Consider the following 111,476-nt stretch of genomic DNA (forward strand, 5'->3'; position numbering starts at 1 on the left):
CCGCCTTGACTGACTGCTTCTCTCCAAGGAACCAAGCCGAGATGCTTGCAGGCTCAAATGCCTCCGAGTCTCTGCTTCAGCTTGCTGGTGTGTTTCTCTCTGACATTTTGATATACCTATCTAAGTGACTGACTGGACTAAAGGTAAAGTAACCTCTGAGGATACGCTGAGGGATATTTGTATGCTTGACAGACTGTTTTTGTGATATTTTGGGTTTGTTGCCTCTAGGATCTTGAGGAATACTAATCTGAAAGGTTAATCTGTTTGCCTGTCATTGCTAAGCTTTGTGATGTTAATTGAATAAACTGCTGAATGTTAAATGGTATTATGAGGGGTGAAATATTTATCTTCAGTCATTCATTTTCCGTAACCCCTTATCCCCAGCTGACAATGGGCAAGAGGCGGGGTGCACCCTAGACAGCTTGCCAGACTATCACAGGGCTGCCACATAGAGACAGACAACCATTCACACCTACGGCCTATTTAGAGTTACCAATTAACCTAAGCTGCAGGATTGTGGAAGTACCTGGAGAAGACCCACGCGAAGACACAGGAAGAGCCATAGAGGGGCTCCCCCACCCTGGGTTTGAACCATGAACCCTCTTGCTGTGAGGCGACAATGCTAACCACTGCACCACCATACCATACCATACCGTGCCTCTGATCTTAATCTGTCTAATGTTTAATTAAATGTAGCCTACCTTGCGAGGGACTGTGTACAAAAAGCATTTATCTTAAAGGAACAGCGTTTAAGATTTAGGGGGATTTAGTGGCATCTAGTGGTGAAGACTGCAGACTGCAATCAGCTGAAACTTCTCCTGGATAGAAATTCTTCAGTTGTTCAGGTTTTTAGTGGGAGCTCAGTTACCTGTAAAGGTCTCTGCCTCTCCAAAACAAACGGACCTGGGGTCTCATTTATAAAACAATGCATAGGATCCATAGTAAAAATGTATGTACAAACAAAAGCCAAAAATAGTGTGCACCAAAAAATATTCAACAATTTCTATGATCAGGCTTCCACTTCACCATCTGCACTGCGAATTTCCTGTCTCCAAAATGTTCGTGAGCATGGGTTAAAGTTTCCCTCATCAGGTCTGTTTTTTATTTATCACAACTTTTGCCAGGGAAGTGGCGTATACCTCTTTCAGGCCTCGTTTTGTGTAAATGAGACCCCAGGTGATATTAAAACTGGTGAAAAAAAATACTGAATAAATTAGTTTCATGTGAATCAATGTTTCTGTGATGCTGTTCAGCATGTTGCAGATGGGCTGCTAGCCCAGCACCTGCTAATGTCTGCTCACCTGTTTTCTGATCCAGAAGTTTAGATTTTCATCTTGAGCTAAATTATCCGCAGAGGTATCTTCAGTTTCAAGTTACAAATCAGTGTTTCTCCTATGCTATTTGGCATGTGGGAGATGGACAGCTGCTCAGCACCTGCTAATGTGCGCTCATCTTTTTTCTCTGATAATTAAAGATCCAGACTTTCAGCAGGTGTTTACCACGAGCTGAATTATCTGCAGACATCTCTCCCTCTCCAATGCAAATAAACCTCATGATGTAAACTGGTAAAAACACTAAAGAAAGCAGTTTCAAAATAAATAAAAAATCAGTGTTTTTCTGACACTCTCATTACGGAGGGGCCACTAATTACTCTGGCCAATGCAAGACATGCGAATGACTCTATCTAGAGTCAGTGTTTGGTTTGTCTGTTCTGCTGCTGTGGAAACATGGCAGTGCAACATGGTGATCTCTGTGGACGAGGACCTGCCTGTTATATAGACATAAAAGGCTCATTCTAAGGTGGCAGAAACACAGCAGTTCTTATTTTCAGTTGATTGTACACTAAAGAAAATGTGCTTATTATATTATATTCCATTCCTGTCAACATTTCCCCCCAAATCCTACACACTGGACCTTTAAGCAATGAGGAAATATGTATCAGCTAAACAGTTAAAAAATATATTCAATACATAATATCATGAATAACACGGTTCCGGTCATATGTCACCCAAGATGCCCATATACTGGACCATAGGAGTAGCTACAGGGGGTATATATTACGTTTTAGCCATTTAGCAGAAGGAAGAAGAAGAAGAAGAAGAAGAAGAAGAAGAAGAAGAAGAAGAAGAAGAAGAGAGATCTGGAAGATTACAGTGAGACTGAGTGCACACAGTGTAACCAAGCTTAATCACATCCTCTCAGGGTATCTGAGGACTCTGTCCTGAACCAAGGTCACTATAAATGTGTTGTGAGCGAGTTTATCAATTCGGAACACATCTCTGCAGAGCTCTGATACAGTGATGTATAATAAAGTCAAAGGCATCTGAGTACCTGGAAATGATGCAGCTCACCTTTAAACTGCGTCGAGATAAGGGAGTTAGAGAGAAGGCTGTTTTGATGGAGGGAGGAAGAAGGAGAGCTTTGATGATACACTCAAGCAAAGCTTACTGATCTTATCAGTTGTTCTGAATAATTTCCTGAGCAGCTTCTTATTGCATTTCATACTACGCAGATGTCCGACTTACATGAACCATCCCTGCACTTGACTAGAGGAAGTGTCATAGGTGAAAATGCTGCAGTCTTGAAGAAAGTGGTTCAAAACGCCTGTGCCTTAAATTGAAGAATCAACTGTTATGTATTTCAAAAGACAGATGAGCCTATCTTCTAGAGGACAGGTATTTCCCCGAAAAAGTTTTAAGATAACTAGTACCCTTAATTTTACTTCAATTTCCTTTTATGGTGGCAAAAGTAACAAAATGGCTTTGAGTATAGGACGGATGTGTCATTTTGGCTTGAAGTTTTATTGTCTTCTAATTATCATTCTGCCTCTCTGTCCAGCTTTTGGCAGGAGACTGGAAAAAGAGAGCAGTAAATCACTTCCTAAAATCCTATATCCTTTCCTGGAGCTAGGCCAGGTCATTTAACGGGTGAGTCTATTAATGTTATTGATTTTCAGGGTAATTCTTTCATCAGGGTAAATAAGTTCTAGAATTGGGAAACAACAGAGGAGCCTCAGGGACCCGAATGGGGCACCTCTAATCCTGATGCATTCATACAGGCCTGTTTTCTCTGGACCCCGTCACCCCCATCGCCCCACTGGGGTCAAACCACCAGGGTTGTTAGTGAGTATCCTCTTTTATGAAGCTTCATCTCTAATGAGGCCCACTAAACTAAGTGCCCAGTCAACCAAGACTCCCTTATCCCCTCATTTGCTCTCTCTTGCCCCCTTTCTCTCTCTGTCAACACAAACTGGTAGCAATAGGCAGTATTACTGTAATTTCAACATCTCACCAATTCATTGTAACTTCAGAATAAAAATAGCAATTTGCCACATGAAAACACCAATAAAGTACTTATTTCGTCAAGTTCCACATAACCTAATGTGTTTTTAAGTTGCATTATTTGCCGGAAATTGCTTGCTTTGACTGGAACTGATAATAATCTTAAATCAAACAATGTGGCTAAAGTCAAATTCAGCATTGTTGGGAAATGTGACACACAGAACTGTGTACTCAACACTTTCAATTAAATAGCAATTTTGGTTTGGAGGTGTACTTCTAGGAAGCCTACCAGACCAAACCTAAATAGAGAGAGGAGTTAATCAGGACCAAGACTGGCTTAACAATGTTCCATCCCAAATGTCATTCTCCACTTAAAACTGTTCAGTGAAGCAGAAAGGCATTAAACGGATCTTGTAAAAAAAAAAAAAAAAAAAACAGCATGTGATGCAGTGTATAAATATGTTACTGGACAACAACAGGAGGCGAACAGGGCCATAAATGGTGACATTTTGAAGCCAAAAAAAATTATATATATATATATATATATAAAGAAGAAGCCCTGCCTCCTTGTTTACTGTTGCTACGCCTCTCAAGCTTTCCACTCTCACATGGAGCCACCAGGAGCCCAGAACACATCTTAGCCTTGCTTCCATTTTTTCACAGTGCCCATTCACGGTATTGCAGCAAAAAAAAAAAAGAAAATCCACTGCAACCCAAAAAGGCATTTTCCCCATAGGCTAACATTGTAAAAACACATCTGTAAAACTGTTGACCCCACACCTTGAACTGCAAACAAGGTCAATTATGACTTTTTCTATTGTGAATTTTTAATCCATGGAGGTTTAATATTTGTAAAACTTTCCTTCAGATGAGAAAAGCAATTTAAAAATCCACAACATCATCACAATATAAAGTCTGAAGGCCCAAAGAAGAAGAAGAAGTTCCTGGTACTATTTGGGGGGCAGGAACTACTACAGGAACATCCCCTCACTCGGCCCTCTCAACCATAGACATATATACGTAGACGCCGCATCGAGTGGGTTTGCCCGCTGCTGCGATACATCAACGTCACCGCCATATTGGATGTGGCAAGGCTGCGCTGTAAACTAATAGAAGTGAATGGACTTAATTTCATAAAGCGCCTTTCTACAAAGAAATTTACGTTAATGCCTTTCGTTTATTCATTCACACACACACTAATATACTTGGGAAACAGTTAGGCACCAAAAACAATGTATTTGATCTTCTCAGATGGCTAAGATAAGAACTTTATTGATCCCACAGGAGTAATTCACGTTACACAGCTATAGAGAACAAGGTAGTGCCGAAAAAAGTACACACATACACATACATATAGGCCTACATATATAAATATATACGTACTTTGACGTACGGCTCAGCGCTCGATGTGGCGTCTATGTATATATGTCTATGCTCTCAACCGCCGTGTCTCCACTGAGAGAGCGGAGTAGGAGGAAGGTTCCTGTAAAGTTACAGGGCTCTGGATGTGACATAATCGTTGCACGACCACTTTGACCGGGGCGACGTAGGGGCGTAGGGACGGGTCCATGTCATTGATCCGACAGCCCATTGGTCCAACATCCCATTAGTCCGATGGTCCACGGCGCTGAATGGCTCCCGGTGGGCGTATTGTTACCTTGATGGGTCAGCTGGGAAAGGCTTGAGGCGGAGCAGGCTCACAGCTTATGTGTTTGCCACTTTCTTTTTCATTTTAACCCACACCATGATCTTTTCCTAACACTAACCAAGTGGTTTTTGTGCCTAAACCTAACCAGACCTTAACCACAGGGCATCATGATGATTTTGGAACAACGGGACTTCAGAACAATGGGTTTAATATGGTTGGAGCAATGGGCTGTCGGACCAATGGGCAGTTCCCGTAGGGACGCCGTTAGCTGCATAGACATATATACTTAGACGCCGCATCGAGTGCCTGAGCGCGTCCTCGCCGGCCGCCATCTTGGATGGGTCTCGCTTCGCCTCCACAGTGCATTCACTTCTATTGAGGAAGGAGCTGTATGCATAAGTAAAATAGAATAACTCACTGAATTTTCAACTGATTTTCACGCGGTTTGGTTTGTTGCAAATGGCACACATGTAGTTATGATACAGGATGCTTTCATACATTAAAAATGCGGGATTTCATGCTTTAATACTTTCTGCAGATAGCAACAGCATGTTATTTAGGTCACAACACAGTTCTTCACCTCAACCCCAGAGTGCAATAGATAGATAGATAGATAGATAGATAGATATACACACACATATACACATATATATATAGGCTATACTGTATATACTGTATAAAAACAATATACACACGATATACACAATACAAAACATAGCATATTAATAAATTTATTAATATATTTTAATAAAGAAAAAGCTTGATTGTTGATTGAGTTTATTTCTCACACCCACTCTCTTTTATACCCACAGCCATCAACCTTAATAATTCTTTGTTAAATAGATGATCTTACAGACTTTGAAATTTTCTTTTCGGGGATTAATAAAGTTCTTCTTATTCTTATTACACTGACTGCTGTGATCCCTTAAAAGTAGTAAAAAACATTTTCAGTATTTACATAAACACTGAAATTAATTTTGGTATTGGTATTATAACTATGAAAATGGGACTGTGGTCAAGATAATTTGAAAAAAGATACAGAAGGATGAGCAGCAGGGGATATTTGCAGCACAGCTGGTGGAAAAGTGAATATGTGCACAAAGGTGTGCTATACATAATATGCTATACTGTGTTTTGTATTGTGTATATGGTGTTTATACAGTATGTTTATACAGTTTATACAGTATATAAATACTGTGTATATATATATATATATATATATATATATATATATATATATATGTATATTTCGCACTCTGGGGTTGAGGTGAAGAACTGTGTTGTGACCTAAATAACATGCTGTTGCTATCTGCAGAAAGTATAAAAGCATGAAATCCCGTATTTTTAATGTACGAAAGCATCCTGTATCATAACTACATGTGTGCCATTTGTAACAAACCAAACCGCGTGAAAATCAGTTGAAAATTCAGTGAGTTATTCTATTTTACTTATGCATACAGCTCCTTCCTCAATAGAAGTGAATGCACTGTGGAGGCGAAGCAAGACCCATCCAAGATGGCAGCCGGCGAGGATGTTGGCTCTGATAGGCAGCGGCAGTCAACGCGGCGTCAACTGGAGTAGTTTCATGTCGTATCCGACAACGGGAGGCTTTCAACAGATGACGTCCTGATGTTGTGAGCTGTCCCTGTCAGCTGCAGCCACTGATGCTTTCTAGACATTGTGATTTCCCAAAACTGAATAAATACCACACATAGCAACACAAAACTGCTTTGCTAGCTCAATCATGTTGTAACTAAGATATCCACTGGAAAAAATAATTTTTTCACAGACCGTTTAATGAGTTACTGAAGCTATGAACGAGCTAACCCTTGTCTACTGAGTTTTAAAAATGCTGGCTATTTTGCCGCTTTCTGTTGACGTCACATCCCATCTTGAGTATATCCAATCAGCATCAAGTAATCCCCAAGCCCCTGCCAGGAGTTTCTCAGGGCCGTTCTGAGTACCTACTCCGAGGCAGGGACTTGTTTAGCCCCTGTAAAAGTTCCGGAACTCTGTCCTTCGGGGTGGTTCCTACGGTGGAGACACGCACCAATGGCCCCGGCCCCGTAAAATTACCCCAAAGTTCCCGCGGTGGAAACGGGCCTTCTGAGCTGAGTGGGAACTTGCGGGCGACTGACCCAACGACTGTCGCTAGCATGTTTTTATGACCTGGATCAATCTAGCATAACCTAATGCTGACTCTATAGCCCTTTTTAGATAGGAATTGTGCAAATTTGCAGGAAAGCACAATCAGTCTTCTTTCAGCGTTGTTCAGCATTGGCAATATAAAAACAAAATCGGAGAGTGCGGCAAAATGACTAATGTTTTTGTTTACAGAATGCACCTTTTTCGGGGCAATGGGGGGCGTGAGCAAGTAACACAATGTGTAGCTCAACGTGTGACGTAAACAGTGACGTGGGAGGGGAAGCCCCGGCTAGTCAGTCCTTTGGCAATTCTCTCGTAAGTTGGCCCGTTCTTCACCGTCCCCACCGCACAACTGCTTTAAGTTAGAATTAAGCAAGAGATCAAATACAAGAACATGTTAGACAGAAGACAGATAATAATAACATATTGAGACAAGAACAATAAAAATACAAATAAAAGCAAATACAATGAAAATATAAAAACAGTAAACACAAAATAATAACAAGCAGGACTGAAACAGAATAAAAAGAGCAATAAAAAGTTAAATAAAAAGACAGCATCACATAAAAGCAATTTTATCAAATGGGTTTTGAGAGGTGTTTAAAGAGAGGTCATTCTGCAAACCTTATCTCCTCTGGCAAGCTGTTCCAACGGCGAGAGGCACACAGGGGCTCTGATGGCAAAAGCACAGTCACATTCAGATTTAAGCCTCGGCTTTGAACAGCCAGGAGGCTCATGTGGAGTCAACATTTCTGCTATGTAGTTTGGGACCAGACCCAGACAAGCTTTAGAGTGATTAGTAAAATCTTAAAATCAGTTCTAATGTTGAACCTTGCTGAACATCAAAGGTAATGTGAGTAGAAGAGGAGGAGGAGTGATTTGCTATGGTAACTGAGTGGGTTCTTTGTAAAAGGTAAGAATAAAACCAGCTAAGTGCAGTGTCCTTGATGCCTCCCAGGTTTTAAGAAGATTGATTAAAATGGCATGATCTACTGTGTTGAAGGCTGCACTTAGGTCTAGAGGAATAAAAATTGTATGTAGAAGACATGGGAATCAAGGAGGAGTATCAGTTGTGTAGGGTAAGGCAAGTTGGACCAATAGTACGAGGACGAGCAGAGTTACGTAACCTATGACCTCACAAAACATTGATTATATGTGCTCCTTGGGTTTGAAAGTGACACAAGATTATAAATCAGAATCAGAATGCTTCATTGTCATTTAACATTTTTGTACAACGAAATTCTCGTGCAACCCCTCAGTGGTGCGACAATGGAGGTGGTAAGCTAGTTAGCCAGGCATGCTAACATTTGCAGCTTAGGGCAAATAAACAAATACACACGCAGTCCTTACAGTTTGTCTTGTTGTCTTGTTATTGGTTGTGAAAATGCTAATGAGAACATACAGGCTAGACTAACACCTTTCAAACGCTTTAGCAACATGTGGAGAAACCCAAACTTGACAGGCCTGCAGTGCCTAGCTACAGTTGCTACAGCTGGAGGGCACGGTTGAGCAAACAATGACTTGCACTGAGGCTCCCTGGTATATTTGATATGTGAAATATACTTAAGGCATTTTTATTTGTTGAAATAAGAACTTTTTCTCACTTTTTCAGATGACACTGCTTGATGTGTTCTGTCAACATGGCGTTCTAAGGAGGGCTGACAACATGTGTGTCATTGAATCCTTCTTTTTGCCACTCCCTGTTGTTGTGCTGCCCCACACAGCATCATAAAACTCTAAAGCTGGGTGATTTATTTCGCCACTTACCGGCAATCATTGCCAGCAGGTGAAAAAAGACACAGATCTCCCTGTTTGCCTGAATAGGGGAAATCAGAAATACGACTGCGCTTGTAATCCAAGAGACTTATGGCAGTGCATGTGCACCTAGGCCGACATCAACATTAAAAGACGCTTGTGAAATACAGCATTAGGGCCAAGAGACAGCCAGGCTGCAAGTGAGAGTGAGAGCAGAGGAGGAAGTGATGAATGGGGAGAGAGGAGGTGGGGACAAGAAAGGACAGAGGTGTGGAGAGGTGAGAGAGGATAAATAAAAAGGCTATTATTACGTAAGGAAAAAAGGTAGCGTTGAGATGAAACAGAAACAGAGGGGGAAGCACAGATGTAAAAGGATGAAAGGATGAGGCCCACGCTGACTGAAGAAGCAGATGTTTGACTTATATAGATGAACAATGTAGTGGATGGTCACTGACACTGCAGAATGGGTGCATGTGGAAAATATGATTGATGTTACAGTCCTCTCTTGAATCCATGATGAGGTGAACTTCATTTGTATAGATTGTTCTTGAATTCAGAGTAACTCCAAATGTGGGATGAACAAATGTGAGTAAAAAGCCAGAATACTGTGTCCTGTGCTGCCTCTCAGAACAATTATTACCAAATACCTCGTAACTCTTCCACTTGTTTCTTTTACACACATTCTCAAACTTCCATCCCTCTGTTCCACTATAGGTGTTTCACCCCCATAAATTCAGGTTTTAGTAGCATTTCATATTAAGGCATTTTCCTCCAGCTCTTTCTAAAAGCTGACAGTAAGAGGAAGAAACAAATGTGAAGTGGGTACTGTACTGTTGATGGTATTTGTGGCTGAGGTCTTTAATCCTATTATGGACAAATTAATTTCCTGTGATGCTTGTTATGGATTTTCCAAGAGATTATACATTGTAATTAGTCCACATGGCAAATCATATTAGTGTAAAGCCACAACTCTTAGCATAGCATGAGACTTTGGCCTCAGTGACTTAAGAGGTCAAAAATTAACAGGAGGGAAGGACTGCTTTATAATTAGTCCTTGAGTTTTAATCCTTGGTATTTAGGAAAGTTTTGAGGAGTCTTAGTTTTAAGGGAAATTTAACATAGATATTCCTCACTAATGAAATTAATAAAAAACTTATACAGTGCATCTTCATACTTCTGTCAATGCATCACTCACAGTGTATAAAAAGCTATACTGCTGCAGCGACAGTCTTCACTGACCCTACCCAGCTGGCACTGGACATCAATGTGACATCAGAAAGACATATTCCTGATGCCCTGTGTCCACCAAAGTGTTTTTTAGCTAAAAACACCAGACGCTTCTCAGAAAATGCCCAGCTGGCAGTGTTTGAGAGTGCTCTGGAGGCACAACGTTTTGCCAACTGAGTCGCTTTGGTTGCCATGATATGGAGAAGTAAACAGAAGTAAAAATGTTGGTACAAGGTAGAGTACTTGCTCTGGATGAAGGGAAGGCTGAAGCACACGTACAGGTAAAAAGATGGACCCCCTGGTCTGTATGGGTTCATAAATATATTAATATATGTACCATGTTTGTACCATATATTAACATATTCCTCCTCCTTTGTTGTTGTTGTTCAGCACTTGTACATGTAAGACGTGATGGCTGGTCTTTGTGATATTTGTTCCGCCCCTATTCCACTGTGATTGGACAAGTGGGTTAAAAGCAACAGTGACAAGTGTAGCATTTTACCCAAAGCTGAACATTTTTTAACTCTAAACACTCGTAAATCAATGCCAACCGGCAGCACTTAGCACAGAATAGACACTCAGCGTCTTGTCATGCAGCTGGCATTTGTTGCATAGTCTAAATACACAAAGCTCCCACTGCAAAGAATTTAAAAAATATGCTGGCCTTAGGAAAAAACGCTTTGGTGGACACTGGCCCTTAACAGTGTTACCATTCTGGTTGGAATGAAAATTGGCTTGAGGAAATTTAAAATTTCTAATGCTTTTCGCAGATGATGTGGTTCCGTTGGCTCCATCACACCGTGACCTCAGGCATGCACTGGAGCGTTTTGCAGCCGAGTGTGAAGCAGCTGGGATGAGAGTCAGCACCTCCAAGTCTGAGGCCATGGTTCTTTGTTGGAAACCGGTGGATTGCCCTCTCCGGGTTGGGGGAGAGTTACTGAATCAAGCCAGGGAGTTCAAGTATCTTGGGGTCTTGTTCACGAGTGAGGGTAGAATACAGCGTGAGATGGATCGGTGGGTCAGTGCGGCTTCTGCAGTGATGCAGGTGCTGCGCTGGTCTGTTGTGGTGAAGAGGGAGCTGAGCCGGAAAGCAAAGCTTTCGATTTACTGGTCCATCTACGTCCCAACCCTCACCTATGGTAATGAACTCTGGGTAGTGACCGAAAGAATGAAATCGCAGATACAAGCGGTGGAAATGAGTTTCCTCTGTGGGGTGGCAGGGCTCAGCCTTAGAGATAGGATGAGGAGCTCGGACATCTGGAGGGAGCTCAGAGTAGAGCTGCTGCTCCTTCACGTTGAAAGGGGTCAGTTGAGGTGGTTCGGGCATCTGACTAGGATGCCTCCTGGGTGCCTCCCGCTGGAGGTGTCCCGGGCACGTCCCACTGGTAGGAGGCCCCGGGGCAGATCTGGAACACGCTGGAGGGATTCCATATCTCGTCTGGTCTGGAAACGCCTTGGGGTCCCCCAGGAGGTGGAAAGTGATGTCGGGGAGAGGGATGTCTGGGGTGCTTTGCTCGGTCTGCTGCCCCCGCGACCTGGACCCCGATAAGCAGATGAAAATGGATCGATGGATAATGTCATTGACATTATGACGTTTTCCAGAGGTTGAGTTTTGCAATGCATACCTCATGACTAAATGTCGTTGGCATAACACCTTTGGAAAACGTTGGATTTTAGTTACTCAACAACAATACTTAAAACCAACAAAATATCAAAGTCGTTTGTCAACAGTATTCTAATTAAAATTGACACTGGCATTAGATGTTGTCTTGACATTTAATTCTGGTCACCCAATGTCAAAACCCAAATTTAACCAAATATCAGCTGGGTATAGTACATTGGAGCAACCTATTCCAGGGCATCACATTAATTACTGAGTACAGTGACAACACATTACTCACTTTCTACCCCCATTACTGACTTATTTTGTCCCTCTGTAATTACTGAGGAGGCATTATTTTTGCAGCCACATCTGTCTGGCTGGCCCTCAAATCACTTAAACTCCTGCCAACATACAATATATGCCTCCAATTTCCACAGTCCTCCAGAGGCGATGTTGTATCTTGAGATAAAACAGGGATCATACAGACACAGGCGTAATCCTGCCATCTCCCTTCTGTGAAGAACAGATCGATGTGTCATAGAGCGGTCAGACTGAAGCTGCAGGATATGTGAGGTGTAAGAAACCAATGACGTATCATTAATATTTTCAGCAGATGTGTATGTGTGTGTTTGGGGTACAACCAGAGATAGCTGGAAAATGAAAACATCCACAGAGATATTATGTTTGCCACTGTATCGATTAGATCATTTTTGCAAGGTAATAAACTAAAGGCAGAGGTGAAAAGGTTGTTTTCTGTCAAGCTTTTGTCAACATGTGATGTCTAAATAAAAGCCTTAGCATGATCATTCTATCGAGGAGTTTGAGACACAGCTGCAAGATTCCTCTTTGCTAAACAATTGGACAATGATGAATTTTTCTGACCTAAAATGTGATGACAGTACTGAGGCAATTATTTATGTCTGTTAAATCTACCCAGTCAAAACAGGTTTAAGGCTGATGTGAGTCATCTGCTCAGTAATCAGTAGGAGAAAACTGATAGCTTCAGTCGAGCTGTAAAAACTCTATCAGCCAACTAAATCAGCAGCAGCAGCGTGAAATCATAAGAGGAATCTTTCTTGACATAAATGCACATAACTAACAAAGCAGCATCTTCTCTGTATTTGATTATTATGAGCAGGTCCACATCAATATGTATGAATGCCCTTTTGTTGGCATTTCCTAAACATAATTTTACAACTGCTAATTGAAAACTGCTCAGCTGGCTCTATCTGAAGAGATAGTTGCCAGCAGAAATGTTTTCATGATACATCTGCTACCACGTTGCAAACCAAACTTTGAAAAACAATAGTGTGGTGCAGGAATGAGTCCTAAAATCTGGAAATGAGTCAGAGCTTTAGCACTCCGCTTCCCTCATCGTGAATTCAATGAGTATTTAAGCTGTGGTTAACACAAGTTTAAGAGACTTTCACATTTTGGTCTACAAAATAAAATACATCCATTGACACCCCACTCATCAATTTTGAAGCTTTAGGCTATGTGTTTTTGAAAAGGTGGTTTCTAAAAGTGGCCTCAAAATGTCATCATGGCAAACAGCTTCTGGTGGTGATGCCATTTTGTTTATAGATCCTTTTACTGTCAGTAAACAGAGTATGATGTTTTTGTTTAGACAATGGAGGAAGATGATGTGATACTTAATTTTGGGAAATGGGAAAGTAAAGCAAAACTGTATTCTTCTAGTTTAGTTTTACCCTCAGTGAAGGCTATAAAAACAGACCATACATGCAGTAATTTGTAAATACTTTTATTTTTATTACCAACATAATAACATCAGATAAGAAATAGGAAATAGTTGTGGTAACACTTGAAATATATACAAGAAAGGTGGCTTCAGGGAAGCACTTAATTTAAAAACACAAGGAAATCAATATTTAAATGCAATATCTTACAGACTGTAGATGACCTGATGGGGCTTGTCTTTGTGGAGGTGTTGAGAACCTAGTGCCATTTGCTGAGGAGAGGCAGAAAATCCCCATCCCAAAGGAACTGGCACTCCAGTATGAGAGACCCTCAAAGGAGAAAGTGGTTGCCTTACACGGCTCTCATTTCAACAAAAAAGGGTTCTATGTTTCCCACTTGGTTGACTGGGCTGCTGGGGAGGCGGGACATAATCCCAAACACAGTTTCAGACAGAGGTGCTGCAGCAATGCAGCAATTTACTAAAACAATAGCGACTACACCATTTTTGAATAATGCCAAAAATGAGTTTATCTTGTGCGCCAAACATCAGGACGTCAGGACACGCAGGTGGAAACAAACCGAGGCCTGTTCCTCTGCATCGATAGTTGAGGATGCTGCTCTTGTTGGGTCCTTAACATGTGTCATATTAATGAACTTATTTTCTGAATTTCCACAAAATGCACAAACAGATCAATATTTTGCTCTGAGTCTGGATAAAAGAGAAGAAGTGAACTGAAGTGTGTGACATTTATTGAACCTACAACCAAAGCTGTTCAGTCTTCACTCAGAGCTTGTACCTGACATGTTAGAATTGTCTGAATATTGAAATATGCTTCGCTCGTTCATGTGGTATTTTCTTACGAAGGGAAGAGATGAGGGTGGTTTTTCATGCAGTAACTGTGCGTGTCCTGCGTCCAAAGTGCCACCGTCTCCTCTGTGCTGCATGATTTGCAACTCATAAATTAGGAGAGTGGAGTTAGCTGAATAAAAATAATGTTTGTGCCAAGAAGCACAGATTTCGGTGTGATTATTTTCTGGAGAGGCCCTTTTATTAATTGTGCATAATTTATTCAAAGTGCCCATGTTTTATTGTGCAAAATTGCACACGCAGGTCTGTGCGCTCTAACGTTTTGGCTACATCTCAGTGTTTAACACAGCTTATCTTTGAGGCAATGAAATCCTCTTAGAAACCCACAGTTCCCACAGTGTCAGATCATCTCTCCTCTCATGACACAACTGTGGCTGATTGTTCTGAACACTAATGTCTGACTTTTATTATATATTATGTTATAAGAAACAAGTTGTCATAGGCAAAACCAAGAATGTGAACATGGTTATTGTTATTATGTAGAACTGTGGGTAACATTTTCTTGGACAGTCTGCATAAAAAAGTTTAGAAAGTATTTGTAACATTTCAACAGCTTATTTGTTGAGATTCAACAATTAAGTCTGTTTTATGAAGTGGAGGATGTGACTTTATCTGAATAATCGTTTTCTCCCTCAGGTGGCTTCTCTCAGCCTTTGGGAACAGCGTCCGCTGTCGTTGTCAGGCCCCCGATCACCCAGTCCTGCTGTCGGGGTGGATGATCTGGTCAGATGTCAGGAGCCTGAGCCTCAGTGAGGTAACGTAGAGGGTGAGCGTTGATTCCCACCACTGCACCCTGGGGTGATGGGTCCTGCTCGTCCTTTTCCTCCAACTACCCTGCTCTCTATGCTTTGCTGCATCCTGCTGCTTACACTTATCCCAATGCTCCTTTCCCTCCTGATTCCCCTCCTGAGTTCCCTCCTGAGCTCCCTCCCACGCCCTCCTGCTTTCCCCCTGTGTTTCCTCCTGCTGCCCCTGTTGTGTTCCCCCCTGCTTTTCTCCCTGCTGATTAGCATCCTTCCGCTGATGTTTAGGCTGCTCCTCTGGCTGCTCCTCATACTGCAGCATAAGGAGCAGCTGTTGCTTACCCTAATGCTAACCCCTTGGAAGATGTTGAGCCTCTGATTGCAGGGTAGATTGCCATGAAGAGGACCAGGGATGACAGCAATGGGGAGGAGGCTGCTGCGATGAGGGGGGAGGTGGGCTGAAGAAAGCGAATCTGATTGACTCTATGATGAACGGGCTGCACATCCTGCTTGGAACATCAGCGCAATCACACATCTGCCCTGTATCACTTCCACATTGCAGCGGGATCAGTGATTCCCAGTGATTTGCAAAGCCAAGGCTGCCGCAAAGCCTCAGGTAGCCTTTGCGTCTGGCGGGGCTTTTAGGACCCCAGGTAGCGTCTTGCACTGGGACTTTAGTAAGTGTCTCCTCATTTTTTTGCACAGTGGATTGATTGGTGTTTCTTTCACCCTGAGGGCTGGCCTTTGCATCTGGCAAGGCTGGCAATGTCGCAGGTAGCCCTTGCGTCTGGCAGGGCTGTCCACACACACTGTGCATGTAGCCTTTGCGTCTGGTGGAGCTGAGGAAGATGAAGTTGCCTTTGCATCTGGCAGGGCGAAGAACTGTCACCTTGGTCTGTATTCAGATTAACACTATATTCCATGTCACAGGCCCATATCTCTCTTTCTCACACAGACACACACACACATAGTTACACTTCCTGAACATTTGCCTCCATAAACTAAAATGCCTTTACATGGCCAAAAAGGTATAGTAACTAATTGAAATTTATTATATTCATCATATTCAATAATTCAAAGAGTATTTTTCACACTAACATTTTTTTTTGTCTTAGTAAAGGCTTATCTCACTCCACCACCTGAGCTGCTGCTGTTCACCATGGACGAAAAAAGTAAGTATGAGCTCCTGACTTAGGAAGAAAGTGACGTAGAACAGGATATAATACAGAGAAATAAATAGTAATTAATGCTGATGTATGCGCCTGTTAATCCATATATTATTTAATACAATAATTCAAAGATAATTTGTCTAACTAACCATTGTTTATGTTCCCTCTCTTCCTCCATCATCTGAGCTGCTGCTGTTTACTGTGGACTAAAGATGATTGTGAGCTTTTCACTTATAAAGATAATGTATGTTATCGTGTAAACTAGCCACATATGCATCTGTTTATCCTGATATGATCACTCATTCAATAAATCAAAGATTATCTGTCTTACTTTGAGTCTGCAGGATGATGTGAACCACTCCAACGCCCACACAGGAAGCAAAGCAGGAAGACCCAGACTCAGTGTTCCTGCAGTGCACCCACAGTTATGTTGGTGACAGCAACGAAATACTTATATCCGACCCACAGGACAAGCTGGAGAAAAAAAAGCCGTCCACTGAGCGCACTCCGTCACACTAATGTCTGAACTTCACTGGTTTGGTGTTGCATTCAATAAAACACTCAGACATAATAAAGTGACACTATGGATTGTGACATTTATTTTAACTTCAGTGATGTTGAGTTTATGTGAAGCTTTTTAAATAGCGAATCAGCGGCAGGTGTCACAACATGTATAAAACAGCTTTGCCACCTAGATGGTCTTTAAATAGGCAGCTACACTGAGCCATCTGGTTCAGTGTGTCATTTTTAAAGCAATGCCACATGTACAAGAGTGCTGAGAAACCATTAAAGGTCAGGGAAGTAGGAAATTGAACACATTGGAGAGGTTGTAAATGCTGCAGAAAGGGGAGAGGACGTGCACTGAGGCCTTCAGCCACTGCAAAGGATCAAACACACATGTGCATACACACCTCCTTTATATCAACAGGCGAGCAGCAATGTCCAGGGCTGAAAAATGAAGCCTGTTTGTTTAAATGTTTAAATGCCCGACTTTACAGCAGAAATAAACATGTTTACAGCCTGGTACAGAAAATGGTTTTGGTGTCTATAGCTAATTTACCCGCTCACAACAACTGTACGAGGGGTGAATTTTTCCATAACCCACCCATTTACATTTTATTAAGACTTAAAGTTATGCCTAATTAAGGGTGTGGCTGCTTTAGGTGACAGTGTGAGTGCAGATAATGTCCTCTGTTTCTCAGTCAGAGTCACAACTCGTTTCACTACAACACATCTTGCCCAAATCACTTCTGGCTCCAAAAAACAAAATTGGTGATGGGCAAATTGTTTTGCTTTCTTGGAGAAAATTTGCTGGGAGAAATCAACTTTGCAGATGTTCTCTAAGGAAAGAAAAACAATCACATGTGTTAAACTCATAGGTCCACACAATGAGTTTTGATTAGAAACACTGAATGTATGTATACATAGTGTTTGTTTGCTCCCAAGAAAAATCCCCAGGGCACCTTTAACTTTGCACAAAGACTGGAAACAGGCGGGAAACAGCTGGCTAGGCTCTGTTCAGATATCATAAAATTCATCTACCACTCACTCATTAACATGTTTTATCTCATGGTTTCATCTGTATACAACTGTAGTCTTAAGCGTTAATGTGCCACACTGTTTCTTGGTCGGACACAGTGACTTCGTGAAATTGCCAGTGGTTGTGTGGCAATCTCTCAGTGATGACACAGTAAAAAAAGCAAATATGCATATTCCCCAAAATGTCAAATTATACCTTTAAGGCTGTTTGACATTTAAATGATGACTTATGTGTTAATGATGAAAACCCATGCACGCTGCCACACACTGCTTCCATTTCCAATTAAAGTGGAAACTGTTGATGTACAGGAAATAGAGTGAATCACTGATTCCTTCTTTACGCAAGACAATGTTCCCGGTTTATGCAATTTATTGAAATTGGCACAGGATGTAGACTGAACATGAAGGTGATCATGAAGTAAAATGTATTCTTTTTGCTGTTATGATAAACGATTTTACTCACACAGTGTTCTTCAGTAAATAATGGCACAGACTGGGCTGTTAGAAACTCTGTTCTCCCAGATACGCCTGAAGTGGCTGCCTGCAGGGCAAGGCCACAACAAAAGAGTGTACAGGCTCCCTGCAGGTTACTCTGAGGAGATGAATGGTGCTCCCCAGGAGTGAAGGGAAAGTCAATAGATGTGTATCTGTCAGACAAAGCTGGCTTACAGAAACAAGGACAGAACACAACGCTCATGTACAACATACTCAATACTACACATCAAGTACAACATGTGTAGTGGGACCTGTTATGCTCATATTCTGGGTCATACTTGTGTTTCCGGTTTAAACTAGAACATGTTTAAAAACATTTTATTTCCTCATACCATCGGTGCAGAAACACCTGTATTCACCCTCTGTCTGAGACACTGTATAGCGCCTGTCTCTTTAAGCCCCCTGTCAAAAAAGCTCAGATTGGTCAACATTGCCAGGTCTTCCACACCTCAGCCTCTGCATCTCTGCACTGTGTTTGCAGCTGGATAAATGATGCTAATGGAGAATAGCAACACTTTCTGTGATTAAAAAAAATCACCAATAAAAGCTTCTAAACACAACCAGAAATGTTCAAGCGGAAATATGATCTGAAATCAATGAAGTTCAATCAGGAAGACTTTCTCTGTGCTCATCCATTCACAACTCTCTCTATCCCACTCCCACCGATTCCTCCTCTTCTAGTTATCCAGTCAAACTTTGCCACAATCTCTATCAGCCAATCAGGATGCTACTACAAAATTCTAAATCTGCTCTCACCTCTGCCACTGTCAGCCATCATCTTCACACCCTCCTCCACCCTGTTCACCTCCAGCCATCGTGTCCAGGGTCCAGGACAAGGCTCTCAAAGACTCATTCCTCTACTCATCCAGACGATCAGCACTTTTCCATCTTCCTCTCATCTCGTCTTCACCACCACTACCACCACCAGCGTCCAGACCCCGAGAGGGATCCCTATTCAACTAGATTCATCACCCTCCCTTAAATCATACCATCTCTACGGGCTCTAATCGCCAAATACTTTCCACATTTTTCATTCTTATGTGCACATGTTAATAAATATTCTTTTTACTATAAAACGAGTCTCTCCTGATTGAAGTCAGCTTGAAGTCAAGTTGGTCATACATCATAGGACAGATAAACTGCTTTCTTCTGTTCCTTTCTGTTGTGTGTCTTAGATCATTTGTTAAAGAAGCCTCTTCTTATAATAATCTACAGCCAGAGATCTATTTACAGATTTGATGTAGAAACTTGTCCAGAAAATATTTAAGACCCTTTAATTGATATCCATTTCCAATGCCCTCTGCCTTTCACCTACATGCAGCTATTGACCAGAAACCATATTTAGGCAGTTTAATATTCATGCCAGCATTGTAGGTTATGAACTAACATCTTCACTGAATGCTTAAACTAGAGAGATCCATCAACACTTGGACAAGATCCCTGGAGAATACTCTAATCCCCCCCCCCCCCCCTCAATCAATCAACAGCTGTCAGACACTGAAACCTCTGTAGCTCATAAAATAATAATGTGCTCTGCTATTTTTAGATCTAAATGACATGGTGATTGCCCCGAATGTCCCCTTCTTGAGAAGTTAGGGAATTATGCAGGATGAAATTATCTGACAAAAGTAGGCTACAGTGGCTTTTTGGATGCATCTTTTTGTGACTGAATTGCAAAGGTGAATCAACAGACATCAGCTATAGTTTATCATATGAGCTCAGGCTTGCTTTTATCATTTCAGAGTTGGACAAGTTTTGCCCAAGGAAACAGTCCAGAAGAAAAGTGTTAACTGCAAACACTATCCAGAGTGGGGTGTCGGTGGCTTAGTGGTAGAGCAGGTGCCCCGTATACAAGGCTGTTGCCACAGCGGCCCGGGTTTGAGTCCAGCTTGTGGCCCTTTGCTGCATGTCCCTCCCTCTCTCTCTCCCCCTTCATGCTTCATTGTCCTGTCAATTAAAGGCAAAACATGCCCAAAAAAAATATCTTCCAAAAAAAACACTATCCAGAGTAACATGGGAGACTGATTTTGGAAAGAGAGGCTGCTGTTGAATCAGTAAATGTACTAAAAGATCACAATCAAACTTCAGTTCACATTCTTTGGTAGAGGGTGGAGGTAAAAATCTCAGATGTAATGTGTATTTCGAAACCTAGGGGCAAATAAGGCCAAACTATGTGCTTGGCTCAATATGAGAGGCACGGTAATTGAGAGAATATATATCTTTTCATAATTTGAAATTGAATCACATATTGTAGGTATCAATTATGTGCTAGTTTATATTAAAGCTAAAGCACACTAAAAGGCTTGGTGTCTCAAATCAGCGAGGGGTAGATTTTGTTAATGAAATGCTGAGGAAAGTGTGCAAACTTCTATGATGATAGCTGCAGTTTTAAAGCTGCGTGTTTTGTTCTGAGTGTAATGTATATCTCTTTGTTAGCCGTTAGCAAAGAAAATTATTTATTTAAACGTTGGAGCCAACACTGGCACTGAATGAATGACAGGGATCCTGACATAAATCCCTTTACACACATCATCATCTGATTTTGATGGCTGATTACACCACAGGGTTCTGATTTGATTGCATGTGATTAGCTAATGTAATTATGCATCAACAGAGTAGTGTTTGTTACACTGGATTATCTAACTGGTTCACATAAAAGCAAAGTTTATCTCACTAGCTTCTGTTTGGCAGCTACTGACGTTTCATATGAGCAAATTAAATGTAGCATATCGGCTGCATCTCCCTCAGCCTCCTGGCGTCATTGCATTGGACCTTCTGGCTCTCCCTGCTGCGCACAGCCACCATTTCCTGCCCGCCTGCACCCTGAGGAGATGTGGCACCTCGCTGCAAGGTCTCCTTTATTTTGTAATCCATCTCAATATTCACAGCTGCTGGCGGGCATGTCTTTATTGTTGACATAGAAACACAATACATTGTTATGACTGTGGTAAATAATCTAAGACTGAGTGATATCTCAAGAGGCATATATCATAAGGACGTCTGGAAACATATTGTAGTCGTTCTGAATGATGAACTGGTGCATAAAGCTTGTTAGGGCCTTCAGTGACTGTCTCTCTCTCAAAGATATTAACCTCAGGGGCTGCTATGTGTAAAAACATGGTCCAGCATAAGGTTGCATACAGCCTGATATGTTTACATTAGCGGTATGTAGAGCACCTGATCATACTCCAGGGCTGCATAATCCTATGATGGCAAAAGCAAATTCCAGTCTTCAGGGGTTCCTTCAATTAACTATTATTTATCTGCTTTTCGTTTCAGGTATAAATATAGTTGAAGGGCCACTTATTGTATTTAACAAATCACTCAGACAAGAAAAAAAACATAGTAAATTTACTCTGGCTAGTGGCAATTAAAAAAAACTGTTTGTGTTCTCTGAAGAAAAACATTGAAATGGAAAGTACTCCACCAGGTGTTGAATATCTGTCACTACACACACTCAGAGCGTGAATACTTTGACACTTCTTTTTTTTTTTTTTTACTCCTTGCTTGTCAAAATACTTACTGGCCGTAGCACTGATGGCTTTGAGGATTAATATGGTTTGAATATTATTTATTTATTTTTTTACATACAGCAGTAGGATTTAGAGTTAAAACTGCAATGCTGTAATTTTTCCACTGCAGACATTTTTACTTGTCATAACAGAGACAGCGCAGGTGTTACTAATAGCATTAATGACGGCTCCGCTCTCTTCAAGTGTCCCTGTGTGACAGTGAGCCAGCATGCACACTGCCATGATTAATTTCCTATTACACCTGTTCCTTTTCCCACTGTGACATGTCAAGATGTCATCTGCGAGAAAGGCATGTTACCCGTAAATATTAATTAGGTGATAAATATTAAAAGTTCCGTGGCTACGTTCAGTTTAGGGGTTCAGTGATGCATGTTGGCTCACATAACTTCCTGAATACAGAAGCATTGTTAATGTTATTAGTATGACCTGAGCTTTTCCTTAAATGCCAAACATAACCAGATTAAAGTCTGGCCCAGAAAAGACTGGACATCAGCCTCTGCACCTGTAGCTACGTCAGTATAGTAGGTACATAACACAGGTCAGCACCATTCATGTGCTTAAATTTAGCTGTGTTTGCATATTATACAAAGACAATTACAATGGATACTCAATTACTACTTTATTAAAAAATAACATTTAATACGCAATGATACAACACTGTACAATAGACTGTGTGTGTGCAGGGGGATCAAAGGTGCCCCAGAGAAGACTGTGAGTGAAGGGCTGCTGGTCAGCTGTGAGGACGTGCTGTACTTGTCTCATGCTGCATTCATCACACATGGGGTGGGGGTTCACCGCTGTGCAACCAAGAGCAGCAACTGCGCTCTGACACACTGAGGGTATCACACTTAAGTTCATCTTTTAGCAGGATGTTCAGATACAATATGTTTTGGATCATTGTTGTCATGTTTGTTTTTGCAACAAAGGGACAAATCCCACAAGAAAACTCACAAACCCTGAGTTTCTGACTTTAAGAATAGCCGGTTCAAGTCAGACGTTATATTTCTGGTATGCCCTCGTGCTGTGAATGCAGCATTGGTCCTGAGAGGAGGAAGGTGACTGTGGGGGCTACTGTTCAGGGGTTCAGTCCGAGATGGGCAGAAGAAGTACCTGATTCCATGATAAACCAACCATCACCTCTGAAAATCAACCACAACTGAGGCCACTCCAAAAATACCTCACATGTGAATGACTACTGTGGTGGAGACACAGGTGAACATAAATCTTTGCAGACTCAGACCCCTGAAAAACCACAGATAGGTTGGACTAATACTGTACGGCCCTATTATAGAATGAATTTCTGCACCGTGTTAGACAGATGCTGTAGTGCATGTCATTAAAAAAGACACCACAGAATTCCAAAATGCATGATAAATCGAGACTAGTGGTATTTTACAGAATATCACATTATTTCACAAAATAGTGGAGCAGTCTCACAACAGATTGATCCATATTTCCATGGACAACATGAAGCACTGACGATGTGAGATGGCAGTTATTTAGCTCTGCAACAATGTAACAGCACTGAGAGGGAAAATAAAAAATAAATTGGAAGTAAGTGCCGGATCAGACTTCTCCTTGTAAGTCAGTCAAGTCCACAGTTTACAGGTGCATTTCAGTGGCTTTTTGTTTGCCTAAATGTTGTGTCATTGTTTAATTGCTACATTAAAAAAAAACTGGCAGTGTTAGACTAAGCCAGAAGACACAGAGGCTTCATTTGTCAGACCGTCAATTCTCTAAGTAAATGTGAAAAACGGAAATCATTTCATGCGCTCACTCTTAATTTCAGGTCCTAAAATAATGATTACAAGATGGATGTCAAGTCTGAAGATTTTAAACTCAAGTGTAAACTTACGGATATGAAGTGACTGGCTGATAATAAGTCGTGACCGTGATGAACATTGTTGCATTTCTTAATGCATCTCAGTTTCAAGGCATGTGTGGAAGACTTCATCATGCTAATTATATGACTAAGGAAAGGCTAGATAATTCAGAAAGGCTAGCTAATAAATCAAATTGTGTCTTAGAGATTTAATACTCAGTGACAAGTACAAAATTAAGTAAATGACATACTAAACTGGCTAATACAAATTCTATTGAGGGACTATGGTGTGGAGGAGTGTTAGGTTAGATAAGAAACTTTCTGTAAGAGTTGCAGAATCAATAGTTCTTGGAAAGTAGGAAGAAAAAAAGCCTTGTCTTAATGGCAGCGATTTTAGCTTTTTGTAGGAAAGTTTCCCTCATCAATATGGGTTGTTAAACAACTTGCATCATTGCCCTGAGAAATACGTTCCCTCGCGGCTATGGGTCTGGAGATGCCTTTTGATTTTGTCAGAGCGGCTGAAGCATTTGCCACACACAGGGCAACTGTAAGGCTTCTCCCCAGTATGGATCCTCATGTGTACCTTCAAGTGAGCCATCTGTGTGAAGCCCTTTCCACAAATCTGGCAGCGAAATGGTTTTTCTCCTGTGTGGCTACGCTGGTGCTCCTGGAGTCTGCCGGAGGAGCTGCAGCATTTCCCGCATACTCCGCAGCGGTACGGTTTTTCTCGAGTGTGCACTTGTACATGCACGTGCAGGTGACCGATGTGACTAAACGCCTCGCCACAAACCTTGCAGCAAAAGGAAGACATGTGGCCTTGTAGGGGGGATTTTTGATGAGGGCAGTCCACAGCATTGGCTCCTTGGTTGCGCATGTGAGAGGCCTGTCCTCTGTTAGCTCCAGTTCCATTTCCCTTAGCACCAACCATCTGTCCTCCATTCTCCACCCCGATAATGTCAATGTTGTTCTCATTTGAGCAGTTTGGGTTGACCGGTGCGAGCGGCTGGGCGCCGCTGTTTGAGGAAGTAGAGCCTCTGTGGCCTCCTCCACTCTCTACCTTCACATGCCTTGAGGAGCCTCGAGAGGCAGGATCCCGTTCCCTGTTCTCCACACCTTGACTCTGCGGGAGGTTGGATGTGTGGGGGCCATCCTGTGGATATTCATTTCCAACACGCGGAGGAGTGAACATATTCTCTGGTGTGCTGCAAGAGCCATGACCACGAAGCTGATCGTCTCCTCGGTTGGCCTGGAGATCTCTTTTATCCTTAATCTGAATAGGGATGCGCTCCTCATGCCCCATGCTGGGACTCCACTCACGCCGTGGATGCTCACCATCCTCCTCGTCCAACAGCGCCATGGACGGACGATCTAAAAACAAAACAGGATGGAAACATAAACTTCTTTGCTGCAAAAACAATTGTAGCCATGGTGCAGTGTAATGCTCGTTGAACCACATATGGCACTTGCAGTTCACAGCATTTCACTGTTATGAAGCTATGATGGTTGTGTTTAAATATCAAAATGGACTTGGTTCTCAAATGATTTGTGATTTAACCCAAGGGGAAGAGACTGTAAAGCTATGGCAGAGCCACAAAAGCAGGTGGACATAATAACTGCAGTAATCATTCTATAAAACATCCCTTTACAGACAGCGTTTTCCATCAGAGACACACAGAGCTGAACACACTGCCTTGTTAACTAATCAAAAAATGTTTTAGTAGAAATATCCACAGAGAAATCTGTAGCTGGAGATGCTGGAGAGAATGCGGCGAGCAGATGGCAAGCACAGTCATACATTTTGGTACCGTAAAGTTGAAAGAGGATTCTGGGAAAATTTTTTATCAGAGATCTGTCCAATATTTTTTGTACTTCATTAAATAAAAGCCATTAATCCTACTACTTGGGACAATACCAGAAGAAACCATGAACTAAGATTCACACTTATTCCAAGTTATAAAAGCAGCGATAATTAAGCTCATTACAAGGAACTAGTTTCAAAATGATAGCTTGAGTAATTCTAAATGAAGGATCATGTGAATTAAATATATCTAAAGGAAAAAAAAAATCACATAAATTAGAAATAAAGTCCATATCTTGTAGGAAAGATGTGAAAATGGGTGAAGTATAGGGCTACAACACGCAATATTTCCAAAGACTCTCCCAGCATATGTGATAGCTAAGATAATATGATAATAAGTGTACTTGTGTTTTTCTTTTGTACAGGGGTATACAGCAGAATGTGCGTGTGATATGTGTATGCACTTGGATGCACACTCATATTTGTTGGTGCATGCTTGTATGTGTATATACGTGTGACCTACGTGTGTTGGTAAAATGCATCCCCTGACTCAAATTTATTAGTTATCAGTAAATTATATCTTATGGTATTAAACTTATGTAACCTATTAAACTATTTCCTATGAACATATTTTCATGTAACCACTTACTAGTATACTTTATTTATTTATTTTTATATATATGTGCCATTCCCCCTCCCCCCCCTTTTAATTTTTTTTTTATCTTTCTGTATTTCACTTCCTGTTCTGTGTTCTTTTATGGTTTGTAATTCCAGTATTACTATGTCAAAATGCAAAAAAACAAAAACAAAACAAACAAACAACAAAACTGTGGCGATATAGAAGAACTCTACATTCTAACAGAGCTGGTCAACATATAGTACAGTACCAGTGTTTCCCCAGGGAAATGTGTTGCCATGTTTCATGAGCAATTTAGATACAAAACTATGGTCAAAGCAATGAAGTCTCTCATGTAATGGCTTTAACTTGACTATAAAGCTGTCAGGGGAAATCCTGATGTAGGCCTATAATAGTCAACAACACTGAATGTGATACCAACACTAAGTATTTCCTCCCATGATCTTTAAATTCTTGTCGGTCACAGTGGATGTAACTGGGGTAACTAACACTGCTCATACAAAAAACATTTGAAATGTGCGTAAAATATCACTGCAAATAGGTTTAGATAAAGAGTGCATGGCATATTTTCACTCATTAAAAACTGGTACCTTTGGTTGCACTTCAGCTATAGATCTACTCTCTGTGGACAGGGAGTTTTAAAATTAGATTAAACAAATGAAAACACGATGTCACAAGTGAGTGCTGTGAATTCAAATTGAGAGTGTTGACTTGTGTCTGTCCCTGCTACTTAAATCGCGAATTAGTACACTGACTACGTCGAAATGCACACTGTTACATAGATATAGCTAATGCTAACCCGGGTGTAGGCTAGGCTGCTAACCTAGCTCCTTGGCTAACGAACAAAGGTTGCTAACGCGCTAGCCGCTCCACAACAACAGCAGCTAAAGTCAACTAGCTCGCTAAAGGCTAAAGTTAACTAGTTTGGAAGTGACACAACATTATTATGAGACTATTTGTTGTGTTGCTACTTTTCTCCTGTACACGGTCGTTTCTCTTTTCCTGTCTAACGCCACCCCACAGAGTCGACAGTTGGGACATAAAGAGGCGCAACTGCACCGTTAGCTTTCAGCGGAGCTAACCTGGCCATATTTCAATCCCAGCGTCTCGCAGCCTGCGTCTCAGATGGTCGTTCTCCCGCTCCCTGATCGCTATCTCCTCCTGGTACTCCAAAATCGTGTCCTCGACGGATTTGTAGATCTCCTGCGCAGCAAGCATGAGACGCTCAGTCAGAAAGACGTTCAGAAACTGCAGTTTGGTCATTTTCTTGGGTTGCACGGAGCTGCTGCTCTCATCCAAAATGGACCAAAAAAGATGCTCGACCCAATCACGTGACCCGGAGTTATGTCTTCTTCTTCTTCTTCGGCTGCTCCTTCTGCATCGCTCACTCAAGACTTTCTGTGACCCCCTGACTAGTTTGTCAAACCTCCTGGAAACATGGCTTCAAATATTAAGAGTTTCTCTAAATATTAGTGACTAAGTAAGCAATAATTAAAGTTTAAAAACATCTTAAAGAAAAATATTTGATGCAAAATAACCTACATTTGTCTAACTTTGGCAAAAGGTAGTGTGTTAATGCCTTATGTGAGGAAGCTGGTTTCTTGAAGTTTAAATGAGGCAGCACTTGTCAGGCCATGTAATCTGATGGGTCACAGAATTTGTTGTAACACCTGATCTAATCCTAATATGAGAACTCTACCATGACTCCTATATAATATGTTTGTCATATGGCTGCAAATGGTAACAACAATGGCATTCACCTTTGGTTTCATGGCTATAACCGTACTTTTTTAGAAGAAATCAGTGATGCTCAGCTAGTAAAAATTAAAAAGTCAGCTGTTTTTATTTCCTGACAGCCTCCACAATTAGTTTTCTCATCAAAGTAAAAAAATCCAACACATTTCAATGCCACCACATACATATCACATCCTAGCAATCACATTTTAAAAAAAAGTAAACATACATACATATGCATGCGTAAGACGTCTGTATCTTTATCATCAATGTTAGTACCATTGTCAAAGTCTAAAAGTAGATTTACAAGTCGCCACAAATCTAAAGTAGGCTATAACATGCAGCTTTGGTACGATTTACTTTAGTTAGAGCTGAGGTCAAAATAGTTTATCACTTACAGAATTCAAAATGCATCGACAAGTAAACACAGGTTGGCAACAGTTTAGTTATGGGCCATATCTTAACAGATGTTTCTCGCTTTTGTTGTTCTCATCCCAGTGCGAGCACCCACTGTTTAACAGCTTTGACATTATTGTATAATGCCCAAACAAAGAATTCTGAATCTCTGTGTGGAAATGTGACGATTGAGCAATTATTGAAGTCCCAGATATACAAAACCCAGTGTGGCATCTAGCTTCATGATACACACACACATGGTCCATACTTATACTATGTGTGTATACAGCATGTGGATTACAGGGCCTACTGTATACTGCAGTATACAAGAGGTCAAGACAGATTGTCATCATCATTGTCCTCAACAAGACAATTACAGCTGCGTATCTGAGTCATCATATGCAATATCAAAATTAACAACAAATAGATCCGTTGAAAACTGTTCATACTATTATGTTGTAATATACAACAATCAATATGTGACTATAATAATATAAATATAATATAAATATAAGTACTGTGGCAGATACTTAAGACTAAAGGGAACCAAGCGTTTGCTGTTTGGGCTCAATGGCTGTGGAATGACCTGCTTGAGGAACTCTGGTGTGAGACATCAGTGTCTTCTTTCTAAAGACTTATTTTTGATCAAAAGGCTGTCCTATGACTCTTTTTAATTTCTCATTATATTTTCAAGGTTTATTGTTATTCTTAATCATGAGTCACTGTATCTTACTCCTGACATTGTACTTAAGTCTTGCACTGCTCTTTTTTGGTTTAAAAGTCACCCATTGCTTTTAAAATTTTCCTTTGTATAGTTATGGTTTTTAATTATCCATTGCTCTTACAAGTTTATTCCTGTGTGTGTGTGTGTGTGTGTGTGTGTGTGTGTGTGTTATAGTGTTATGACTTTATGTGTGTTATGACTTTATGTGTATAGCACTTTGTAAAGTTGGTATTGATAAGTGCTATGCAATTAAATGTTATTATTATTATTACTATTATTATATTGAGTCGTTTTTTTTATATTATGTCTCCTGTGTATATGACCATGTGCCAAATTCCTTGTAATCTAATCTAAATCTAAATATTGTAATAAATATATGAAAAAGCAAAATAAAGCAGACTTGCACTAGCTGAAGCTAAAGATTGTTTTCCCTTTTTGTATTTCACAATAAATAAATAAATAAAAACAAATAAAAAACAGAACTCAGTCTACAGTGTCTTAAAATTATGTTTCAACCATCAATTTATTTTATTTATTAATTAATTTATTTAATTTATTTTTTTTTATCAATTATTTTCACCAATTAATTCACAAATTAATTCTTTAGAGGGAAGTTTGACATAACCTGGAGCCCTCGCACTTGATTAAATGTTACGTTAATTTAAACAATTAAGATATTTTTTTCTTTAGAATACTCTATTACCAGATAAATGATGAGCATGTAGTACTCCAGCTCGGCAGGTGGCGAAACTGGCGCTGACAAAAGCGGAAATGACGTCATATGAAGCTTGCTCCGTCCTCCTCCACGTGCGGTACAGAGCACTTGCAGTCACATTGGCAGACCAGCAGCTTCACGATGAAACGACCAAGTAAGTAAACGGTGACAGCGGCGTTTATTTATTAAATGAACTTATTAAACATTACTTGTTTTTAGGTATTTATTGTTCGGTTATTCTAACCGGCTAATGAACTAAATATAACTCAGTCTAACAGAGACCTGTGCTAATTCTGCTTTAGCTTCGTCTGTAGCTAACTAACTATTCAGCTAACGTTTAACTGTTTTATCTTTTGTCTCCAGAGTTAAAGAAAGCCAGTAAGCGGCTCTCGTGCTCCAAACGCTATAAGATACAGAAGAAGGTGAGTGTCTTGACTTTATTACCCAGCACTTTAAAGATAAAAGTTTTTGGTCGATGAGGCCTGTGTGAACGAGATGAGACTGCGACTTTAATGTATAACGTGTTTGAGCTCACTTTAAGGCCCACAATAAAATGAGTTATATTTTGGTGTGGTGTGTTTAGGTCCGGGAGCACAACAGAAAGCTAAGAAAAGATGCAAAGAAGAAAGGAGTGGGTAAACGAGTGAAGAAAGATCCCGGAGTGCCCAACAGTGCTCCCTTCAAAGAGGAGGTGCTGAGGGAGGCAGAGCAGAGGAGGCTGCAGGTTGGCATCATGTGCTCTTCTAATACAGTTTATCACTATTACAACTGCATTGTAAAAATGTAGTGTCACTTTTCAAATTGGCTAAGATGGACATTGTTATTAAGTGTCTTTGTTCTTGTCTGTTGTGACGTTATACTCAATAAACACAGATTGAGGAGGAAAAAGAGAGAAAGAGACAGGCTAAAAAAGAGGAGCGAGCCCAGAAGAGGCAAAAGGAGAGGGAGGCTGCGAGAAAAGACACAGAACCCAGGGCCAAGAAAGCTCGGCAGGTAAAACACTGAAATAATCCATCAGCTCTGAATTGGTTTTTTTTTTTTTACTCCTCTGTTGACTCACTTTTACTTTTTGTTGGTGTTATTTCCATAGGATGAGGCTGGAAAGCAGTCAGGGAAACAGTCTGCCCTTGACAAGAACTCAAAACAGTATCTGTGTTCTGAATTAAATAAGGTAAAACTTCACAATCCCACACTGTGTGTTGCTGTAGACATTTTAATAGCTACCACCTGATAATCTTCAACCTGATCTCCCTCTCTACATTCTCAGGTAATCGATGCATCTGATGTAGTAATAGAAGTCCTCGATGCTCGGGATCCACTGGGGTGCAGGTGTCCGCAGGTGGAGGAGGCGGTGCTGCAGAGGGAAGGCAACAAGAAACTGCTTTTGGTGTTAAGCAAAATAGGTAAATGGACCTGAGATGCTGCCGTGGTAAATTAGAGTCTAGTGCACACTCTGATGAGCAGGGTTGGTGATCTGTTGTGGATTTGAATGAAAAATAAGTGATTGACTGGACTCTAAATATTGTTTGGTTTTCTGTGTCGTAGATCTGGTACCAAAGGAAAATGTGCAGAAGTGGATGCAGTGTTTACAACAGGAGTTTCCAGTTGTGGCATTCAAAGCATCAACACAGATCAAGGACAGAACAATGGTAGTAGCCTTTTACATGTCAGTGGTCAAAAACAAATGTTAAGACTGCAGCAGGTCATGCTTTACACTCATCAGCCACTTTATTAAGTACACCATGCTGGTACTGGGTTGGACCCCTTTTGCCTTCAGAACTGCCCTAACTCTTCATGGCATAGATTCAACAAGGTGTTGGAAACATTGTGACTCACAGTGAACTCATTGTCATGTTCAAGAAACCAGTTTGAGATGATTTGAACTTTGTGACATGGTGCGTTATCCTGCTGGGAGTAGCCATCAGAAGATGGGTACACTGTGGTCCCCACACCATTACACCACCACCAGCCTGAACCGTTGATACAAGGCAGGATGGATCCATGCTTTCATGTTTACACCAACTTCTCACCCTACCATCTGAACGTTGCAGCAGAGATCCAGACTCATCAGACCAGGCAACGTTTTTCCAATCTTCTCTTGTCCAGTTTTGGTGAGCCCATTTCAATTGTGGCACCTGGTGTGGTCTTCTGCTGCTGTAGCCCATCTGCTTCAAGGTTCGACGTGTTGTTGGTTCAGAGATGGTCTTCTGCAGACTTTGGTTGTAACCAGTGGTTATTTGAGTTGCTGTTGCCTTTCTATCATCTTGAACCAGTCTGGCCATTCTCCTCTGACCTCTGGCATTAACAAGGCATTTTCACCCAGTGAACTGCTGCTCATTAGATATTTTCTCTTTTCTAGAACATCCTCTGTAAACCCTAGAGATGGTTGTGTGTGAAAATCCCAGTAGATCAGCAGTTTCTGAAATACTCAGACCAGCCCATCTGGCACCAACAACCATGCCACGTTCAAAGTCACTTAAATCACCTTTCTTCCCCATTCTGGTGCTCAGTTTGAACTTCAGCAGGTCGTCTTGACTGTGTCTACATGCCTAAATGCACTGAGTTGCTGCAGTGTGATTGGCTGATTAGCTATTTGCGTTAAAGAATTTTTGAAGAGGCGCACCTACTAAAGTGGCTGATGAGTGTATATGTTGAACTGTTGAACAGATTTTTTGGTCAGGGACGCTCTTTTTAGAATCAACTAAACTCTTTTTTGACCAACGTGTGTTCATCCTCATCCAGCTTTTTGCAATATAATTAAAATTAAAATTTTTAGAATTTAATTTAGTTGGATTGCAAATGTGTGAGGGAGTCAGCTATCAGTAACTGAGGGTTAAAGCTATAGTGTCCAACTTTTTAACTTGAGGCAGGAGGTGAAGTGTTTACCACTTCTTCCCTCCCACTGTTTGGATGTGTTTATTACTAACTACAAACTCCTGCTGATTTAGTGTTTATACATTGCTGTATTTGGAGGACTGAGAAGGTTTAGCAGCTTGTGCTGTGCTGTTATAACTGGTTATAACCTCCAAGAGTAACACACAAACCACATAATCAAGTGGCTCTGTCATAAGCAGAGCTCGTGTGTGTGTGTTTGTGAACAAAGCAACTGTGTTTTGTTTTTTTTTTTACAAAGAAAATTCTAATACACGCATGCTGTATCTGACAGCAGGAGGAGGCATCAGCCATTTGTGGACGGTACTTTAAAGTAATTCTACTTGTCTGGTTGTGTCTTCATCAGCAAGCCAAGAAGAGCAGGATAGTGGCCTCTAATGAAGTCCTGGACAGATCCAGAGCTGCAGCATGCTTTGGAAACACTTCTCTTTCTGAGCTCCTTTCAAGTTACACTGCTACCATACAGAAAGAAACTCCTCTCAGAGTGGGCCTAGTTGGTAAGCATATTTTTATTCCTGACATAAAACTGTATTTCATTTGGCATGGCATGTCAGTTGTGGATTTTTTTAAAAAAGAATATCTTTGTTATTAATTATGTGTCACATCTTATTCACATATACAAACACATTAATTTAAATTCCCCCCCACCCCACCCCCCCAAAAAAAGTTGAACATTCAGCACAGCAGTCAGTCACAAGCATGGTAGAATATCATATGGCAATAGTAACGACAAAAATTAATAATAATATAAAATGAAGAAATAAGTATACATTACAACAATTAAGAAATGATATAGAAAATAAACTAACAAATAAAAATAGTAAAACAGACAGCAACACCTCTCCTCTGGACCAGTATGTCAGATATTCCATGGGTAATAGGTCAAATATTACCTTATACCAATCTAAAACTGTAAGTGGCTTATTTGAAATCCATTTCAGCAATATAGTTTTACATGCAGCATATGTTAAAACATTCCACAGTTTCTGACAATGAGATCCTTTTATTCGTGGGTGTGATAATCCCAACAACAAATATCCTGGGTCCAGGTCCAACTCCTTATTAAAAACCAAATCTAATTTCAAAGCCACTTCTACCCAGAAATCCTGGATATGCACACAGGTCCACACAGTATGTATAAAGCTACCAACTTCCTTATTACACTTAATACACAGAGCTGATTTCTCTGGGTCCATCTTATGTCTGAGTTCAGGTGATACCTGAAGGCGATGCAGTAATTTAAATTATGATTCCTTTGCTCTATTACATATGGATATGTTGTTAGCATGCTCCCATATGTCCGCCTCCATAGCTTCGTCTATTATCACCCCACGGTCCTGAGCCCATGTTTGCATAATTGTAATGTTAGCCTTATTGGACTTATAAAAGGTCTCATAGCATCGTCTTACTATAGCCTTATTGCTATGTATTTTGTATAGTAGTTGTTCAGTTGGTGACATTTCCAGAGTAAATTTATGCTGAATTGGATTCTGTGTAAAGCTCCTGACTTGTAGGAACCTAAAAAAAATGTGTGTGTGTGTGTGTGTGTGTGTGTGTGTGATAGTTTGTATTTCAATCTTAATTGGTCAAATGACATCATTCTGTCCCCTTCAAATAAGTCTTTCAAAGTTGTGATACTGGCACTTTCCCACAGAGCAAACCCATTATCTGTCATCCCTGGGAGAAAATCTGTATTTCTTTGTATTGGAGTAATTGGAGATAAAACATCAGTTCTTTTTTCCCATTTCTTAATCATGTCCCAAGCCTTTAGTGTGGATTTCACAATAAAATTACCATCTGTAATCTCTAGTTTATTCTGATTCAGGATAAATGGGAGACTAAGTTGTATGCTTCAATATCAAGCCGAACAGAGTCTGGATCATTCCATACCCAATCTACTATATATCTAAATTGAGAAGCCACTTGATACAGTCTAATGTTGGGAATTGCCAGTCCTCCCTGACCCAATGGCAATTGCAATTTGGCTAATTTAAGTCGTGGTCTTTTGCAGTTCCATATAAATGACCTGAACCAACCATGCACTGTCTTGATAGTATTATTATTTAGTAGGACCAGGATCATTTGAAATTTGTGGAGCAGTCGAGGTAAAATACTCATCTTGATCAAATTCTTCCCAGCATCGAAAGTGGTAAGGAAGACCATCTCTCTAGGTCATCATGGATGCGTTTAAGCACAGGCTGAAAATTTGCTTTAAACATCCTTTGCAGCAGAGGAGTTATAAAAATACCTAGATAAACAAAACCTTCTGTTGCCCACCTGAAGGGTGATAAGCCAGAGGGGAGGGAGTGGTGCACCAGACCCATGGCATGGCCTCTGACTTACTTAAATTTATTTTGTGACCCAAAAATTCACTAAACTCAATAATAACAGAAAGGACTGACATAATAGATATTTCCGGTTGCGTGATAAACAATAAAACATCATCAGCATACAAGGAAATCTTATGTTGTCTGTGATTAATCGATATACCATGAATAGTAGAGTGGGGTTCTAATGGCTTCTGCCAGTGGCTCGATTGCGATAGCAAATAACAAAGGTGATAAGGGACACCCTTGACACATGCCCCTCTCCAGAGCAAAGTCGGGAGAACATTTACCATTCGTGATAACAGCCCCTAGTGGATTATGATAAAGCAACTTGACCCATTCAACAAATTCTTTACATGAATCAAATTCCTTGAGTGTGAAAAACAAGAAATTCCATTCTATACAGTCGAATGCTTTTTCTGCATCCAATGACACTACCATACCTTTAAGATTATTTTGCTGACACAGCTGAATAATGTTGAGTAACCTTCTAACGTTATTACATGAGTTCCTTCCAGTAATAAACCCTGTCTGGTCAGTTGTGGATTTTAATGAAGTATTGATTTCTATGATGACTTTAAATCCTTCACTGCCTTGTGCAGCTCTGTGTTATAGATATACTGTATTGATTGTGGTTGTGTTCATGTCTTTAAATTTGCTCAGACCACCTAATCCAAATGCTCATCTTTGATGCCATCTCCTTTCACCCTCAGGTTTTCCTAATGTGGGTAAAAGCAGTCTCATCAACAGTATGAAGGGGATCCTTGCCTGTAATGCTGGTGTTAAGAGAGGCATCACAAAGTGAGTGAGAAATAAACACAAAAACACAGTATCACAGTGCAAATTGTACAACATTGCAATCAGCATATTTCTTAGGCCTCCTGTTTTGTAGATTGTTCCAGTTACCAAATGTTGCCTGTTACGGTCCCCTCAGATCCATGCAGGAGGTGCATATCTTGAAGAATGTTAAGCTAATAGACAGCCCAGGGATTGTGGCTTCACCATCGAACCCACCAGCCTCCATGGCTCTGAGGAGTCTGCAGGTGGACGAGGGCCAGGAGAGTGTCCTGGAGGCTGTCAGGACTCTGCTCAAACAGTGTGACCACAGCCAGGTAGGAGGAGTTCCCATCCCAGGAGAGATGTGTTGAGTAATGGATTTGGGTGTTCTCTTGTGTGAATGAAATGGATTTAATAATCATGTCCTGTGTTGTCATGGTTTCAGCTCATGCTTCAATATAACGTCCCCAACTTCAGAAACTCTTTGGAGTTTTTAACCATGTTGGCAAAAAAGCGTGGATATCTGCAGAAGGGTGGAGTCCCCAACACAGAGCAGGCAGCCACAGCTTTCCTTGCTGACTGGACAGGGTGAGTGTTTGTGTTATCTAAAGTATTGGGAAGGGGCGAGCTGTAGCACAGCAGTGTGGAAATGAGGACAAATACGCAAGTCTGGATTTCACAATGAAGACTTCTAATCCAACTCTGATCCTAACACTGTGCCAAGATAACTGCAGACAGCACCTCGTCTCCACCAAACAGTCTGAATCAGTTCTTTTCACATTAGAACAGTTATTTTTGGGTTTCGGCTGTCAGAAGTAGTAGATGGATCTGTTAACAACCCTGCCTAAACCTGAGAGTACTGTTTGTGGTGGAAATGCAAAACAGATCTTATGTTTAGGTACATGTCCGTATGGGCTTGAAGGGTACTATATTTCAAGTGTTTGGTGGAACGGCTAATGTAAATTTATTAGGTAGAGTAGGAATGCTATGTCTGTCTTGATTTCACAAAAGTCTTGTCTCTATTTGATGTCTCCTCAGAGCCAAGTTGAGCTACCACTGTAAGGCACCACAGAACCACAGCCTCCCTTCCTACATGTCTGATGCCGTTGTTGCTGAGATGCAGAATGGCTGGGATTTAAACACTCTGAAAACAGCCAACGAGGAAACTCTAAAAGGTACTGGCTTGTTGAATTTGATTCTTTGAATAAGATAAGATATACTTTATTGATCCCACAGGGGGGAAATTCAAGTAGTCAGAGCTGCTGCAACAGGCTGCCGACCCCCAGCACCATCTTGATGTTGTAGCAGTGTGGTGTGAAGTTTGCAGGCCCCTTTTTTGCAAGTGTTAGCGAGAGTGCACGGCTCCAAAATACAGAAGCACTGAAGGCCAGTCAGCTGTATCAGCTGATATTCTTAACATGGCCAGTGGGGCCAATAATTGGTCTTTAGACTCAATGTATTGTTGCCACTGAAAGAATGTAGTCACTTCTGTCTGTAATGCTGAAAACATTTGCTTTATTAGGTATTAAATTCCCCAATGAGGCCAGCAGTATAAGCTTCACCTCCAAAGGCCCGACGGCAGGTCTGCTGAGCGTCAGCGACCTCTCTGAAGAAAAACCTGTTGCTGCAGCCGCAGAGGAAGACGCTGAGCAGAATGATGAGAATAATGAGGTAACTACAGATGTAATTGTTTTTTTTTTTTTGGGAAAACTGCCAGACACTACAGCTGTTTCAAATAATGCGAGCAGCCTGGTCTCCTGGAAATGAGGACAAAAATTCAAGTCTTGATTTGTTTATGAAGACTTCTAATCCAACTCTGATCCTGTTGGCTGGAACTTTCCTATTGAAATCACTGTGTGTATCGTGAGGATTGTTGGACTTAAATAGTTGAACCATCTGCTTTTCTTACAGCCTCACCAAACTGCAGAGGAGGCAATTGAAACAGAAGCGTCAGAGGAACCACAGAAAGCGCCTCTTACAAGTAAGTTCTGCTTTCAAACTGTCCTTTAAGTTATTACTAAATCTCCACTTGTTAAATTGTATTCTTACATCTTGCCTTGTGTTCCAGAAAAACCAGGCCATGTGCAGTTCCAGTCTGTCCCTGTTGACATCAACCTCTCTGCAGTCACTACAGATGATGCCTATGACTTCAACACAGATTTTAAATGAGCTCTCCGTCTGGAGAACATGCAGACCTGGATTTGTCAGCATAAACTTAATATGCTGACGTCAATAATCATTGTGAAGGCTGCCTTTGACCAGCTAATGACAAAGTTGATTTCAGGGTCGCGGTCTGAGAGCCACTGCCTAATTGTTGGCATTTGTGCCCTTCCTTCAGACGTTGAGTCTGGAACACAGTGAGACCGACTGCAGACAAGGACTAACCTGTATTCTAGACAACATGTTTCAGTTTGTAATTGAATTGGTTGTCTGGGACAAATCCCTGCCGAGAAGATGGACTTTATCTATTAAGTGGTCATGTATATATCCGCTGGCTTCTTCCTCCAGATGTTGTTTGTTAAAGTTTGCTTTTTAAATGTCCAGAGGTCATTTGTATTATTGTGTTCATGCAGAACACTGTATATAGACGACGTACTATAAATAAACCCTTTACAAAGCTTAAACCTGTTATTCTGTCATTTCTCTGCTTGTATTTCAAATCCCTTTCATGATGTATTACGACAAACTGGACACAGATGATTAAACAATACAATTACAAAATTTAAATGATAAAAATGTACGTTTTATTTCATGTAATATACAAAGGATGACAAATATTTACACCAGCAAGGAGAAACGCTTTTTGATGCTTACAAAAATCCTGACCGAAGGGATACGAAGCATGAGAATACTGTGCAAACATCATGTTCTTCAGTTTCTGCAGAGGTGCAATTTGCTTAGTGGTCTGCATATAAAATCATTAAAACCCACACTGTTCAGCATGAGAGGCAGTACAGTACTGACTTAGTGTTCATTTATGGCATAGGCGAGACAAACCAAAATGGTGGCACACCATTAACCAATTCATTTGTGAAAATGGAGTGATAGAGGAGGGAGTTCCAGCATTTTTGTGATGGAAATGCTGCACTGAACACAGACCACTGTTAAAAAGGACCTGATAGAGTGTATGTGCAATAAGGTATAAAACGACTTTTCCACAGGAATCACTGAATTGAGGTAATGGCAAGAGGCATCTGCACTGCTAACATAATTACTAATCAGACTAAAGGGATAACTGAGGGAAATATGTTGGAAACAAACTGCTGGACTGATTGTGCTACACCATTATAGCTGAGGTAACAGCTCCTCTAGAATGTAAGTAAAGTAAATTAGTATTGAGCTGCATGTAAACAAATCTACTTAATTCATGTACATGGTTGTTTTGCCACGGTGTCACATGGTATCTCATTGCTGCTGACTGGGAGTGATGCACACACATGTATTAAGGTCGTACCCTTCAGATGCAACACATCTGTAATCATATTCAGGATGAAACTGCTAGGGAGGTGAACAGTCTTCGCTTCTTAAGTGTAACAATCTGCTTTAACAGTTTAGCAGAACATTTTTGAGAAGCGCAAGTCAAAGCAATCTCAAGGGCACTGAGTTTGTAAACTTAAAGAATATAAAATTTTTGTGCTCTAAGCAACAGTAACACACTGGATAAAAGGAAAAAAGTCAATTCTGTGTGTTTGAGGGAATGTGAGAGTACACAGGTCTACATGTCTGGATGACAAGACTCATGTACCGGCTGGCAAGTGAAAAGGCCTTACTAGTTCCTGAGATATGGCGAGGCGTGGTCCTGCTGGGACAGGGCTGGCTTGGCTGCTCGAAAAAGTTGCAGAAAACAATTTTTCAGTCTAGTTATCCGCCGTGTGTTTTCGGACAGGATGGAATTTCCCTGTGGGATCTGGAATGAACCACTTGTCCCACACGTCAGGATAGGAGGACGTTCTCCCCCAAGGCTTGTAGTGTCCGTTCCAATGGAGGAGTTTGGCAGCTTTCACAAACTGGGGGGAGTAACGGTTTCCAGCACCTGTAGTGCCTGTAAAACAAGGTTTGCCATCATATGATAATTTATTTAAGTCACTCTGTCTCTTGTATTTTTTTTGTTCAAAACATTAAAATCATCAAAACAAAAATTAACCTGAAAACTCTGACATCCTTCACAAAGAACAGAGCTACTTAAGAGCTGGGACACATGCCACATCTTTAACCACCTGGAAAATGTGAAGCTGGGCGCTCTGTGCCAACTTTAAAAGGGCACAGAGGCAGTTTGCGCCTGATGTTGCTAAGCAACCTCAACCATCACCATATCATAGCCTACTTCCCCACAATCTAAGGCTTGAAGCTTCTCTTCTTCCAGATGTTTTTTAGGGGTTTATTAAAACACTGTCTGTGGGACAAGTGTAAAGCTTTGGTTAGTTCTGTGCTAAAATATCAATTTCTTCCTTATATTAACCACTGACTTATATTTACTAAAGAAATGGAAGTTATCTGCTCGCTGTGATTGGTTGTTTCTTGTCACATGACATGCAGTGCTCATTGCTGCATTTTACATTTTTAACTTTTTATCTCAGATTGCAGCTTTCGTGCCCTAAAAACAGGCACTTGGGAAATCTTTCGCACTGCAACAGTTTTGCTCTCGCTTTTGAGGGCACCTTCCATGTATCCACATAGACAGCAATGGATTTTAGGACGCAAAAAATGCGGCATTTGTACAGGTCAAGCTGTGATTGCTAGTGAAATTCAACTGACTAGATGCTGTCACAACAGAAAAATACCTAGAATACCCCCAAAGTCTGTTAAAGTCTGTTAAAGAAAAAGTTTACCATTTACATACATTTACATGCTGTCATATCTGTCAAAATGTTGAACCTTTTCTTTGCAAACTATAAAAGCTTCTCAAACACTCATGCAGTACAAGTCCTGGGTCCTGGGTGTCCTGGGAGTCGAGCCTCTGGGGACAACAGCCAATATTTCAGAGGTTTTGGAGTAGCCAGCAGATATCTGGGCCAAGACTGTCTCTTCTGTGCGACAGTGAATGTTTACAGTTCAATAAGCAACTTAAGACACAAGAATGGAATAAGAGTTGAGAGATGACATCTACCACTGAAAGGCATCTGCATATAAATGCATTTAATCTTAAATATAATAAAAAATATATAAAAATACGCTAATAAAAGCTAAAGCTTGCTCAGACATGATTGATTAGTCGATGCTACTTGGACTACAAACGAAAACCAGATCACTTCCAATACCAAAATCTTTTCCCTATGCCTAAAGATTCTACAAACGCATGCAGATGTCTTTTTGTAGATATTAATACTCATATGTCCAGTATTGTGGATACTGTGATGTGTGGGAGGGTAACAAAACCTTGCACAGGGTTGTCCGTGCATAAAATCAATTTGATCTGCAGCCTATGGCTTATTGAAAACAAACTCTTTATGTCTTCTAGTAACTAAGCAGAACTTACCAAGGTGCCTGACGTGCCACATTGGGTCGATCGCGGAGTGACGTTTGTAAAAAACAATGAGGAGTGGGGGGGTGGTGATACTCTCCGCCAGTGTCTTACTGTACAGATCCTCCCTGAAGAAACCAACAAATAAAGTTTAAGAACAGAAAGAGTCCACTAGATTACATTTTTTGTTTAATTAATGTAAAACAGAGAAATAAAATCCAGATTTTTGCCTTCAGTTTTTGTATATTTAGCAAGACAGACTGCTTCATATTCATCCATCTTTTCACAGGTGTGAGTAACGTACTTTGTGTTGAGTTCCATCCAGTGCTCCAGCTGCTGGGTGATGTTCTGGTTCCGCCACTCAGTCAGGTTGGCGATGATGACGCCGGGGTTGAAGGAGCATGTGTTGGCCCTCATTCCCAGTTTCTTGATAGCGTCCTTCTTGAAGTCCAAGAAACCTATGTAGTTATTCTGTTGGAGAAGATTCATTATTGAATTAAAAGTCACCATATACACATGGAAACATTCAACATTATGACACTCTTACTTACTCCTTTACTAAAAAGCTCATGCAAGAAATGGCCCACCTGATTTCCAGCCCCTCGAATGATGCCCTTAGCGGATGCTGAATCACAGTCATCAGAAAAAGCAGCTGCATGTCCCGATTTGATGTTGGCGTCATAGAGCTCCTGAATGTCCCCTGAGATCCAACACAACAGGCAAAATCCATCCATTAACTCCCATCTTGAAAACCTTTTCTCTTACTGTTTCAACATGTATAGTTTAAAAATATGCATTAGGTGGTAGGTAAAAATGAACTATCTGAATTACAAATAGCTGTAAAACAGTCTCTTTAATTTTGTGGCCCAGGTAGTTCTCTTCCTTTATCTTACCTTGTACAATGATATCATCATCCAAATAGATAGCTTTCTCTGCCTCAGGTATGTATACAGGTAGATAAAACCTGGCAAAAGTCAACTGGAAAATAAAAATTTAAACAACGTTTGCATGAGACGAACATTTGTAAAGAGTAGCATGAATATTTATTCTGGGATAGTGATAAAACATTCTGCAGTCTCACTGGTTTGGTAGCCTCCAGCGTCTGAGGATCTTTAGATATCTTCCCATTCAGGAGCTCAGGCTTGAAAATGACGATCTTATACTTGATATTTTTTAACCGTGTCTTACTTAGCCATGCACTGTTGGTAAAACGAGGAGAAAAGGTTGTGTTAGAGTCCAACAATGGTGACTGAAATCAAATGACTGACATTTCACAAAGTCCTATGCATTAAATGGCCAAAGGGATATAATGGTATGCTTGGTGTAACAATGCAGAAATGCTCCATTGTCTTACTTGAGGTGTTCCACTGTGTCATTCAGAGTCACTATGGTGAAGACGACATTGGCTTTACTGTTCTGGTAGACACTGTTCATGGCAGCGATCACAGCTCCCAGTCTCTCCTCAGCAGCGGTGATGAGGACAGGGATCTCCTCTCCTTTCCTCACTGTCTCTTGTTTGAGGTCCGGAGCCAGCTCAGATTCAAAGGGAAGAATCATACCTGCATCTGGATACACACATATTTAGGATTTCACAAATTATTTCCATGGTTTAAAAGATGTTGACAACACTACACTTGTTCTTCTGAGGAAGATGTGAACCCCATGTGTAGGTACACACAGTATTCTCCCCCAGCACCAAGGTCAACATACCTGGGTTTTCTTTGTGTAAAATATCACTGAGGTTGAGAAGATTTCGTTGTACTATGATGAGGAAGGCCACAGCCAGTAGCACAAGGATGATCACGTTTACTGAAAGACACAATGACAAGCTGATATCAATGATAGCTGTGGTGCAACAGGCCAAAAGAGTCAATGAAGAAACTGCCTCAGTACTGCGGCCAGGAACTTCTCCATTCACACTGCACTATCTAGTCATGATGACAGGCATGCTTCCTCCACACTGACTCACCTTTCCTCAGTGTCATGATGACAACGGCCTCATCCACTCCAACAACACGTCTGATTAAAAAAACATATAAAAACAAGTAAAAGTCTCACAGCTGATCTGAGTGCAGCCAGAGATGAATTAGCTGGCTGGCTAATGTAGACTGAGGTGAACTCTGGCTGCTGCTGGACCGATGCGTGGCGACCGCACTGAAACACAACGGGACCGTCAGCAAACTAGTGGCTTTGAACTGTGCTCATATGCTAAAATTTAAAATATATGCAGTGCAGGTGCAATTAGTTATTAAAATAAAACCAGATAGCACTGCTGAAGTAATTCACGCTGAAGCCAAACTGCCAACTCAACATCAACAAGTTTATCCGCCATTGTGATTGCACGTAATAGCTGCCCTTGCGTTTGCCTGTTTGTAAAGTTGCAGTAGCATGCTGTTTCCACTAAATAAAAAAATGTTAGTTTAACTTCTTTAGCTATATATGATTAAATTACTGTGATAATAGGAAAAAATGTGAGTTCAAACTATAATAGCTAAAAGTCGCTGCACATATTGACAGGCAGTTATTCAGGCAGGCAAAGCTTTCCGCTAACACCAACCTGAACGAGTCAACAAAATGGCGCACTTCACCTACTCCCCAGTGTTTATAGATCTGTGAAGCTGCGCCGCTAACACACTGATAAGCAGCCGGACGGGTCCTTCACTACACGACGTATCTTTTTAAAACCGGAAGACAAACTGTTTCGGTTTGCACCGTTTGCACCAAATTCTGTCCGTATGCTTGTTCATTTTTAAGCGGAAATATGCTGTCTATATTCAAGTCCATTCCCTCACACATGGTAAGAGATGATAAGCTTATTTAGTGTGGAGCCGCAGAGTTATGCTAGCTACTCACTCATGCTATTTTATCAAGCTAACGGTTGTAGCTAGCTTGTGCGGTGGTTACATTGACGTTACATTGTTAACAGCTGCTAGCTCACTTTATCACATCCTTACAACCTGCAAGTTAACCTGCCACACAATGTTTCTGAACCAATGTAGCTTTTAATAGAGTCACAAATCAAACAGGAAATGTACCTGTTTTTAGGTGTTGGCTAACATTTTGCCTTTTCTAACTTACATCTTCAGTTAAGCACCGTTAGCTTGTTATTGTAACGATAGCATCGTCAGTAAGTTAATTTTCATCACTCCAACGTGATGTAACTTGATCCTAAGGTTAGTGCAACATTAAACAAAGCTATCATTATTAGGCCACACCAGCTAATGTACTGATTTTGAACAGATGGACCCAGTATCCTCCTAACCTCAATTTGTACACTTATTTCGTGTTGTTAATGTTGTCTAATTGTTGTTTCCCTGTCCCTTGTGTTTCAGGATTATAAAGGCCAGAAACTGGCTGAACAGATTTTCCAAGGAATAATTCTCATCTCAGCGGTAACTCACCTTGACGCATGCAAACTAGCTAATCAAAACATCTCACTTAAATGACACTGTCAGGTTCATTGATATCGTTTTTGTCTTTGAAGGTGATTGGATTCGTGTATGGTCTGATAATTGAGCAGTTCGGATGGACGGTGTACATCGTCCTGGCTGGTTTTGCTGTGTCTTGTGTGGTAAGTTTTGTTTGTTTGTTTTGCTGTTTTGTTTGTGGGAAAGGAACAGCTTTAGATATGTTGTGCACCCGAGATAATTAACTGAGGTGTCTGTCAGTGTGCAAGGGTGATTAGACAAAATTCTTGCACATTGGTGGCTCATGTTCTTGTGGTTGAATACCAACCAACATTATATGATTACTTCTCTTTCTGTCCTTGTCTTTAGTTGACCCTGCCTCCATGGCCCATGTACAGAAAGAATCCTCTGTCCTGGCAGCCAGTTATACCAGAGACCAGTGGGGAGCCCAGCCAAAAACCTCAGGAAACTCTCAAGAAGAAGAAACACAAATAAATCAGAATGCTCCCTGCCTGACTGTGAATACATCCTTTATATCAGAAACTCTTTTGAATTTTGTCTCACGGTTCACATTTGAAAAGAAATCATGCTTACAGTGTTTGTCAGTCAATGAAATACTTGTGTCCACATAATAAACATCAGATACTCTGTTTTATAAATGGGCTGTTTCATTTGTTTAGAATTGGGGTTAATCTGCAGGACTTAGTATGTCGATGTGTTCAAAAATGCATTTCTTAATTAGTACCTTTCTATTTTCCTTTTCATTGCTGCCAATGTCAGGTTTGTTTTCTTGAGGTTCCCAATATTAAGGAAATTGAGGGTGAACAAAAAAACATTTAGTATTTATTAGAAAAGATTCAAATGTTAATATCTACAGTGCATCTACATTACATTATTTTGTGTTTAAGAAAATAAAATACAGCAGCAGACTAGTGTCTTCAAAGATACAGCATAACAATCACTTATATTCTAGGTTGCATTATAAATAATAACCATCCACAACAGAAAGTGGAAAGATGAGTGCTATAACATGACCTAAAATCTTTGCATAGATATGAAAATTACAGGAACCATTACAAATTCTGTGTTTGAAAAATTAGGTTAAAAAACTGCACAGTCATTTACAAAAGATTGCTCGCACAAGAGCAGCTTCAGTGTGACAATTCCATGACAGGACCTGCAGGCATCAGTGATGATTTGCATGCAAGCAGAAGGAAGAAAGTAGCAGTGCCACACAAGCGCAGTGGTGTTTTGACAAGAAAAAATGGTTTTCGTGAACAATATTGATTGGTTGTCAGTTCATACAAGTTTCTACTTCAAAGCTGAAACATTTCTCCCAGTGACAAAGTTTCCTGTTTAAGATATGTCAAGATGCTTGCCTCTTCTCACGGGTGGTGTCATGGAAATGCACGTGTCCACTCCCTTGCATACAGAATTTTCTCTAAACCTTGATGGCAATGTCCTCAAAGAATTTCAGCTGCCTCACCATCACAGCATACGCTTGGTACTTCTCATCCCCCATCTGGTCACGAAGGCACAGCTGCAGTGAGAAAAAGGGATATCAACTGTGATCATTTTGGAATTAAAGGGCAGCTGAAGTAACTCTGCTTGAGTTATACACAACCTGGGTTTTGAATTTCACAGACAAAGTAATCACACATTAATATGGCAAATAGATCTATTCTAATGTGTGATGGAATTTACAATTTGATCTTAAAGTGCTGGTATCATTTTGAGCTAAGAAGTCAGTCTAACTTATTTAACTTGTAGCTCTGTTATTTTTTGGATGTCAGAAGTCCAACCTAACTTAACGAATGCATCAGAAAATCAGAGTCGCTTCTGTGTGTAACTTATACCCAATGTAACCATAATATCCCTGAGTATTAGCAAAGCATTGTGCACAAATGATCAAAGCTCCTACCAACTTACCTACCTAGTTGCTACAATTTTCAGCAACATTTTCAGTTAAATCATGGGTATAGATAAAGTATATAAAATCTGGTGTGGTGTGTTTTACTTCTTTAAAATCATACTTCTCTTTTGGTGTCATCCTCCAACTCCATGATTTCCAGGACTTTGTCCAGCAGCTTGACCCCCAGTCCCTTCACCACATCTGTTCTCAGGTGTTCTATGGCTCTCCTTATCTTGGCCAGACCAGATGTGGAGCCTACTGCAGGGAGAAGCTGGTTAAACATAACAACGGTGGAGAATGCAGACTGGTGACAAGAGAGTTCAGTTTAAGTATCTGACCTAGTGGTATTTCACCAAGTGACAAGTTTTCTGCTTCCTCCCGAGCCTTCCCATGAAGCACCAGGGTGTCTCTGTACTTCCTATTCAGTCTGAATTCCGGCAGTGCAGTAGAGCCAAATCTGCCCTTGTCCACCTCACTCACACCGTCTCCAATATCCATTCTCAAAGTTTGGGTCATCATGTGGACTAAATCCTGCATGTCGCTGGATTCTGTCTTCCTGCACTCAAGCAATGTGACACATCAAATGTGTTAACACAGACTTTCCAGAGCTGATATTATGAATAGCAAAGCAGTAGGGTAACTAGATTAGAGTTGAGTTATTTTCTCCTGTGAATGCTCTCACCTTTCCCTGCAGTCTCCGTCTAAACGTTCTGTGGAACTTGTGGATGAGCTGCACTCGTCTTCATCTGACCTTCGCTCTGGTAACTTATCCTGCTGTAACAAAACACATCAAACTGTTGCGACAGATGTTTTGAAACAGATTTCTACTTTAAATTCACTTTAAGATTATCATATTAACCTCCCAAGGCACAGCCAGCCTTTTTCCCCTCCATACCAGCAGGCATTAAAAAAGTGCCATTCCCTTTTAACGACCGTGTTGAGTACAACTGAATGTCACAGTGATGGGGTGTCAGTACCTTACTGTTGGTGTTAGTGATAAAGTCTGAAACAGATCTGGTATCCGGAGTGCTGTAGTGCTCATCCTTAGTGGAAGTGACATCATAAGACGCCCTTCTTACAACATAAACAACTGTGGAAAGAGCAGAAAAGTAATCAAGATGTTGCTGTTTTTTGAATAGATTTCTAAAAATGTACAGAATATTTGACCCAAAATGTGCCCATACATGTTTGTTTCCTGTAATAAGTGTATAGTATATATAAACGTGCATATTCTAGGATTACTGCTTTGTTATTTTGTATTGCTCTATTCAAGCCTTCTTGAACTTTAGTTATACTGTTTTTTATATAGTTCTAACTATAAATTCTGGTTTTCATTAGGAAAGACAGTAAGTACCTGGCAGGCTGACACTCTCCTGGGACTGCCTCAGTCTTCTTCTCTCTCTGGCAGACAGAGGACGATCCTGAAAATAAAATTGACCCACATTTTCTGTGATTAATAAACAGCATCTGCTTATTTTGTTTTGTATCATATTTAATTTTCAGTATAATATTCTACAAACTATGGCCTCAAATCAAAATTGCAGAAATGTTGATGCAGCTTATTCTTTTATCTACACATAAAATGTGTCTCAGGCACAAATATGCATGCCCTTTCAGTAATGTGGCTGTATACACTCATTTGCGAGTGGATGAGCACTCTCACCTGTGGCAGTGGTAGGAATCCGTCCTTACAGGAACTAACTGGTGCAGAGGTTGTGGCTACACTGGCTTTCTTGCTCTCTGTGCTCCTCCTGCTTCTCTTCCTCCCCTCCACAGCTATGCTCTCAACAGGAGGTGGAGGTAAAGGTCTTGGAGCAGCCACCTTGGACTAACAGAGGACAAAAAAAAATTGAATTTAATCAACCCTGCTGACTGTTGATTATTGTGTTATTTTAAGTGTGATATTTGTCAAAATGTACTTGTTAAAGAGGACATTTCAAAAAATCCTATCTTGGCTTGAACTCAGCATTAATTGAGTGTCCATGTCCACGAATGCAACATGGTCAGTTTGACGAAAACAGCACATATGAGGGCAAAAACCTTTCTCCAATGTTTTCCATGTTATCCTGCGAGGCACTAGCCTTTAGGAAAAACTGAATCCCATTATTAAACTACTTTAAGATTTTTATATTTGGATTCAAAGCCCAACAATCCTTGCACTTAAAGTTCCTAAATTTCCTTACATTAGCTCCTTATATCGCTTTACCTTGTCCTGATCCCCATGTGTCCGTCTTATGTCTCTCCCTTTGTGCTGCTGTGATATAGATGGTTCTGATGAGAAGTACAGGGGTGTTTGGCATGGATTTGTCAGACCCGGCTTACTGGCTGATGAGGGACATTCCTCCTGAACTGGCTCCTAAACAGACACAAGTATACTCTTTCCACTGTGGCAAAATACAAGACAAATAATGGGCTTTATTCTGGCTAGAGTTCACAGAATGAGTACAAGAATTTCAATGCTCACCACTGTTGGAGAGTGTGGCTCTAACAGCTTTTCAGTAGATTCTAGGCTTTCCTACAAAGACATAAATTAATACGTAAAAACAAAAGAACATCATAGAAGAACACCACAGAGATACCACTATAGAGCACTTACTTGGATGTCAGAGGTGTGGTGTTGTGTCCGAGCTACCTTAAGAAGGTTCACAGTATCATTTTTATTGTCCATATTCATATCCACAAGCCCTCCGATATTTTCTGCATTGGATTTGTGTGCAGATCTCCTCTCAGGGACATTAGAAGCAGCCTCTGTCTTTGGGTTCTGCATATCAGCCTCTTTAAGTAACTCCATGGTATCCTCTTTATCATCCACATCTGACATCCGCTTCCCCCCACATACAGAAAATGTATCCCCAGGGTGTGGTGCACCCTGTGGATGAACGTCTAGCAATCCACTGGATGCCCTCCACTCGTCGGCACCCCGACTGCCAACACCTGATACACACTTCAAGGGGGGCTTAACAGGGGAAGGAGGGGGAGACGGATTTGGTTTCACTCTTCCCTTGCTGTCTTTGTGCACAGTGTGAGTCACAGGTTCATTGACTGCACTGTGGTGTGACACAACTGACTGGGGCCGCTGCACCTGTCTATTCATCAGGTCCTCTTCCTCCTGCAGTTGGACATCAATATTAATGTTGCTGATGGTTGCCAGGGATGCCAAGCTGGCTTTGAGAGCATCAGGTGAGGAGGGTTTGGGTGGCAGAGGTGTTTGGATTGGAGTGCAATCTGCTATGCCGTTCCGAACTTTGTGTTGTTGTGATTTCTCTTCTTTCTGGGAATGAAGAGAAACAAAAACCATAATAAACAACACTGATCAGAAATGAAGAACTTTGGGTTAACAGCTTCAACTAAAAAGTAATTGGAGCAATCCTCTGGACCGTTTTAACATCTTACTACTTTCACAACCACGATAAATTTACTTACACCTTCTGAGAATAAATATAGAATCATGGAACTTATTTCAGATTAGTCATGGCGATTTGAAAAACCTTGATACAAAATGATAAAGTATTCCTTTAAATTCACAAATACTGATACCAGTTGTCCATATTGCTGTTAGCCCACTGTTAGGATTAATCATAACTGTTGTTCAGGTTTAGCCATTGCATTTCCATTACAGTCATATCTCAGTGGCTAAGTGATACTGTCCATTAAGAAGATTAAGAGATTAAGAGAGCATTTAATTTCAACAACTATAACAACTAAGTTGACAAAATAAAATGCAGCAAAAGACATGATGTCAAGCAACTAGTCAAATCAAAAACTTCCTACTCATACTGAAACTTTGTTTAGTGTAACAGAAAATACCTGCATGTTACTATTCATCTATCATAAGAAATAATATAAGCAATAGAAAGTCACAGGATACATTTTGATTAGTGACAACAGAGTAAATCAATACTGAGTGACTGATATCATGACTTACTATAGGAATATTCTAAAATAATATTATCGTTAAGTTATTTGTGTTGAATCAGATTTTATATTCTCCACTCACTCACCCGTTTCACTCTGGCTATAGGTTCAGGCTGGGGGCTTCTCTCAGGTTTTGGCTGAGATGACACCACAGACGGTCCACTGTTGGCCCTACAGTCACCACTGCCACCCACAGCTTTCTTTCTTGACTTGGCAGTTTTTCTGGTAAAAACACAATTAAACATAAACATGTAAGAAGGGATTTATCAATCTATGTAATGCTGGCAGTACACTGTGGAAGAAAAAAAACAGTGACAGAACTGAAGATCTGACAGTAGAAAATAATTCCAATTCAAGTATACACAGCAAGAAATAAAATGTGCATCCAATATAAAGCTTTACAGACATTAGTAATCACAGCAAGCAGCAGTCTGCTGTCAGAGCCACCTACTCTTTAGTGGCCTCAAGGAACATAGCAATTTGTCTTTTGATGTAGGGCTGCCGGAGGATAAGTTTAACATCAGGCCTGTCCTCAGGTCTCTTACACAACATGCTCTTGATCAGTTCTCCCAGCTGGGGATCATACCTACTGGGCATCTGAGGCAGCTGGTGAGAAAAACAGAGGAAAATGTCATGTTATTGTCAAACTATTCTGTCTTAAATTCTGTTTTTTTATTATTAGGATTCAGAAAAATAATGTACTGTATTAACTACAAGAGCATCAATTATTAAACTGTTGATCAAGGTGGCTAGTGTTACCAATCAATATCCCCTCATAAGAGCTTTCTATCTGTGGTTACTGGGGACGATGACAAGACTATTCACAACTTCAGTCTAAAATATATGTCCCTGACCTCTTCTGACACTCTCAGGAAATGACAAACACTAAATTACATATGTTTGCAAAAAGAGGACTGACCAGAGCAGAATATCAAAATAAATGTAAAAAGATGAAACCCACCTTTCCTTCTACAATGCGATAAACCAATGAGTTCATATCCTTGGCATTGAAGGCATGCTTCAGTGTGGACATTTCATACACACAGCAACCCAGGGCCCATACATCTGACTAGAAAAAAAAACATCAATTTGTAAGACAGTTCCTGTGACAGGTCCAAAATAACTAAACAGAGTGAGAGCAGATGACCAAATTACCTTGTGGTTATAGGGTTTATTAGAGAAGAGCTCTGGGCTCATGTAGTAAGGGGTCCCTATGAGTGTGCTGGCCATATCATTCTGATTCTCCAATACTCGTGCGATGCCAAGGTCCCCAACTTTGATGATGTTAGTCTTAGTCAGGAAGATGTTCTGTGTTTTAAGGTCCCGGTGAAGAATGTTCCTCTCATGCAGGTACTGCAAAGCAAAATCACAACGGTGACTTCATGTGTTGCATACTTCTCAAAGAAAATAAACTGACATTGCCTGGTCTTTACTTTCAATCTGTACCTGGAGTGCCATTGCTATCTGGACAAACCACTCCACCACCTGCCTCTCAGGTAGGAGCTCGCCCTTTTGCTGTTTGAGTCGATGATAAAGGTCACCGCCTTCACAGAAGCCCATCACAATGTACAGCTGGCAGTCATCTCCTTCCCACGACTCCCTGTATGTCACAATGTTAGGATGTCGCAGCTGGGATAGAAGCTGCGCCTCCTGCTCTGCAGCACGCCGCTCCCGCTTGGAGGAGGTGATTAAATTCAGCTTCTTAATAACATACTGGTAAAAAAAAAAAAAAAAGGAAAAATTCACAGTCAAACTCCCTGAATTAAGAAAAGTACATGTCTGTCAAGCTATATTTGTGAACACATTTAGAAATGATACATTTGGGAAAAGTCACCATATGGTGGAGAAGCTGAAGAATTTCCAACCAGATTGCAATAAATTAAGTTCAGTTTTAGTTAGTTTTACATTAACATATTCATTTATAAAAGTTAATGAGTGATATAGACCAGGGATTCACAAATCATGTCAATAATAGTGATCTACATATTAATAAGTGCTTCTCAAGTTATGAAACACCGACACAGGAGCCCTGCATCTGGTATAATTCATGTTTTCTGTCTTGTGCTCAAACTACAAAACTTTCTTTACAGGTCACCAGAATGGTCAGAAGTATTAATTATCCAGCTACCCTTTTTAAGGTTAAATAAGTTAAAATAAAGTGTCCCTGTTGTCTCAGTAACACTTCAAGGACTCTTTAGGGACAACAGCAGACACCAAACAACGGTCAAATTGAGTTATTGTCCTATAAATACCAACATACATCATCTTTACTAACATATGACTTTGTTTCGCCATGTCTTCCACCTCATTAGATGTGTTAAAATTATTGTTCTTCTATAAACCTGAAATATAACGTTAAAGAGCATAAACAAAGCCGTCATGTTTAGCCTACTTTAGCTAACTTTAAACTGGTTGAAGCCTAACGTTAGCTGGTCTGTGTAACTGTTAGCCTCAAACCTGCTATTATGACGTTTCAAGCGATTAACGTTAACGTTACACTTGTTAAATCTACACGTTAATTATTTTAATAGTTGTGGGCTGTACTGAACTCCACACATACTTTTTTGTTTCTCACCTGCTTTCGGTCTGTTTTGTGTTTCACCAAGTTCACCTCCCCATAGCTCCCTTTCCCAACGACCCTGATGAAAAGATAATTATTCATCCTTCATCAAAACGCTTCATAACCATAGACTGTAGTTCATAACGCGACCTGAAACACTGAAAACGTTACTCGACAGCAACGAATATATCAACGGTTTTATTTCGTCCCATCTTCCAGCAGTAAAGACAAGATAAACGCATGAAATCTGTGTGGGAAAACTTCGGGCTAGCTCACAGTGCCAGCGATGAGATTTTGAAAACGCAGGAAATCAGCAGCAGTCGACAGTTTTTCGTCACTAGGCAACTGGCAGCTCAGTGTCGAGGAAGGAGAGCGTGAGGGTCCAAAAACTGCTGTGTGTGCACCACAGCGCCCCCAGCGGCGGCAGGTAGACACCAGGGTGACGCTCTATCACAAGAAGCTGCAACAAATGGTCATTTCCTTACAAATTTACCAGAGAAATTCTTTATTTACAAATGTAAAATTGTGAAGTTAAATATTTTTTTTCTGCGTTCTTACCTGGAATTGTACAATGCCAAGTTGTTGTAAATTGTCAAGGCAGGAAAAGCAATTTGCCTGAGTGTATTAACAACACAGATAGGTGTAATCAGTAATTTAAACCAGGTTCCCTTTCATTTAGCCAGCACACACACCACCAGACCCTGGAACTGCCAGCCTACATTACCTAGAGGAAAACTTTGCTGCTCACAATAGTCATTTCTTTGTCTTGTCAGAAATAAATCAGCTTCTTATTTGGAGATTACTAACTTTAGATCTTCTCTTAAATCACTACATTGGGAGAAATAAGAAGCAAAATAATAAATAAGCAGGAGTTGGTTTTTTATGCGCTCATATGCTTCTTAGAGGTTTCTAAACTCTTAAAACAGATAAAATACACAGAGCTGAGATGTGAATTTGGTCACTGAGACAGATTTCTAAAATTGTGCAGGCTTATTTATAAGCCAGTGAAGTCTTCTTTTAAAGTTTTGAATCACACCTATGGGCCACTCTTTCTGCCATGACATGCTAATGTCTGCCATGAAACTAGCAACAATCTTAAGGGAATTGAGATTATAAAAAAATAGCAAATGGTCATTACATACATCGACTGCCACACACAGTATTGTCCTGTAATCCCTTTTACAATAACTAAACACCAATATATCAACATTTTACTGCCATAAAAATAACCAACTCGTCTTAGCCTAAAAAGTGCACCCAACTCAATGTGTCTGCATACTATTATTGACAGCCAGTTGTTTTTAGACTTGCCATATTGACTTTGCCTGTTTAGGGACATGCAATCCACTAGATGGCGCACAAGACCACCACAAGCTGAGACCGTACAAGCTTGTGCACCAAAGTCCCTTCGCACCTGGCAGGGTGAATGGAGAAGGAGAATTTAGTTTTTGTGGGCTTTATTCTAAGTTTCCTCGAGCCTGGCAGAAAATGCGTGACCCTCCCTCCACCATAAAGGAGTCACTGGTTTTTAAAACATATCCTTTGATGCTTCAAAGTTAAAAGTTCAAGACAGTTAGTGGTTAGTTTGTGCAAAAGCTTTATTTTGGGCCAAATTTTAAATGAGATGCAGTGATGTTGTATAAGTATAACTAAGTTTGTTTTTTTTCTGATGGAAGGGTTTGTAACACATGATGTGTCCAAGGAATTTGAAAACCCAACAATAATATTTGTTTTTATGGTTTCTAGCTGTGACAAATGGTATCATTTTGGCGGGTGGGTTTGGAAGGCAGCTGTAAAATAAAAACGAAATGCAACCGTAAAAATAATAATTATAGAAAGCACAAGTTCCTCCCCAATGCTTAAAAAATATTTGACAGGCCTCCCTCTTTTTTTGCACCACCCCTCCCCCTTCATAAATAACGAACAGTCCCTAATAGTAGTCTTAAAGGCTAATATTAGTATTGAACACCGGGTCTGTAGTTTCTTTCTGTGTGTTTACCTCTGGATCAAATCCAGATCTCCTGTAAGTGATTAAGGGCTCCAGCATTAGAGATAATACCTACAACCTCAAGTCCATTATCACTGTCACTATGACTACTCATGCCATTACTACTTGCTACAATAAGGCCTAGTTTTGGAGCTGCTAATGTTTCCGTGTCTGGCCTTAGCATGAGTGTGTATTAGTTTTCAGCTGGGGTCATTTATTTTATGCATTACCGAGCCTGCACACGGACACCAGCTCACCTCCAAGCGCTTTATCATGAGCACAGCACACGGGTGTCACGGGTGGACAGAGAGGTGACCAATAGTGTCGCAGAACCGTTTACCTGTGCTCCCCAGCTCGGGCGCTGATTGGTCCGCTGGCCGTCCTGCCCCGAGGTGACGTCAGGATGAGCGCTGCTGGTGAGGCTGCCAAGTACAGATTCCGCGTGAGAGCGCTCCGAGTTGTAGAGACAGACAGACGGACACTGGACACTGCTGCCGGACATTAGTGCCCGCTAAATTTCAGGTAGGAGCCGCTGCTGCCGCACTGACATGACACAAACTTTAACTCTGTCTCTGTGTCAGAGGCTCGAGAGGTGCCGGAGCGTGGTCTCTTGTCAGGGGGGTTTGACAGCTCTAAGGTTAGCTAACATTAACGGAGTTTAACGTTCTCTGCGTGGTATATGGGGACCTTTGGTTTTAGAGGGACGTTTTACAACTCTGAGGGAGATTTAGAGCTGTAAGTCACTGTAGCGTTACTACAGGGGAGGCTGCTGAAGTTAACCGTCAGACTCGTTATGCAGATGCAGTTATTGTCACTGACATGAAGAGGACCTCTATGTAACTGAAGCTGCAGTTTGAAGGATCAGATACTGACATGGAGTATGGAGGGACTGAAGTGACAGCTCACTTGTTTTCTCCCATTCAAACCAGTATAACTAGACTGCTCTAATTTAAATGTAATAAAGTCATGTTTATATAGTATGGTCTGATTAAATAAAAATAACTCCAGGCTATGTCTTGGGAGAACCTTGGTGGTATTATTATTAATTTTTGTAGCAGAAATGTCTTGTGGTTTACTCAGTAAACAAGACTTGATGTGTATTTTTAGTTCTTACCCATTTCTCCTTTTCTCTTTCTGTTTCTCTCTCACTCACTCTCATGCTCACGCCTCCTCCTCTCTCTGTCTCTGGGATCCTGTAAGGAGAAGTCTGCTTATCAATTAATAAGCTCACTTTGAGAGGAGATTTGTTGTGCGTCATTGACACCAGCTGACCAATCAGTATTCTGTTAGTAAATCTCTCTGTGTTAGACAGTCAACCAGTGGATGCATGGGTTTTATTAATAGGGTTTTTTTAGATGGACAGCATGGATGTTGCATCTGTTGAGGGGACGATGGCATAGATTATTTGGATAGTTTTCTGTTTCTCAATTAGGTAATGATGTGAACAAGTTAATAAAATAAGAATCACGCACTGTGTGTTTGTGCTTTTAAACATTTTGCTCTTGGCAAGCAGGAAAAAACACTTGCCCACCAAGGCAGAGACCTGGGATCTTTGTCAGTTCACCTGTTCGACCCAGTGAATCATTTTGTATTTGTTGTGTGAATGGAGTTGTACTGTCTTTCTTCTTTGAGCTGCATGCATTTCACCATGGCCAATTTGTGTGTCTGTACCGACACCCCAGATTTTCAGAGACAACACTGCCATTAAGGTCAAATTAATAAATAAATAAACGCTGGGGGTTTAAACAGGAATTACTGTCCTTCAAAATGCACCATACTGCATGAAATGTGACACAAAACCTGGACAGCTGGATGTGAAAAACACGGCTTGGCTTTTGTCCTTAGGCCTGATTTCAGATTGACTACGAGGGTCCTGCTTGCAGTTCTGAAAGCTTTGAAATAGGGGTGTCAATTCAAATTTTTTTTACATTTTATTTAGTGTTAAGAAACACAACAGATGATGAACAGCCTGAGATATCTGAAGAAAATTAAGTGCAGTTTCAACAATATGTCTCAGTTTTTCCATATTTAGTTAGTCCTCTACTCACTGTCATTACGTGTGCATTTTTCCATTCATTTCCACTCCTGTGTATTCTGGCATCACCACACCAAACTGAAGTGGAAGCTGTTGGGGGAGCAGGATAAATTATCCCCTGCCTTACAAATCATTTACAAATATAAAGTTTTGGCAGTCTTATCAACAGGGTTCCTCCAATATTGTTTCAAGATAGAAGCCTTATACAGATTCTTTCGTACTGAAGCTGCTGATTGACATTGATATTTTGCACAATGTTTAATACCTAAATATGACCACAATAAGTATACATTGTTATTTTAACATTTTTACATGAAATCAGCCACTCATTGTTTAACTTGCTCCTGAAACTATACACCTCTTAGCCCTCAGATGTTCATCAATGTTAGGTGTGCAAGTCATCCAAACACTTTGGCCAGTTGGTTCTGGCCCGCGGGCCGTATATTTGACACCCCTGCTTTAAAAGATCAGAGGTGTAGCTATGCACCTGACCTAACATAGCCTTGAAAAGAATTAGTAAAATGAAATCATTACAAAAACTATTTGGCTTCCTGTGAAGTGAAGCTGCTTTCCACAGGAATGCAGTCCGTTGACATGAGTTAGGTCTCTGTTCTTAACTTGGCAGCAGAATTTCTCACAGTTTTGAGCTCTGCAGTAGATTGTCTGCTGAGATATGAGAAATAGTAGAAAACTCGGGCCAAGATCAATCTTTTAAAGTGTTTAAAAACAAAAGAGAGCCAACATGTAAATGTGTTAGTTTGTTATCGACACTTCTGTCGAGACATGAGCCATCCAGTTAAGAGATAACAAGTGGATGTGACTAAGAATGTGTTCAAGAGCTCAATTTGTTTTTGTTTTAATTTAACGTATCGACACATGGTTTTAATATAGCTCCATAAGTTTGTCTGTTTGAATGTTTGGTTCTTTGTGTGTGTATGCAAGTGTTGCCAAAAGTTTCAACACCCTTGCAGACTCAGGGCATTTCATGCCCTGACACCGTAACCACGTGTCATTTTGTCACATTTAACTGTGATCGTGTGTACGTGTGTGTGTGTGTGTGTGTGTGTGTGTGTGTGTTTCTTCTGTCCACTGCACATCACAGGAATGGGAAACCAGTGAGTACAGCGACTCTCTTTTGTGTAAACCTTAAACAAGGATGAATGCTGCATGTCACATACGAGTCAGGGAATGTGTTTATGGTATCGTGCATCTCCCTGTTTCCAGCCTCTTCAATCCTTTTGCTTCTTGGGTTTTTTGAGCAGCTTAATCTTCACCCGTTGGCCAAAAGTCATGTCATCAGTGGACATGAAGGGGCTGTTTTTGGCCTTCTACATGCTCCTATGATACCTGCATGTGTCTCTCTCCTCTACTCTCCTACATTTTAAACTTGCCCATATCTGCCCCTGCGTGTCATAAACTTGATCCTTATTTTGTTGTTTATAGCATTTGTCTGTTTGAAAAACAGACCCCCTTGCTCAATTTTGTCCATAAAACTCAAATTGCTTGAAATGTGTCAATGAAGTTGCCTAATTTAAAACATATCCAGGTATGTTTGTGCCATTTAAGTGAAATCCAAGTGTAATGGAGATTTAGGTGCATGTTGATATTTCCTGGTTCAAAAATGAACACAACCAGTGTCAAGCGACGGTTGATGCATTCATAGATTTTAAATGACTTTGATGTCAAAATGACTTTGATGTTCGATATCATCCATTCTCAGTGCATGAATTAACATGAATCTCCATGAATCTCCATATGAGCAAGGTGAGATGCTACAAACACGCAGTTTGTGAGAGGTGTTTTCACTGTTTCTCTGCCTTCATTGTTTCCTCCGAACAGTCTTGTGCTGTTGCGGTTATTTATAGCCTAAAGGTTACTACTCTCTAAGCAGGTATACTGTGATGCCGTGTCTAAATAATGCTGGTCAGGAGATAAGGTTAGAGCTGTATAGATATAGTTGTTTTTAATTATTCTTTCATGACACATCTTTTCGATGTATCAATTCATAATTTAAAGGTCCAGCGTGTAGGATTCAGGGGGACACATTTGCAGAAATTGAATTTAATATTCATAGCTATGTTTTTATCAGTGCGTAATCACCCAAAACTGAAAATAGACGTGCCCTTTAATAAGGGTCCTCTGCCTTATTGTTTCTACAGTAGCACAGAACAGACAGACCAAACACTGCCTCTAGATTTGCGTTGGCCACTGTAGTGTCCTTACACGCTTGGCTCACGAGAGAAGTTTCAGTTGGTTGCAATCCGCAATCTCACCACTAGGTGCTACTAAATCCTACACACTAGAGCTTTAAATAATTTAAAAAGACGTATCATTTGAAGTGCCAAAAATGCTCTTTTTGACGTGGAAAAAGTGTTTTGGTTACATCAATTTCAAATACAGAAAAGCAAGCAAATCATCAAATTTAAGAAACTGTAATCAGCAAATGATTGACAGTTGTACTTAAAGGGATACTTCACTGATTTTCAAACAGCTTTGTTTCATAACAGTGTGTATAGTATGTGGAAATGAAATGTGCTAAAGTTCTCTTTATCTCTTCCTGCTCATCTCTCAGCTTAAATCCACTGGATGACGCGAAATGCGGATTTTCACTGGCTCTGGAGCTGTTGCAGGGACTACTGATTGTAGTTCTGCATTTTCATATGCCCACCTCTCTCTCTCTCAAACGCAGACCAAACTCCAAATGAACGATAAAATTGGACAGCACTGATCAAATATAAACCAAGATTCTGTTACCGTATTGCCTATTTGTCACCTAAAACATCTTATTTCTATTTCTTGCCTCAGATGTTTTCAGAAAAGTATTTCTAGCTTACTGTTTAACTGTAATTTGAGATTGTTTGTTACCAGCTGGCAGCCGTGCTGTTTCCTGTGTCAAATTCGCATCATGTCACCTACCAGCGGAGGTTTTTATTAGTCCAGTGTGGTGCAGTGCATTCTGGTAGTTGCGGGTTTTACACCTCTTGAGTAAAAGCAAATGTCACAGCCCATTTCCTCTGTTTCCTCTGGTCATGTAGCACCAATTTCAAATGTATTTGCATCTTTCTACTGCATAGACAGACCACTTTTATGAAAACACTGTCTTTCCATCAGTGAAATACTTCAGTAATAAATAATTAGCCTACTCAATGTTTATTTGTATAACTCTCACAAAATATTTCTGTATTGACTAGCAAGTCTGTTAGTTTCAGCACTTCAAACTCAAAGTCCTCTTCTCACAACCAGACTTCAGAAAGGCTAAAGAATCTCAACATGTCAGAACAAAAATTGCCCTACTCTTTGCATAAACACTGCTCTGTATTCTTTTGTACTTACAGAGGTTGTTTAGCACACATTGACCTACTAGAGATCATTTTTCAATGAAAACTGTGGAAAAAAAAAATCATGCTCGGTAATTGATCCTCAATACTCAAAGAAAGGGACTGGTGTCAAGTTGAAGATGTACTGAGGAATAGAGTTACAGTCTACTATGTATTGTTTGTTTGTCCCCTACAGTAGTTATTAGACTACAGGAACAGAGGCCCCAACACAGCAGATTTACCAGTAAAGCTTTCACACACATTACACTGGACTTCCTCTTACTGCTTCCCTTAAGCACTTTACTTTGCATGCTGCTATATTGTGCAAACTTCAGAGGTACTTCCTTCTTCTTCATTTGTTTTAAATGGAATGCAAAATGTAGTGGAGGAAATGATGAATGATACCAATTCAACTGTTCAACTGTACACTTAGTTTCCGGGCACTTTTGGTTACATTGTTTATCAGATGCTGTACATAGTGTATACCTGATGAGGTTGTATCATTTTTCACTGCTTCTTGTGTGAGATGTCCATCTAATACATATCCAATAACCACACACCAGACCACTGCAGCCAGCCTCTGAGTGACCAGAATGATTTCCACCTTAGCTGCTACCTGCTATTAGACGCTAAAGCAATGTCGACTCTCAGATACCATAGCAGCTCCTTTGGGTTGCCATGACGACACGTATGAAGCTGACTTCTGACATTAGTGAAGGCAGAGAGAGGGCCACCATGTTTGTTTTTGTGTGTGTGTGTGTGTGTGTGTGTGTGTGTGTGTGTGTGTGTGTGTGTGTGTGTGTGCAGCAATCAATGACTGCACCTGAATGCAGCTAGCAGAGGCCATGTCCTATTAACATTTATTCTGAGATAACAGCGGTGTAAAGCCCACCCCTGTCTATCGCTTAATGCCACTCATACACACAATTCAGCATGTAAATGAGCTGACTCTGAGCTAATAGAGACATGATTAATTGTGACATTATATTGTGTTTAACAAAATGGCTCTTGTATGATCCAGAACAATACATTACATCATCTCATATAGACAGACTGTGAAGTTGCCAGGCAGGCAGCAGGAACAGAGGAGGAGTGAGGCATGCTGATATGAACAGAGCTATTTTAGTCTCCCAGGTCTGAGTTATAGGCACTTTCTGGGTTTAGATGATGATAGCTGTGACAGCAGGGTCCTCTGTGATCACTCCAGCATTCCAGAGTGTGGTGAGGACAAACAAAAAAAATAATAAGCAAGTGAAACTAAAGTAGAATTAGTATTGTTTGTATCGCTTTCTTACTCTTAGGGGTGTATTTTGTACCTTACACCTTGGCCTGATTTTTGATTTGGCCCAGTTTTGTGGCGCTAATTTGTGTCACCTCACTTAAACCTGAGCATTACACAAGAACAGTAAAGTATCAAATATTTTTCAGATAAGCTGACATTTTATGGATTGACAGGTTCCAGAGTTTTGGCTCTTCCCTCTTCAGGCAGAGGCTCATCTTAAAGTTTCAGTCAGTAAGTTTGACAGAATCATTGTTAAACCAAAGGAAACAGCGAAGCGCCTCATGATTCACGTGTGATTCGGAGGGTGATTATAAAGTGAATATTGATGAATTTTTGATTCCTATACATGAATGATTTTCTTTTCCAACTGTGTGACTACTGGCTGCTAAAAACATAGCATTTCTGTAGTCCGACATAATTAAAATAAACAGATGAATTTACCTCTGTTATCTTTTATTAATACAGTACTAGTAAGACTGATGGTAAACATGATGCACACATTTACCTCAGTTACATTTCACCGTCCAATAGGTTTAGCCATAAGGACACAAAGGTGTTACAGGCGATCATAATGTGAAGAATTTGGTTTTAAATTTATGTTTTTTGATTTTTCTGCATAATCTGTTAAGAGACAATTGCAATGCATCTAAGACAGTTTCTTTTACATCACACTGCTTGGCTTTGGTGTAAAAAGGTGAATCACTGTACTCAAACTTCTATAGTAACAGTTGGGTTTCTAGAGTGAAACTATAGTTTACTTATTAACCTGGTGGATACTGACCATGACTTTGAGCCTCTTCTACAATAAAATTCAATCTTGATCATAAAAATACCTAAATGTGATTGCAGGACACTTTTCATAACGTCAGAACTAGAAGGGCACTCAGAGAGCACAGCCCTCTCCCAGGGTCATATGTCTTGTCTCGCAATGTTAATGACAGTGTAATATAATTTGTTTATCTATCATGTGATTCAGATCTGCTCCACAATTTGATGGCTTTTTTTCTTGGCCCATGCTACGCCCTTCCACCAAATTTTGTGAAAATAAGGCCAGTAGTTTTTCCAAATCCTGCTGACAAACATACCAAAGCAGTGTATTGATACTTTATTGATATCGTGATAAAAGACGAGATATCCTCTTTGATTTTGGATATCATGACTGCTGTCTTTTCCTGGTTCATAATAAAATGATCACCAGACTGTTCTGTTTTAATTATTTGATTTTGCCCACTTAGTCATTATATCCACATTACTGATGATTATTTATCAAAAATCTCATTGTATAAATATGAGGGCTTAACCTAACTCAGCTGCCAGTGAGCCAGATCTGGCTGTTCAATACAAATATTCCACTATTCATTCCTTTATTTCTCCACATAGAGTTTGAGTGTTTGAAAGGGGTTCAGCTGGACGTTCAGTGTAACAGTAACAGACGTGATATAGTAAACAAGCTAACTGCGCTAACGAGATATCAAACAGAAGTTAGATGACTGTATCGTATTAAGTTAATTCATCACTTCTAAGCAGAAGGCAGAAGATAACGTTATCTCAGAGCCCTATGGTGCAAAGCCTCTCCTCCCACAGCAGCTGCCTAAGTACTCCGTAGCAGCCTGTATCGAAGAGCAGAGTGGAAGTGAAGCGAAATGTCCCCAGAAGTAGCCTACACTGTACACTGACTGGAAAAAAAGAAAACTAACAAAGAAACAAAAAACGATTGCTCAACTTGAAGCAATCTCAGTCGACTGAGGGGTCTCTGACTGATGATTCAAATCTCTGACTTTCAGGGGCAGCCCTAATAAACGTTTTGTGAAAGCACCAATAGTCAACCCTAAAATATTCTTGCAATATTGATATTGAGGTATTTTGTCAATAACATTGTGATATTTGACTTTCTCCATATTGCCCAGCCCTGATTTAGACCAGATCTTGTGCACTGTCTGCCATGTTGAACCTTCCAAGTAACCACAAAATTTCGGTCACCACCCTTAAGTTGCAAAAAAACAACGACCCATGTATTTACCTGTGTAGTATTTCAGTATAATGGATGAAATGCAGCCTGAGCCTGTGTCAAATGTGTGTGAAAATCACTTTACAGAGGAAGCAAGGTTTACCACTTAAGTCTTAAGTCATCCGAGACACATATAATTGTCTGTTTGACAGACCAACCACATTTTTTCAACATTCTGTTTGTCAAGCTAGTTGTAACATCGTCACTGGTTTAGGCCAGTTTTTTGCCTGAACCTGTGAGACAGAAGTTATCTTTTTGGCAACATGACATGCAATTGTGCAAAACAATTACAAAACATTAGTCAGTTACTTCACTTCCTTATGCGACTTATAGCGGCAGGAAGTGCTCCTCTGCAATACACACTCACAGGGCTAATGCAAACTCCCAACGGTCATGCCAAAAAATTTGAATGTTCACAACACAGCAACATCATAACGTGCACAAAGCAAAGCTCTACCCTGTAATTTCATACATGGTAAATGTAAAGTAATTTGCATTGCCTCTTTGTTTGAAAGAGGCAACGATCAAATGTCAGCATTTCCCAACACGACATCATGTGTTGCTTACTAGAGTGTCATCACAAGTGGCAAACACAGAAACCCACTGTCCGTAATCCAAGTCATAAAAACATCTTAACTTATTTTATGTTCACATTTATAATTAATCAGAAAAGAAAAGTGAGCAGGACTATCAGCGCAGTAATGTAGGTGGGGCTGGAGACAGTTAAACTGTTTATATTAATGAACATTTCCTCCTTATCCTCTTTTTCTTCACTAGTATTGTTTCTGACCGTAACAACAAGAAGATGCCACTGGGTGACGACTGCCATGCCTGGAAAAAGAAGACCACAGATGTGAAGGATCAGTATGACTTCAAAGAGATCCTGGGAACGTAAGTGTGTCAGTGCCAGCGGCAAAAATACTTGTGTTTCAGCTGTGCATGATCGCTTTTTCACACTTTAGGGAACATTACCACCATTTGAATAAAGGGTGTGGGGTTTTGCATTTTTAATAATGCATTTAATGTGTATCTGTTCGCCGCTCTTTCAGATGGACAAATACAGATGCATTTGTTTTGTTTCTGATCATGATACTTTTGTATGGATTGAACCTTATAAATTATCATGCAAGGCAAGTAAATATTGCCATGTTGTTACTAATTAGACCCTGTTTGATAAGGACTGACAGGCCAACAGTTTATTACAGTGCATCTAGCCTCGTGACAAGGTTTTGCTGCATTTTATAAATGTGTCTCTGCTCAGTGGATATTTATGCTGGGCTGCTTCAGACAGTGTTCCTATACAAACAGCTTGATGCTTAATCGGACAAAACAGGCTGTAATGGGAACCTGATGTGGTGCAAGCAGCACACATATGGTAACCGTGTCAGTGCAAAGCCAGCGGGAGCAGCAATGCCGTTTTTTCTCAGGTTGTTTTTGCATCTTTACCAGTTTGGGGATTTCATGACCCCTAATGAATCTGTTTTTGCCAAGGTAGGTGGTGTGGCACAGATGAGTTTGTATAATGTAGATCAGGTGGTCGTGAATCGCAATTTTATACTGAACTTGTTTTGGTATGAAATTGCACCTGCATTGTTGGCTGCTCTGACCATCTCTAATTGTGTCATGTTAACACTATCAGCTATTTTTGTGCTTTAGTTGAAACACACAGACTTCTACAAAATGGTGTAAACCTCTCTAACATTTAAAAACACATTACAATACAATATTTCAGGCAGTTAAGTCAGTCTCTCCATGCTGCAATACAATAGCACTACAATACACCTTTGAGCAGCATATGATGTTCCATTTTGTTGACACTGTGTCATTAGGACCCTGTTGATTTACTGCACCTCTCTGACACAGGGTCAGCAAACCAGCCACAAAGCGTTACATTGAGAGGCTGATATTCTGCTCTCTGCATGTAAATAATTTTAGACAGAACATAAGAACCACCTCTTAAGGAAATGCAGGTCACAGTGGAACAGCACCACTGAATAAACAGCCTCATAAATTAACACGGGGTTGAGTCAACACCTCTGACACAGTGTTGACAAAAACTGAACTTGATACACTTTAAGTTATTGCTGGGCTGTTGTATTAGATTACATTAGATTGTATAGGTGTTCTGAATAAAGATTTAACTCTCAATTTGTCAAATGATTTTAAAAAGGCACAGTACAGCTAGACCTAACTTATCAACAATCATTTATAAAGCTAGAGCTGCCAACAAAGCTGAACACAGTCCAACTTAACTACATGGAAAAAAATATAGACCATTATTGACAGTAATGAGTTTTACTTGACATCAGTTCCAACCTTGGATTCTAGCTTCTCTATTTTTCACTGTGTGTTTATGTCTGCATAGCTGGTGAGTGTGAGATATTTTGGGAGGGGGAGGGGCTGTTTTTTTACTGTCAGGCATGAGTTTTATTTTTGTTTTTAGGACAAGGTTTTTTGCTGTGGCAGTTTTAATGTACACCTGTGCCTATGTAAAGATAACACTTCATACATTAGGATAACAAAAGCCGTTTTCTCATATGAAAGAAACTCTGGACAGTGTCAGGAGAATCAGGTCTCGACATTGTTTCTCTTTCGAGTGTAGCATACGACAGGAGACTGTATGTGTCAGAAGCATTCTCACCTGCTGGAAATACTCCATGTTATATAGGCTAGAGCATGCAGGAGGCAGGACATGATGCAGATTACACTGCAGTCATATAGCCGGTTCTTAATTTGGTCATAAACAACAGCGTCTCTTCCCATTCCTTGAATTTGTCTGGCAATGTCGGCTTCAGCCCTTACCAAGGGAAGTTCTTGAATCTCGTCATCTTTCTGCTACTTGCTTTCATTGCCGTCTTCTCATAAATTACCCATCTTCTTCTTCTTCGCATGTTTTCTGTTGGTTTTGCTTCATGAACATGCCTACTTGCTTGCTATGAATTCTCTGGTCAATGACCTGCTCTAGTCACAGTCGGCTCATTTGGACATGACACAGACTTTGTGCTAGGGAACTAGCAGGATAATGTGCACTTAATGCCCGATCCAACTGATTCAGACATTTGCATTGTCACATATAGGTCCTCCTGGTAATGTCTAGATAATTTCAGGTTTGCAGTGCATGTGTGAAAGGAGCTATACATGGTAGATGTACCTGCACTTGTACAGCACTTTTCTAGTCTTCCAACCACTCAAAGAGCTGTTTTACACTTTCACCCATTCACACACACATTCACATACTGGTGGCCAAGGCTACCATACATGATGCCACCTGCTACTCAGAAACCATTCACTGCACACACACACACACACACACACACACACACACACACAGAAGGAGTCCAGGGCTTGAACTGCTGACTGGAGGAGCCGGGGATCTAGCAGTTGACTTTCCAATTAGTGTTCAACCCACTCTATCTTTCAAGCTACAGCCACCCCATTCAGTCCCACATATAAACTGGGATCAGTCCTACTGCAGGCCCACGTTTTGACAAGGTTTTTGTATGAAAGTTTGTTTTTCTTTGTGTTTTAGACTTGGAAAGGGATCAATCCATTTTTATGTTGTGGTTGTTATTTTGATCAGTTTTTTGTTTTAAACTTGATATTGATATATTATGTTTTTATCCCTATTTTGGTATTTTCAATTGACCTGAAAATGAAAAAAAAGGTTGACAGTGCCTTAGCGTATGACAGTCCTGTTGGAAGCCATTGGGACAAGGGAATTATTTTGAGGAGTATTGTCGGGGTATTTTGCCATGAATTATATTCGCTGTGTCTCCGCTGCTCTGCTTTTCTTGGTGCCTTTGAATCTCTCTTAAACCTCTTAACTTTTGAGAGCATTGTGTGTGTGTGTGTGTGTGTGTGTGTGTGTGTGTGTGTGTGTGCGCGCACCCATTTGTCTGAAAATGGTCATGCTTGTTTTTGGGAGTGCATGATGGCATGCCTACTGCTTGTCATTTGTGGAGCCATAACTCATTTGCTGCCTGATCTCTCAGGCCTGACTTATATGGCAGTCTATTCTATATTTATGCAAGTGAGTAGGAGCATAATTCTGTTAGCCATACAGTACACTTGTCCAAATGTAATTTGGCACTCGCAACAATAGAGCATATTCCATCACCAAGACAAGATCATTTCTTTCCTCTTAACCCCTCCTGGGGTTGACTCGGGCCTCCTGTCTAAATGGTCCTGCTATCCATCCCACAGTGAAGCCTCTGCCCAGCCTTCCCAAACTGGTAGAGGCCATTTGGACCCTAGTTTGCTCTCAGAGAACAAATTGCACTGCAGTTAAGTATAACTTTTAATCCTGCTACTCTTTGCTTGTGATCCTTGATCATGGGTGCTGAATGTCACAAGACAGGATGTTTATCCAAGGTGTCTCACTCCGTGCACCTTATACATACACGCACATCCTTGTTAGTCCAGGATTATGTTTTGTGAACACAAGCTGAATCCAAGATGAAACCTAAGATTGTTTTCTAAGTTTGTGAAGCCTTCCTTAGCTTCTTCAGTCACTGATGCACAGAGGGTAGAAAAATAGTGTAAACAGAATCTGAAAAGGACTGACGTAACGTAACAGTTACAAACAACAAAAATCTGTCCTGTCGGTATCACTACTGTAAACATACTAAAGGCAAAATCATACTCAAAAGACAGGCTGAATTATCTATGGGATAATTGGCACAGGCATTGATGAAAAAATGCATTAATTATTTAAGATGTATGGGACTCAAGCTCACTTAAGACAGCATACCCAACACAGATAAACTGCAATAGAAAGAGGATCAGTGGACCTCAGTTCAAAGAACTTAAAGGGAAACTATGTCTATTTTCAAACTTCATACATGCAGTTCCCATAGTCTAAGACAGTCCAAAAATGTTAGTAATCATGAACAACGCTCTCCCAAATCCAAAAACTAGAATGCTAAAACTCAAATTTGTGATGTTACAGGGTATAAAATGTGGACCTGCTCCACAGACAATGAATTGAGAGAGATGTTTATAGATGACACTGAAAGCAGCCAGGGGAAGTTGCGCGTATACGGGGACATTTTTATGTTCCACAATTGAGAACACTACAATAGGATAAAGCTCATTTAGGTGTAATAACAAAGAAAAGAAACATTCTATGGGTAGAGTTGTTCCTGTACCATTATCTGAAATGCCTCTGATGCTGCAAATGCTGGATGGGGGATGCTGGATCCAGCATTTGCTGTTATAAAAGTGCACGCACCGATCCGATATCATGTAATTTATCTATGAACTTTAAAGTAGTTTCAGACCTGGATACAATGGCAGTTTTCTCTAAAACAGTAGCCTTCACAGAAAAATGCGCTGTGCAGCCAGTGGCAACTACTGTCTTACAGCAGTAAAGAATAAAAAAAGTAAAACAAAGTTCTATGGAGCTCATTCTCTGTATTTGTTGTTTTACAAATGGATTAAAATAAGCCATATGACAAAGATTGTAATCATTTCATATCCATACAGGGTTTGTAGTATTTAGCTGTTAATTTTTTTGGAGCAACGGTATTGGATTGGTCCTTGGTATTGACTGATATGCAAGTTTAGGAAATGGAGTCAGTATCAGGATGGAAAATGGTATCAGAACATCTCTATCTGTGGGGCCACAAAATCAAGCTCCCATTCATCATGCTTGGAGCAGTTCCAGACATTATACTTGATGACATCACAAGTGTGAGACATAAGAGTAGCTCATGTTCACAAATACTGATTGAACTTTCCCAGGCCATGGAAATAACATATTGGAGTTCTTAATTTATGTGTAGAACTTCTATAATAGGGATGACTTAAATGTGGAGTGACTGACAGTGCTAGATATGCAACCTAATGTGGCTAGCTTACATAACTGTGTTAGTTACTTCCAAATTAAAGTCTGATTCATGAAATGTTTAGATTATTTAGCAAGCACACTATGCACAGAATGTGGATATTATACTCAGGTAAATATAGCATCATCAAGTCAAATTGAAGTTGTATAAGTGTCTAAGCACAGCTGATGGGTGCATACATGAAACTGTTTGCCATCCTTTCAGCCCTCTCATTGTCATCCCTCCAGTCCTCCACCTGCCCCCAGTTTGGTGCTCAGCTTGTTTATGGAGAGATCACCAGCTCACCGCATCACTCAGCTGTGCGCCACATTCATTTGCCATTGCTGGATTGTTGTCTTGGTAACAACAGCAGACACTTTCCATAATGGACTCAAACAGTCACTATGGAAACAAAGTTTTTGATTTGCTATTAATAATCCTCCAACGGGTGCATATGTGTGCATTGTGCGAGAGATGAACTCGCTCTCTCTTTTACAGGAAAACACAGAAACAGACGTTTCTCTATAAATGTGCTCGTGTTGCTGCACCCTTACTGATATTTTGACCACGAAGAAGATGAACATTAGGAGCTACATCTAAAACATGAGCACATTCAAATCTTTCTGTGACTTATCACTTATTGGCCTCTGCAAACATAGTATAGAATTAGTGATCTTGTTTCTATGATTAGATGTAATTAATATGTTTTTAGCCCATGTTAACAATGACAGGTACATTGGCAGATTTCCTTCAAATGTCTCACTTCAGTGACACAAACAGTAATGATACAGGGTGGTAAAGCAGATACCAGTGGCATGTGCAGGTTTGTACTGTGAATCCCCAAGCTGCTGTTGCCTCTGTTTTTGTAATCAAAACAGATGGGAATTAATAATGCACACACAGGCAACAGCACTGTCACTGCAATCAACTCAAATCCTCTTTTGCTCTCCTTCTTTTCTCATGTCTGTTACTTATGTTAATCTATTCCCCTCTCTCTCTTCCTCTCTCTGTCTTTCTGTTTGTGTTTATGTCTGTCCAGCCCAGCCCAAAACCACATCCCTGCTGTTACAAATCCATCTCTGTTCTGGTTCCCCTTTCTTGTCACCTGCTCTCTGACTGTTTCCTGGTTTTACACTGTGTTTGCTGAAGAACAGGGATCCCAGTGTGCCCTGCCACCCTTTGATTCTCAGCTGAAATTAAAGCTTTCATTATACAGGGAGAGGACACACAGCTAATCACAGGGCCAACCATTGATCCTCTTCAGAGTAATTGTGTAAGATAGTATACACAGTAAGATAGTATACACAGTCAAACATCAATCTACTCATATACTTAAATTGTTGGAAACTATAGGGTGGGTGATTGGAGGAATATATTGTCTATCAGGGATTGGCTGAGAACACTGATTGAAAGGCCTCTTGGGGTTTTTTAGGGTGACATTTTGGGTGATTTTTGTAATTTTATTTTAGATGCTGCTCAGTAGGCAGCAGAGAGAGACAGCGGGGAATCAGGGTTCAACATTAACGGTTGCCCTGAGTAAGTAAACCCTGTGTTGGATTCAGCAAGTGAAAAATAAATGGGATGTCTAATGTAATGTTATCGGAACATAAACTGCGTACTGTATCATTGAAGCAGAGCTTTTCTAGCTGCGTCCGTGAGTCTGTCTCATTACAAAGTGTTGAAAAGAACTACTGAGAAAGATCTGTCATACTGGACACTACAGAGGTCAACTCTGGGATGGACGATGTCATGCATGACAAAACATTGCTAACTTTAGATATGTCTATATACTGCATATGAGAGACATACTTACTTTTGCCTAAAAGTCCTGTAATCCAGCCGTAAACTCCAGCAGTGACTTTTTGGAGACTTAAAATAATCCATGATAATAAATCTAACACTGAGTGTCGTCTGTAATTAACAGTTTTTCTGTGTTGAAAACAGTTGCTATTGTTAGCCATCCCCACTAGCTGTCGACCAAATCAAAGCCTGTGTTTCTGACTGTGTGGCTGTTTTTAACATATTGCTGAACCCTATTGGATACATAAAAAACCTCTGTCACAATAATCTGCTAGCTTTTGGTCACAAAATGAATTAAAACCTTTTTTATACCACGTCATACATACACACACATACACATAAATCCAGACCTTCTTGCTGGGAAAGTTTGGATTCCCTTGGCTTCCCCGGCGCTCCCCTTGGCTGTATTTCAAATATTGACTTATCCTGCAGTCTCCAGCTATGTTGTTCAGTATGTCATCATTCAGACCTGGCTGCTTACAGATTCACAGTCCACGTGTTTGGAAAATTGGTATTGATATTTTCTGTATTTTGCTGTAACTCTATTACATGACAGCAGAAACTATTTTTAGCAGCGCACTGATTCTACTTCAGTTTCCATCTCAAACAACTCTCTACCAGCTCACAGGTCTTTGGCGGATGTAGTCATTATTAATCAGTATTATTTTGAATCTGTATGTCTTGTAATATTGATATAAAATACTGTAGATAGACAATCATGAAGGCTCTTAAATTCAAAACAGCAGCTTCGTGTGTCGTCCCCCCCCCAATGTTCCCACACTCAGCTTCTGGCTTTGAGGGTTTTTCTCTCCTAATGACAAACTGCACAAATGGGCCATGTTGCCTTCTCTGACATTTGAATAAGTGCCGAGAGCAGTGAGGGGAAATTCTCAGCATTTTCAGCCCAGAATACATTGCAAATCACGGAGGGGATGGAGAGATAGGGCATGGGAGGAAGTGGAGGGCAGAGGAGCGTGGTGTAAACAACTAAAATCATTAGTGCTGATGGACTAACCCCCGCCTGCTTCTGTCACTCGTGTCGAACAGCGACCCAGTAGCCCCTGCCCTCGCTGCCGCACGTATGATCAGCTTATTGGCCAGAATTGATTGGGGAAGAGTAATGTGTGTGGATGTGCGGACGAGAGAGAGACAACACTTTGTTCTGGTCATAGTTGTGTGTTTGTTTTTTCCGCACTGTTGTTTGTGTCCTGGAGCGTATGTGTTTCTAATTGATGGTTCATAGTTGTTCTTTATGTCTTTCCTCCCTTGTGTTTTCTTCTTATGACCTTTGCCCCCAGTGTTCCCGTCTCTCTCCCTCTGAATGAACAAGTAGCATCCATTCATAGCACATCTTCTCTTTTTACAGTGAGGAGCCCTCTCGCCCACGGGCTGTTATTTTTGATTTGACACGGCTGTGGATCTCTCATTTAAACCTTTCCTGGGCATTTTATGTGCATCACAACTTCTGAGTGAACCTATCTCTCGTTGCCTCTTTATCCACATTCAGTGGATAAAAGACTACAAACATGAAATACCCATGGTTTTAGCACTGTATATTTTCATTAGACAAGTATGCTCAAGACATATTAGACTAGGTGTTTTCTTTTTGTTACTTTAAATGTTTCAAATCTCGTGCCCAGAATCCACACAGATTGTTTTCAGGGCTGGGACACAATCTGTTAGTCAAGAGAGGAACCTTTTGCTCCACTTGTGCCCTCACATTCGTGCCTCTCGGCTACATTACACGGGTTTTAACGTTGATTTGCCACTCAGGCTGAGGGCTCTCTGCTTCTGAGTGGAAGGGTTCAATAACTCGACGCTCATTGGGGTGTGTGTGTGTTTGTGCGTGCACTGGTGCTTACAGAGACATTTGTGAAAGACTATAAATTGTGTGACAAGAGCTGAGGCTTTGGCTCTGCCATAATGTCAAATGCACTTGAATTATATTATGAGATAAAAAAACAATGCAGACTCTGTATGTAACTGACAAAGGCTTACTCTCATTTTAGACCTGACTATGTTGGAACACTCAGAATATTTCCTTAGTACAGAGAGGTGTCTGAGACTGTATGTCTATGAAGCTTACGTGCTTGGGATTCATGAAATGCTCTACAGCCAGGTGATAGATGGTACCATTAATAAACTGAGGTGCAAGACACAATAGCATATGCAATGAGTCACATACTGTAACTTAAATATTTGAAGGAAAAAAAGCCATCATTTGATAGGGTTGGGAACCACTGAATCTGAATGTTCTCATATTACGTCATGTACTTTATTAATTCCTGTGTGTGCACTGCAGAAGTTGAGTACAAGTTAGGGTGCCTTCAACTCAAAAGTAGAGCGCATTAAAGCTTGGGTAGGCAGTTTTATTTTGGCATCATGGGGCTAAAGTCCTCTTTGAGCACATTGTAATTCAGGTGGTCTGAGAGAAAACAGGACTTCTGCACCTCCACTTGGCTTTAGAAAATGTAGCCTGTAACGGGAGACTTTGGCCAATCTCTGGTCATTTCAGAGAGAACGCATTCCTATTGGCTGGTCCACACATGCAGATGTGCGTGTCCCTTCAGATAATGTAAGCCTGATTTAATGGCAGATAATCTTTTAGATAAAAATTGCTATACCAGCATTGGCAACAACTGACTACACTATAAAGCAATATAGAGTCAAAACGTCAGCGTCTTTTTTCAGTTGTTCCGAATGAGGAATGAGCACATGCCGCCACCAAGAGAAAAAGTGCCACACCCAGCGCTTTTTTCATTGTGCTCCAGCTTTTTGTGCAGCCGCTCCGAGCACTTTGAGTTGAAAGTCTGAACTTTTCAGAAAGGTGCTGGGGATGTCACGACTGCTCCTTTAGCTAGGCTAAGACAGGCAGAAAATCCCATTTGTGTTAGCAAATCGGGTGGCTGACACTAGATGTTGTTGGTGAGTGTTGTGCTTTTATCACTGTGCCGTTGTAAGCTTGTTGTCAACTGGGTAGTCAACCCTCAGCGTTAGCTACCTAGGTAACTTTTGTTTCAAGATATTGTTTTTATAGAAACAAAACTCACACATGGCAAAAAAAAAAAGCACTGGGAGTGCTTTCGGGACAGGGATGAAGCATTCACCAGCGCCCTGCAACTGCCTTTCTGCTTAAGAGAAATGCCATGTGGACACAGGTCATTAAGAGAAATAAATGAAGCAATGTATGGGAAATACTGAGTTAATGTATGAAGAGTGTGCTCGTCTGAAGGGAGGGGACAGAGAGGGGAGAGCTGTTGGACAAGGGTGCATTTCCAGAGGCAAAAGACAAACTTGTAAATTTTTGTATGCAAGAACATTTCCTTTTTGTTTGAAAATGTGCTTAATACGAATGTGCTCAAGGTTATACAGTGTGAACCTTGTCCATCCAGAACTAAGTCACATTTAAACAGAAACAGCTGAATCCCCTTCTTTCTTTTTTTTTGGGAGGATGGGGAACATGGTGGGAGGTTTGTGGGGTGGTAAAGAGATACAGTGGCAGGATTTGGGAATATAGCCGAAAAGGTGAGGTGGCAGTCTTGGGCTATGGAAGTTTATTTGAGCATAGATGTTGTTTTTGTTTTATTTATTCATTTAATTATTGTTATTCTATTTTGTATATTTTATCTCTGAGAAAGTTAAGGTCGTCCACAAAGCAAAATGTACACTGTGAGGTGCATCGTTTTGAATAAATCCATATACAAATACAGGGCTCAGTATCAGTAATCGATGCCTTTAAGGTATTCACCAAAAAAACCCCTCAGCATTTATTTACATTTGCACCCAGATTTAGAAAAAGGTGACTATTTGAATAGTTTTGCTCACAGCCAATCACCGCAAGTGTTCTTTGATTTAATGCAGCTTGTGATTGGCCCACAACTGTAGCAGCTACAACCCACACAGTCTATGGTGTGGTGAAGTGAAGCACATTGTGTTTGACAGAGTTGGCAGTTCAGTGAAGATGCCATTAAAACATTCTTGCTATACTAAAGTATGGCTGTTCTCCACACCTGGCGTATGGTGGCATTTTACACAGATGAATGAATTCATTCAGATGTTGGGGACTGAATAAGGTAGAAAAAAGGTATCAGATGAAGAACTTTGTTGGTATCACCTCAAGTGTACTAGTATTGGCACATTTTTTAGATGATTCGTAGCCATATCCTAATAACAGTATTACTGTATTGCAGCTATTGCCTGATATCAATAAGATGTACCAGACTTTTACGTTGCATCCCTTTTGTTAAACTGAATTTGCTTCATTGCTGTGATGTCTATCTTTCTGATTTCCAGATAGTGAGCAGGCAAAGCAGCATGTAACCAACTGTCACCATACTTTTAATATCAACATGCAATTGAAACATTTATTTGAGGTGTAGAGACAGCGAGAGCTCAGAAATGGGGTTTGAGGGAATTTTAGCCCAGACCGACTTTCTGTGTACTATTTTTGTTGCTTCTTCATTATTCAGTGTTTGTGTGCTGAGTCAGAATCAAATGAATTCGAAATGATGATTAACAAAGTGGTTCCGACAAAAGGAAACAGCCACCTTTATAGAGCAGATGAGTCTCGCAGCATGAGAGCTGTCCCACTTCATCTATTTTTCATCTCTGTCTCCCTCTGTGCCTCTCTTTTTCTGTCTCTATCGTAAGTCTCCTCTCTCCCCATAATTTATATTATATATATTTCATATTTATTCCATTGCGCTCCTGTGATATCTTTTGTTACAATTTGTACTCGCCTTTATCGTCCGTTGATCATGCCTTTGTTTCTCTAAAAGCATGTCTCACAGCACTTTTCCAGAAAAGAATTACTTTTCCTTGCTTAGCTTTTCTTTTGTGATACGGTTTGATTGTGTCTAAGCTGTAGAATGAGATCAAGCTAAGACCTTCCTTCATTAAAGGGGATGAGGCACACACAGTGCCCGGCTCCTGTACTGGACCTCAAAGCACATGCAGGACAACACGTTACCATGTCCGCCCTTGTAATTCTGTCTCAGCCACTGATAAGACCATACGGAGTTATGAGTAAGGCTTTTGGCACGCTGCTGCGCCTCTTTCTTGTCACCTGTCTTCTCATCTCTCTCTGCATCTTTACTGTTTCAGTGCTCACACATTGTGTGTGTTCAAAAAGTGTGCAGATAGTCACCTGTAGGCAAAGTTGTTATGCATAGTAAGATACATTACAGATAGGCTAAAAACAAGTCAGCTAAGAGACTAAGCCATATTCACTCAGACACCCCAGCTTTCAGAGCAACGACAGTTTAACCTTTCTTTTAAAAAATGACAACTTGGAATAATTTCCAACCTGATCCTGAAAATCCATCCCTGCTTATAGCACCCTCAGCCCTTCAGCCCTGCCCTGACCTAATTCGAACAGAAGCCTGCGTCTCAGCACAGCACAGCTCAGCATGGCATAGCCTGCAGTTCCTGGAATACACACACACACACACACACACACACACACACACACACACACACACACACACACACCACACACACATATATGCCCACTGTCTGGCCCACTTATGCATCTCCATCTGCTCACAGCATTATATCCCCCCTAACAATTTTAAGTACACTTGCAGGCTTGTCATGTACATCTTCCCACAGTCTTTCACAATTGTTATAATCCCTTATTGCCCATATTCCCCACATTACGAGCTGTCCACATATCAGCAGACTGGCTTCAGAAGACTTTTCCCTGCGTTTTATCTCTAGTCCAGAAATCCTCAGGGAGGAAGTTCTTTGCTTTGCAGCTTAATTACAATCCACTATACGATTTGGATAGGGATATTGTTTTTTCATGTGTGTTTCAAAGCAATTCCTTCCAGTAAATGGACTCGAAACAGTGGAAACTTGGATCTGTTCTGCTCTTACATGGAGAATAAAGCACTTGAATTTGCATTAATTGAGTTTAGGCCACTAATCGACTAATGTGTCAGTAAACTTAAAGAGCAACTTAATCCTTCCATTTGAGGCATGTTTCTGGCCACCTGACATATTTTAAGTCGACATTTGCTCTGCTTTTAGCTCCACTTTAGCCTCCTGAGCAAATTATTTGTGTTTAGCTCGCTAGATGTTTGACATTCTTTAGCAGCTACTTGCTAAATTGGCCTGTCTTTGGTGTGAGGCAGATAGTTTACAGTGGGTTTATGGGAGCTATTTTTTGCTGGAAAAAGTGACTTACTGCTGCTGGAAGCTGTGTTGTTGAGAGGTTTGAGACTGAACTAATAAATGCACAGACCATAGAACTAAAAACAATCAGCAAAACTTGCCTAAGAATCTGTGTATGAGTGTCTTTCTCCTTAAAAAACAGTTCCTAATAAAACAGTTAACCACACATACTGTGACCCATCATGAGCGATTGGGGCACTTCGAATGTAATTTTGCAATGTGTAAGATCCAGCCACCTGATGTACATCACACACCGGCTATTAACAAAGTCAAAACATTGCTATGTAAAGCTAAATTTACTCAGTTGTTTACTCAGTATATTTTTATATTTCTTAATATGGTCATGACATTTCCTCTTGGTGAGTCATAGTGTGGAGTGCACCGAGGCCAAAAGACACAGTTACTGGCAGTGAGTCAAACATACCAGCGCCATGGCAACACTCATATTAAGGGATTATTAAGATGAGAGTGAGCAAAACATGATGATACCAGCAGATTATATTTGTTATCAGTTCAAAGTAGACTAAATATATCCCTTTTTTATTACAACTGCGATTTTTGGATAATCATCCTGACACATTTTTAGTTCAATACACAATCAAAGCATAGGAATATTTCTTATCACACATCTGTGACTTAATTCAGAGTAAAACACAGGATTGACAATTTATGGCCCACCAGGTACAGTTGAGTGCCATATTTGTCCAAACAAATAAAAAGAAATTAAAACATACACCCCAAACCACAGGATATATAATAAGTATTACATTAAATAATAAATGATTAAAGTGACTCAGTAGATAACTGTTTGGTTACATTACTTTAAAGGGACATTTCACCTCAAAATCAAAGATACATATTTTCCCTCTTACCTGTAGTGCTGTTTATTTGTCTAGTTTGTTTTGGTGTGAGTTGCCAAGTGTTGGAGATATTGACTAAAGAGATGTCTGCCTTCTCTCCAGTATAATGGAACTAGATGGCACTCGACTTCTGGTGCTCAAAGAGACAAAAAAAAATACATTTGAAAAATTCAACAGCAATGTCTCTTTCCAGAAATAATGGCCTGGTTACACAAGATAATTCACAGATCTTGTTGTGAGCAGTTTCATGTTGTACCTATTTTCTTTCTGCCAAGCTACACCCCCCAATCATATCACCACACAGAAGGAATCATCTACTCATGGACGAGAGGCTTGTGCTCCTGGCAGTATGGAGTGAACATTAATGGCTTCCTCCTTGGCTGAGCTGTAACGTTAGCAAGCTCAGTGGTGTTAGGTGAGCTAGCAGTAGATTCAACCTTCCATCTGAGCAGTGATAAGGTTAGCAGGTGTAGTTAGGAAAAAACTCCTACATGAAACTGTAAAGTAACTGGGTTGTGATTTCTGGACAGAGACATTGCTGTAAAGTTTTTCAAATATATTTTTGATTTAAACCTTCATTAACTGCTTTTTTTCAGCCACTTGGGGGCAGTATATTAAGCTACAAACACAACATTGACATATTATCATCACATAAAGTTGATGTGCTGAAACACTCCGTGGAGCTCATGTTAACTGCTGAGTCGGGTGATTATTCTCTGTGGGTTTAGGATGAGTTATTTAATCCACTGTTGGTATAAAACAATTTATCTCCCCTCAATATTTTTGGGAAATATATCTCGAATTTAAATGGCTGTATGTTGCAGTTGAGCATTAAATCTAGCTCATATTGCTAGCTTACATGACATTGTTAAGCACTGTGTTAATTCTCAGATAAGGAGAGCGTCTGTGGTTTGCAGATCTTTGTGTTTGGAGGACCCACAGAGCAAAGATGGTCTTTTTATGTATCAGGGCCAATATCACAGTTGGGTATCTTTCAGCTCTGATTGGACCAGATGGTCCTCCCCTATGTCTCTCTGACCTTTCCACAGTTACCATTTTGTCATCTGCTTACATACCTTCTTGACCAACTTCTCAGCAGGACAGATGGCACAGTTGGTTGGAGTTTGAGAAATGTGGGATTCACAGGGAAAAAAAATACATGACAGATCATCAGGGAAGCTCTGTATTCTCTAAATGCCACAGCATAGGAGGAAAGCTTCCCTGTTTTATTCATAATGAAAATCAACATTGATATTGAGTTTACTTCCAAACGACATGTGTACTGCACATGTCTGCATTGGCACAGACACCAATGTAACACACCAGATGGTAACAAAGGACCAAAAGTGTTGTCATAAAAAGAAAACAGAACAAGCTCCTGTTAAATCCAAGAACAAGCTACAGCTGTCATGGCAGTAATGACATACAGAGCAGGTCTGGCTTGGATCTGCAATGAGACAATGCAGATTGTGTTTGTATTGTGGTGATTGCATGTAAAAATGTGTCAGTAATAGTTAACAATATGTTGACCGTACTGGTTGTCGTCATTGTAAATCATCAGAGCTGGACTGGTTTTATCTGTGTAGATGTAGCCACGGCCTTTTATACTGGTCTGCTACAGCATGTTTGTACTGATGTAATGTGCCAGTGTGTTTGGTGCATGGGAGTGAGCATAATGCATGCATGATGGCATGTGAGATCCTAATTCTTTGTTTTTTCATTCCTTTGATGCACTAAGCGAGGCATCGTGGGATACACACATGAAAAGGTTGTTTGTAGCGACAGAAATTAAGCAACGCCGAGTCTGTATTTTAAGCAGGCAGCTTACTCGGAGACAGAGAAGAGTAATAAAGAGATGAGTGAATGAACTGTGCTAATATTTGAACTTACTAAGCAGTGAAAACCAAAAGGCTGCCTCTTGTCCACTGTTTGTGCAGGATACAAAGTGTTTGGATACGGAATTTGTGCACAATAGCTCAGTGTCCATCACTAGGATATATGTTATTGATTGTCATGTAAATATTTATTCTGTTTGGGGCTACAGACATTTACATTTTGTTGCTGCCTGCCTATATTTAAGCTATTGTATAACATATTTGCGCAGTGAGCTCCTGAGAACACGCCCTACTGTTTGAATAGTGGCAGTAAGCGTGTCTTTATTGAAGGTTTAACAGCTAATAGCTTTGAAGTGGAACTGTGTGTGTGTGTATGTGTGTGTGTGTGTGTGTGTGTGTGTGTGTGTGTGTGTGTGTGTGTGTATCCTCTTCCTGGACACAGGTCCCATGGTGGTGATAGGAATGTCCTGTTGGGAACAGGAACAGCAAACACAGTTGTTTACCTTATAATCCAGCCAAAACCTTTGCTTAGATTAGGCTCTCAGCAAACTCAGCACAGTACTCAACACCCATCAAATATTCATCACAAAGATGCTCTCCATATTGTTTGGGCCTGCATTGTGGCAGGGTAAAAACTGACTTTTGTATGGGTTGGTTTTTTTTGGGTTTTTTTTCCATTAGATTGTATTTCTTTGCCCTCATCAAGTAAGGTTTGTGTGATGTCTGTCCCACAGCTGGACACAGGCATCTTCTACCATTCTGTCCCTATAGTAGAAATATTGTTGCTTTCCAAATGTATGGGGTCATAATCAGCTGCTTAACATTGGCAGGGTTCCCATGGTCATGGAAAACCTGGAAAAGTCATTGAATCACACTTCACAGGTCTGGAAAAGTCATGGAATTAGTGAAAATCATAGAAAGTTTTGGAATAGTCATGGAATTTTGTCATAACCTTCCACGTAATGTAACCTAACAGCAAATTTATCTCCTGAACATGTCAACATAACATAGCTCTAATATGCATCGATGTGTGACAATGTTTTGGTGGGTCCATGTCATTGGTCCGACAGCCCATTGGTCTGACATCCTGTTAGTCCGACGGTCCACGGTGCTGAACGGCTCCCAGCGGGCATATTTCTACCTTTATGGTGCGCCGCGACCAGCTCTGGGTCAGCTGGGAAAGGCTTGCGGCGAAGCAGGTTCACAGCTTATGTTTGCCACTTTCTTTTTCATTTTAACCCACACCATGATCTTTTCCTAACACTAATCCTAACGCAAACAAAGTGGTTTTTCTGCCTAAACCTAACCAGACCTTAACCACAGGGCATCATGATGATTTCGGAACGGACTTTGGAACAATGGGTTTAATATGGTCGGAACAATGGGATGTCGGACCAATGGGCAGTTCCCCGTTTTGGTTACCATCACGTACATCTTTTCATCTTCTCTCCATGTTACGTCTCTCACTTCGTGTTTACCAGCTTGCTAAAATTACGTTTGAATAGAGTTTGAATCTGACATGTTTAAAAAAATGCTGGGAAAAAGAAGTGTGGCAAAAAAAGTTCTGAAATTATGTCAGTGAAAATGTGTGAGAACCCTGTTCGATCAGCACCGTCTGCAATCCCAACCTTCCACTCAGGTGTGGGGGTAGTTCCCCTCAGGAGATATTTTTAGAAACTTAACAGCTAAAATGACAGTATAGAGCACTTTGAAACTATATCTTAAATCAGAGATTCTGAAGGTTTTGTTGACTGAATGTCATTTTGGGGGGCCAGCATATGATTGAGGATAGCACAAAACTATAGCAGTCAACAGCGATATAGCCTATGCAGCACTCAAATTACATTCTAGTTGTCTGCTTTTTAGTACATTTGAAAGTAATGAAATAGAGAGACAGTACAGTGTTTGACGTTAGTGTTGGACCACTGTGAAAATTTTCAAAATTCTTTGGTATTAAGCCAAACACAGGATAGGACCAGTATACCAAATTTTACCAGGTGTCCCACTTGACTCAGCAGCCGCTCCTGAGCAGAGCATAGTGACACCATGTTCCCACGGAAAACTAGCATCTGACTATTGTGCAGTGCATAACATCAGAGCTCTGTGTCCACACTGAATACATTAAATATGCACTTCATTACGTTGTGTAAACAGACCATGTGAATATCAGCTGTGTGCTACAGGTCAGACTGGAACTGGTTAAAAGATGGGTGAGTTCTTGCTATCTTGTTTTTTTTTCTTAAAGCAGAAAACACACATTTTATATTTTGACCTTAACTTTACATTGTAGCCAACAGCAATTAGCCTAGCTTGTTATTAGCATGGTCATTTACGTTAGCAGAAACTTTTGGCTCTTCAGCTATCTTCCTCCAGTCAGCTACCCCCCTGTTTAGGTTTTGTGGTGAAAGAAGCAGGTATCATGTAGATAATTCCTCATTTCAACTTTGTGAATCGACTGTTCTTCATCCATTGCGACGCTTAAAGCAAGTGACAGGAATAAATCGAAACATGGCGTCCAAAGTTCAGCTCAAAACGGTGCTTGCAGCCAGCTGGGACAACTATTTTGTCGGCTTCAGATCTAATTATATTTTGATATTGGGGCAGTTTTAGTTTTCTTGAAAAACAAATTTTGCCATGTCTCCTCTTGTTACGCCAAAAAAACGTGTTATTTGTTACTAATGTTACATGAGTTGGATTTAGATTTAGGCTACTTTTTAATTTGCCAAAACGTATCAAAATGACAAATTCTGGTTCAGCCAGTTTGCATAAAATCCAACCAGTTTAATCTCATACACCGGACCAGACCAGCAAAACCAGTATTTTTTCCCTACGTAAACTTTTCATCAGTGTCCTTGTTGCAACACCTAAGCGTTTCTATCAAACATAAAAACTGTGCATGATTTTATTCTCCGCCTGCTCATCTCCATTCTCTTCATCAGTGCTAATGAAAATCTTTCTAATCTCAGCATTTTTCACCTGGATGACACAACAGTGAGTTGTTACTGTAAGCAAGTGGCACTGGCAGTAGAACTGAGCAGACCACTGCCAGCCAGTAGCTTAATATAAATATTGCTGTCATGCCCAGAATAAACATCACCATGTGCAAAAAGGTCTTGTTTCATGGAATGTGCTGCATAGTTCACAACATGCAGAATTCACCTGTTTTAAATGACATGTTAGAGATCATTGCCCACTACAATGACAATGTTACTGTGCAGTTCACTGACATTCAGAAAGAAGGAAGTCTTCTCTGGGACTACATGTAAACAGTGCCCAGTGCCATTTGATGACAAGAAGTCAGAGGTGAAAGACTGTTGTTTCTGAAAAACAGGCTTCTCTGCAGTCCAGCTGAACTATGTTTGTTGTTTCACGTAATTTGGGGAATAATTTAAAAGGGAAAACATAATGCAGTGTGTGATTACTTCACAAGACAACTATTGTTCCGCTGGACAATGGGACTATCCATAGTCAAAAGACACATTAGTGTTCTCAGATTTTCCCAATGTTTGTGTGAACCACTGTTTGACACTTCCCCAGAGCCCCTCGGTGGGAGCATGGAGAATGTCAAGTAAATCCTCCAGATGCTACAGAGGAATTTGCAGCACTGACAGCCTCCTCCACACAGCTGGATTCCTGCCAGAGCTAATGGCCTTTCTGTGACAGTTTTACTTTCTTGTTGAGATGTGACCACAAGGCCTCAATCCCAGGATAATTGTTACTTTGATCAGGAAATGGCTTCAGTGTTCTGTTAGCTTTGAGCCTTTGAGGTTAATAACACCAGAGAAGTTGTATGTAGGTCAAAGTATGTTTCGGAACCAGAGATTAAATGTACATGTTTAATGAGTTCGATACACTGTGATACTGCTTGTTTAACTAGTGCACCTTGCTTCATATCCATAATTATTTTTACATTCTTTCCTATGATATCTTCTCAGTCTTGGGTTTCAGACCCTTTGTGGTATTCCTTGATATGCGGCAGGGATCACAGGACATTTGCAACTTACATATATTGGTGTTTCTTGGCTGTTCAAAAGGCTGCGCTTCTGCATGAAATACACCGTTCTGCAGTACCAGAAAACTTTGAGAATCCTACAGTGATTTAATGCTGCAAAACTGTACAAAATTCAAGTATAGATGTAAGCACTTTAAAAATGGAATCAGCAAACCCACCTTAGTTGTTTGGTCAGGAAACTCTTGTAATAACAGCGGCAACATGATAAACATTTTCAGGTCAGAAAGTACACGCTGCGCTTGGTGCACTTTCAGGAAGTACACACTTATTTTCCTGATTAAGCACCCAGAGGATCTGCCTGAGGAGAAGAGACCATTTTCCAGTTCAGAGCTGAGTGACACAGTTGGAGAACAAATATAGTTTGTGTCCAAGCAGTCAAACACACAGTCAAACTGAGTTATGGGAAAAATAAAATCTTTAAGTCCTCTCCGGTGTTTGGACCAAGAAGAGTTTCTACTTTGTCGGTGATTTTGACAGTGTACTTGTTAGCATGATTTTTCTGGACTGTTGCTTTACTCTGAAGAGGATGTTGCTCAGAGTGGTTGTGGTTTGTGGGTCATGCACTTTCTTTTCTGGTCACAGTGGCATGGAAGCATGCAGTCCTTCCTTGTTTGTAAGCTGATAATGTATCTACAGACCTAGTGACTGGATGATTGTGGTTCCTCTCCCCACACTTACAGGCTATGTGTGGCCAAAGAGATACTGTAAGACAGCTGACACCCTTGCCCATACCGACACCCACACTCACACCCACACACGGTTTTGTTTTAATGACTAATAACGTAACTTCAGGAGATGTTTTTAGATTTAGCAGTTTGCAAATTGCATCAGCCGCTGGTGGTCAATGTTTGATTCTCAACAGTAGGATTGGCTACTGACCTCGGTACTTTTAAGGGTACTGACCAAATTATGTTGGCAGTATTAAATCAATTAGTGCCAAATGTTGGTACCTGAGCGCACATCTGGGTGAAAACGCCAGTTAAAGACTAGAGGCGGAAGTGCTACGAGGCACCCTGAAGCCTGGAAGCTGGCCATGTAACTCTGAATATTGTCTGTCTGCTTCTTAGTGAGCTGAAACTATCACTGCAGCACCGATCTGCTGCTATAGTTTCATCTGGTCTATCTCTTTACTTTCTATATTATTATAGTAGTATCATAGTATCACTGCCAGACCAGCAGACACAGACACAAGCCGACAGACAGAGACAGAAGTTTAGCTCTGTGTGATTAGGAAAGAGCAGAGGAGCAGAATTGCTTTTAGTCTATATGTCACCCCTGCAGCTTGTTCAAAAATGTAATTTTTGTTATTTAAGAAAAAGTTAAGTACTAACAAAAAAGTATTGTTGGATACTGGTACCAATTTAGGTATAGGAATCAGTACCAGTTCAAATGTGAACAGTTGTCAACCTCACCAACAGTGATGCAGGAAATCTGAATGAGTTTTATCATCCCTTCAACCTTCCTGCTGCATTTAGGAGACAGGGTTTGAAGATGCTGATACTGCCGACATTTATTTGCAGCACTGTTAGTATACTGATAAGATAACAGCCTGTTCCGAAACAAACACGCATTTGTTCACCATGAGTTGATGAGGCGTGAATAACTGCTTGGTAGCAAAACATGAGGAAGCGTGGGTAAGTTATGATCTGCAAACTTCCCTGTGAAAATGCAGCCACCATCATCCAGAAATATTGCCTCTTGAGATGAGGTAACCCGTTTCAGTGGTCTGTGTTTGTGTGCGACACGCTGGCTATTGTTTGAGCAGCTGAACAGAGATAAAAACTATTTACCTCCTGCAGTTAGGTACATTTTGTGACAGCCAGAGATGTAACAGGACCTCAGTTGTTTTATAGATGTATCCATATAGTGCAGCACATTCATACCACAAGGTTTAACTGAATTAATACACTCAAAAAGATTTGGCCTTGATGTGGCCAACTCTGCAATCACACAACAGTCTTGAGTTGTCTGGTGAGAGAACGCTTGCAAATCTGAAACGTGATATATGTGTGATCTCTCCCGTCTCTGCGATCCATCCCATATGACATGAACACACCATAAGGTCTGTTTGTAGGATACACAGATGTTTTGCAATGTGGCTAATTACTGGAACGTCTATATATAGCATAGACTGTATATACTGTATATACACTTGTTTGTATGCTGTATATACACCTGAGTGTTCCTTCATTCTGTTTTCCCAGTATACCTTTGGAACATCTATGACCCAAAATGTGTGGAATAAAAATAGAGTTGCCAAATGACAGGAATTAATGATTAATTAGTTAATATATAAATATTTAGCCTCTGTTGGGGCTTTTGGGGGATCCTGCCCTGCCTTTTCTGGCAATTTTTCTTATCAACAAGCTCTATTTTGATGCTTTTTCATGCACCCTGGCACCCTGTTCACATTTAACTTACAAAGAAAAATTTCTGTGTGATCAAATTATTTCAATGGTGAATTAGAAATGGTTGGCAGGCCAACAGGCATCCTATCTTGCCCTTGGGCCGTAAGATGAGTATCACTGCTGTAGACACTATGTTGCCTAATCCTCAAAGAGCTTCATATATGTAATAAAAGAGATGATTCCCACTGTAGAACTTATTAACCATTAAATCATCTGCTTGGAGAAATATGTTTGTCACACAAAAACACAAAACATGAGACAATCAGAAATCAGGTTTCATCAGTTCCCTTTCCTTCCTATACCATATATGTCATAGCAGTTGTACTACTAATAGTACTGGTTGAATGTTCAGTGGAAACATATAATTGTGCGATCGGGTTTCCCCATAGTTATTGCACAGCTTTGGATCTGAGTCAAAAAATCACTGGATCTCGGCCAAAACGTCAGAGGTTGTAAGAAATGTCTCCCTCTATAGTTAAATGGGTTGTGGGAAAATGCTAAAAAAAAAAAAAAAATGCTAGTTTGGGTTCTGTTGCTTTACTTGTTCTTCATTATTGATTTTAGTCGGCAGGGAGAAAAAAATGACATGTAGTAGTTTGTTATTGTAGAAGGAGCCAGGGCTGATGTAGTACCAGTGTATACTTCAGCATGTCACAGCCTCGCAGTAGACTGTTGTGCAATGTTATCTGTACACATATGGAACATACAGTACCTGGTGTTTAGATATAAGCAATAAAATACCTGATAAGTGATAAGTGCTGAAATTGAATAATGAGTTAGCTGCTCTGCTATGTTAATGGTATATAGGCCACTGTTAAACCGAGCTATGGGGAACTTCCTGAATTCATATATACTTCTAAACTGGTTTAAACACACACACACACACACACCAAATATTTCAACCCATTAAATATTTCATACCAAAGTGATGCTATTGCAGTATTATTAATTACCATCAGTAAAGCATGCTGAAAGAAAGAAAGAAAGAAAGAAAGAAAGAAAGAAAGAAGGAAAATAAAAGAAAGAAAGAGAGAGAGAGAGACAGAAGGAGGGAAGAAAGACTGAAAAAGAAATAAATGAGTGAAGGGAGAGAGGTAAGAAAAAAGAGAGTAAGACAGGCAGGAATACGAAAAGAAAAAAAGGGAAAGAAGAAGGGAAAAAAATAAAGAAAAATTAAGGAGGGAAGAAAGAAAAAATAACGAAGGAAGGAAGTAGGGGAGAAAGAAAGAAAGCAGGGAAGAGAAAGACAGAAAGAATAAAATAAAAGAAAATAGGGAAGGAAGAAGGGAAAAGAGAAAGAGAGAGAAAGTAAAGGAAGTAAGGAAGGGAGAACAAAAAATATAAAACAAGTAAAGAAAGAAAGTGGGAAGGAAGGAAGAAAGAAAAAATGAAAAGAGGAAAGAAAGCGAAAAAAGAAAGGAGGGAAGGAAGACAGAAAGAAAGACAGGCAGAAGGAGAGAAAGAGGCCATACTCTACAGTGTGTTCCACAGATTGATCATGTACACAGTGACCATCCAAGTGACTGATGGGTAAAACTTTAAATTTAAAACAGTTTTGGGTCAGTCTCAAAACTTGTCAGCAGAACCTCAGTGTTTGATATTGATGCTTCCAAATCATCCCACCAAGTTGTCCCCTCTCCAAAACTTGACTCAGCAGCAACACTAAAGACTCCAGGAGGAGGCTGAAGTTAAAAATAAACCCAATCTGGCATCAGCACGCCAGAATTTCTACCAGCTATTAGGTGTAAGTCACCGGGTTATCGCACAAGTTTGGCCGATTAAACATCAAAGCAGGAGTTTCCTTTCTTTTCCCCACGATGCTGCTGATGCATGTCAAGAGCTCCGCCTAAACACATGAAGACAAATGGACTGAGGTCTGACAGACTGACCTTTGTGTTTGTGTTTCAGGGGAGCTTTCTCTGAGGTGGTCCTGGCCGAGGAGAAGAGGACCCAGAAACTGGTGGCTATCAAGTGCATTCCCAAGAAGGCTTTGGAGGGCAAAGAAAACAGCATTGAGAATGAGATCGCAGTCCTGCACAAGTAAGTGGACGTCTGTGATTTCAGACATTAGCAATAATAGACCCTGAATTTCTTCATTAATCAACATAACATGATGCATAATGGTACATAAAATAAACCTGCATTTCTAGGCCAGTCTGTATTGTAACCACAAACCGTTCAATGTTTAGCAATGTGCAGCATTAGCCTGCATCTGAAATACTAGCCACAAGGTTCCACATGGTAAATTTTTCATCACTGTATCTCCATTACTGCATCATGTACGCCGTGTCACATTACCTGATATCATATATGTCTCGTATATGATATGTGCTGTTGTAATATGATGCACGTAGTAAATATCGCATTGACCTTGTCACATCATCACTGTAAGAGTTGGATCCATATATTAAGATGTATATATTCAATAAAGAAAGAAAGAAAGAAAGGGCCAGTCCACTCTAATTACTGAAAAATAACTCCTGTCTGAGTCTTGTGAGCGCAATATCACAAGAACGTTGTGAGGGATCTTCTTCAAATGCCCAGTTGGACTATTTTTAGCTTAGCTTTCAGTGGTCAAAGGTCAAGGTCACTGTGACCTCACAAAACAGGTTTTTGGCTATAACTCAAGAATTTATACCCTAATTGTGACAACATTTCACACAAATGTCACAATAGGATAAAATGATTAAGTGATGACATTTTATATCCAAAAGGTCAAAGGTCAGCTTCACTGTGACATCATAATGTTCTGCAAAAACACTTCTTTCAACCTCACATATCAGGAACAGAAGGGAGACATTTGTTCAGATACTGAATTGGTGACTCTAATCTTGGGTTTTCACCTTGAAACTGTGCTGATTGTACAGATCTTCTGTGCTGTGGGGGAGACGATGTGTGTGTGAAGCATCCATGTAAACTTTAATTGCAACCTGACTGGTTTGTGGAGGCATACAACCTTCATTCTGCGTTCCTGTTCACCCTGCTGTGTTCGTCCCTAAAGCAATCCAATATGAGTGGGTAAATGTTCGGTTCAGAATATTGAAGACTACATTTACTTGGCATTGTTGGGGATCTTCATTTGAAATTAAAGCAGCTCAGATTATTATGGGATGGATTCAAATGTAGCACGTTTGTCAGCTAAACATTCAGTCTGTGAACTCTGCTACAACATAGTACGACAAAATAAGGTTTCAAGATTAGTAATGCTGTTTACACCCATTTCATTTTCCTACCCTACCTATGTTGTGTAACTTAAAAATACAATCATCAGACACATTCTGCCTCTGTTCATGTGGCAGGAGTGAACATTAGTCATCCTCAACATTTGTAATGGTTTCTGACAATGATGAAGACAGCTGGAGAACAATTAGAAACAAAATAGGATGTGGGTTCTATACAGGATGATTTTTTTTTCTTTGGCAACCATCCTGTTCTTCCCCAAATGATGTACATATTTTTTAGCATTCTGTATCTCAAATGGCTTGAAGAAACATTGCATATAGCTGCCGCAGAGTCTGCCCTCCAGTGCTCTGGAGACTTGGGCTGAGTACTGAATGTTTCCAGCATCTGGCTACACCCTTGATATCTAGCCATCAAGATAGGGAATTCCACAGCAGCTTGTATTTCAGGAAATGATATCTCGGTTCATCTAGAAAAAACACAGACCTCACTCTGAGGTATTTCATTGGAACTAGTTTCTACTGAGGAAATATTTCCTGTGAATCATGTCCTGACCTGAGTTTTCCCCAACAGCGGCTTTTGGAGAAAAAAGACTGCAGTTGTTCTTCACATGTAAATTTTCAATGCTGTGACAATCATTACACTAAACACAATAGTATTAACTTCCATTTTTGGGGGGGTGACAAGAAGTTGGCATTTTTTTGTAAATTGGGAGAATGGACCCCCTGTTGCACAGACAACAATAAAGACAATACATCAGTAAACTAGGATCACAGTGCTGCACAAAGTGTCCTGTGATCTGCCCTAAATATTTAAGAGTACCTTAATTCATGCTTTTAGACTCATCAACGTAAATGTTAGCTTGTAATACACAGTCATGAGCCCAGGTGCATTCACACCTACAGAAACTGCCATACATGATTCCTCTTTACTGAGCTCATGCACACGTTTCCTCTCTACCCGTGCAGGAGATACTGCTTTTATCTTACATAAAGACAAAGGCAAGTGACAGTAACTCTCCTTGTATTTGTGGAGCGCTTCAAACACACTTCTCCTCAGACGCGGGGAATTACAGGCCATGGTGAAAATGGCTGATCTACATTGGGTCCCAAAGTTATTTTTAGAGCTCTTGTTGCCTGGGTTACAAGAGACACAACTCCAGCCAATATACAGCTATGATCCCTCCTGAGGTGAGGCTGGTGGAATGAGAGTGATGGGGGGTTTGTTAGCAGTTACAGGTTCTGACAAATGGGGTAAACTGAGGTAAACTTGGCATGAAAATCCTGGCTTTGTCTAAAGTTTGTGCAGACATCACACGTGAAGGTTTCATTACTCATTTTAAGACGTCATCCTCGACTCCCCCTCAGTACACAGAGCACGGGGACAGGGTCTAACTGAGTAGTATCAAAAGGTAAAACACCTTAAAGCTGCACTCATGTTTTTATATTATATATTATTTTAATGTATTTTAATATTATGACTACGTGTAACGTGGAAGGCATGGCTCATAGAGAAGCGTCACCCTTAGCTCTGCGGTCTTTCAGAGCATTGTTTTGGATTTGTTTAGATTTGGTCTCACCGCTGCCATTGGTCTTATTCCAGCAGCATTTATGAGTTAAGAACCAGATATTTTATAATGCTTTGAAAAGGTGTAATTGTAAGTAAAACACTGTAATATATTAACATTGCCTTTGGTGTACAAGGTCATGAAATCATCTGATTGAAAACATATTTCCTCCCTTTGGATTATTCAGTCCAGCTAGTTGTTTGAATACAACAATTAAAAATCAGTCCGTGTGTTTACAGCCCTAAATTGATTATGTAACTCTATTCCTATGTAATGAAACTTGCAGAATACTTTTTATCCCTCCCCACAACACTGAATATTAACAGTGAAGTAAACCTGCTCTCTTGTTTTTGACCAAAGGAGATAGTTGGCACACAAAAATGTTATCCAGCAATAAACATGCTGAGACTGAAATGGTGGCGGAACGTTTTACATCCCACGCTATCACCCCTTCTCCTTCCTGTGATGAACCAGACCTGTCAGTTTTTCTTTTAAGACTTCTGTTATGTCTCCCGCTGTAATTTATCGGTGTTTAATTTCATTTTTCCAATATGTGTCAAGCACTTGTGGCAGTGTTTTGGTCTGAATATGAAAATCAGTTAATTTATTGTCAATTTAGTGTCTAATGGCCCAGTTTGTGTCGGGGCAGAGGATCCTCATGGAAACACTCAGTCAACTCACCCCTGCTAATGGTAGTTTGATATACCCCTCATGTAGCCATATGATATCATCATATTGGTAAGCTGGCTTTTCATCCTCGTCCTTATCCAGACCAAATATTTACTCAAGCAAAGACATGTGTAAATACAGTGACTAATCCCACGGTGCTAAGTCACCTGAAGCCGTGCCAATCGGAGGAGTTGGTGTGGAGGCTCTGTAAGAACTCTGAAAAGACTTATTTCCACGGCTGTATAGCATACCTATAGCTAGAAATGTCAAGTGGGTTGATCTCAATTAATCCAGATAATTAAAGGGAAAAAAAAAAAAAAACGCCTCCTCCGACTGCAGATATTATGAGAAGCATTCATTCATTCATGGCCGGCTCACTCAGCACTAAATAAATAAATTAAATTAAAATGGTGTCACAGCTGTGAGGAAAACAAATGAAATACAAAAGTCAATTTGCAAAAAACTTAAAGCTGAATATATGCACTGCCAGTGGACACAAGGCTGTTAAATATTCAGAGTAATCCCTAAAATATCTTTAAATAAATCAATAAACTTTGTAATTATTTAAGAAACTCAACAGAATATTCATGAAAGAATAAGTAGATCTTCCAGTTTCACCCAGATGTCAGGCTGCAGAGCTGGAAACATCTATGTTCAGATGACTCACCAGCCTTCAATAGACATCTCAGCTCACTGACAATCACCATGATTGGTGTCCACTATATACACGCTCAAACACACCTGCAGAGGAATCCAAGTCAGTGCACATTAACTGCATGTGTTTGACCCTTTCCTGCGTGTGACAGTGTGTGCTCGAGGTCACATGCTTAACATGTGCTCTACGTGTGCCTGCTCACCCGGCAGGTTTAATCCATCATTCATCCTCAGCCGGGTCCATCTCTCCTTCCACACCGAGCTAAGCAGCTGAATGAAGGTGTCCATGTATCGTTACAATCTGGATAAGAGTCATTGGCGTAATCCAGCATGAGCTCACGCTGACTCACACACAGTTACCTCTGGTGCAGCTCAGGCACTTTGTGTTGGCTTTGTCCTCCCACCCTCAAGTCAATTCAATAACACTCATTCATAGTCATTCATAGACGAGATACTGAGGTGAATCAAATGAATGGGTTGCACACACACAAAAAATATGGTAAAATGTTTCAGATGTATTTGAAAGATCTGCTTTGCAAATGCTTTTTGAGAAAGGAGAAGCACTCAACATGCTACACATAATGTGGTCAGAGACACTGAATGCAAACAAAACCTCCTTTTGTTTTGGAATGGGATGATAACACACACACACGTGCATGTATATCTAAGGCTGGGTATCATTTGAAATTTGCATATATGATTCTTGAGTTATAGTACAATAACAAAGCAATACATTTAACCATACTGTATCTTACTTTTAGAAATAAAAACATGTTTTTAAATGTGTACGTGTGTACATGTACTCTTCAGTTCTGCCTTTCTTCACTGGCAAAATACCCCAGATTGCTTTTGAATTAAAGGCCTAGTGTGTAAGTTAGCAGTGAGGTTGTAAAACTGAACCTTTTCCAGTGTGCCAAGCGTGTGGAAGAACTATGGTGGTCAAAACAAAACTGTTAATGGCCCTGTCTAGAGCCAGTGTTTGTGTTGTCCCTTCTGGGCTACTGTAGAGACAACATGGCGAAGTCCAGGGAAGAGGACTCTCTTCATATGTAGATATAAACAACTCATTCTGAAAAAAATGACAAAAAACTCAAAGATTCTTATTTTCAGGTGATTATATACTAATTAAAACATAGCTATGAATATTACACACCATTTCTGCCAATAGATGCCCCTAAATTCCACACACTGGACCTTTAAAAAATGAAAGAAAATTATTTCCAACCTTCTTTTATTTGACAAATTGAACATTGAACAGAATGACAAAACAACAGATATTAAAGTATCAGTTTTCTACTGATACACTCATTAAATACCCATATTTTTTAAACGGAAGAGACAGGTGTAAACAGACATCTCGTCCTCACATATCTCAGGACCGTTGTGTCCCCTGGTTTAGGAATACAATTACGTCACTGTGGTTTACAATAAACAAGGTCTTCTTGTGAAGAGCAAACCTCAGAAAATGCTTCCAGGAGAAATACAAATGAGCCGCAACATCACGCAACACAGTCCCTTTGAATAAGTGAGGAACATTTAATGATAAATACATGACAATTATTTGAAATGTTGTTTAATATTACATTTAAAAACAAACTATGCAACCCATGACTCAGTTTGTTATACATATTATATTGAAACATGCAGCATGTGATAATGTGTCTATATGAGAGAGTGGTTTGACATTCACTCAGTGACCACTTTAATAGGTACACCTTCTACTTTTATGATTCTGATTTTTTAGGTAGAATTTATGGCAGAGCTGTTGTACTGAATTGAATTACATTGTACAGGTGTACCTAATAAAGTGACCTCTAAGTGTAACACAGGTATGATACACACTGTTACCATACCAATATAAATCTAGTGAGATCATCTTTACACCCCTGTCACTGCACCCGTGGGTCTCAAGGGGCAGCAGAGCACAGAGTTCAGCCAATTAGGGAGCTGAATGCCAACATACACCCTGCGTTCCAATACCCATACTACCATACTATTTAGTATGCCAGAAAAAGAATTAGTGTGTCCCAATACATAGTATGTCAGATGCAGTATGCCAAAAGTACTAGGATGTTCTACTACATCCGGTCATATTTCGCAGTATGCATGTCAGCATGCTTCTTTGGCCATTCTGACCCACAATCCTTTGCGCAGCGGAAGTTACGTCACACTGACTGAGCTGCGTGTACAACCAACACCCACACTTCCTTTCATACATGGTTTATTTAATTTGAGATTCTAAGACACTACATATTAGGATTGCAATGATCTGATTATACTGTCACATATCATACAGTTTTGCAAGAACATGGTTACAACATTCAACTTTATTGTGATTATAGTATAATCAATGTTAGGGTTCAACTATGACTACAATATAGAAGATTCTACCAGTATAGGCAGTGGTGTAAGTGTGGTATAAATAATGAATGAATATGACTAAATATGAATACACTATGGGCCAGGTATGAGCATTATAGACTAGTGTTGTCACGATACCAAAATCTTTGTTTCGGTACCAATACCAATATGAATTTCGATACTTTTCGATACTCTTCGGTACTTTTCCTAAGGAAAAGTCCTTTTGGATACAAACCTTTAGAACAATAAATAGTAGGGGTGTAACGGTACCAAAAAAATGATGGTTCGGTCAGTACCTCGGTACGGACGTCACGGTTTGGTAACTCAAATGTACCAAGTTTGTGTTGTCTCGTGTTGTCTCCCTTTGCGAGGCAGACTTTCTCTTGTCTTTTTTCACATGCGCCAGCTGCGAATGTTGATACGTGATACGTTGATAGGTGTTGTCATACACACCACTTGTGCAATCTGTGCTCCAATAGGAACAAGAAAGGCGTTTGTGTGCATAATTGCACACAAACACAACTAAATTAATGAATTGAATCAACTAAATTAATGAATTGAATCAATTTCAAAGTACCGGTATTTTCCAAATGCAGTATAGTTTGGACTCTAGTACCACGGTACTATTTTAGTACCAGTATACTGTGCAACACTAGTACAGACTAGTAAATATATAAATACTAAAAGTCAAATACATATTAAGTAATGTAGTAAGAATGTGCAGGTATGTTACACTACAAATAAAAGTAATGTGAATGTAAGGCTGCTTCATGTGCAGACAGAATATAGTGCCAGCAGCTGCATAGCTGTAAATATATTTAACAACACACATCTGCCAGCAACAGAGAGCTGTGTGTGAAGGGGGTTAATATGCCTACTGGTGACTAGTTCAATAGACAGGTCACTAATAATAGGCTTGGAACTGTTTACGTGAACACGTCAGTTTATTAGAAACAACAACATACATTACGACATAACAGCAACAGTGCTCTCTGGCACCTCTGACGGTATGCACGACTCTGGCGAGCTTGACGAGAGGAGATTTGCTGCATCTCCGAAGTACAACAACACAAAATATTCAAATGTGGCGCTATGGATGGTGGCGGAAGTGAGCAAGAGGGTTGGAGTTCAGGGAGCGATGTGATGGTGGATGTAGTGTGTCCCAGTAGCATGCATACTGCATACTACACTACATACTTTTTAAGGGCAGCTGCAGTACATACTAAAAGTATATAGTAGAAGTATGCGATTTGGAACGCAGGGACAGTGTCGCCTCCTCTACAGTCAGGAAGAAGTACATATGACTCTGTGGTGGACACACACACACACACGCACACACACACACACACACTGAACCTTAACTACGACATCTTAATGGCTCAATAAAATGGACCAGAAGAATTAATAATATTATAAGAATTTCTTGTCTGATTCCTCTTCTCTCCGTCTTCACAGGATTAAACACGCCAACATCGTTTCTCTGGAAGAGATCTTTGAAAGTAAATCACACCTCTACCTTGTCATGCAACTGTGAGTATTCACGTGTGTGTGGGTTTGATGTGTGTTCCAAACTCTCTCTCCCACACACTGCACGTCACATGCCATTAATTGCACTCTGCAACACACACAAAACGGTACTATGCCTACTCATGAACACCAGTGGGGAGTTCGCCCTCACACCTGCAGCCTGTCAGCCTCCCACCCACCTCAGCCACTGAAATGTCAGAGAGAGAGAGAGAGAGAAAGAGAGAGAGAGAGAGAGAGAGAGAGAACCGATCAGGATCAGAAGCGCCGTTAACTGTGAGGCGCCAGAAGATATCAATCATTTATGTATTAATCACATTCAATGGCAAATCATAGAAGAGCGCAGCAGAGGGGGAGGGTGTGCACTTATCAATGAAAGGACTATTCTTTCCTTGAGTGCTTCCCTGTTCCCCGGCAATATATTTGTGTTTCCTCAGAATGGTATTTGTGTGTCCTCACAATACAAAACGTATTGCTCCCACAGTACAGCCGGTGCTACAGTCATGGATCTACTTATTTAATTTCATTGTCAAAAAGGAGAAAGACCTGAACAACCTCCTTTATTTCTTTATTTCCTCCTTTATTTGTGTGTGTGTGTGTGTGTGTGTGCGTGCGTGCGTGCGTGTTAATGCTGGCGTCTTAAACTGCTGGGGATTATCTGTAGACAGAGTGAAGTCTCCATCTAGTGGCCTCTAAGTATAACAGCAAGTGGACGTCATCTCACTGTCGATGCTTTCATTCACCCTACAGTGGACTTTTTTTGACTCCAAAATAAAATACTTTTGTCTTTCATGCATTTGTTTGCTAGAGATCTATAACTGAAGTACATTTTTAAAGGAGTTTTATAGCAGTTATTTAAGAAATTAACTTTCCTTGTTCTGATTAGTGATGATTTCTTTAACAAAGTCCCGGTTTTATATTTCCATCGTGTCATAGCCTATATTCTGTGAGTACACTTTCTAAGACACGAGCCTAGCCTAACACAGGATAAGAACATTTATCATATTGACTTAAGGTTTGAAACTTTGTACTTTAACAACCATGTCATTTGAGTCTTATTTCAAACCAGTCATTGATGTAGTTGTAATCATCTCGTTTTTCCTGCTGACTGCTTTCATAACTCCAGTGATTGTCACTTTAACCTCTTGGGATTCTCCTAGTTGAGAAACCTGATGTCTGTGCTCTCCTGTGTGTCTCAGGTTGTGTGGTTATCCTCCGTTCTACGATGAGAATGATGCCAAACTGTTTGAGCAGATCCTGAAGGCAGAATACGAGTTTGATTCTCCTTACTGGGATGATATCTCTGATTCAGGTACAGTGCGCATCAAGCTATTTTTCTCTAGTCCTCTCATAACGGCATGTTGTAGATTTCTCACAGAGACAGAACAAATGTGTATATGTCTTTTACAATGTGTAGATCTGAGCATTATACGGGCACTTCACCCCAAAATTGAAAATATTTTATATTTTTCCTCTTAACTTCAGTGGTATTCGTAATTGGAGATTGTTTTGGTGTGAGTTGCAGAGTGTTGGAGATATTGCCCGTAGAGATGTCTGTCTTCTCTCCGATATAATGGAACTCGATGGCACTAGATGGCCAAAAAAATACATTTAACAAAACTCAACAGCAATGTCTCTTTCCAGAAATCATGACCCGGTTACTCAAGATAATCCACAGACCTTGCTGTGAGCAGTTTCATGTAGGAACTATTCTCTTTGTACTGAACTAACTACACCAACCATATCACTGCCAAAAGGAAGCGTGCATCTAATGCGAGCTCACCTAGCACCACTGAGCAAACTAACATCACATCACAGCTCAGCCAAGGAGAACGCCATTAATGTTTGCATTTTGCGCTGTCATGACCATACACCTCTCGTCCATCAGTAGATGCACACTCTCTTCTCCATGGTGATACAGTTGGCAGGTGTAGTTTGGTAGAAAGAAAACGGGTCCTACATGAAACTGCTCACAGCAAGGACTGTGGATTATCTTGAGAAACTGGGTCATGATCTTTCGGAGAGAGACATTGCTGTTGAGTTTTTCAATGTATTTTTTTTGGCCATCTAGTGCTACCTAGTTCCGTTACATTCAAGAAATGACAGACATCTGTACGACTGATTTTTTTTGGTGGGGGGGGGGGGATTGGCGCTTTGAATACCACAGGCCGAGTGCCATCTACTTCCACAACATTTGAGAGAAAGCAGTCATCTCCAACACCAAAACAATCCAGGCTGTTAATTAATAGCACCACAGGTATGAGTAAAATGTGTTTGTTTGATTTTGGGGGTGAACTGTCCTTTAATGCTCTTAAGAATTTTAATGTTTTTGAGGTGCGTAATGTAGTAAAGGTCAGTAGGGAAACACAAGGAGCAGCCAAAACATCTTTTGTCAACAACCTCTCTGACCTCAGGTCAGTGCGGACACTGTCCTGGGTCTGCCTTGTATCTTCCCAGTGCCAAAAGCATCTGAATTCCTCTGGATTTATTTGAATAGTAGCCCAGAATCCATCATCCTCCCTCCTCACTGAGCTCCCTATTTGATCACATAGAGTGAGGTCATCCACTTTATAGTATGAATTGCATTTCGGTTGCCTATACCGGTGATGTCACTCTTTTAGTCACAACGCAAAGCTTGTGATCACATGTGAGGGTTGGAAAGTCGACTCCACATCCAACACATGCTCTGGTAAACCTCAGCAACCTGGGATTGTTTAACGCAGCTTCCAGTCATGAAAAAGTCATGTAAACAAACTTTTTTTAAATATGCAACTAAATTACAATCACCCAGATAAACACTGGAATACAATTACATTTTTCACAGTCAAAAGCAATCTAAAAAAATTCAAACAGTCTTCTCCTGCATTCTCTCCCTTAAGGTGATTGAATACTCTGAGCAGCTGTTTGGCTCATTGTTGTGCAAACAACAGCGGCGTATAGCCGCTCTGCAACACAGAGACCCTCTCATCTTGCAGAAATAAATACATAGGCAGCTCAGACTTATTAGTATCCTCTCACCCACCTGACACTTCTCACCTCGAGCAAGTCCGAGTACAAGACAGAGACCACCTCTTATATAAGAATGTGTCTCCAGAGCCAGTCAAGCTCCTTCGCGTTTCGAGAGAGTGATGTCTCAAGTTTTCTGAGATTGAAAATCCAGTCCCTCCTTTTCACCCTACCAGGTGTTGAGCCCACAAGCCAAGGCAATGATCCCATGTTGATTTTTTCTCCAGTCCTGGCTCTTGGACTCAATCTCTGTTCTCTGCTTTAGGCGAGGATCTCTCCAAAGTTTAGAACAAATTTTACACTTGACGCAGCAGCCAAATTTCTGGCATATGTGAATTACCTTGAGATTAGTTTTTTCTTGTTTACAGCACTGAAATGTTATTGCATCAGTACAACTGGTAAAGTTTGTAGTTCTGACTTTTTTTAACCCTTCTTTTTTGTTATAGCTAAAGACTTCATTGTCCACCTGATGGAGAAAGACCCCAACATACGTTACACCTGTGATCAGGCTCTGCAGCACCCCTGGTACTGGTCCTACACTCCTCCATCATGATGCACTCACTCTGTCATCTGGTTTAAACCATGATACTCTAACTTCAGTGATTTACTTGTTTTAACTAATCCAGGTTGAGGGTATTATGCAACCCTTACTGCTTACGAAATTCTGATTATGACTGTGGCTGTACATGTGACCTCTACCCATGGCACATACACTCATGCACACACACTCCTATGTTTCCTCACCCCTCTGTTTGTCAGGATTGCTGGGGATACTGCTCTGGAAAAGAACATCCACGAGTCTGTCAGTGCTCAGATCAAGAAGAACTTTGCAAAGAGCAAGTGGAAGGTAAATCAGACATTCAGTTTATCTTGGATGTGCTTTGATTTCTTACATGCGTGATTTATGCCATATGATTTTTCACTTTTTAGTGTGCATGGAAAGAGAAGAGTTTAGCTGCAATAAAAAGTCTGATCTTGGTCCGAACAGCTTTTATTAATTTGAACTTTTGGGAATGGATTTTGTTTGAATTGTTAGGAACATTAAAGATTTGGGACTGTCACAAATCTGTGGGCCAGTAGTTTCCAACCTGAGAGTCGGGATTGAGAAGAATCTGTGGGATCACAAGATGGTTGCATTTGTGGAATATATGAAAAAGAAAAAATGCTCCACTCAGTAGTGTATTTTTAACAGAGGTAGGAGTAAGTCACACATGTGCAAGTTGCAAGTCTTAACCTTCAAGACTCAAGCAAGTCCCCAGGTTACTCATGTACCTTTCTTTGTGGGTTTTTAATGATGGAGAAGTTGGATGTTGTGGTGGTTGTGTCACCAATTTTTGTAGCTGCAGACATTGTATACCCTTGCTCTCTCTTAGTACTGTCATCGACAACATAATCCTTGAATCCAAATTTCATTATTTCCGAGCTAGCGTCCTCTATGATAGCTGTCTCATGCCTTGGCCAATGCTGGCCGGCTGCGCCCCCCTATAGGTTGCCAGGTTTGCATGCATTGCACCAGAAGTCGCCTATTAATTTACCAAAAACAAAACGTACTTTCTCAATACCTAGATAGTCCTATCTAAAATAGTCCTTTTGAGTCATCTGTCGCAAGTCTAAGTCTAGACTCAAGTCATGAATAATAAATCAAAGTCAGGTCTTTATCAGTGTTGGTCAAGCAAGTCTCAAGTTGTCACATTTGTGATTCGAATCCCCCACTCCCGATTTTTAAAGCTTTTCTTTGATCTTTGCTCTTTTCCGAGCCAGATACTCTACAGTTTAGCTCTTGAGAAAACCACTAAAATAAAATAATCTGAGAAGGTACAAATCACTCCTTAAATGAACTGCTCACAACTCACAGCTGTGTACCCTGCTGTGAGAAGTACTGCTTTGTACGAAAAAATCTTGGAGCTGTAGGCTGCTGTCTGGGTCCCAGTTGGCCGACTTTCAGATTCAGATGAATGAGACTCTACAGGTTTTTGGGTTATATTACATCTGTGTCTTTTCCTCTGCAGCAAGCGTTTAATGCCACAGCAGTGGTCCGTCACATGAGGCGTCTCCAGCTGGGAACCAGTAGCGAGGGGCCCAACCCCACCCTGCCCAGTCCGTGCCGAACTCACCTGTTGGAGGAAGACGCAGGTACAAGCTGTGGTTTAGTTCCTAGTGTCCCTCTTTGTTTGTCTCACACACACTGTGAATACAGCAGTGAACAAGTGTGTGGGTTACAGATGTTTTCAATGTGACAAATGTATTGGTACAGTACTGATATCCTGCCCTTCTTCTCACTCAGAGGCTTGTTGTGAGGGTGGATGCTCCCAGAACGTCGACGGGGGAGCCGACCACCTCTCCAACTGCACCTACCGCTGCCACCCGACCAGCAGGGTGTGATCCCTGCGCCTGCTCCACTTACTTGCCTAATCAATCCCAGTGACTTTCCAATTTAAACCCCCTCGGTGGAACCGGAGGCACCATCTCCCCCCTTATCTGGTTAGGAATACAGCGTCATTCCAACCTCTCGCCTGCAGGGGGAGCAAGCCTGTCCAGCCTGAGGAGGAAGACAGAAAATGGGATGAGAGGAGGAAGAGGGAGACTTGATGATGATGATGATGATGATGCATTGGAGGATTACTTTTACAGACTGGGCTGGTAGTTTTGGATGAGTTAAAATGGGGAGAGGATACAATGGAAGGAGGGGAAGATAACCTCCTCCACCAGCATGTCGGGGGGGTTGTTTTTTGCCGAAGCAGGGCAGAGCTTGTTGTTGGACACTGTTTTTATTCATGATTTTTGATTCAACCTGTCTCTTTGTTTGTTTTATTGTTTTATATATTTTTGTGTTGTCTCTTTATCTTCCCACTGTGGAGAGTAAATCCAGAGACAATATCTGCATGATCAGGAGAGAGTTTCCCCAATGCATGTTTTATCTTAGAAATATACCCTGTTGCAGAAATGCAGCGTTGCAGTACGATGCAACTGATGGAGTGTTGTGTGAACAGTTCTTAAAGGTGAAAAGACATAGAGCATTTAAATATGTTGCAGTATTTGAAATGAAAGTCACATCTTGTAATTTTACAGATCTGCATTCTATGTCTTTAAGTCGTGCTTTTAGACAATCAGTGACAGAATAGTTTATGCAATGAACTCCATCTATTTACTATGTAGCCTTTCTTGTGGCGATATAGAGTTTCAATGCAGCAGTTAGGCTTTTTTCAACCCCCGAACCTTTTCACCTACTCGAGCACAGGGATATATCTTTGTATAAGGTGCCTTTAGGATATACAGTATGATGAGTTTATTTTCGGGTAACTTCTGAAATGTTTTTTTTTTTTTGTCTGTTTCTTGCAGCTTGGACTTTGTATGTATCACATTTTCAGCTTTAAGATGCAGCTTTTATGCTTTTTGTCTCAAAGTTAAGTACTGTAATCTCAGAGGGAAGGCCTGCATACATATTATACACCAGTCTAAATTAAAAAATAACATCAATATTAGCATATGAAACTGTAATATTGTTAAATCTTTCTGGAGAGCTTCACCGGGAGCCTCATTTATTTTAAAAAAATCTTTCAAATTAATTTTTTTTTTTTTTTAGAATTATGATAAGTATTTTCCAGCCCCCTTTATGATGCATCCTACAGTACATTTTGTGCAAAAAAAAAATTGTATTTGCAAGCCTGAAAAATTATTGATCAGTGCTCTTGGCCATACTCAAGACTAGACTTCTTAGTGGGTTGAAGTAGGTCGTGTGAATGCAAAAAAAGCAAAACAAAAACTGCAACCAAAATCTGATATGCATCTGTCAGCATGTACTGTAATCATACCATCATTACAATCCTTTTCTTCTTACATTCTTTCACAGGCACATTTCCTCCACGTGCAGCCTGTTTAGAAAGGAAACCTGGATTAAAGAATGTGAATATGCATCCGATCGACTCACTTCATCTTTATTGTGCATCCATCAGTGCTTTGTATGTTTGTGTGTGCATGAGGAAGACGCACTCTGTGTTCATTTTTCATTCATTCAGCTCTTTTTAAAAACATGCGTAGACACGCTTACAGCAGTGTTGGCTCTTTTACAATGTAAATTGTTGAGAGGAGAATGGTGTTGGGTGTCAGATGTAGAGGAGCTTAATGCATATTTGCTCAGATTCTCTGTGCTTCATTTTGGAGCCTGTTCCAGTCGGGACCTGAGGGAGGTGAAAGAGATGCTGAGATCTTCCACCAACATGAGCTTCATCCATCCTCTGATCGCTCCGCCCTGTCTTTAACAGGATCACAGTCTCTTTTCATACTTTTTATTCTCTCTGACTCAACAGTATAAACATTTGGTACTGATGTGAATTGCATGATGTGGCTTGAAATTTGTCAGTCCCATGACCAACAATGAATAGTGTGTGCACTTCTTGTGATAATGTAACAGTTGCCATGAGATGAGTGCTGGTCAAGAAGAGATTTTGCTCAAAGTTTACTTTTAACAAGTTCAAAATCCTCTTTAAAAGTTTGTTATGCAGATAAATAAAGAGCAACAAAAGTTTCAGCAGGTCAAAAAGTTCAATGTGCTGCTTCAAAATTTTTGAGCTTTACTCTGCATTCCTATTGGCTAGGCGTTGTGGTGTATTTGGACAGTAATGTAACTGGTGACTCCAAACTGTAAAGCGTAGTTAAATGAGTGATTTATTTCTCTGGGATTTTCAGTGTGAATTTTTTTGTACTTCATGAATTACTGTGACAGACGAAGACCCAAACAAGCACAAAGAAACTGAGGCATGGAAGCAGTCATCATCATCCGCAGTCTTTTATTAATGTTGGCAGACTGACAGTATCAGAGCTAATCTCCTGATGAAAAAAACAACTCAGCTAATTTGACATATAGCCACAAACACTGTCATTAATCTCCTGCAGTCTGATTTAGCTCCTGTAATTTGCCTACTGATGATGATTAATTTTATTGTAGTGCTATCCAAAGGTTTTTACATACTCCAGCTTCTGTTGGCTCAGCACCCTCACTCCCAAATGTGCTCAAATTAAAATGTTTTCCACAAATTCAATATTTAAAAAAAAGATTTTAAGGAAAATCTGAGTGCCATGAGTGAGGCTTGAACAAACAAGCGTAACAAAAAAACTCTGAATGTTTGTTCTTGTTTTTGTTCTCTGCTGAGGCTAAGAACCTGGAAACGGAAAACTAAAGATTTTTACATTCCAGTGCAATGAAACAAGTGACGATGAAATACAAGAAGTGTCCTATTACCTCACCACTCAACCACCTTGGTAGGAAAATAGCAGGGGTGATATTACATAAATACTGTACACTGCATTCATGGATTTTAAAGTGCATCAGCCTGGAGAAAAGAGACAGTCTGATCGCTCATTAACTGCCTGTAGAGAATGACAGATGTATGATAAGAATTGCTGTATACAATTGGGTATTTGTACCATAAATATGTTGCCTTTTAAGAAATGCTATCAGTACCTATGGTATCAATGCATCAGGGGTCATTGAAAAGTGACTGTACTGCTCAGTGTGAAAGCCAGTGACTTGTGCTTGAAACAGATCTAAGTGAACATACATTAAAATCCCTGTCTATGCATTATGAATCTGTCTGAGTTCATTTGTAAAAGAAAAAACACCACATTTTATAAGCTTCATGTCACACACATGTTCAACAGTCTTTTTTTTCATCTCCAGTATTTTTCCTCATACTGTCTTAATCTTTAATGTCTATGAATTTAAATTTGTCTAGTTTTGATGACTATTCCCTTGTCTAACATTTGATATATACAATTATTAGCTTTGTCGTTTTTAGCCAGAGGGGTAACTTGTGTCATGTACCATCAAAATGGTGTCCATCCTAGCAACATCATCAAAATAGACATATTGACAGATACACATTTTATATAAGAAGCATTTGTAACATCTCAAATTGCACCAGTGAGAAATGTGACAGAGCCATGAAACTCTGTATGTGCTCTGTGGTAACATAAGGCTACTTTATTTGTACCCATTGGTAGATATGGTTTGCAGTAAAAGATGAGGCGTCCTTCTTGATACAAACTTTACAAACAACACTGTGGTGATACCTCTCTGCCTGCCAACAGACAAATTGATGTCTAATACATGATACCATTAAATATATTGTTTTATTAAACTGGAATTAATTGTTCAATTGATATTAAATTGTTGTAACTACATATTTCTATTCTTGAGATTTCACTTCGGTCCTGGGTATGAAAGCATTAAGTGTATTATTGTCACAATTGCCCCATATGGCCCGTGCACATGGAGACAGACATGGGCTACCATTTCACTTCTCGTGTTTAATCAACAATTGATAACTGTCAACAAGAGGAACACAGGAACCAAGTTACCTTCATAAAACATGTATTCGAGAGGTTTGTGAGTAATCAAAACCAAAAAAATTACTCCCGGTCTCCAATACTGCTACTCTGCTAAGATAGGCTAATTACCTTGTTAGAAAGGCTAGCTTAGCTGACTTTATTCTTTGTGACAGGATTTTTACTTTACTTTACTTTACTTCCATGGAATTGAAAAAAAAATACCAAGATGTTACTTAATAAAAATTGATATGTTTCAGTAAGCCTACAGGAGACGCTCAGAGGGGATTGTAAGTTAAGCTTAAGCTAGCTAGCTAGTTGGCCGCTTGTTTTTAAGCTGTGTTTTTGTAAACTGCACATTAAACACATTGTTTATTGTTTAAAAGTGCTGTATTTCTATGGCACTGAAACATTTTATATGGTAAAATGAATAACAGAATAATGTTATGACAGTTTTTTAGTTACTTTTTTTTAGTTAGCCTACTCTCACCCATTGTTAGGAACAAGAAACCAGCAGGAAGTTACAATAATAATGATACAATGGGAGTGATACTTTCCTGAGTGGTGAAATTCTGCAACTGCTGCTTTCATGAAATAGTTATGTGGCTTGAGAGGTTTGTCATGAATGTTAATTTCGTAGTCTGCTACATGAGGCCTCTCTCGTCCTCTCCAAGGAATGCTGGGTAATTGAGGCCTGTGGTTTGGCTCTCATTTGCGCTGGAGCAGACCAGAGAGCAGAGAGAGAGTGTGAGTCTGGTGGTCGACCTCATTCAGGAGACAGTAGACAGAGTAAAAATTATGTGGTCAAACCAGGAACAAGGGACTGATTCAAAATAATGGGAGAGAAATTGCATGGATCACAAGGTAGAGAGTGCTGAAAGATGCAGGCGGTGTTTAGATGTGGAGGAGCGGAAAAAATGAAGTGAAACATGGCCAAGGGTGAAACTTGGCACCGTGCTGAACTGTACAACTACATCAAGGATGGGTCCAGAAGACAGTGGGCTTACATTTTTTAAAGTTAACACACATATGTTTATGCTTGGCTTTAATTCCCTCGACAATACGAGAGCAGCAGCGCAGTGATGAAGATTGTGCTTACTCCACATCCTCCTCCCATCATGAATCCTGCGTGTTGTTGCCCATGCTTGCATGGAATGTGAAATAGAGACTTGATACAGAAACAAGCCAAAAACGAACAACACTGGTATGACTGACTGACTAACATTTGCATATTGATTTATCTGAGCGGTGTCAGCAGTTCAAACCTTCTTCTAATGAGCACTGTTAGCAAATTCCTACTGTGACAGGAATCATGGACCGGCACTATCAAACAAAGCACAAAATTTCTAGCATACACTTACGAATGCAGAATGTGAAAAATTGAGCAGGAAATGAGGTCAAATCTTTTTGTTGGAAAAATACTTGTTTGCTTACACATTTCAGTTTTTATTAATGGCAGAGAGCCCAGCCTACTTAGTTTATCTAATCGGTCATCTATGCCTGGGCTCCATATGGGAATTCAGAATTTTCAAGTTCCCAGTCAGAAATTTTAACGGTAACGCCCCTTGAAGTTGGATTTCTGTCTTACAAAGTTGGAGGAACATGAACATGCTGCTACAGTGTTTGTATGCACAATGTACTGTATGTTCTCGACCGCCACCGCCAAAAATGGCTAACCTGGCAAGAACTGCATATTGCTAACAACGTCTTGGCTATCTGACTTATTGGAATGTGGTAAACTGAGGTGTGACATCATTCCCAGCTCTGCCCTCCAACTTCCAACGTAAATGCAAGTAAACTATAGAGAAGGAAAGGTTGTGGCAACAGTGACAGCGTTTGAGGAGACAGATTTTGCTGTCAGTTCTATTGGGGTCAATGGGGCAGGCATGACAAATCACACTTTAACCCCTCATACCTTTGTTGTTTCAATTCTGACTGAAAAATCCTTGACCATGACCCGTTTGGGGACCAATAACAAGGAAAACAAATGTGCATATTTAGATTTAAAAAAAATCAGTTGACATCACGTGTGTTTTTTAATCTGGTGGAACAATTTTTTGGTCAAAGTTGAAACAGCAAAGATATGATGGGTTAAAGTGTGATTTGCAGCACCCTCCCCATTGACTCCATCTGACACCAAATCTGGCTCCTTGAGAGCTGTCACTGTTGTCATGATCATTTCTTCTTTATAGTTTCCTTGGGTAAATGGAGGACAGCACTAAACTGAAACTAAATGCTAACATCATCATGCTAACATGCTCACAATGCCAATGCTAACATGCTGATGCTATGTAGTCTATAAGTAATTGCTCCCTTCAAATGGAACTCTTCAGCTTGTGGTCACAAATGGTAGCCTGCCACGATATGCTAAGCATTCAAGTGGTTAAACTGTAAGAACATTGCTGCTAGGCAACGGTGTGTAAAAGCCACAGAGGCTAACAATTTTTCAAGCTAGCAGGTAATGTAATGCAGGGAATGCAAAGGCCAGTGACCGAGGAAAAAGATAGGGCATGTTGGGTATATTTACATTTATCTCAGACATACAACATTATGACAGAAATCTCTATACGGGTAAAATTACAAGAGGCTACATTAACTTAACAGCCACCAAAAAATGAACTTCAGTGGCCTGCTCCATTTTTTTAAACATTAGCAAACACATCATGTGAGCTTGGAGCTTTCAAAAAATTTCAGTGTTGTGAATACCCACAAGAGGGGGCATTTATTATGGACTTTCCTTGTGAACAAACACAATCCCATTTGAAGGCAGCAAATGTTTTCCATGTTCACCATCTTCGTTTAGTGTGTTAGCATGCTAACATCTTCCAATTAGCACTAAACACAAAGTACAGCTGAGACTGATGGAAATTAGTATTGCAGGAAATTGTTCATAAACAAATTAAAATTTAGACCCATTAATGGCGCTAGATCAGAAGTCTTAATCATTTTTCAGGCCTTAGCTGAAAGAGAGGTGGATCAGAGACTCCCTACCACGCAAACTGTATAAAACTGCATTGCATATTAAACTGGGCTGATGGAGGTAGTGAGGCAGAGGGCCATATCAGCCTTAGGCTGCAGTCTTGACCAGTTTGCTTTCCAGATAAGTGAGGGAGGAAACTCCACTTTCACAAAGAGAGGCTGTTGGAAATATATTTGAATTATGTTAATGTGTATTCTTAGGCATATTTCATTTTTGAATAGAATTATCAAACAATAATTTTGGGGCCCCTCCTGTAGTAACTCTGAGGAACATCTAGGGATCGAAGAAAAACTAATAGATCACTAAAGCTATTACACTTCATCCTAAGGGGGACATAAGTGTCTGTACCAAATCTCATGACAATCTATCCAACAGTTGTCAAGACATTTCACTTAAAAACTCAAATGAATTAACTTTGCAGTGGAGCTGGAGGAAAAGTCAGATAATCACCAAAGTCAGCAGGATATATCTTCTGGGCACCATGAATGTTTGTACAAAATTTCCATGTCAACCCATGCGATAGAAAAAGCCAAAGCACTGTGGCCTCAGTGAGTTTCTGACTAGCATACTTTCTCAAAAGTCCACAAACCTTTGTTATTCCAATCCAAGGTGACCTGCTGTACCTGGCATAAATTTATACTCAAATAATTATGAAGATAACTGATAAGATGCTGTAGGTCAAGCTGTGAGTTTATAATGGCATCTTTTGGATAAATGTACTTCTCAAATCAAAAATGTCTTTATAACCCTTCATTATCCAAGGTTACCTGTTTCACCTTATGTCAAAGTGTTGAGTTAAGGTTTGAAATGAAATGTGTTTTGTGCACAGCAAAAGAGCAAGCGCACATGCTGCCCTCCTGTCTGTCAGCAGGAGCCTATTGTGTTTCTGTCTGTCAGTGCTCACAGGAGGTTTTTGTGCCTGATATATCTGTGTTGTCCTTCAACATCTGCGCTGTCATAAGTGTGGAGAGTTTTCACTTGTTTGAGATTTGCGCTCTTTTCAGTCAATTTTTTTATGGGACATAGAAGAATAGCAAACATGGAATGTCAAATAAGAAATGAATAATGTTTTTGTGCAATGTGCAATACGGTGAAGCAAAAAGTAATTTTGTCTCTGTACCTCACAGCTCAAGAGTTATGGGCCAGTTCATGCAAAATGTGCTTTATATTCCATTCATTTTCACCTGCTTAACCAGGGCTGGATCGCAGGGGCTGCAGGCTGAACTCCTCCTAAGGGATACTTAGGCATTCCCAGGCCAGATGAGATATATAATCCACCCAGCATGTTCTGGGTCTACCCCGGGGCCTCCTACCAGTTGGACGTACATGAAAAACCTCTAATGAGAGGAGCCCATGAGACATTCTGATCAAATGAACCACCTCAACTGGCCCCTTTCAGCATAAAGGAGTGGCGGCTTTACTCCGAGCTCCCTCCTGATGTCTGAGCTCCTCTCTCTTTCTCTAAGGCTCAGCCAGCCACCCTGCAGAGGAAACTCACTGATCAGCCAAAACCTTAAAACCACTGACAGGTGAAGTGAACAACATTGATCATCTTGTTACAATGCAATGTTCTGCTGGGAAATCTTGGGCTCTGACATTCACATGGATACAACCTGACACGCTCCACCCACCTAAACACCTGTGCAGACCAGATACCCCCCAACGGGACAATATGCCATGCCACACCACAAAAACGGCTTAGGAATGGTCCAAGGAGCGTGACAAAAAGCACAAGGCATCATCCTGGCCTCCAAATTCCTTGAATCCCGATCTGATCAAACATCTGTAAGATATGCTGGTACCCCACCTCACAACCCACAGGACTTAAAAGATCTGAAAGTAACGCCCTGATGCCAGGCACCAAATGACACCCTCCAGAGATCCTGTGTTTATGCCTTGACAGGTCAGAACCGAGTCCTGTCCAAGGAGGACCCACATTTGATCGGGGTACCTCTGGGGTACCAGCACATTCCTCAGATGTTTGATCAGATTGGGATCTGGGGTATTTGAAGACCAAGTTAATGCCTTGAGCTCTCTGTCCCATTCCTGGGGTCATTCCTGAGCAGTTTTTGTGGTGTGGCATGGTGCATTGTCCTGCTGGGGGGCCACCGCCATCGACCAGTGTTGTTGCCATGAGGGGGTTTACTTAGTCTGCAACAGTATTAGGGTGGGCGGAGCACGTCAAGTAGCATCCACATGAATGCCAGGACCCAAGGTTTCCTAGCAGAACATTGCACTGTAACAAGACGGTCTATGTGATTTACTTCACCTAATGTTAATGTTTTGGCTAATCGGTGTATCTGTTATCTCATTCTTTCGGTCACTACCCAAAGTTCATGACCACAGGTGAGGGTTAGGACATGGATGGACCGGTAAATTGAGAGCTTTGCCTTCTGATTCAGCTCCCTCTTCACCACGAGGGTCTGGCACAATGCTCGCATCACTGCGGACGCAGCGCTATAAGCAGTAGCTCAGTTCATAGGGACTGGAGGGTCACAGGTTCAAGTCCCCCCCATATGAACCAAGTATGGAGCATGGACTGGTAGCTGGAGAGGTGCGAGTTTGCCTCCTGGACACTGCTGAGGCACCCATGAGCAAGGCACCGAACTCCCAGCTGCTCACGATGCCATCCATAAGCAGCCCCTTCATTCTGACATCCCGCAGTTTAATGCGTCTATAGGTCTTGTTTGTGCATGTGTGTATTTCAGGCCTGTGTGTATATGACAACAGAGTGAAACATTTGAATTTCCCTTGTGGATTAATAGAGTATATCTTCTACTTCTGTCCATGCTAAATTTTACCCTTACTCATGAACAAGATACTTGAACTCCTTTGGCTGGGACAGTAACTCTCTCCCAACCCAAAAGGGGAAACGTTTTCCAACAGA

At 40.5% G+C, this 111,476-nt stretch overlaps 6 protein-coding genes and 2 non-coding genes across 11 annotated transcripts; 5 read left to right on the forward strand and 3 right to left on the reverse strand.

Moving 5' to 3' along the window:
• Window positions 1–21,902: 21,902 nt before the first annotated feature.
• On the reverse strand, window positions 21,903–27,302 carry LOC125895631 (zinc finger protein 226-like). The gene is made up of 2 exons (XM_049587636.1): window positions 27,044–27,302; window positions 21,903–24,894 (listed from the first exon to the last, which is right to left on the reverse strand). The coding sequence occupies exons 1-2, from the start codon at window positions 27,222–27,224 to the stop codon at window positions 23,975–23,977; spliced, it is 1,101 nt and encodes a 366-aa protein (XP_049443593.1). The 5' UTR covers window positions 27,225–27,302; the 3' UTR covers window positions 21,903–23,974.
• Window positions 27,303–29,599: 2,297 nt separating this feature from the next.
• Window positions 29,600–38,150, forward strand: gnl3 (guanine nucleotide binding protein-like 3 (nucleolar)). Its single transcript, XM_049585976.1, has 15 exons — window positions 29,600–29,684; window positions 29,894–29,952; window positions 30,114–30,254; window positions 30,404–30,523; window positions 30,621–30,701; window positions 30,798–30,933; window positions 31,076–31,179; window positions 32,769–32,919; window positions 35,463–35,550; window positions 35,684–35,861; window positions 35,972–36,114; window positions 36,565–36,701; window positions 37,049–37,197; window positions 37,438–37,507; window positions 37,595–38,150. Exons 1-15 carry the CDS (start codon window positions 29,672–29,674, stop codon window positions 37,693–37,695), a joined length of 1,671 nt encoding a protein of 556 aa, XP_049441933.1. The 5' UTR covers window positions 29,600–29,671; the 3' UTR covers window positions 37,696–38,150.
• Window positions 32,499–32,634, forward strand: LOC125898271 (small nucleolar RNA SNORA47). The gene has a single exon (XR_007450611.1). It is a non-coding gene; the product is annotated as a small nucleolar RNA SNORA47 (small nucleolar RNA).
• Window positions 36,171–36,245, forward strand: LOC125898258 (small nucleolar RNA SNORD19). Its single transcript, XR_007450608.1, has one exon. It is a non-coding gene; the product is annotated as a small nucleolar RNA SNORD19 (small nucleolar RNA).
• Window positions 38,151–38,269: 119 nt separating the features above from the next.
• Window positions 38,270–43,326, reverse strand: glt8d1 (glycosyltransferase 8 domain containing 1). The gene is made up of 9 exons (XM_049580901.1): window positions 42,957–43,326; window positions 42,698–42,796; window positions 42,342–42,552; window positions 42,069–42,186; window positions 41,881–41,965; window positions 41,575–41,687; window positions 41,292–41,458; window positions 41,003–41,115; window positions 38,270–39,568 (listed from the first exon to the last, which is right to left on the reverse strand). The coding sequence occupies exons 1-9, from the start codon at window positions 42,970–42,972 to the stop codon at window positions 39,384–39,386; spliced, it is 1,107 nt and encodes a 368-aa protein (XP_049436858.1). The 5' UTR covers window positions 42,973–43,326; the 3' UTR covers window positions 38,270–39,383.
• Window positions 43,327–43,629: 303 nt separating this feature from the next.
• spcs1 (signal peptidase complex subunit 1) lies at window positions 43,630–45,053 on the forward strand. Its single transcript, XM_049580911.1, has 4 exons — window positions 43,630–43,784; window positions 44,320–44,379; window positions 44,472–44,558; window positions 44,764–45,053. The coding sequence occupies exons 1-4, from the start codon at window positions 43,749–43,751 to the stop codon at window positions 44,887–44,889; spliced, it is 309 nt and encodes a 102-aa protein (XP_049436868.1). The 5' UTR covers window positions 43,630–43,748; the 3' UTR covers window positions 44,890–45,053.
• Window positions 45,054–45,198: 145 nt separating this feature from the next.
• nek4 (NIMA-related kinase 4) lies at window positions 45,199–53,109 on the reverse strand. Of its 4 annotated transcripts, none has more exons than XM_049580892.1 (16): window positions 52,797–53,109; window positions 51,668–51,934; window positions 51,377–51,574; window positions 51,183–51,290; window positions 50,673–50,827; window positions 50,308–50,443; window positions 48,903–49,577; window positions 48,771–48,821; window positions 48,513–48,659; window positions 47,970–48,134; window positions 47,661–47,727; window positions 47,284–47,396; window positions 46,989–47,080; window positions 46,645–46,862; window positions 46,428–46,564; window positions 45,199–45,934 (listed from the first exon to the last, which is right to left on the reverse strand). In XM_049580892.1, the coding sequence occupies exons 1-16, from the start codon at window positions 52,881–52,883 to the stop codon at window positions 45,836–45,838; spliced, it is 2,715 nt and encodes a 904-aa protein (XP_049436849.1). In that variant the 5' UTR covers window positions 52,884–53,109; the 3' UTR covers window positions 45,199–45,835. The 4 variants fall into 4 exon arrangements, with proteins under 4 accessions (XP_049436849.1, XP_049436842.1, XP_049436835.1 ...); XM_049580885.1 differs by having other exon boundaries at window positions 46,989–47,077; window positions 48,513–48,662; XM_049580878.1 differs by having other exon boundaries at window positions 46,428–46,561; window positions 48,513–48,662.
• A 2,086-nt stretch (window positions 53,110–55,195) lies between these two features.
• Window positions 55,196–103,199, forward strand: camk1b (calcium/calmodulin-dependent protein kinase Ib). The gene is made up of 10 exons (XM_049576407.1): window positions 55,196–55,290; window positions 64,188–64,301; window positions 88,233–88,364; window positions 96,211–96,285; window positions 97,166–97,225; window positions 97,479–97,591; window positions 99,732–99,810; window positions 100,045–100,132; window positions 101,295–101,418; window positions 101,570–103,199. The coding sequence occupies exons 2-10, from the start codon at window positions 64,216–64,218 to the stop codon at window positions 101,665–101,667; spliced, it is 855 nt and encodes a 284-aa protein (XP_049432364.1). The 5' UTR covers window positions 55,196–55,290; window positions 64,188–64,215; the 3' UTR covers window positions 101,668–103,199.
• The last annotated feature ends 8,277 nt before the right edge of the window (window positions 103,200–111,476 follow it).

This window comes from Epinephelus fuscoguttatus, linkage group LG1 (assembly GCF_011397635.1).
Source record: "Epinephelus fuscoguttatus linkage group LG1, E.fuscoguttatus.final_Chr_v1".
Classification (NCBI taxonomy): Eukaryota; Metazoa; Chordata; class Actinopteri; order Perciformes; family Serranidae; genus Epinephelus; species Epinephelus fuscoguttatus.

Bases quoted from the DNA above. Each gene is read 5' to 3' on its own strand.
- LOC125895631 (XM_049587636.1), bottom strand. From the start codon at position 27,224: ATGACCAAACTGCAGTTTCTGAACGTCTTTCTGACTGAGCGTCTCATG. The intron at 24,895-27,043 runs GTTAGCTCCGCT...TTTTGTTTTTAG, and splicing joins TGGGATTGAAATATGGCCAG to ATCGTCCGTCCATGGCGCTG.
- gnl3 (XM_049585976.1), top strand. The intron at 30,934-31,075 runs GTAAATGGACCT...TCTGTGTCGTAG, and splicing joins TTTGGTGTTAAGCAAAATAG to ATCTGGTACCAAAGGAAAAT. The intron at 32,920-35,462 runs GTAAGCATATTT...TTTCACCCTCAG, and splicing joins TCTCAGAGTGGGCCTAGTTG to GTTTTCCTAATGTGGGTAAA.
- glt8d1 (XM_049580901.1), bottom strand. The intron at 41,459-41,574 runs GTGGGCCATTTC...CTTCTCCAACAG, and splicing joins TTCGAGGGGCTGGAAATCAG to AATAACTACATAGGTTTCTT. The intron at 39,569-41,002 runs GTAAGTTCTGCT...CTTGTTTTACAG, and splicing joins GTGGCACGTCAGGCACCTTG to GCACTACAGGTGCTGGAAAC.
- spcs1 (XM_049580911.1), top strand. From the start codon at position 43,749: ATGCTGTCTATATTCAAGTCCATTCCCTCACACATG. The intron at 43,785-44,319 runs GTAAGAGATGAT...CTTGTGTTTCAG, and splicing joins AGTCCATTCCCTCACACATG to GATTATAAAGGCCAGAAACT. The intron at 44,559-44,763 runs GTAAGTTTTGTT...CCTTGTCTTTAG, and splicing joins GTTTTGCTGTGTCTTGTGTG to TTGACCCTGCCTCCATGGCC.
- nek4 (XM_049580871.1), bottom strand. From the start codon at position 52,883: ATGAATAATTATCTTTTCATCAGGGTCGTTGGGAAAGGGAGCTATGGG. The intron at 49,578-50,307 runs GTGAGTGAGTGG...CTTCATTCCCAG, and splicing joins CTATAGCCAGAGTGAAACGG to AAAGAAGAGAAATCACAACA. The intron at 47,397-47,660 runs GTACTTACTGTC...CTCTTTCCACAG, and splicing joins GGAGAGTGTCAGCCTGCCAG to TTGTTTATGTTGTAAGAAGG.
- camk1b (XM_049576407.1), top strand. From the start codon at position 64,216: ATGCCACTGGGTGACGACTGCCATGCCTGGAAAAAGAAGACCACAGAT. The intron at 96,286-97,165 runs GTGAGTATTCAC...TGTTCTGATTAG, and splicing joins CTCTACCTTGTCATGCAACT to TGATGATTTCTTTAACAAAG. The intron at 101,419-101,569 runs GTACAAGCTGTG...CTTCTCACTCAG, and splicing joins CCTGTTGGAGGAAGACGCAG to AGGCTTGTTGTGAGGGTGGA.